The sequence below is a fragment of the Pleurodeles waltl genome, chromosome 3_1 (assembly GCF_031143425.1).
Source record: "Pleurodeles waltl isolate 20211129_DDA chromosome 3_1, aPleWal1.hap1.20221129, whole genome shotgun sequence".
NCBI lineage: Eukaryota > Metazoa > Chordata > Amphibia > Caudata > Salamandridae > Pleurodeles > Pleurodeles waltl.
Window position 1 is genome coordinate 370,695,553 of NC_090440.1, and position 144,179 is coordinate 370,839,731.

Sequence of the window (144,179 nt, forward strand, 5' to 3'; positions counted from 1 at the left end):
GAAATCCTCTTATATCCTCCGGAGGAGAATCAGATGGATCAGTAGGTGGTGGTGATGGCATAGGGGCCAAATAATCATCCCACTCATCACAAGGGTGTTGAGGAGTGATATTCTCTCCTTCTCCTCTCTCATCCTCTGAAGAGGTGATGTCTTCTCTGGGTGGGCAGCTATTGCAGAAGTAGGTGTTAACCTAGGCATTGCGGGAGGTGGAGGCATGGCTCTCAGAGTAGCCGGAGAGGAAGGTAGGAGCTGTTGTGACTGCCGCGGCTGCTCTGTAGCTGAAACAGGAAAATACTTTTTGTAGTCCTGAAGCTTGAACTGCAAGTCGTGAATTAAGGAGGCAGGCATTGGCATTGTATCCTGTGGTTGTTTATGGTGCATTGGCTCATAGTCATGCCTATGATTTGTGTAATAAGGCTCATATTCCTGATGTTCAAAATCATCGTCATCATCCGGGTATTTGATGTGTAATTTTGATGGACTATCTGCATCTCCAATTGGACCTTCATCTTCAGACTCCTCCCAGTTCAGCAAATGCCTAGTTAATAGTGTAGTTACCTTACTAGGGGATGAATCTTTAGTATGCAAGGGAGGAACCACATTGCTTGAAGGCATTGTTATTGCCATTGTCGATGGTAGTATTGTCGATAACGGAGTGGTCGTCAGAGGCGTTATTAAACATGGTCTTGTCGAAGGGGTTACCGTCAACGGTGCTGTTGTTGACAGTGCTGTCGCCGATGGTCCGTTTGTCGTTGCAACTGTTGAACAAAAAAAGAAAAATACATAAAAATAAAATGAAAAAGATAGTGAAACAAAGAGGTCAAAATAGAAACAGAGATAATAAGAGAGAAAAGAAAAGTAAAATAGATTGGAAATGATAAAATTGTGTAAAGAAAGGACACTACTAAGAGAATGATTAGAAAGAAGAACATACCAAAGAATCCAAACATAAGGTAGGGGCGAAGAGACCACGTGGAATAGATGACATGCGTAGAGTCCAGGGAGGTGGACATTGAGAGGACCACAGCACATGGAACAAATAATGGGGAGAGGTACAACTGGTGAAACAACACCTATGGGACGAAGATAATAAATGAGTTTAGAGAACAGTATCTAATTTAACCTAACAAACATGCTAATATTTAAGGATAAAGGAGGATGAAAATATTACTCATGTTATTTATACATATTATGGGTTAACAGTGAAGATTATCTTTATGGCCGAAAAGAAAAAGAGGCAAAAATTGTATAATTAGGACTGAGATGATCCAGATGTATCCATATTCTCTGATTTGCAGGACTCAATAAAAGCCTTCAGTTAGGCAGGGTCATCGTAGGTTTTGGTCTTATTCCTATAGGTTACCTTAAATAGGCAAGGATGAAAAAGGCCAAAATGAGCATCCAGGGAACAATGTACCGGTCTCATGCTGAGAAATTCCCTACATCTGTCTGCAGTATGTTTGGCATAGTCTTGTGAAAAATATATTGTATTCCCTGACCAGGAAAGGTGTTTTATTGATCTAAATGCTGATAGAACATTAAGTAAATCTATATACTTCAAGAGATATAAAATTACTCTTCTTGGTCACTTAGAAGTGGATGCAACGGTTGGCTGATGACCCAGTCTGTGAGCATGTTGAATATTAAGTGAAGTTGTTACTAGCATATATAATACCTTGGGAATAAAATATTTAACAAACACAATATTTTCCTTCAGGCAAACCATATATGCACAGATTAATATGTCTGTTCCTATTTCCAGATTTTCAACTTGCTTTTGAAATGAAGAGATTTGGGATTGGAGAGTACTGACCTGAATTTTAGTAGCTTCAAAGGAAGTGGCATTCCTCTCAATTGTGACGAGTCTTTCATCCATTTGATACCATCCATCATAAGGAGTTGAAGTTTAGAATTTGTTTCTTCCATATATGGACATAATTCACACATCTCTTCTAGTAACACGTCCATTGATGCAGTAGGGTGTAATTTAGTTGGAGAAAGGGGATCTTTTTTGAGACATTTGGTAGAGGTTTTATCAGTCGTCAATGTTATGGGTGTAGGTGGTCAGGCAACTGAATTTCCTTTATGCGCAATAGTAGTTGAAGCCTCCATTTTGGTGAATTTGGAGAAGATAGAGAAATTTTCAATAAATTTGTATGTGGAAGCTGTGAAAGCTATTCCATGAACCTTTTTCTGTCTGCCCATACAAGATTTCTATACGTATAAGAGGAAGAAATCCAATTATCTTGTCTCTATTTATAAATATATAATGTTCTCGGATGAAAAACACAGTTAATAAATGGTGAAGAATGTTTTAGCAAAGAGATAATTCCTTCGTGCAGGTAATTTGTCCTTCACTCCATGAGGAAAATAATGACTGTCTCATTTAATTGATGTGGCCATAAATCCCTCCTCCAGACCATAAATACCTGCTCTAGCAAGTTAAAGGAAACTTGGTTAGTTAAAATGAACACTGAATATAGAAGCATGCTTTCCTTTCTGTTTAATGCTTAGCAACTCTTTTTGGTGTTAAGAACATGTTGACCTAATGATGCGGGCTTCATTTTCCTCACTGTTGGCCTTCTAAGATGGTGGCCGCTACCTTCAGATGAGCCACGTTGACGTCAAAGCAGTCCAGCTTAACTTAGAGGCAATGTGCTATGTGTTTGCACAAAACTTAAAACAGTAAAAGAGTGAAAACACTGCACACAAAAATAAACAAAATAGACTGTAAAATAGTGCTTAGAAGCAATAAGTGCCAATTAGGGACATCTGATAACGCCAGAGCTGGGACCAAGTCAAAAGTTCAGGCCGACATGGGATGAAGTGCAGGCTGGCTACAGGAGCTGGGCTTGCTGCACCAAAGTACCTTAAATCCTGGTTGTGGGCCATTGCATCGGTTCTGAGCCATGCAGTAGAGGTGAGACATTGATTCTGTTCCACGCAGTAGCAGCAATGCACTGGTTCGGAGATGCATCGAGGCTGCAGTACAAGTTCCCAATGTGTCAATGTCAAGGATGTGTTGTGAATTCGAAGCGATGCGTCATTCCGATGAGCGCAGAGGGTGCGATGCAGAGCTTCAGCATCATCGTCAAGGCTGCCGCTGATGGAGATGTGAGGACCTTGAGCAGAGAAAAGCTTTGCAGTGTCGCTTTCAAAGTCAATGTGCTGCGTCCAAGATGCAAGGTGCAGCAGCGATGAGAGACTAGTTGCATTGGTTTCGACCCATGCAATAGAGGTGAAGAGTCAGTTCTATTCCCCGCAACAGTGCTGATGCGTTGATTCTGCTCCCGCAGCAGAGGATGTGTTGGTTCAGTATGGAGCAAACACCTTAAGCCCACTTCCAAGGGTCCAGGACTGATATGGCACCACTTGAAAGGGTAGGCTCACAGATGGCGGAGACCAGGGTGGCTTGAAATCTTTTATGTCACAATTAGGTCACTGAGATGTCAGATAAGGAGGCCAGCCAGCTAGCCCTTGGAGAAGCTCTGGGTTCAAGTGACACAGCTCCAGTCCTCAACAAGGCAAGGGAGAGCAGCAGGCAGCAGTGGAGCAAGGCAGGTGTCCACCAAAGCAGCTGTCCGTCAGAGTGGCAGTCCTAGTAACACAGCAGTTCTTTTTCCTGGCAGAGTCTTCAAAGGTCCAGAAGTGTACTTAGTTGGTGGGTTCACAGGTCCAGTACTTATACCCAGTTGGGTCTTTGAAGATGGTGAAATTTCAAAGACAGGCCTTTGAAGTGCACAGAGGTCCTGCCCTTCCTGCCCTGGCTGCAGATTCACGACTGGGGGTTATGCAGCCCTTTGTGTGGGGCAGGACACAGCCTATTCAGGCGTGCATGAGGCTATACCCGGTTTCTCCCACCCATCCTCCCAGGATTGCCCATCATGTCACATCTAAGCTCCCCTTGTGTGTGTCCATCTAGAGAGAATACACACAGCCCATCTGTCACCTGCCCTAGAAAAAGTGATCAGAGATAGGCAGCAGGCACCAAATGGCAAAAGTAAAAAATTGACAGCTTTCTCAGAGTGGCAATCTCAGACTTTAAATTTTAAATCCAACATCACCATAAGGTATGATTTTAAATTGGAATTTCAGAGACAACAAACTTGAAAAGTTATCTCTTCCAGATTATGAAGTGACATAAAATGTAAGAAGGTAATCATAATGTTATCCTATTGGAGAGACAGGCCTTACTGCAGTGAAAAACGATTTTGGGAGTTTTACATTACCAGGCAGGAAAGACTACAATTTACATATCTTGCTTTTAAATACACTGCACCCTGACATCTGCAGTGTCCAGGACCTACCTTAGGAGTGACTTATATATATAACAAGCATTTGCTTTAATTCCAGGGGCCCTGCATATAGCTAAAGCACCTCCATTTACCTTGTTCCTCTGTCTGCAGCACAAAAATGAAAATGTTGCCATTTAGCATCATAATTTAAATTTGCCATGCTAATTCCAATAGAATACCACTTTCACCACCCCACTATCAGAGTTGCTGGCTGGCTAACACAATTCCCCCTAAAAAGACACAAGACAGGCACAGAGGAGAAATAAACTAGAAGGGTCACCCAAACATATCAAGAGTGTTCAAACTCTCATAGTGCAATAAGGATGGTAAGTAGACCTGAATTATGGACATAATTGTAATAATGCAATATTATTAAAACATATACACTTATCATTTAAACCTTTATCATACATAAACATTTGGCATTAGATTGTAACGCTCAAAAAGCCCATAGAAGGCACCATAACAAAAATATAATTTCTAAGAAACATGGTCAAGTAACCATTTTGTTACCCCCTAGAGAGCGTAACCCCATGAAAAAATAAAACAGAAAAGGTAATGCAGTGGAAACATACACTTAGCCCCTAGAGGATGTTTTCAGGACTTGTAGGCCTAACACAATGATATTACAAACAAGGCCTTTAACATAAAACTTCTCCTAACTACAAAACAAAAGTTCTAACCATGAAAGAGCGTAAAAGACATTGAATGATGGGAGGGGTTATTATTTTCCAGTCCCCACTAACATGATGTAGACAGAAAGAGCACATCGTGCTAAATGTTTTGAAGGTGGTCCCATTGTCCTAGGACCACCACAGGCTGAGTTGTGAGCAAAAATGCTTTGTAAAAGTAATGCGCTGCAAGGCATAATGGGACAAGGTTCTGTGCCACAAATATTTTAATATGTTTATATGACTGTAATGCTTAGAACAGCACTTAGAGGACACATCAAACCAATGAAAATAGCATTTATAAGAAACATGGTCATGAAACTATTTAGTTAGCCCCTAGAGGGCATGACCACAGAAAAAGTAAATGGCAATAAATTATACAGGATAACCATATATGTCGCCCCTAGAGGGCATAATGCATTACATATTTTCAGGGGTAGCAGGCCTATAGCAATGATATTACAAACAAGGCCCTTAACCCCTTCTCTGTCAGGCCTTTTCCCCTCCAGTGCTGAGCCTTTTTTGGGCTTTTTGGGGCAGTTCATGCTTAGGCTCTCATAACTTTTTGTACACATAAGCTATACATGCCAAATTTGTGTCCTTTTTTTCTAGCATTCTAGGGATTCTAAATGTACCCAGAGTTTGTGGTTTCCCCTAGACGAGACCAAGAAATTAGCCAAAATACAGCTAAAATTTTGTTTTCGTCAGGAAAATGGGAAAAAGGGCTGCAGAAGAAAGCATGTGTTTTTTTCCCTGAAAATGGTATCAACAAAGGGTGTGTGGTGCTAAGATCACCATCTTCCTAGCTTTCGGGAACAGGCAGACCTGAATTACAAAACCACACTTTTCAACACAATTTTGGCATTTTACTGGGACATCCCCCATTTTTACTATTTTGAGCTTTCAGCCTCCTTCCAGTTAGTGACAGAAATGGGTGTGAAACCAACGCTGTATCCTTGACAGCTAAACATTTCTCAAAAGTAGATAAAATTCAGAGTTCAGCAAGGGGTTATTTGTGTAGATTCTTTTTTCTACAGAAAGTAACAGCTAAAATAAAAAAAATATTGAAATTGAGGTGAAAAAAAGAGCCATTTCTGTCCACATTTATTTCTATAACTTTTTCAAGCTGTGGCAGATTTTTGAAAGCAATATACTGTTACGTTTGCTGGACTCTCCTGGTTGCGGGGATATATAGGGCTTGTAGGCTCATCAAGAACCCTAGGTACCCAGAACCAATAAATGAGCTGCACCTTGCAATGGGTTTTCCCAAATGGGCACAAGATAATGTGTTGAGAAGCAGTGGTTATTTGCACATCTCTGAATTCCTGGGTCCCCATACTAGCATGTGAATTACAAGGCATTTCTCAAATAGACATCTTTTTTACACACTGTCTTACATTTTGAAGGAAAAAATTTAGAGAAATACAAGAGGCATTAAAACTTGTTCTTCTATTCTGTGTCCCCCCAAGTCTCCCGATAGAAATGGTACCTCATTTGTGTGGGTAGGCCTAGTGTCCACGACAGAAAACGCAACATGGACACATCACATTTTTACATTGAAATCTGATGTGTTTTTAGAAAGTGCCTAGTTGTGGATTTTGGCCTCTAGCTTAGCCGGCACCTAGGGAAACAAACCAACCCTTTGCATTTTTTGAAAACTAGACACCTAGGGGGATCCAGGATGGGGTGACTTGTGGGGCTCTCACTAGGTTCTGTTACCCAGAATCCTTTGCAAACCTCAAAATGTGGCCAAAAAAACACTTTTTTCTCACCTTTCGCTGATGGAAAGTTCTGAAATCTGAGGTGAACCACAAACTACCTTCCACCCAGCATTCCTCCAAGACTCCCGATAAAAATGGTACCTCACTTGTGTGGGTAGACCTAGTGCCCGCGACAGGAAACGCCCCAAAACACAATGTGGACACATCACATTTTCCCAAACAAAACTGACCTGTTTTTTTGCAAAGTGCCTTGCTGTGGGTTTGGACCTCTAGCTCTGCTGGCACCTAGGGAAACCTAGCAAACCTATACTGTACATTGTTTTAAACTAGACACCTAGGAGAATTCAGAATGAGGTAACTCGTGGTGCTCTCACCAGGTTCTGCTACCCGGAATCCTTTGCAAACCTCAAAATTTGTCCAAAAAACCAGTTTTTCCTCACGTTTGGGTTAAAGAAAGTTCTGGAATCTGAAAGGAGCCACAAGTTTCCTTACACCCAGCACTCCACGAAGTCTCCCAATAAAAATGGTACCTCACTTGTGTGGGTAGGCCTAGTGCCCGCGACAGGGAATGCCCCAAAACACAAAATGGACACATTAAGGGGGTCAGTCTGACCCTGGCGGCCGGTGACCGCCAGGGTCACCGACCACGGGAGCACCGCCAACAGGCTGGCGGTGCTCCCGAGGGCATTCTGACCGCGGCGGTTCAGCCGCGGTCAGAAAGGGTAAACCGGCGGTCTCCTGCCGGTTTGCCACTGCCCTACAAAATCCTCCACCCCTACCGCCATCCTGTTCCTGGCGGGTCTCCCGCCAGGAACAGGATGGCGGTAGGGGGTGCCGCGGGGCCCCTGGGGGCCCCTGCAGTGCCCATGCCCATGGCATGGGCACTGCAGGGGCCCCCGTAAGAGGGCCCCGCAAAGTATTTCAGTGTCTGCTAAGCAGACACTGAAATACGCGACGGGTGCAACTGCACCCGTCACACCCCTGCAACTACGCCGGCTCAATTCTGAGCCGGCGTCCTCGTTGCAGAGGCATTTCCTCTGGGCCGGCGGGCGCTCTTTTGGAGAGCGCCCGCCGGCCCAGAGGAAATGTCTGAATGGCCGCCGCGGTCTTTTGACCGCGGTGCGGTCATTCAGCGGCGGTACCTTGGCGGACGGCCTCCGCCGTCCGCCAAGGTCAAAATGACCCCCTAAATCTTTCTTATGAAAACTGACCTTTTTTTTGGAAGGTGCCCAGCTGTTGATTTTGGTCTCTAGCTCAGCTGGCACCTAGAAAAACCTATCAAGTCTTCTGATAAAAATGGTACCTCACCTGTGTGGGTGGGCCTAGTGCCACCGACAGGAAATGCCCCAAAACACTACATGGACACATTAATTACACAACTACCTGTTTTTGTAGGGGGGCAGTAGAGCTTTTGGTCCTGGGCTCAGCAGCCATCTAGGAAAACTAACCAAACCCAGACATTTCTGAAAACTAGACACCTGGGGGAGTCCAGGGAGGTGTGAATTGCATGGATCTCCAAATGATTTGTTACCCAGAATCCTCCGCAAATCTCAAATTTAGCTAAAAAATCACATTTTACCCACATTTCTGTGTGGGATTACCGCACCGGTACAAACGTTCTCCTCAGTTTCCCAATAAAAATGATACCTCACTTGTATCGGTGGGCCAAGTGCCGGTGACAGTGAAGAGCCACAAACATGTTGAAATTGAGGGGGAGCCAAAGTGGGTCCAAAAGGGCAGCTTGAAAAAAAAAGGTTTTTAAGCTGACAAGTGGGGAAGAATACTTATCGGTATAGATGCGACAATGCTGGGTGGTAGGAAATTTGTGGATTCCTGCAGATCCCGGAAGGTTCCATCACAAAAATGTGGGGAAAATGGGTGATTTCAAGCAAAGTTGGAGGTTTGCAGGTCATTGTGGGTAAGAAAATGGTGGGGGGTGCATGTGAAGCACGCCACCCTCGACTCACCCAGATGTTTAGTTTTCAGATGTGTCTAGGTCTCGTAAATGTTTCTAGATGGCAATGTCCCAAAGTCCAAAAAGTAAAGCCCTCACCATTTTAAGTGGGACGATTTTGAGAGTTAGCCAAGCTCTCATGGCCCAAATGTAAAATCAAAACCCAAAATAATCAAATGTCCTCCTGCTTGCCGTTGGGATTTTAGTGTGCAGGGGGAGAGCTGAAAGACTATAACCCCCTTCAGTTGGGGTGGGGGCATAACCATGCCCAAACTGGTTGGAAGCCCCCACCCCACTATTTTTTTTTATTCCCTGGCATCTAGTAGGCTTTCTGGCCCACCCCCGGGGAGTGGATCGTGGGTATCTCCCCTGATGTCTAGTGGGCTTTTTGCCCCCCTTGGGGGGCCGATGGACCTTACAAAAAATAGGACGATCTGCCCCCAAAGGGGGCAGAAATGGCCAACGGTAATGTGCCCCCAAGAGTAGCGACCTTGCCCCCCCAAATAAAACACACACACACCAATACCTGGTGCCTAAGCGGTTTCTGCGCTCCTTGGGGGCAGATGGGCCTAATAGAAATAGGCCAATCTGCCCCCAAGGGGGGCAGAAATGGCCTAAAATAAAATTGTCCCCAAGGGGAGTGAACCTTGCCTAAGGGGTCGCTTCCCTTGCATGAAATTGGCAAAAAAAATTAAAATCCCTGGCGTCTAGTGGTTTCTGCCCCCCTTGGGGACAGATTGGCCTAATAACAACAGGTTGATCTGCCCCCAAGGTGGCCAGAAATGGCCTAACATAGAATTGCCCCCAAGGGGAGCGACCCTTGCTTAAGGGGTCACTCCCCATCTGTAAAAAATGTAAAAAAATAAAATTCCTGGTGTCTAGTGGTTTCTGCCGCCACAGGGGGCAGATTGGCCTAATAAAAATAGGCCAATCTGCATGGCCTAAAATAAATTTGCCCCCAGGGCAGCGACCCTTGCCTAAGGCAATGCAAATTGGTGCTTTTTGGGACCGACCAGAACCACCTTCTGCACTATCATCTAAGGCCTTACCATATTGGTCAATAAAGGATGCAATGGCTTTCAAAAAAGGATACACTAATGCATCAATCACAAAGGAGGACCTCCATACATGCCTGGGTGAACCTCAAGATAAAATCATGATCATGGTGATAACGCAAATGCAAGCAATGAAATTAGCTTCTGGCTAATCTGACATCACTAAAGAGATACAAGTCCTGGGAGATCGTGTGGCCACAAATGAAAATTAGATAAGGGCCGTAGGACCAGAAGTGGGGAAAATGCAAGACTAGCACTACAATAAATGAGGAAATCAAGGCTCTCTGGGAGTTTGCTTTAGAGGATAGGTCGCACGTCTACATCAATAATGCTTTGGAAAACCAAGAAGAAGATGACCCAGCTCTGCAAGCGTCTGTTCAGCTTCATTCATAAAGAAAAGCAGACATTTGAGGTTCCTATTATTTGGGGACATAGAGTTGGTGCACCAAGGAATGAACCAGGTTCTCGACCAAGATACATAATAGCTAAAGTGGGCTTGTCTCAACTGAAGGACATAATAATGAGGGAAGCCAGAAAAGCTGTCTAGCTACAGTTCCAGAGGAAATCTGGTGATTTATACAAAGACCTCCCTCGAGGGAAACAGAGGCAAGGAGAGGGGAGCCAGGTGGGTATTGGGTCAGAATACAGTGGTGGTTGATATAGTCTTACACTTGATTGACTAATGTTTTTAAAAAAGTGATGGATGAAATGCTTGAATGAATCTCAGCCACTGGTAACTACTCAGGCTGCATCATTGTTCAACGTTATTTTGCACACCATGCCTCGTGGACTTTTCCCATTGGTGCAGGTCTAAGACTGATTTGGATATGGCTGGGCCTAATCTGAGGTTCCATGATGGGCAAAGGATCAATGAGTTGGAATGGTACCCGGGCAAATGGCAGTGGTTAGACTTATTGCAGGCATTCTCCCATCACCTTTTGTGTGTTTTGATGTAATACATTAAATGGCCAAGGCTATGACCTAATGTGGGTTTTTTGCTCACTATGCCAGTCGTACCAAGCTACTACACCTGTTCCAATTCAAAGCGGACTTGCCTTCCCACTTCGGGGTGGACTGTTCCCAGTGAAGCAGGACTTAGACTGATTTGAATAAGGCTGGTCTAATATGAGGTGGCATGGTGGGCAAAAGAACGATGAATTGGAAAGCTACCCAGAGCAATTGCCAGTGGTTAGACAAGCATCTACTTAGGAGAGCAGCCTAAGTAGCCAAGGATATGCTCCGGCATGGGTCCTTGCTCAGTTGCAGATGGGTGAAAACTGGCTTACCTTTGGTGCTCCACAGGCACGGCTAGGAAGCGCAGCGGCCCTGCTTCATATCTCTCTGAGTTTCTGCACATGCTCGGTAAGTATTCTTAACAACCAGACGATCGAAGTTAAACGCTGTGCAGAAAGGCAGCACCACTGTAGAAGAACAAAGGAAAGCTAAAATTAAAAAGCTGAAATGTTAAAGCAGGTGCAGATTACAGGTTTAGAAGTGATGGTGCCAATATCATTTTATCAAGATATGCATGTGGGTGTCACAGGCGATAAAAAAAACATAAAGTGAACTATTCATAGGTCCAGAATATTTCGCAATTCAATTCTGCCTTATACCGCCTAATGCCTGCTCTAGATCTCTTTGGCAATGTCGGGTGTAGGTTCTTCTCCCTAATAAGCTGTGCCCTTGGCTACTTCTACTAACTTATTCACTTTAGTTTTGATAAACCATGGCTTGATCGATTGTACAGTTTTGGCGTTCTTAGGAAAGTATTTCAAGTTTCGTGACAGCAAGTGAAACGAAAATGCCATAGGAAATTTAAACGAAACAAATAAAATAACATAGATTGACAGGATCGGAAACATTTCGCACCTATGCAACCGGGAATGGAATTTGCATTCTTAAATCTTTGGCACCGTGCACACAGTGAGATATGAGGAGGATGGAAAAGCCAATTGTATTCTTGGATGAATGTGTTGGTAAATATACACTTACAATTCAGAGCCAGCTCCACCCCACCTATGTTAAAATTAGCTGCTGTGTTTGAGGCTCCACAATTGCTTCATATCTAATCACCAAAATGGCTACAAATCAATCACTTCACAAGGCTTTGCCCAGTGCAAGCAAGAAATGTACACCTAATGCTTTCTATTCAGACAAGGAAAGTAAATATGTCTTAAGTACTGTATGTTAGGTAAATGGTGATGCAATGGGAAATGCAGAAGCTGTGGACGTATTCCGTGTCGAGCAAGTTAAACCCTGTTCTGAGAAAGAGTCCTTGAAGAGACTTATCAAATTACCTTGAAGTCCTGTCACACTACAGTACGGCGGACAAACAGAAGTATTAAGAATCATTTTACCTGGAAATCTCATCTTTGAACTAGCTCACATGAACTAGAGGTTGCTTCTAAACATTGCATTTTGATGGGCTAGCGAAATTTTTTAAAACACAATGGGGATGTTGATTGGTTTTCAACTAGCACTCTTAGAGAAGCTTGAGTGCAACATGGACCATCTTTGTAGACAGAAACTCACTGGCAAATGTAAGCAATTAAAGGTTTCGTAGGGAACACATAACACATAATCTTACATTTATCATCACATTTATTACCAAGTTTAATACTTCCAATGGCGTCTAATTCCAAACAGGTTTCCCAACTTATACATCACTAAGAAATGTGTTTACATGTGTGTAACATTTTCTGAGCATCAAGTTACTCAAAGACAGCAAGCAGTTGTCAGATCATCATCATTACCAATGCACAATAAGGAGAATCATTTCCATCTTGCACGTCAGAATGACAACAACACCAATAAAACCTTACTGCTTAGAGTATTCAGCCCCTACAGCCAAATTTGCTACTTCTGTCTGGGAGAAACACAACATACATCCATGTTGGAATGCGAATATGTAGCAAGTAAATATAACGGCCTGGTAATCACCCGATACTCCCCCACACTTGAACTCAGTGCATGAATACAGTGAACCTGCGCATATATTATGCAATGGGCAGTAATTCTGGGGGGTTCACATGTCGATCACAGGAGCTTCTGCGCCCCTACTACTTTAGGGCAGTACTTGTCCAGTTATACTAGGAGGATTGGGGACCTCTGTCGAGAGTCGCCACCCTGTCCTGCTGGCTTCACACTCAATGACTCTAGAAGAAATGTATGACGGGGAAAGGGCACACACAACTCTCCTAACAGCGGGGGAGCCCTCCCTGGGTCTCCTGCTTAGAGCCGAACATCCCGCAAACCAACAGGCAGTTGCCGGCATCCATGCGGGATGACTACCGACTACAGCGGCTTCCTGACCAACCGCCTCCAGCTGGGAGCACATTCAGAGCTCTCCAGAGCATTGCAGAACGCTGCCTTCCTCTCCAAGGGGCGGTCCAGACCTGAGGAGCCCATAATACCTCCTCGTGGGAGCTGGCTCCTCAGCTCAGGCTCCTTTGTTATCTCATGCTGTGGCAGTGAATCCAGGAGAGAAGGAGCACCATCCTGATCTGTGTCTTCACTGCTGAGTGTAGTGGCCGGAATGAGGGTCCACTAATGCCCCAGGGGCACTAGCTGGAGTGCTCCTTGTCCGCTCTCCGGAAGCTGGCGCAGCACAGTTCCTGGGGCCACAGATGGAAGAGTACTCTCTCCATGCTCAGTAGATATTGCAGGGTAACAACACGCTGGGGGGGCACACCTCAGGCCAAAGATGATAGCGCTCTCCCCACACTTGGACAAGGAAAAGGGAAAGCACTCTTCATGTCATGCGGTCAGAAAAAGGAGAGCGCTCCTCATGTATTTAGCTGAACCAAGGAGCAGGCAGCAGCGCTCTACCTACCCTGCGCTTCGAGGATGCACTTGGGGGCACAAGGGGTGGGGCAAGCAGGACAGCACAAGATAACAAATTACTCTTTGGCGGTTCTTCCTGGCAGTCCCACAGGGTCCTTGTAGTAACACAGTCAGGGAGCAGCTGGCAGCAGGTCAACATACAGAAAGGCAATCCAGATGAGTTCTATTGGCCATGCAGCGGACACCAGACAGCAGGGCAACAAAAGAAGAGCAGTCCAGATGAGTCCTTTGTGCAGCCCAGTAGTCCCTCTGGCAGAGGTTCGGTTCCAGTTCCAAAAGTGCTTTAAAAATCAGGGGTCAGGCCCCTGTATTTATACTAAAAAATGTCTTTGTTCAGGGGGTAACTTCAAAAGAGTCCTTTAAAGTGAAGCACAACACCCTTTCAACCCAGCCCTGTCTCCAGACATCAGTAGGGGGTAATCAGTCCATTGTGTGAGGGCAAGATGCAGCCTATTCTGTGAGGTGTGAACGACCCTCCCTCTCCCCAGCCCAGGAAGACTATCAGTATGAAGATGTCTCTTATGTCACACCGAACCCTCCTGTGTGATGGTTGTCTGGAAAGTATGCACCAAGTGGAGCTGTCACTCTGCCCCAGACATGGATTGGAGTCAGGCTGCAAGGCAATAGAGTTATAAGCACAGAGAAATGTCCACTTTCTAAAAGTGGCATTTCTAAACTAGTTATAGAAAATCCACATACAGCAGTAAGCAGGATTTCTCACCACCATTCCAAACATACTAAACATCCCCTTGCTACCCCTTATGGATCAGAAATTACAACTTAGCCATATAGAAGGGAATTTCTAATGCAATCCAATGAGATAAGCAGCACTAACAGTGAGGAACTAACCAGGCTGTTTGTCACTACAAGGACATGTAACACATAGGGACATATGTCTTACTTTTTACATATACAACACCCTGCACATAGGGCTATCGAGAGCCTACCTTAGGAGTGACTTAGGTGTAGTAAAAAGGGAGTTTAGGTCTTGGAAAGTGACTTGACTGTGCAAGCAGGCCCTGCAGTGGTAGGCCTGAGACATGTTTGAAGGGCTTTTTCTGTAGGTGGCGCAATCTGCACTGCAGGCCCACTAATAGCATTTAATTTACAGGCCCTGGGTACATGGTATACCACTTTACAAGGGACTAATAGGTAGATTAAATAAGCCAAACAGGCGTACACCAATTATACCAAGTAATAAGGGAGAGAGCACATGCACATTTACACTGATTAGCAGTGATAAAGTGCCCATAGTTCTAAAGCCAACAAAAAGAGGGTCAGAAAAATGGGAGAAGAAAGGCAAAAAGTTTGGGGATAACCCTTCAGAAAGGGTAATTTAAAACAATCACCCACCAGGAAGATAGAACAATTCATACTGCAACATAAAATAAGTCTGTGTCCGCCACGGGACCCGAACTCCCACACAGGTGAGCTTTCATCTCCACACTGTTGACCTATCACACTATCCATATTGAATCCTTATATACTTAAACAAGTTCATAACCCCAATCCTTGCCTCACCCTTAACACAAGCAAAGTGTCCACACATACCCTAGCTCTGACGCATGTACATATACTACAGTCAGTAGCCATGCAGCAATCCACTACCAATACACTTTATAAAAACATTCACCTAGCTCATTCCCTTCAATTTAACAATATTATAAGACAGAAAACCACATTCATATTGTACACTACTGCATAATCAAACTCAGTCCACCATTTATCAACCCCCTTTTCATTATACATACATACCCTACATCATAGTCGACCTCATCTTAAAGTTCACTATCCAAATAAAGACTCAACTCTGTTACAACGCTGCCGTCCCATCTCTAGGGGCGCTGTAAAAGGACTCTCTGTAGCCTGGGAATCATCAATAACACTCACCCTGAGTCCTTTTCTGACTCCTGTTTGCTTCCTTTTTCGATATGGCATCCTATAGAAGAACTACATTTGCTCCCATGGATTTCAGGTCCCATAATGCACTGCCTGGTAGTCAGTAATGCAAAAACAACAGAAGATGGACAGAATGCAGAACAAATCAAACATTCACCCCCAGTCACAGATCTGCGTTTAATCCATCAGTTTTTTTGCTTGCCATGCCATTCCAGCTCAGACCCAGCCATATGCAAATCAGTCTTGACCCTGTTCCACATGGGAACAGTCCAGCCCGAACAGCCAGGCCAGGTCCTCCCTGGACCAGAAACAAGCATCCTGGGACCGGTTTCAGGGTATCACCCTTCATCAGCCAGGCTAGCTTGAATCTGGTGGCATGGCAAGCACGGGACCCACGTCTGGGCATACCCTTCCCACTTGGGGCCACAAATGCAAAAACAACAGAAGATGGACGGAATGCAGAACAAATCAAACATTCACCCCCAGTCACAGATCTGGGTTTAATCCATCAGTTTTTTTGCTTGCCATGCCATTCCAGCTCAGACCCAGCCATATGCAAATCAGTCTTGACCCTGTTCCCCATGGGAACAGTCCAGCCCGAACTGCCAGGCCAGGTCCTCCCTGGACCAGAAACAAGCATCCTGGGACCGGTTTCAGGGTATCACCCTTCATCAGCCAGGCTAGCTTGAATCTGGTGGCATGGCAAGCACGGGACCCATGTCTGGGCATACCCTTCCCACTTGGGGAGACAAATGCAAAAACAGAAGATGGACGGAATGCAGAACAAATCAAACATTCACCCCCAGTCACAGATCTGGGTTTAATCCATCAGTTTTTTTGCTTGCCATGCCATTCCAGCTCAGACCCAGCCATATGCAAATCAGTCTTGACCCCGTTCCCCATGGGAACAGTCCAGCCTGAACTGCCAGGCCCGGTCCTCCCTGGACCAGAAACAAGCATCCTGGGACCGGTTTCAGGGTATCACCCTTCATCGGCCAGGCTAGCTTGAATCTGGTGGCATGGCAAGCACGGGACCCACGTCTGGGCCTACCCTTCCCACTTGGGGTGACAAATGCAAAAACAACAGAAGATGGATTTGCATTGGTAGTCAGTAAGACCTGGTATCTTCTGTCCATTGCTTCCTATGGGAAAAGTCTGGTTGTTCCTTTATACTGGATTCTCTCCTCCAGGACTTGTGAGAGACTGCAACTGCACACGCCTGTGACCTATCTTGTGCAGCCCAGCCATGTGACTCCGCCCTGGGCTTGCTGCTGCCTGGAACTGCTTATTAGCTGCCATTCCCTGAAGCTCCTCGCCGTGCATTGGAGTTCGGCTTTCTGTACAGACCCCTTGTTGGATTGTGTTCCAGTCCTGTTCCTGTTCCTGTTCTGCTTCAGCCCAAACCTGCTCTCTGTTGTCCCAGTCATGTTCCTGCTTGTTCCAGCCAGAGTCTGCTCCCTGTTACTTAGCCTTGTCCCTGTTTGTTTCAGCCAGAGCCTGCTTTCTGTTCCTCAGCCCTGTTTCTGCTTGTTCCAGCTCTCTGTTTCCCAGTCCTGTTCTTGCTTGTTCCAGTCAGAGACTGTTCTCTGTTTCCCAGTCCTGTTCTTGCTTGTTTCAGTCAGACGTTGCTCTCTGTTTCCCAGTCTTCTTCCTGCTTGTACCAGCCAGAACCTTCTCTCTGTTTTCTAGTCCTGTTCCTGCCTTTGCTTCAGCCTGAGCTTGTTTTCTGTTCCTACCTTTGCCTCCTAGTTTATTCCTTTTGTTTCTGTTTCCTCTTGGGTTACCGTGTCTGGTAAGTGTACTATCAGTCCTCACCTGTGTATAAGTGTTTTTCTTTGTGCTAGGGTTGGCTCCCGGTGTCCAGGAGGCAATTCTAGCCCCCATCCTAGTGTTGTATGTAGTGTTTAGTGCCTAACAGTGACAGTGTGCTATTGCTGTTTTCCAGAAATTGCCACTGTGTTTCCAGCTGGACCCACTAGGGCTAGTCTCGTGTATGGAAGTACAATCCTTGTTTGTGACCTAAGGGTCCAGATATAGAATCATTTCTGCTGCCTCCTTTCTATGGGGCTTGCGTGATGACTATCTGTAAGCGTAATCTGCACAGAAGCATTGATGTTCCTTGTTGCTGTGGGAAGTTCTGAGCCCTACCCTGTGTACAACCTTAGTGGTAACCCCAGTGTGTTCGTCAATTGGTGCTCCATTGCCTGTTTGTTCACACTAAGGTTGCTCTGCCTTCACTATCCTGTATTGGGTGCCTTTCCATAGCTGTCCTTTCCCAGTGTACGCCTTTAGCTGCTCTTCTGCTTCGATACACTACCTCCTTGGGAGATATTCTGTGACCTCAGGGGGTGCCCCAACCTGTCCTGACTAGACCCCCCCGAATCCATGACAAACTCAACAGATCGTTATGTTTCAATCTACCAAGGTTCTTTAAGATGAATTTGTTTTACCCTGACTTCCCCTCTGTGATGTGCTCTAATGTGATCTATACCAAGAACTCCAAGTTTAGACCAGTCACTAACTGAATGACATTCCTTGACTTGTTTCCCAGGGGAGGATCCCTCCTCCCATTTTCTTATTGCATTCATATGTTCTTTAATCCTCTCCTTCAGCGGTCAGATAGTTGAACCAACATACTGTTTGTTGCATTCACAAGTGATCACATAAACAAAGTGTTGCAATTAATGAAAGATCTAATCCTGAATTTCTTGCTCTTGTCAAAATTATCAAACTTGCTAGTTTTATCTGGAACAAATTTACAAAAAACACAGTTTTGGCAGCGGTAGTACTCTTTTGGTTTCTGCTTTATCTAGGTGGACACTCTACTTGGACCATATTTATGGGTATCACTAGGACTTAAAATATTTTTCAATATCTCAGCCTTTCTAAACATAATTAGTGGCCGTGAGTTGATAAGATCTTTCAATTCTGAATCCAATTTTAATATGCCCCAAAATTTACGAAGCATGTCATATATTGCTCCATTTTCTACACAAAATGTTGTGATAAATCTCACTTGCTGTTGAATAGGCAGACCTCATTTTTTAAGGGAGTTATTCAATAGTTCATCTTGCAATACTCCTGTGGCTTTTCTGGCAGACTGTGTCAGAATCTTCATAGGATAGTCCCTAGCTCCTAAACTCTTTAGTTTTCTGAACTTCTATACGATAGTCCACTATGTTTGAACAGTTCCTTCTATGTCTAAGCAACGCCCCAAAGGAGCAATTCATTTATTGATTAACAGGATGCCCTGACCTCTAGTGTAAAATACTGTTGCTAGCCGTACGTCTCTAATATGATCATGTGGGGATAGTGTTATTCAGAACATAAAGTTCCAGGTCCAAAAATGTGTCACACAAACAACTGTAATCCAAAGACAAGTACACATTCACATTGTTAGAATTCAAATATCTGTGATGAGATATTAATTGATCTTCTGATCCTTCCCACACCATTAAATAGTCAACGTTCCTGATCCACAAGGTCACATACTGATATCCCTCATGGGCTGATTCATTTCATACACGCTCCCTCTCATACCAGCCCATAAACAGGCTGGCATAAGAGAGAGCAAATTTTGCTCCCATGTCGGTCCCACAGATTTGATGATACAGCATGTCTTGGAATACAAAATAGTTTTTGGTCAAAACAAAATCCACAAATTCAAGAATTATCCTTGAATAGCTGTAGAAGCTAGCTGATGTCATGCCAAAGAAATACGTCAGTGCTTGCAGACCATCATGATATCTGATACTTGTGTAAAGACTCTTCACATCCATAGAGACAAGCCACAGATTGTCACTTTAGGGGATGTCCTGTAATTTATTTAACAGGTCCTTAATGTCTTTAATATAGGATGCCATAATTAACACCAACGGTGCCAGAAAAATATCAAGGTATTCCAACATCCTCTCTGTAACAGACCATATACCAGAAATAATCAGTCTTCATCTCATGGATTTTAGTCAAGGAGTAGATAATTGGTACTGTAGGATTCTTAATATCTAAATTCCTCTTGATCCAGTATACTTTGTCCAACCATTTTATAAGTAATTTCAAGGCATCCATCTGTATCAATTTATAGCTAAATCCCTTACACATCTCATGGTCATTTTTACACATCAGTTGTTTCCTTACCTGAAGATCATAATCATTAAAATTTTAAAACACAACATTGCCCCCTTTGTCCGCTTTCCTGATTATAATATTTAAGTAATTTCTCAAAGAGCACATTGCATGTCATTCTTTTATTTTCAGGTTATTGTTGCCATGATTCTTTTGCATACAATCAATATCTTTACAGACAAGATCAAAAAATATATCAAAGGCATTTTGTTTAGGAAGCTGAGAAACAAAACATGATTTTCTGGTCAGACAACTTTCTTCAATCACACCTTCCTCTATGCCAATGTCATGTATCAAATCTTCAATATCAGGCACTACATCTTCACTCAGACTGATCAAAGTCTGTGTATCTTCCATATCTTTAATCTTCCTATCAGATATCTGAATTTGTTCCAAAATAGGAACAGTAGTTCTAATTCTTGAGGCAAAAAATGTTTTAGCTCAAGAACCTTACACAATTGCATAGGTCAGTTTTCAACTCAAATGTATCACAGTGAGGGGGCATGACCAACAAGATGGTTGATAGGACAAGCTTCTAGGGAACTCTGGGAACAATATCCTACATCTGCAAGTGCTTCACACTTTCTGAGTGCAACTACAAAGCACCATAACTGCCCCTGAAAGGTGTCAGGTGAATGAGGCGTATAATCCTGCCTCAGAGAGGTGGCAATACTAATGAGGCTGCAACACACTTGCCCTGGCCATGTGAGTGATGCCACGAGGACTGAAGAGCGGCTCAGTGGAGGCCGGCAAATGTGTGAGCTTCCCTAGACTGCTGCGAGGGGGCACTCTGTGGGCGTGTCTGGGAAGTGGCTCCACGGGGACCCCAGCCTGACGACAGCGAGCCACACCAAACAATGCATGGACTGGAGAGAGGCAGTTGCCACCGGAAAACACATGTAGCAGCGGTCGGGGAGCTGACAGCCCCAATAGTAGGCCCTGCCCTGACACAGGGCTTATGGAGACCTCATCAGGTGCAAGGAGAGTGTATGGCACTGACACCCACGCCTTCTGGGGGCCCTGACGGTGACAGGGGCTTCCGACGCAGCAGAGGGTAACAAAGGGGCGCCGTTGAGAGACATCAGGACTGGGCCCTCATTGCTCAATGCGCATCTGAAGAATGATGGATAAAGACACCTGAGGCCAGCAAAGACTACATGCTGTAGCGGTATGTGCAGCGGTATCCTGCGGGACTTGAAGGCTCAGTGCGCAGGGCCTTAATGCCATACAAGGGTCATAGTGACTGGGGAGTCTCAAACTCACCTAACTTAAGAAGGTGCTGGTAGCTAGACACCTGGTCTGATCAGTGGAGCGGCATAAGAAACCTGCTTTAAGTCCCTCTCAATTGAAGCTTAAAGTGTCATTGTTGTGTTGCGATCTCCTGGGGCCTCGCTGCTGTAGTTGAACGGATCTCCCGAACAGCAACTCTTCTGAACCGAGGGCGTTGCTGCAGGCAGGGTTTGAGCACATGGTGGAAACCCCGGGCCACAATTGTGTCCTGACGGAGCCTGGGGAATGTGTTCATATGGTTAATATATAATACAGCATCACACATAGCACAGATTGCATCATGGGGAAAAATTGCTCACAACTACAGGCAGAGGCAGAGATCTCAGTGGCCCTCTCTGGGCTCTGTCCTGCATTGCCCAACTTGACTTCGTGGGACCCTCTTTTGTTGTGCTGAGACGACCACCGTGCTCAGATCTTCTGAACGCCTGTTCAGGTGCTTCTGCGGGTGCTGCCTGCTTCTGCGTGAGCTCTCTCTGTTGCTGAGTGCCCCTCTGTCTCCTCCTCCAAAGTGCGACCTTCTGATCCTTCCTGGGCCCTGGCAGCACCCAAAACCTTCAACTGCGACTTTTGCAGCTAGCAAGGCTTGTTTGAGGTCTTTCTGCGTGGAAACAACTCTGCATCCTCCAGCACGCTGTGGGACATCTTCTGACCAAAAGAGAAGTTCCTGGCACCTTCTGGTGTTGCAGAATCTTCAGCTTCTTCCACCCAAGGGCAGCCCTTTTGCACCTTCATCTGGGGTTTAGTGGGCTCCTGCCCCCCCCGGACACTTGCCCCCCCTGGACTTGGTCCCCTTCCTTTGCAGGTCCTCGGGTCCAGGAGTCCATCTTCAGTGCTTTGCAGTCAGTTGTTGTCTTTGCAGAATCCCCTATCTTGACTTTACTTTCATTCTGAGGTAGTAGGGTAACTTTACTCCTACTTTTCAGGGTCTTGGGGTGGGGTATCTTGGACACCCTTAGTGTTTTCTTACACTCCCAGCGACCCTCTACACACTACACTAGGCATGGGGTGGTTCGCATTCCACATTTGGAGTATATGGTTTGTGTTGCCCCTAGGCCTATTGTCTCCTGTTACATTCTATTGTGTTCTACAGTGTTTGCACTACTTTGCCAACTGTTTACTTACCTAATTTTGGTTTGTGTGTATGTTTTGTGTATTTTACTTACCTCCTAAGGGAGTATATACTCTGAAATACTTTTGGCATATTGTCACTAAAATAAAGTACCTTTATTTTTTGGTAACTCTGAGTATTGTGTTTCTTATGATATAGTGCTAAGTGATATAAGTGGTATAGTAGGAGCTTTGCATGTCTCCTAGTTCAGCCTAAGCTGCTCTGCTATAGCTACCTCTATCAGCCTAAGCTGCTAGAAGACTACTAATCTACTAATAAGGGATAAGTGGTCCTGGCACAAGGTGTAAGTACCACAAGGTACCCACTATAAGCCAGGCCAGCCTCCTACAACAGCCGACTACCAAGCCCAGTCACAGACCTCCACAGAGCCTCCCCCATCAGGAAACAACAGCACAGCACCCTCCCAGCGTACCCAACCCTCTGTCCCAGGGCACATCAATCAGCAGTGGGCCTACCTGTACAGGGACCCCAGGCCACACCTCACACCCAATACAATTCAGGGACTTGGGGTCAGTGGCAGTGGGCACACGGTTCAGGAGACAGAGGCACAGGTCAACAGGCTGTGTGCCAGGGGGAGGACAGGACCAGGTAACCGAATCTCCAGGAGGCGCTCTGTGAGATCCTGGGAGCCTATGAATATTCCAAGGACACAATGGGCCAGATCCTAGACAATGTGCAGGAGAACAGGCGGCTGCAGGAGGGACAGTATCAGGGGATCAGGTAGGACTTGCAGGTCATCAACAACACCCTGATCTCCATAGCAGGGGTTCTGGCAGACATGGCCAACATTATGAGGGAGGCAGTGTCACACCAGCGGGCCCATGTGTAGGAGGCTGGCCTGGTTTGTAGTGGTACCAAGGGGTACTTACACTCTGCACCAGGTCCAGTTATCCCTTTGTTAGTGTAGAAGAGGTGTCTAGCAGCTTAGGCTGATAGAAAAGGTAGCTTAGCAGAGCAGCTTAGGCTGAACTAGGAGACGTGTAAAGCTCCTACTGTACCACTGGTGTCATATGCACAATATCATAAGATAACACAATACACAGATATACTAAAAATAAAGGTACTTTATTTTTCTGACAATATGCCAAAAGTATCTCAGTGAGTACCCTCAGTGTGAGGATAGCAAATATACACAAGATATATGTACACAATACCAAAGATATGCAGTAATAGCAATAGAAAGCAATGCAAGCAATGTACAGTCAAAATAGATTGCAATGAGAGCACATAGGTATAGGGGCAACACAAACCATATACTCCAGAAGTGGAATGCGAACCACGAATGGACCCCAAACCTATGTGAGCTTGTAGAGGGTCGTTGGGATTGTAAGAAAACAGTGAGGGTTAGAAAAATAGCCCACCCCAAGACCCTGAAAAGTAGGTGTAAAGTGCACCTAAGTTCCCCAGAGAGCACAGAAGTCATGATAGGGGAATTCTGCAAGGAAGACCAACACCAGCAATGCAACAACAATGCATTTCCAGACGAGAGTACCTGTGGAACAAGGGGACCAAGTCCAAGAGTCACACTCAAGTCAGGAGTGGGTAGATGCCCAGGAAATGCCAGCTGTGGGTGCAAAGAACCTGCCACTGGATGGTAGAAGCTGTAGATTCTGCAAGAACGAAGAGGACTAGGAACTTCCCTTTGGAGGATGGATGTCCCACGTCGTGAAGAAGCTTGCAGAGGTGTTCCCACGCAGAAAGACCGCAAACAAGCCTTGCTAGCTGCAAGGGTCACGGTTAGGGTGTTTGGATGCTGCTGTGGCCCAGGAGGGACCAGCATGTCGCCAATTGCGTGAGGAGACAGAGGGGGGGCTCAGCAAGACAAGGAGCCCACTCAGAAGCAAGCAGCACCCACAGAAGTGCCGGGACAGGCACTACGAAGAAGAGTGAACTGGAGTTCACCCGAAGTCACAAAAGGAGGTCCCACGACACCGGAGGACAACTCAGGAGGTCGTGCACTGCAGGTTAGAGTGTCGGGGACCCAGGCTTGGCTGTGCACAAAGGAAATCCTGGAAGAGTGCACAGGAGCCGGAGCAGCTGCAAATCACGCGGTACCCAGCAATGCAGTCTAGCGTGGGGAGGCAAGGACTTACCTCCACCAAACTTGGACTGAAGAGTCACTGGACTGTGGGAGTCACTTGGACAGAGTTGCTGAGTTCCAGGGACCACGCTCGTCGTGCTGAGAGGGGACCCAGAGGACCGGTGATGCAGTCTTCTGGTGCCTGCGGTTGCAGGGGGAAGATTCCGTCGACCCACAGGTGATTTCTTCAGAGCTTCTAGTGCAGAGAGGAGGCAGACTACCCCCACAGCATGCACCACCAGGAAAACAGTCGAGAAGGCAGCAGGATCAGCGATACAAGGTTGCAGTAGTCGTCTTTGCTACTTTGTTGTGGTTTTGCAGGTGTCCAGCGCAGTCAGCGGTCGATTCCTTGGCAGAAGGTGAAGAGAGAGATGCAGAGGAACTCTGATGAGCTCTTACATTCGTTATCTAAAGAATTCCCCAAAGCAGAGACCCTAAATAGCCAGAAAAGGAGGTTTGGCTACTTAGGAAGGAGGATAGGCTAGCAACACAGGTAAGAGCCTATCAGAAGGAGTCTCTGACGTCACCTGCTGGCCCTGGCCACTCAGGGCAGTCCAGTGTGCCAGCAGCACCTCTGTTTCCAAGATGGCAGAGGTCTGGAGCACACTGGAGGAGCTCTGGGCACCTCCCAGGGGATGTGCAGGTCAAGGGAGTGGTCACTCCCCTTTCCTTTGTCCAGTTTCGCGCCAGAGCAGGGCTGGGGGATCCCTGAACCGGTGTAGGCTGGCTTATGCAGAGATGGGCACCATCTGTGCCCATCAAAGCATTTCCGGAGGCTGGGGGAGGCTACTCCTCCCCAGCCCTGACACCTTTTTCCAAAGGGAGAGGGTGTAACACCCTTTCTCTGAGAAAGTCCTTTGTTCTGCCTTCCTAGGCCAAGCCTGGCTGGACCCCAGGAGGGCAGAAACCTGTCTGAGGGGTTGGCAGCAGCAGCAGCTGCAGTGAAACCCCAGGAAAGGTAGTTTGGCAGTACCCGCGTCTGTGCTACAGACTCAGGGGATCATGGAATTGTCTCCCCAATGCCACAATGGCATTGGGGTGACAATTCCATGATCTTAGACATGTTACATGTTACATGTTACATGGCCATGTTCGGAGATACCATTGTGACGCTATACATAGGTAGTGACCTATGTATAGTGCACGCGTGTAATGGTGTCCCCGCACTCACAAAGTCCGGGGAATTTGCCCTGAACGATGTGGGGGCACCTTGGCTAGTGCCAGGGTGCCAACACACTAAGTAACTTAGCACCCAACCTTTACCAGGTAAAGGTTAGACATATAGGTGACTTATAAGTTACTTAAGTGCAGTGGTAAGTGGCTGTGAAATAACGTGGACGTTATTTCACTCAGGCTGCAGTGGCAGGCCTGTGTAAGAATTGTCAGAGCTCCCTATGGGTGGCAAAAGAAATGCTGCAGCCCATAGGGATCTCCTGGAACCCCAATACCCTGGGTAAACAAAGAGAGAGCATAACCACTGAGGTTCTGGTTAGCAGAGCCTCAGTGAGACAGTTAGTCATCTCACAGGGAACACATACAGGGCACACTTATGAGCACTGGGGCCCTGGCTGGGAGGGTACCAGTGACACATACAACTAAAACAACATATATACAGTGAAATATGGGGGTAACATGCCAGGCAAGATGGTACTTTCCTACACCATGCCACTAGCCAGTCATCTGAACAGCTTTCCACTTCAGCTGCCGCCAGTGGCCAGGAGGCCCCTCCACTGGACTCACAGCACCCCTCCCCCTGCAGAAGGTGAACCACCCCGCAAACGTTTCCTGCGATGCAGAAAGAAGCCAGAGACACTTGCCAAGACCCCCACCAGGAAATTAGACTCTCCTGATTGTCCCCCTTGTGTCCCACTCAGTCACCCTGTCCACCTTGAACTGCCATTGCTCCCCTTCCTATGTCCCCTTGGACAATGCACCTGAGCTACGAACAGACTGGAACATTACCCTGGACTTTCCTCCATCATCACCCTATCCCATTGCACTTCCCCTTCTAAATATTAGCACTTCAATAAACACCCTTTGATATAAATCGATTTCAAGTATGTCATGTATTTCAAATATGTATTGATTGAAACAGGTACATGCAGTGCAAATGAACTGTACATAGAATGAGCATAGAATCAACATCTGCAAAATGAATAGCCAGAGGTAACAGTAAGTGGGCATAGAAGTAGGAAATACCAGCACGCCAATGCCACACAGAATACAACCAGGCTTATTGAAATGTAAAGTTGCACTGTCTCACCTGTGTGTCATTGGATGTACTGATGGATTACAGATGTTCTGTTGTCCACATACTCATCCTCTGCCTCCTCATCCTCACTGTCCACAGGGTCCACTGCTGCTACAGGGACATCTCCTCCTGCAGAAAAGGGACATGGCGTCTGAGGGCCAGGTTGTGCAACATGCAGTGTGCCACCACTATCTGGCAAACCTTCTTGGGTGAGTAGCACAAGTATCCACCTGTCAGATCGAGGCACCGGAACCTGGCCTTCAGGAGGCCAAAGGTTCTTTCAATGATCCTTCTGGTTCACCCATGTGCCTCATTATAACCTTCTTCTGCCCTTGTCCTGGCATTCCTCACAGGGGTCAGCAGCCATGATAGGTTTGGGTAACCAGAGTAACCTCTAAATATTGAGGGACAACATTTAGCCACACACTATCTTATATGGCCAACAGCATAGGCATACACCAACAGATACTGGTTGGGAACTGGGGCTCACCTATTAGCCACATCCTGTGCCTTTGTAGTTGGCCCATCAAATTTGGGATGCTGCTATTCCTCAGCACAAAGGCATCATGCACCGACCCAGGATACTTAGCATTGGCGTGGGAGATATACTGGTCTGCCAAGCACACCATCTGCACATTCATAGAGTGGAAACTCTTACGATTCCTGAATACCTGTTCATTCTGGTGGGGGGGACAAATGCAATATGTGTTCCGTCAATTGCCCCAATTATATTGGAGATATGTCCCATTGCATAAAACCCGGCCTTCACAGTGGCCAAATCCTCAACCTGGGGGAATGCTATGTAGCTGCACATGTGTTTAATCAGGGCAGACAACACTCTTGTCAGCACTGTTGAGAGCATTGGCTGTGACATTCCTCCTGCCAAGCCCACTGCCACTTGGAAAGAACCAGTTGCCAGGAAACGGAGCACTGATAGCACTTGCACAAGAGGGGGGATCCCAGTGGGGTGACGGGTAGCAGATATCATGTCAGGCTCCAATTGAGCACACAGCTCTGTGATTGTGGCCCTGTCCAGTCTATATGTGAGGATAATGTGCCTGTCTTCCAGTGTAGCCAAGTCCGCCAGGTGTCTGTACACGGGGGTATGTCTCCATCTCCTATTCAGTAGGTATCTAAGGGACTAAAGAGTGAGTAAGCTGTCACAAACTGAGCAATGTAGCGACAACAGTAGACTACAATCTGCAAACATGTCATGGGACAGTGTAATTTGTCAAGTATGTGCCTATTTCTCCTGTGACGAAGCATTATTCCATAGGCCTGCCCCTCCACCTGAAACAGCGTCTGCCTGTCCTGTGTGGAGTGACAGGTGTAAGTGAGGTAATTCCGCTGACTTTGTGCGCCATGGCCGCAGGCGGTCGGAAACCGCTGTGCAATTCCTCATTGGTTATAATTGGGCCCTATGTGGCACAGTGGCCAATGGTGATCTAGGCCGGCGGTGACGGTATGCTCCGCCGTGGACGTGACCTCCATTTTCTATCTGATTCCTCACTTGTTTCCTGACCTTCCCTAGGAGAGGACCCACACTGCATGTGCTGCTGTGACCTGTGTCTGGAACCCACCATGGCCCATGTGACCGGGGAAAGGGCCCCAGCCTTCACTTCAGAGGAATTGGAGAGACTGGTGGATGGAGTCCTACCCCAGTACAGACTGCTAGATGGGCCTCCAGACCAACAGGTGAGTACACTGTTGGCACAATGCATGTGGCATGAATGCATGGAGGTGTGTGTGAAGGAATCATGAATGGAGGGAGGGATGTCCTCTTGTCTGGGTACACATTGATTGCTCGGATATGTGTGTGCTAGAATTGATGGAAACGGGTATGGTGGGCCATTCGTGTTACTAGCCTCTGCAGGTCAATGCCCATCAAAAGAAGGGTATATGGCATGCCATCTCCAAGGAGGTACGGACCCTGGGGGTCTATGGCAGGTGCAGCACCCACTGTCTCAAACGGTGGGAGGACCTGAGACGCTGGGCACGGAAGACCGGGGAGGCCCAAGTGGATATGGCCTCCCAAAGAGAAATGGGTGCCCTTCGGTCCCTGACCCACCGGATGGCCCGCATACTGGCAGTGGCCTATCCAGAGCTGGATGGGCGCTTAATGGCATCACAGCAGCTACAAGGAGGTGAGTACAGTGTCCATCATTGAAGGGAATGTCTGGAGGGGTGGTATCCGGGTGGCAGTTGTGTGTCAGTGGATGCCCCTAGGCCAGGCCAGACATAGCAGCATTGGTCCTCTGGTGGCTAAGGGTCTGAAGGGGAAATATTGCTTACCTAGCTTGTTAGCATCCACTATTGGTTAGGGCTGCGTAGGTCCCAGGTGTGCTGCAGTTGGCGGTGTGTGCTCCTCCTCCTGCCTTGGTGGCTAGCAATATCACTGGTGGTGCAATGCATAGTGTGTAGGCCTGTTCTCTGTATGTGGGGGTGCTGTGTAAGCCAAATGTGGTGTTGGTGCAGTCATTGACCCAGTGTATCCTTTGTCTCTCTCTCCCCCTTTCTTGTTTTGTCATCCTGTCCCTATGTGCATTAGCATCATCTGGCGGAGGAGCAGAGGCACCATAGATGGAGGGAGCTGCATCCCACAGGACTCAGGAGGCAGAGTCCGCCAAGGGAACCAGTGGGAGGGTGAAGGGAGCACCACGGTGGAGACAGGAGGAGACAATACAGACTCAGATACCTCCTCTGATGGAAGCTCCCTGGTGGTGGCGGACACTTCTGTGACCACCCCAGCTACAGCTGCCACCCCCTGTACCAGCACCGCCCTCCCAGCAGCCCTCATCGAGTTGCCCATGCCTGCTCACCCAGGAGGGTGGGCATCACCTTCGCCCTAGACACCTCAGGCCCTGCCCCAGTGAGCCCTGGTGCCCTGAGTGAGGAGACTATTGACCTCTTGAGATCCATCTCTGTAGGGCAGTCAACCATTGTGAATGCCATCCAGGGATTGGAAGCCCAGATGTAGCAATCTAATGCATTCCTGAAGGGCATTCACGGTGGATTGACGGCCCAACAGAGGTCGATCCAGGCTCTGGCCTCCGCTCTGATGGCAGCCATTGTCCCTGTTTCTACTGTCCCCCTTCCAACTTCCACTTCCCAGTTCCATTCTCCCCAGCCCCAACCCATCCCAAACACACAGCCAGATGAGCGTACGCACAAGACAACTCCCAAGAGTATCACAGGCAAACACAAGCACCACACTTCATCCATAGGCACTCACACAAACACCATTCAGTTGCAGACACAACATCTACTATTTCCACTGTCTCCCCATCCTCCTCCCCCTCCACCCCCCACCCAGTTACGTCCTCACTCACACCTGCATGCACTACGTCATCATCCACTACCTCATCATCACCACAATAAGCAGAACACACACCTCACTGGCAAACACCTCCACAACATCCAGGTACACGTCCCCTGAGTCCTCTCCGTGTCTGTCCCCCCTCCTAAAGTACACAAACGCAAGCACTCAGACACCCAACAGCCACCCACCTGCACCGAAATCCAGCAGACAAACACCTCCAACAACCACTCCCTCTTCCTCCACCCCATTACTTCTCCCTCTTCATGCCCCAATGTCCCAGAAAAGCTTTTCCTTTCCCAGATTGACCTCTTCCCTACCCGCCCCCCATCCTGCACGTATGGCCAGGATATCAAGGTGCCAGCCACGCACCTCAGCCAAACATTCCATGGGCCCAGTTTCAGCAGTACCTACTTGTGGTGAAAAGGATTTCAGGCCACAAATACTGAAGGGAAAGGAGCCTGCACCAGCCAGCAAGAAGGGGAAGGAGCCTGCACCAGCCAGCCAGAAGCGGAAGGAGCCTGCACCAGCTAGCAAGAAGGGGAAGGAGCCGGGGAAGGAGCGTGCACCAGCCAGCAAGAAGGGGAAGGAGCCTGCACCAGCCGTGGTTGTGCAGCCATCAGAGAATGCAGGGGCTGAGCAGGAGCCTTCCACAACCACCACATTGCAGCCATCGGAGGCTACAGGGGCTGAGCAGGAGCCTCCCACAACCACACCATCACAGTGCAACCATCGGAGGGGGCAGGGGCCGAGCAGGAGCCTCCCACAACCACCACCACAGTGCAGCCATCACCGCCGGTGGACACCATATGATCCAGCCTCCATGGGCTGCTGTGCGGCCCAACCCCACCAGAAGCAGTGGGCAAGACACCCATTAAAGAGACTGTGGCCTTGCACTCCCCAGGACAAAGTACAGGGCATGTTGCCCCCACCAGAACCAGTGGGAAAGTCACCCACTCGAGAGACTGTGTGCCCGCCCGCCCTCCCCCTGAGGTGCCTGCCTATTTGCCAACTGGGGCCTCTGCAGTGTTCTCTCCATATTGGTGCAGGGATCGAGTGGGGCCTTGGACTTTGCCCTGTGGCCATGTGGCCCTGGTGAACCGTGGACTGGGCAGTGTCCCTTTTCTCTACATTTGTACATATCTGTGGCTTTGCCACATCGAATTAGTATTTTTGATGTTAATCTTATTACAATCACTTTCATCAATTATTGTTGTTTTTGCATTATTCGGCCAATTATCGTGGACATATTGATTATCTTGTGCAGGTGGTTGTGTGTATGGCGTGTGTGTGTGGGGGGTGTTGCACGTGTGTGTGTCACTGTCATTTTCCTCCCCCCCTCCCTTGTGTGCTAGGTGGCTGTACTCACAGTCGCCGTCTTTGTAGGCGTTGGTGTTCGTGGTGGAGCATGATGTGGAAGATCATCGGAAAGCCTTGCAGTTCTGGTTCCATGCCGGCATGGTTCTTCCCTTTGTCTCCAACGGTGATTCCTTTGAGTTTTATGCTCTGTTTCTGCCAGGCTTTTGATGTTGTTGGTACCGCCCCAGAAAAGATGGCGATGTGCTAGGTCATAATATGGTGGCCGGAACTTTGTCTTCCGCCTGGCTATAGGCGGCTACTGGCGCGGTGACTGTTGTTTCCGCCCTGGGGGACGGTGTGGTACAATGGCTGTCTTTCGGAGATATCACCACCATGGTCATAATTTGGTGGTAGTTACTGCCAGCCTGTTGGTATTACCACCACTTTATCACCAACCACCAGGGTCATAATGAGGGCCAAAGTGTCCCCAGCTAAGTTACAGAACTTTCAGAAAGAAGGAAAGTATTTGGGACACTAAATTGAAAAGGAAGCTAGGAAAATTTCCAGGTAGAGGATTACAGATATATTACAGATGAATCCCTCTGTTACACAGAGAGATATTAGAATATTTCTGGGAATGGTGAGCTACTGTCGCCAGTGGATGCCCAACTTTTCAATAATTTCAAAGCCATTGCAGACGCTGACTCACAAAGAAGTTAATGATCCCTTAGTGTTAGACCAAGCCTGTCTGAAAGCCTTTACTGTATTGAGAGTCTGTGTAAAGCCCCGGCTTTGGGAATGCATGACTACACAAAACCCTTCATGTTGTTTTGTCATTAGCATGATGCATGTTCTTTGTCTGTTTTTACTCAAGTCCGTGGTGGTATAAACTACCCAGTAGCATATTTTTCAGCTACTTTGGCCCCAGTCGCAGCAGCACTACCTGGCTGTTTGTGCACAGTAGCAGCAGTTGGACTGAGCCTCACTCAGAGTAAGAGCATTGTGATGGGACATTCTTTAACTGTTATGGTCCCTAACTCCACTGACGTTTTGCTTACCCGAACCACGACCCAATATCTGACCAATGCTAGACTGACTAGATATGAAATTGTAATTTTAGGTTCTCCGACTGTTACTGTGAAAAGGTGTACTATGCTTAACCCAGCAACGTTGCTTCCAAAAGAAAATGTTGAAACTTATAAATTGAAGGAAGTTGAACATGACTGCTTGGAAGTAACTGATTTGTGCACAAAACCAAGACCTGACATTCAGGATATTTGATTGGAAGAAAATGACCAAATCATTTTTGTTGATGGCTCCTGTCTAAGAGATAACATGGGAACACTGAGAGCAGGAAATTATGTGTGCACAAATTCTGGTATACTCGAAGCATTCTGGCTTCGAGGAGTGTATTCTGCACAGGTGTCTGAATTAGTGGCTCTTACTAGAGCATACCATGTTTCTGCACAGCTTCAAGTTACCATTTATACTGCTAGTCAGTATGGATCTGGAATAGTCCATGACTTTGTTCAGCTATCGTCACAGAGAGGTTTCCTGACCTCTTCTGGTTCATCAGTTAGAAATGGGGAAAGAATACATGATTTGTTACAAGCTTTACAAATGCCTAAAAAGATTGCTGTGGTGAAATGCTGTGCACACCTGAAATCACAAGATTTTGTGTCAATGGGAAATGGATATGCGGATCAAGTCGCATGGTTTTGCACCCTGAATTGTATATCCTTCAAGGACAAATGGGAATTGTTACTGGAGGAAGCGATATCTACCAGTTATGCTCTAAATGTGATTGACACTTGAGAAGAATTTAAAACACTTCAGGATAATGTTAATAAGGAGGAAACAAAAGCATGGATCAAACTGAGATATGTTCATCAAAATGATGATGTTTTGGTGTCCGGGGAGGGACAAGTGGTTTTACCAAATAATTTGTTGACTGAAATGGCTAGATATTATCATAATCAAACTCATGTTGGGAGGGATGCCGAGATTCGCACTTTCAAACAGTTTTAGTTCAATCCAAAGTATAGACAGGTTGCTGAAGCAGTTTGCCACCGTTGCATCATCTGTCACATTGCCACATTGGAAGAGCGAGAGGTCCATTTAGCAAGATGCAAATGAATTTGATTGAGATGCCTGTGTGTGGAGGGTTGAGATATGTGCTGGTGATTGTGTGAATTTTTAGTCACTGGATTGGGGCTTACCACACACAAAGTAATGATAGTCTTACTGTAGCAAAATTACTGCTTAGGGAACTGATACCTTGTTTTCGGTTTCCAATCTCTTTAGAATCAGATGGAGGAAGTTACTTCAACAATGAAGTGATAAAGTTGCTATGTTGATCTTTAGACATTGAGCAGAAATTACATTGTAGCTACCACCCGAAGCATCAGGACTTGTTGAGCAAATGAATGGTACCTTGAAGTCAAGATTTGCAAAGATGTGCGTGTCCACGAATCTGAAATGGCCAGACGCACTACTGCTAGTTCTGACGAGTATGAGAAACACACTTGACAGGAAGACTGGAATGTCCCCGCATGAAATCCTCATGGGCAGAGCAATGAGGTTGCCGGCGATTCCTGCGAATGCTCTTGTCGATATAAAAGATGATAAGGTGTTGGATTACTGCAGGGGTGTTAGACTTGGCATCATTGGCATGGTCTCCCCTAACTTTTTGCCTCTACTTCCCAGGTTGCTTCTGTATGCTGGACTGTGTTTTTGCTGTTTTTGTTTGCTCTGGACACTTTACCACTGCTGACCAGTGAGAAACTGTAAGTGTTCCCTGTATCAATTGTATGTGTACATTGGCTTATCCATGACTGGCATATTTGATTTACTAGTAAGCCGCTGGTAAAGGGCCTGTAAATCAAATGCTACTAGTGGACCTGCAGCACCGGTTGTGCCACCCACATTAGTAGCCCCGTAAACATGGCTCAGACCTGCCTCAGTAGTGTCTGTGAGTGCAGTTTGCAACTGCCAATTCAACTTGGTGAGTGTACCCACTTGCCAGGCCTAAACCTTTTCTTTTTATACATGTAAGGCACCCCTAAGGTAGGCCCTGGGTAGCCCCGTGGGCAGGGTACAGTGTATGTTAGAGGTGGGACATGTACTTATGTGTTTTACATGTCCTGACAGTGAAATACTGCCAAATTCGGCTTTCACTGTTGCAATGCCCATCTCTCTATAGGTTAACATGGGGGCTTCCTTTAAATATGATTAAAGTGCAGATTCCCTGTGGGAGCAGATAGACATATGGAATTTGGAGTCTCTGAACTCACAATTTAAAAATACATCTTTTAGTGAAGTTGGTTTTTAGATCACATGTTTGAAAATGCCACTTTTAGAAAGAAAAAAGAAAAGTTGATAGACAGAATTTAGACCAAATCAAACATTCACCCCCAGTCACAGATCTGGGTTTAATCCATCAATTGTTTTGCTCACCATGCCATTCCAATTTGGACCCAGCCATATGCAAATCAGTCTTGACCCTGTTCCCCATAAGAACAGTCCAGTCCAAACTGCCAGGCCAGGTCCTCCCCGGATCAGAAACAAGCATCCTGGGACTGGTTTTTGGGTATCACTCCTCTTCAGCCAGGCTAGCTTGAATTTGGTGGCTTAGTGAGTACGGGACCACGTCTGGGCATACCATTCCCACTTGGTGTAACAAATGCAAAAAAGAACAGTTGATGGATGGAATGTAGACCAAATCAAACATTCACCCCCAGTCAGAGATCTGGGTTTAATCCATTGGTTCTTTTGCTCACCATGCCATTATAGTTTGGACCTAGCCATATGTAAATCAGTCTTGACCCTGTTGCCCCATCATTTGTGTTTGTTTGCTTTTGTCGCCATAAGTGCCCTGGGTATGCCCAGACATGGGTCCCAGGATCACTGTGCCACTGGATTCAAGCTAGCCTAGCTGATGAAGAGTGATACCATGAAACCGGACCCAGGATGCTTGTTTACGGTCCAGCGAGGACTTGGCTTAGCAGTTCGGGCAGGACTGTTTCCATGGGGAACAGGGTTAAGACTGATTTGCATATGGCTGGGTCCAAACTCGGGTGGCATGGTGAGCAAAAGAATTGATGGATTAAACCCAGATGTGGGACTGGGGGTGAATGTTTGATTGGTTCTGCATTCCGCCCATTATTTGTGTTTGTTTATTTTTAGAAAATAGGCATTTTCTTGCTTAAACTTCCTGTGACTCTGTGGATTCCCTGTCTGGGTCAGTCTGACAGTTGTGCTGTTTGCACCTCTCTCTGGACAGTGACACAAAGGGAGCTGGAGTGTAGCCTGCATATCCTGATGGGCCATCTGGGCTGAGGGGAAGGGAGGAGTGGTCACTTACATCTGAAAGGGCTGTGCTTGCTCTTACACAATGTAATCTCCAACCCCTGGTGTGTTTCTGGGGACTGGCCTGGGCAAGGCAGGATCTTGAAAACAATTGAGACTTCTCTTTGAAGTAGGCCTAAATCAAAGGCAGAAAGGGGTATAAGAAGAGCACCAAAAAACCCTGAAAATCAGATTACTTCTAGAACCAAGAGGAACCTCTGCCAAGGATAAGAGCTGGAGAAGCTAGAGGAGGAGTACTGCCCCTTTTCCTGTGACTGTGCTTTGCTGGGTTGGCCTGCAGTAGCTGATTCTGCTTGGGAGAAGACAAGGACTGACTTTTGTGTCACTTCCCACTGGTGAAGAACCTCCAAAGGCTTGAACTGAGTTTGCCTCAGGAACAGCCAAGACTTCTCCCTGCCAGCGTTTGGGCTTTTAGCTGAGAGTCCTGTCTGCAAAGTGGTGCCCTAACCTCTCTCTGGGCCCTTGAAAGGTGCACCTTTCCCTGGTTCCGTTATAGTTAACCCCCTATTTTCCCCACGCCTCTCCTTCTATTGCTCTATCTTTTTATGTTCTTTTGTTTCAGCTTCACCTTTCTGTGTGAGCTGCGTGTTTCTGTCTCTCTCGAGAATTCTTTCTCCCCTATTTTATTTTTTCTTTCTATCTTCATATGGGTTCTTCCCTTCTGCCTTTTTCCCTTGAACCCTAGAGTCTGACTATAAGGGGACGCTCCCTCTCCAGGATACCAGAGGCCACTAGCCTCGTATGTTAGGGTAAGAAATGGCCTTTCCTTACCTATTGTGCTCCACGTATCTGCACGCACAGCTAGTACTGATACGAGTGTTATTCATAAAATGCAACCAGTACTCCTGTTCTTGCATGAACCTTGTCACGTGTGCTGTGGTTTGCTGTGTTTTACTTTATCACTTTGTTGGTCTGTTTTCCCCTTTTATTGTAGGTCCTCCCCAGGTATTCCCTTGGTAAAGGTAGGCCCTCCTTTTACCCCTTTCTAATATGATTTCTTTATGCAGCGCCCAATAAGCAAATGCAACAGGGATCCAATGCCCTGATGAATGCCCAGAGACCCTCCATAGCTCAATTTCAAGGGCAGAAACATGTTGGCTACTTCTTTTAGATAGGTGACCTTGTGAGTCATTGCTCTCACACCGGTCCCCCAGTTCTTTTTAATCACACCACACGGAACCCTTTATTAAAAATTCACCCGGGTATCTGAGTAGGTGTTTTTATTTCCCTAGCATAGCTGGATCCCCTTTCCAGAAATAAAATTAATTTACGCACTCCCTCCTGTTCCTTTAACAGTGAGGTTGAGTCCGCCCAGGAGGCACTGTCCTACCTGGGTGGGGCTAGGTGGTCATATGATGAAGCATGACACTATATAGTGTGTGAGACCACCTAGTCCGTAAAGGAAATCCCCCTCCCAGATCACACACCACACCATAGCATACCCACATTTTACCTCCAGTTGAGGTTTACGGGTGGTCCAGTGTCACAATTGGTACACTATCGACCTACCTTCATTACAAGAACCCCGTACTCTGTTTTGTGATTTAGTATTGTTTTGGGAGTCGAGTACGGCCGTGTTCTTCTTCTATCCACTTTTCTCCCATATTCTCTCTTTGTGTAATGCCCTTGAAAGGTGCAGCTGGTGGAAAAGGACAGAAATTCACGCAAAGACCGCCGTTCGGGGAAACTTTTGATGCATCACCCGCTTCACGGCTGAAAAATGGCACGCCGCCAGCCTTGCGGCTAACATCGACGTTCCACCTGCATCACGGCTGGACGATAGATGCAATGCGGCTGGAGAAACAATGCACAACACCCACAGCGGCTGCTGTTAATGATGCAAGCCCCCATGCAGCACAGTTTCTGGACACCGTGCAACGGGATTTTAATGCAACATCGCTGGGCACGGAAAATCAAAGCAAAGCCTGCCCAGACCCGAGGTGCTGATCCAGATAGACGCATTGCTCTCTTGTGGGAGAGAAGAAACGGCGCACGCCAACCCAACCAGAGAAGGAAAGATGCACGTTCTCACTTGTGGGTGAGAAATTGACCCATCACTGGTCTTTTTCAATGCACACTCGCCCGTGCAGCTTTATTTTGACGCAACCCAGGTATTTTTGTACGCTAACAATGTTCTCACTGTTTTCTAAAGGATTTACAACTCTTTTGTTTTTTAAATTCATAACTTGAATTGTGTATGTTGGATTTTTTTCATTTTTGGTCTTGTTTTGTTTAGATAAATATTATCTATTTTTCTAAACTTGTGTTGTGTCATTTTGTAGTGTTTTCACTGAGTTACTGTGTGTTGGTACAAATACTTTACACATTACTTCTGAAGTTAAGTCTGCCTGCTCCTGCCAAACTATCAAGGGGGTGAGTGGAGGTTAACTGAGGGTGATTCTCCTTTACCCTGACTAGAGTGAGGGTCCTTGCTTGGACAGGGGGTAACCTGACTGACAACCAAAGACTCAGTTTCTAACGTTGGTGATTAGCGGTTGGGACTGGACTTGTATTTGTACTTGACATACAGTGATTAGGTGTACACTACTGTTTTCAGTGCACACCACTATGTGACCACATACTATTTGTCTTTGTGATTTTTCCCTATTTACATTTTGTGATAATCCTTGATTGACTTTTAAACTCTATTTGGGAACTTGTTTTTCTGCCTTTGGAACGTTGCACTTTTAACTCTTCATCATGTCTCAATCAGGAGATGCATCAGCTGGAGCTGCTTTTGATTTAGGGAAACTGGAAAGCTATTCAGTTGCCCAGTTGAGGCAGTTATGCAGATACCTTGCTTGCCCCATTAAGGGCTCCACCAGGAAGGAGGAGCTGCAAAAGGCACTGAGGGCTTGGGTAACATCAGAGGAGGCCGAGGGGCACACAGAGAAGGAGGAGGAAGAATAATCCATCCGCAATGGTGTAGTGGGTGGGCCTATTATGTCCAGGGAGAGGGTCTCCAGGGCGGGTAGTAGTGTGTCATCCAAGGGTCTGACTCCAGAAGAGTTGCAGGACAGACAGTCAGAGAGGGCTCTGCAGTTGGAGTTGAAGAAAATGAGGATGCCCATAGGAGAGAAAAAGTTATTGTTGGCTAATGGGCTCAGCTTGAGGGAGCTGGAACAGAGGAGCCAGTCTAGTAGGGATGGTGGTAGAAATAACACAGTGCAGCTTGAGAGGAGGGTGCAAATTCCTAAGGACCTTGTGAAGGATTGCAAGAGGGAGGATGACATGCTGTTGTGGTTTAAGGGGTATGAGTCTGGTCCCTGAAGCTCATTGGCGGGTGGGTCTGTGAAAGCACTTCGAGGTAGAGGGAAGGGATACTCTGACATCCTTAGGAGATCCTCAGGGGCTCACTTAAGTTATCATGAAGGATGCCCTGATCACTAGGTATGGTCTCACCCCTGGTCAGTATAAGGATAAGGTTAGGTCCTATATGAAATAGGAATCCTAAACATGGTTGGAATGTGTTGATTCTTTTTGCAGGTCACTGGATGGTTGGGTGAACATAACTACATATGAGGGGCTTTACAAATTGATTGCTTGGGAGCACGTGTACAGTTTATGTTTTCCAGAGCTGCGGCAGCATCTTATTGACAGCAAGCTGATTGACCCCAGGACGTTTTCGCAGGACGCAGACAGTTGGGAGAGCACCAAGGTCCAAAAGAGGTATGGTGGAGAACATGCGAAGGGTGGGCAGGGTCCCCATCAGAAGAAGTGGGGGGTAAGGGTAAATGGGGGAGTTCTCTAAAGGGCCCTAACCTAGTTCCCAGGGTAAAGAATCCCAGCACCCAGTAGAAAAGAAACCATGTGTCTCTACAGGGAAACCTGCAGAGAAGGGGTCCTGCAAGTGATTTGCATGTGATCAGGAGGGTCACATGAGGGGGGATCCCAAATGTCCCAAGTGGACACCGCACCCACTAGTGCTCAGTCACAGGGTTTGGCCAGTGTAGAGCTTGGGGAGGAGTTGGTTCCAGGTGGGTAGGAGCCAGCTGAGATGACAATTGTCTTACTAGCGGACAGTGATACGGTCCAGAGGACCCTCGTGCCTGATAACACTAAGAAGTATAGGTGGTGGGTGAGCATCAACGGACAGAGGATGGAGGCTCTGAAAAACACAGGAGCCAGTGTGCCTACAGTGAGGAGTCACCTGGTGTCTGAAGAGCAGATAGATCCCCGTGTGCTTCCCCAAGTAGTTGCAGTGGACAGCTCAGAGAGCCTGTGCAATTTGGCACAGGTTCCCTTTGAATGGAGAGGAGGGTCTCAGGTTCTTTGACGGTAGCTGGAGTCCAACCATGCCTGTAAATTGTTTGCTTGGCAATGACCTGGAGGATTCCCCTTGGCAGGAGGTGGAACGCATGTCCCTTGAAATGTTGGGTCTGCCTGAGTGGGCCTGTGTGTCTACCGGGTCTATGGCAGCCCGTCAGGGTGATCAGGAGACCCTGGAGCTGGAAAGAGTTGCCCAAGTGTCTGCCAGAAGGAGGAATGGCAAGGGGCGTGGGAAACCGGCCCCAGAAGTTCCAACGGTCCAGGAGGAGGCTGAACCTTTCCCTGTGGTTGGTATTGACATTGAGAGGGTTGGTATTGACATTGTGGGCCTCTGGATCCCAAGACAGCCATGGGCAACAGGTGTATCAGCATGTATCATGCCATCAGCTACCCGGAAACCATTCCTTTGAGATTGATCACTGCCCCTGTGGTGGGCTGTGCATTGATGGGGGTTTTTACCCAGATGGGGTTCCCCAAGGAGGTGGTGTCTGATAGGGGTACCTACTTCATATCAACCTATATGAAGTCTCTGTGGAAGGTGTGTGGGGTAACATACAAGTTCACCACACTTTACCACCCCCAAAGCAACGGCCTGCTTGAGAGAGTCAACCGCACCTTGAAGAGCATGATAATGGGCCTGTCAGAGCCCTTGAGGCGGACGTGGGATTTCCTCTTGCCATGCCTTCTGTTCTCTTACAGGGTGGTGCCTCAAAAAGGACTTGGCTGCAGTCCTTTTGAGCTGTTGTATGCCCACCCTGCAAGGGGACCTTTGAGTCTGGTAAAGGAGGTTTTGGAGAAAGCCCCTAGTAAACCCCCCCGGTATGTATTGAGTTACAGAGAAACCAGACTGCCCGCTTCCGGAGTCTTGCACAGGAGAACCTGGAAGCAAGCCAGGAAGACATGAAACGCTGGTATGACCAGAATGCCACTCTGGTCGAGTTTCAACCTGGTCAGAAACTGTGGGTGACGTCACCAGTGGAGTCTAGGGAGCTCTAGGACAAGTGGACTGGGCTATTTGAGGTGGTGGAGCGCAAGAGTGAAGTCACCTACCTGGTGGACTTGTGGACTCCCTGGAACCCTTTAAGGGTCCTGCATGTGAACCGGCTCAAGCCACACTTTGAGAGGAATGAATTGTCCATGCTCCTAGCAACAGATGGTGGGGTGGAAGAACAGAGTGAGCCTCTTCCCGACCTTCTGTCTGTTGTGTCTGCTGTGGAAAAAGATGGGTCTGTGGAGGAAGTGATCCTCTCCCCCTCCCTGACCCCAGAGCAGCAGAGGGACTGTTGCCAGGTTTTGGGTCAGTTTGCCTCACTTTTCTCACTGATCCCAGGGGTCACACACTTGTGTAAGATGTGGACACTGGGGACAGTCCTCCTTTTAAAAACAAAGTTTACTGAATGACTGACAGGGTGAGGGCTAATATTATAGATGAAGATTCTAAAATGTTAGTTTTGGGGGTCATTGAGTTTTCCAGCAGCCCTTGGGCCAGCCCGGTGGTCTTGGTCCTAAAGCCTGCAGCTTCTGGTGTCACTCCAGAACTCAAGTTCTGTGTGGATTATCGGGGACTCAATGCGGTCACCAAGACTGACGCGCATCCCATCCCCTGGGCTGATGAGCTCATTGATCGGTTGGGAGCTGCCAAGTACCTGAAGTACGTTTGATCTTACCTCTGGGTACTGGCAGATCACCCTGACTGAGGAGGCTAAGGACATGTCTGCATTCTTCACACCAGATGGGCACTACCAGTTTAGGCTGAAGAATGCCCCTGTCACCTTTCAGAGGTTGGTCAATCAGGTGTTGGCTGGGCTGGATGATTTCAGTGCCACCTACCTGGATGACATTGCTGGCTTTAGTTCCACATGGGAGGAACACTTGCAACACCTCTTTAAAGTGTTGGAGGCCCTGTAGAAGGCAGGTCTCACTATTAAGGCAAGCAAGTGCCAAATAGGGCAGGGTTCTGTGGTGTGCTTGGGACACCAGGTGGGGAGTGGCCAGGTGGCACCCCTACAGCCAAAGATTGAAACCATTCTAGCTTGGGAGCCCCACAAAACCCAGACTGACGTGAGAGCCTTCTTAGGTCTCATTGGATACAATAGGAGGTTTGTCAAGGGGTATAGCACAATTGCTGCTCCCTTGCCTGAGTTAACTTCCAAAAAGCAGCCCAGAAATGTGATCTGGTTTGAGTCTTGCCAGACGACTTTTGATGCCCTGAAGGCTGCCATGTGCACAGCACCTGTGCTTAAGGCCCCTGACTATTCCAAGGAATTTGTTGTGCAAACAGATGCCTCGGAGCATGGTATTGGAGCAGTACTCTCACAGCTTAACGAAGAGGGCCGAGATCAACCTGTAGCCTTCATTAGCAGGAGCTTACGTCCCAAGGAGCGTAGGTGGTGTGCAATTGAGCATGAAGCTTTTGCTGTGGTCTGAGCACTGAAGAAGCTAAGACTCTACTTGTTTGGGACTCATTTCCGGGTTCAGATAGACCACAGGCCACTCCAATGGTTAATGCAGGTGAGGGGTAGAATCCCAAATTGTTGAGGTGGTCCATCTCTCTACAGGGAATGGACTTTACAGTGGAACACCGCCTGGCACCGACCACGCCAATGCTGATGGTCTGTCGCACACGATCGCACCCCCCAGGGGGCACAAACCTTCAAATAAAAAAATATGGCCGGGGGGGCGGCTCGTTTTCCAAGTGGGGCGACCCCCCCAAGTGAAATCCCTGGTGTCTAGTGGCGTTTCCTGGCCCTCGATCGCAGCTGTACTGTGATCGAGGGCCAGAAAACGCATTCAGGAAGGCCTCGTATGAAAGGGGAGGGCCTCCCCTTTCATAGGAGGCCTTCCTGAACGTGGGAAAGGTCACTTGGGGCCGCTTCCTACTACGATGGGGAAAACAACAATGTGACGTCAGCACGCCGAAGTCACAAAGGGGCGGGGGGAGACACAGAAGAGCTTCCGGGTCTCCCAGGGGTTTTAAAAAAAAAAAAATCCTCTGGTGCATCGCACTTCCTCCCTGGTGTCGGCCACTGGTCGTGACCTGCACCAGGGAGATAGTGTGGGCGTCGGCCACTGACCCCACCCGCACTTAACGGGTTAAAGAGACTCTCACTTCCCACCAGAAGCGTGAGTCTTCCCACTCTGCACCCGACGTCCCCGGCTCAAGTTTGGAGAAACCAACACTGCAGAGAGGACTCCCAGGTGATTCCAACGACGTGGACACCCTGAGCCGACCTCCCTGCACCCCACAGCAACACCTGCATAGAGGATCCAGAGGCTCCCCCTAACCGCGACTGCCTGGTAACATAGGAACCTGACGCCTGGACCAAGCACTGCACCCGCAGCCCCCAGGACCGAGAGGAACCACCTACCAGTGCAGGAGTGACCAGCAGGCAGCCCTCATCCTAGCCCAGTCAGTGGCTGGCCCGAGCAGCCCCCCTGTGCCCTGCCTGCAACGCCAGAGTGATCCCTGGGTCCCTCCTTTGTTTTCTACGGCACACTCAACACCTACTTTGTACACTCCACCCGGCCGCCTCTGTGCCGCTAAGTGTGTGTTTTGTGTGTTTGTGTGTGTGTCCCCAGTCGGCTCCCTGAGGACGCAGGTACTTACCTGCTAGCAGACTAGAACCGGAGAACCCCTGTTCTCTACAGGCGCCTATGTGTTTTGGGCCCTCCTTTGACCTCTGCACCTGACCGGCCCTGTGTTACTGGTGCTGTCGCTTTGGGGATGCCTAGAACCCCTAACGGTGGGCTACCTATGCCCAGGAGACTGACTGTGTAAGTGCTTTACTTACCTGAAAAACTAACCAATACTTACCTCCCCCAGGAACTGTTGATTTTTGCACTGTGTCCACTTTTAAAATAACTATTTGCCATTTTAATCAAAACTGTGTGTACTACTCTTTTAAATCAAAGTTCTATACTTACCTGTGTGAAGTACCTTGCATTTTATGTACTTACCTCAAATTTGAATTTTGTGGTTCTAAAAATAAATTAAGAAGAGATATTTTTCTATATAAAAACCTATTGGCCTGGAGTTAAGTCTTTGAGTGTGTGTTCCTCATGTATTGCCTGTGTGTCTACAACAAATGCCTAACACTACCCTCTGATAAGCCTACTGCTCGACCACACTACCACAAAATAAAGCATTAGTATTATCTCATTTTGCCACTATCAACCTCTGAGTGGAACCCTTGGACTGTGTGCACACTATTTGTCACTTTGAGATAGTATATACAGAGCCAACTTCCTACACATAGAAAATAATGTGCAACTAGGAAACGATGCCCACTTGAGTGGCCGTCATTAATCCGTAATGCTTTTAGTGAATGCATATTGTTATTAGTTAATGTGCATGTATAAAGAAAAATGTATTAGTATATTATGTTAACGATTTCATGCTATGTATTTGTTTTATTAACTTTAGGCCATGAGATGGCGAGGTTTGGACCTAGTTTGCAAACCTCATGTCAAGCTGCAATGTTTAATGAATGGTGGAAATTGTATTGTAAGCCTAGAGGAATTAATGCTTTCATTATTCACACTGTGCTGACCAAACGATTTGTAGATGTCTTTCTCATAAGAACTGCTTGTAGAACCATGTTGTACTAGAAAATGTTACAAAGTAAACTTGATGCATGAGACTGAAATGTTCCCAGGAACCAACAATGGATGGACAAACTGGAGTATGGATTGCAACAAAAGAATTACCTGATGAGCCTGACGATGGGAACAGGAGATGAAGAGCCAATCATCAACGTGTTAAAGGCAGTTTAGTTATCTCTTAGATTTTGCTTTTAGTGTTTATTGGGCCAACTGTAAACGTATGATTTCCTGACCAATGACGATGTGGGAAGATTCTTTATGGAATTCTAACTTAGCTAGACTGTTGAGAGGGAAGTTGGTTCTTTCATATTTTGATTTTCCCCGTAGTGGTCCTGATTGAGGAACAGTTCCTGATGACTTTATTTTGTAATTTTAACTTTACAGTGTAGTTAGCTAATGGTGGATGCTGACCCCTTAGAAATTACTTCTTAAATGGTTCAGATAGCTTAGAGCCCACCATGTCTAAGACATTCCCATTCACTGACCCGTTGCTAAGGCTGGCCAGACGGATGTCCAACTGACAAAGAGATTCACAGCTTGCCGTTTTTGTTCTTTGTTTTCGAGGTACCAACCACTATTTTGATAGAGCCCTAGTTAGATGGTTTTCCAAATTAACTTTGACTAAATTACTTTTGCATGCAGCCCAAACATGCTATGATAATTGAAGGGTTAGTTAGTAATCTCGATATTGACAAATGTTACTAATTAAGAGTTGATCTTGTTCACCTGTTAAATCTAGATGTATGTCATTTCTATTGCACAGTTATTGCTGCTATTGGTTTGTACAGTGACTCTTGAATGCCGAATTGTAAATGCAGTAGTTAAATTGAGATTCTTTAGAGCATTTGGTCAGCCAGAGTCATTCATATATATTTATAATTTGGTATTGAGACTAATATAAGTGATGTTACCTTTCTTAATATAGAAAATAAACGTTCTAACTTTTACTAAAGGGTGTAGTTATTCATGGTCACGTGGGTCATGGTGTGTGAAGTTTACTGACTCAAGATTTTGACAAATTGATTGTTGCATGTTGTTGTCACAGGATTTGGATGTAAATAAACTGTAAGTGGTGATGATGAGATTCCTCTAAAAGCGGTAGAAAGATCTATTGAACGCTAATGTGTCCCCTTATGAATAAATTATAAAAGACTAAATAAGGTCAGACGCACTCACACCTCCCTATGTCAGTAATTCATTACCCTGGTTGATAAGGTAAATAGCAGGTTATTAACTCTGCTTTTGGGATTGGCAAAAAATGAGGCACATTAACAATGTCTGGGAGTTTTTGTATCATTTGCTCAGTGTTTACAGTAGAAGCTCAAAGCCAAAAGACATAGGCAAAATACATTGTAATTTACGGCGCCAATGGCTGGAACTCTCACAAGTGCGAGACCTATCGCACTGCAAATGCTTGTTACTATTGGAAGTGGCCACGCAGCACGTTGAAGTGAGAGATGGACACCTAGTGTCTGACTGTGGCCACGCTCTGCTAGGAGCCCCAGCTAAAAAAGGGGAAATGATTGGCATTTCTTGGAATGGATAGCTTCTAATCTGGGAATTCCGTGACCTTTAGCTCTGCCTGCATCACCACCTGTTCTGTGCAACAGCCAATGGGGCGGGGCCGCAGAGCTGATATAAAGCCCTTAGTACAACGGCTCCCTTTCACCACATTTGCGTCCAGTCAGTGACAGACACCAAGGGCAGCAGGCTCTGCACCAGTCGCGAGAACATTCCTCGTCAGAGCCGGAGAGAGCCACCATGCTGCGAGTGCGATGCGTGCGAGGGGGCAGCAGGGGCGCCGAAGCCGTCCACTACATAGGATCCATGGTGCGTATCTCGAGGCTTGCTAGCCGCTCCATCTGCGGTTTTCTTTTACACCTTATGATTTTTTTTTTTTTTATTGCGGCCAGAAATAATAGGTCATTCTAATCGTCCAGTGTCTGCCAGTGGCAGATTTGGAAACACATCCCTGTGCTGTCATACCCCAACCATCATCATCGGAGACTCTGAAACGTGTGTTCTGAAATTTTCCCCTTGTACCCCATGTGTTCGGTAGTCTTGCAGCAGCTGCTAGTCTGTCACCATCTTTTTTCCCCTGACCACACACTGTACTAAACCCCAGCCTGTTTGAGCGCCACGGACCCTTTCCCCCAGCCCCCAGTTTCTTATCTTCTCGAACGACCCACCCCCCACCACGAACCCTTCCCACAGCCAGATTTTCGTTTCTCTATAGATACGTCCCGCTGTCTCTGCCTGTGTTGTAAACACAGCCTGTTGCCGATCTGCAGCTTCTGTTCAAACATTCGAGGATGCTCACCCACCCAAAAAACCATCCTGCCATTAAGCGAATCTCCGCTAATCAACTGAAGATTTTTTTTAGACAGCGCACGCATCCTTGGTGTCACTTCTGCACAATTACTGTGTGCAGTATACAGAAGCGCAGAACCAAATGTCACGCTTATTGAAAAAATAAGGCATGCATGTTGTTGCAAGTCAGAGGCGAAAGCCTTTCCCCATGTTCAGGCGCGGGAGGGGAAATTAGTGTGTGAGGGGTGAGTGTTTTTTGGGGAGTTGGGTGCCCTTCCAGCAATGCCTCGGTGCCCTTCCAGCAATGCCTCGGTGCTACAGCTGCATTGCTCGTGGGGAAGTCTATGAAAGCCCCTAACAACGTGGCGAAGACCGTGACATTTTCCGCAAGGCGCTTTGTTTTTTTGGCAGCGTGCACTTCAGTGGAAATTGTCGCAGCGTGCATATCTACGTGCAGTGGCAGTGCTGGTTTCAAAACCTGACCCTGCTTCGAGCTCTCTGTGGTTAACCCCTCCCTCGTTCCTCAAAAGCAATTTCCCCGGAGGGATGGGGTCGGTAGGGCCCGCGTGCATCATCTTGATCTGAGATCTTGAAATGCCCTGCGGATTTCTTCGTGTACAGAATGAGATTTCCATTTAAAGTGCCCAAGGGAGAATGTGCAGTTCTGTGTTTAGTAAAGGGCTCGGCGATTTGATAATAAGTCTGAGTACATTCCTCCTCAACCCCCCGATAAACGCCCCGTGGCGCCTCCCATGGCCCAGGATCTTAGAAGATGGCAGTGTCTGAGGAGGGAGTATGGAGAAGGCGGGAAAAGGCAGAAATACAAACGATGCAATCGCACTGTCCATTTCTTTTTTTTTTTTTTTGCTAACGACTGTACTTGTACAAATAATTTCTGTGTTGCTTGCTTATGTTTGAGATCTTTTAGGGAGGGGTTTGCTTTGATTTCTTTTTCAGTACAGAATACTGCTGTGCCTGCCACGCAGTCCTGCTTTCTATCACAGATGACGTCATACAGAAGCACGCTCTTCTTTCCTTTACAAACCCTTGACTTATTGTGGGGTTGCTGTTCAGCTTCATTGCATTTCATCGAAACGAAGTGTAACAAGTTACAGCCCGGAGACCTAAAATACATGGTTTTATGTTTTTCACTTGGACGTGGCTTATTATAACTAATACGCTGCAAACTAAATTCCCTCGAGCTACTGCGGTCAGTTTCCTACAGTACCCAGAGATGGTTTATTTAACAACTCTCTAAAATTTTGCATTCTTTCACTTATTGTAATGCCTTGGCCTCTCTTGGGGCGACTGCCAATACCGTTTTCAAATGCAGAATATATAAATATATATCTATTCTCACTTCTTGGACTTTCTTTGGAAGACCAGTGGTTTAATATGTAGAGCCACAATAAATTAATCACCAGTTCATTTAACTAGCTCCACACTTTTTTTCCTTAGCGCTAGGTCTGTTGGTCTTTCAGGAGTAAAAGTCTGTCTATAGCACCCCACGCCCTGTCGGTGCAGGGTCCGGATGCATGTGTCTTCAGGCTGACACTGCATCTTCTTAGGAGCACGTGGGAAGGCAGCTGCGCCACAACTGTTGGGACAAATCTGGAATAGCAATCCCAGCTATGCTTGCCATCCATGAGCCCTTCAGCAAATAGTTCTGAGAAGCCGGGTTTCTGAAGGTAGGCTGGGGTTACAGGCGCTGTTATCGGAGCTGATAAAGAGGCCTACGTGCGCAGCATTAAAGCCTGCGCGAGGATTCCAAGGGTCAATCCGGCACTTAAAGCAATTATATATTCTGCGATATGGATGAATGTTTCAAGCTGAAAAATATGTAACCACTAGTCAATAAAGTGGCAAATAAGTAAATGTCAATTGTAGCTGTCTATATTAAAGTTAGTTGGTTTCCAAGCGCGATTAGATTTTGGCAGATTTATTTGTTAAATGATTGATCAATTGTTAAGAGTAGGGTGACCATCTGGCATCGAGGAAGATTCGGGACAGGACTGTAAAAAGTTCAGGACAGTCAAAATTCAGGACAAAAATTCAGGACGAAGGGTCAAAATTCGGGGCAAAAATGCAAGCACAAACGTCAGTTTTACAGACACACCCAAGAGAGGCTGGACTACCAATCAAAGCTGATAAAACAGGAGGATGAAATCGAGGTCAGATGGGAGATCAATAGCAACTGATGCAAAAGGGTTGTTGCTAAGAACTGGATCAATAAGGAAGATAATAATGTGGGACAGTTCCTAAAATCAGACAAGATGGGTTCACCAAGACTATCAGAAGTTATTGCATACCTGGGGAGTTGTCTCTGCAGACAGGAGAGAAACAGAAAAGGCACTGTCAAGGAGTTGAACAAGCAGCACCAAGCCACCCTGGCAAACTCTTCTGGTACAATGGTCCGCATGGTAAAGGGTGAGCAGGGGCCAGACCCTTTGCAAGGTTGTGCAAGGCAATTGTCTGCTCTGTCCATGTCTTAAAATGGTTTTGCAATTGAGCAAAAGCCAAACCAGTGATCTGGGTTACACCTAAGTGTCAAGTACACATGGAATCTTCAAAATATTTGGGATGTAAATTACACAAACAAAATGTAAGAACATGAGAAAGATTTCAAACTGTAATTGGTGTTTCTTTAACATATGGTACTATTTTCCCCTTTATATACAATTAGTCCTCAGATTGAACTGAGAACCAGTTATCTTTTGATACCTAGTGATTATTATCTACCATTTCCCCTCTGATTTGCAGGATGGAAAACTCAGCAGAGCGTTATGGTCCCTCCGAGCCCAGTTTGCTTTTTGGTCTTCTCTTCTGCTTTCTGTAGTGGGCCGACACTAGTGAAGATGGTGTGCTAACCCAGTGATAGTATTATTTTGCAAATGTGCCCCTGATCGTTCTTCATTCCTTCTTTGGACACGCCACACTTCTGATTTGGTTGCTGGGGTGCTGTCTGATAGCTCTTTCCACTCTAAAACTACCTGTGACTTCAGGTGGATTAGGCCTTCTGGACTTGGAACGCTATTATTTAGCTGCACAGGTCCAATGGGTTGCTCGCTGCCTGTGTGCCCGTCCCCTTGCATGAGATGGGGTTTATCTGTAAAGACTTTTAAGGAGAGCTTACTGCACTGCTCATTGTTTCTTACTGACCATTCTACGGAACACCATCCGGGGTTATCATGCACAGCTTTCTGTTTCCTTGCTAGAACCCATAAACATATTGACACGAAGAAACTCTGTGCTCCTGCACTACCTTTGCTAGGCCTTCCCACGCAAATAAACTCTGTCGTTGGCATGCTGCAGGTGTCTTAAAATTGGAGGATTTGTTTCTGGACGGTGAGCTACTACATTTCCAAACCCTTGTGGCAGACTACCATCTTCACCCCGGTCAACTCCTTACTTACAACCACGATAATCAATCATTAAATACCCTATTTAATTTCTGCCACCTAGAACTAACCGTACATGATGGGTGCCAGAAGCTCTACACCATAGGGACTGGTGGCAAACTGATAAGATGGGTGTACAGACCTCTCCTGCAGCATGGAGACCACTCCAGGTCTTCTCATCATACTACCTGGGTGATTGAGGTGGCCAAAGTTCTGCAAGATAAGGACTGGAGTAATATACTGGACTTTCCCCACAAAGTATCCCACGGCTGTCACTTTTAAGTACGTTCATAGAGCTTCCTTTGGAATGCATTTGACCAATTGCTTGCCATTAACTTTGTGGATTGCAGCTCACATTTCGTTGCTTTCAGTTTGGTGGCTTTTTGTTTTAGGCTGTCCAGCTTGAGTTTGTCCCTTCCCTTGCCCAAACCTTACTTACAGTATCTTCCTGAGAGCTCCCTTTCGGTAAATCTTGTTCTTATCTCATCACATTTGCTGTGCATTCAAAGAACAAGGTCAAATATCAGGCTGTGTCTTCGGTGGGGACTTAGTGTTTACCTTTCTTTCCCTGACTTCAAAGTGAGAGGATTTATGCGACAATCATGCTAGATACTGGGGGTAGGAAAGAGTTTTTTCTATTACATGACAACATTTAAATAAACTGCAAGGATTTCAGAATATATCAGAATAAGGTGTAGAAATGAAGCACATTTTTGTTACTTCTAAACTGTGCTGGAAACAAATACCTTTATGATTAAAACAAATCATTACGCTAGGTGGTGCAATTTCCACACATCGTCTGTGCACTGTATAGTTCTATTTGAAAAACTGTATGCCTGTGCAAATGTAATGGTCATTTCAATCAAAAACATGTTGTTACCACACTATGCATACTCCACTGTACTCCGTACCACTCCACACCTCCCTACTCTGCATCACTCCATGCCACTGCACTGTGGAACACTGCACTCTTCTCCACTCTATGCCTCTGCACGCTATGCTACTTCACCATACGCCTCTCTACTCTACTCTGTACCACTCTACTCTGTGCCAATGCACTGTATGCCTCGCTACACGACTTCGCTCTGCGCCTCTGCACGCTATACCAGGCTACTCAGCACAACTCCACGTCACTCTATGCCCCTGCACTCTACATCAATACATTGTACGTCACTCATCTACTCTGCACCACTGCACTCTATGCCATATTACTCTACACCATATTACTCTATGCCATCACACTCTACGCGCAACTTCACTCTACCCTGCACCTCTCCACTCTACGCCACTTTACTCTACTGTGAAACAATTTACTTTACTTTACACCACTGCACTCTGTGCTACTGCATTCTATGCCACTGCACTCTGCACTCTGCCACTGCTCACTACTCTGAAACAATCTACTCTATGCCCATCTGCCTCACTGCACGCCAGTGCACTATAAACAGCTGCAATATACACCACTGCACTCCATTTGCACCACTGTACTCTATGCCACTGCTCTCTATGCCACTCTACTCCACTATACACCACTGCACTCTGACACTCTACTTTGCAACACTTCACTCACTGCTACTACTCTACACCTCTGTACTACTGTATTCTGTACCAATACACTCTGTGCCACTGCACTCTATACCACTCTACTCTGCATAACTCCACTCTATGCCACCACACTTTACAACACTATTCTCTACACCACTCTATGCTACTCAAGTCTACTCTGCACTCTATGCCACTGCACCATTCTGCATTCTCTGCCACTGTATAGTACGCCAATCTACTCCACTGCACTCAGTGCCACTCTACTCTGCCCCATGCCACTCTACGCCAATGCACTCTAAATAACTGTACTCTATGCCACTGCACTCTACTCTGAACTACTGTAATCTACGTCACTGCTCTCTGCCACTCTACACCACTGCACCAACACTACTCTGTAACATTGCACTCTCCACCACTGTACTCTGCTCTACTCTGTACTACTGCATTCTACGCCAATACACTGTACTCTGCATCACTCCACTCTATGCCGCTACACTCTACAGCACTATACTTTACTCTGTAGCACACCACTCTACATTACTCCACTCTGGACCACTGTCGTCTGTGCCACTCTACACTACTGCACGCTCTGCCACTCTGTTGTATGCTATTCTACTCCATTGCACTCTGCGCCACTCTACTCTGCCCCATGCCACTGCACTCTAAACCAATTTACTCTACTCCACTGCTCCTATGCCACTCTACTCCACCCTACACCACTGCACTGACACTCTACTCTGCAACATTGCACTCTCTGCCTCTTTACTCTACACTACTCTACTCTGAACTATTGCAATGTATGCCAATACACTCTGCACCACTGCACTCTATGCCACTTTACTCTGCATCACTCCACTCTACAGCACTCTACTCTGCACTACACCACTCTACGCTGTTCTACTCTGCACCACTCTACACCACTGCACTCTATGCCACTCTAGTCTATGCTGCACTCTACGCTACTGCACTATACACCACTCTACATTACTGCACACTGCCACTCTATTGTACGCCACTCTATGCCGCTGCACTCTGCCACTTTAGTCTACTTCACTCCATTCTGCATTCCTTGAATCTTTGCACCATTCTAATCTGCTTCTGCATTCTATGATACTACATTGTACAACACTGAATTCTATGCCGCTGCATTCAATGCCACTTCACTCTATACCATTATATTCTGCAACACTCTACACCAATGCACTCTACATCACTCTACTCTGTACTAAATCCACTGCATACCACTCCACTATAAGCCAGTCTTCGCAATTTCACAGTATGCCACTCCTAAACACGACACTCTGCCACACCACTCTACAACACTGTACTCCACACTTTGCCATTCGACTCTGCAACACTTCGTGACACTCTCGTATGCTGCTAGCTTTTAGCCATGCTGAACAGCAGCCACTTTGGTGTATAACATGGCTAAAACACTTTGGCAAAGCCAATAACTCTTGTGTACGTGAAACCTATTGGCTTTGCCAATGCTTATTAGTATTATGTAGTACTGAGGTCCCTGAAACAACTGTGAATGTGTAAGTCCTTATCTGAAACATGCATTACACACATAATAAAGGCTGCTACAAAATGCGCAAATACCTCTAGGTAAAAATTTTAAAAAGTCCTTCTAAAATACACATTTCAATAATATACAGATTATACCTAGTGCAAACATTTTTTATAACAGTCCATTAAAACCACACACTCCACAGCTCACCCTGGAACACCCTTACAGTACCTCTCTAAAATTAAATACCCTTACCTTCAGAGTCAAGTGACTCTTTTGATTAAAGTCAGTACAGGTTTCCAAGCCCCTTTGCATTTGCAGATTTACCAGTTACACACATTTGCATTTCTTTAGGGGAGAAGCCACCCTGGCCTGTTTCTTATCTGTCTGCCCCACCCTCCCTCAGAGCACAGGAGACTTCCCTGACTTTCAATCCAGCTGTGGAAACTGATCTGTCCTAATTACATTTTGTGCTTTGGGTGAACCGCTACAATTAAGGACATTCATAACGGACTGAACAGTTAAATAACGGGCAGTCTGTGAAAATGAAGGACGGGTGGTCACCCTATGTTAGACTACTCTACTGAGGCCAAACATTTGAAAGCCGACCACCGCAATTGTGGTCTTGCTACGGAGACTGGTGAATGTTTCACAGAGATATAAGGCAGGCCTTCTGCAGCCCCTGAGGTGCGGTGGGGGTAAGCCTTCAGGGGCGTCTCGACTCTTCAGGGGTCCTATTCAACCAATGAGTGAATATGTGAGATGTGGGAGGCAAACTGACCCCCCCTTTTCACATTCTGTAAGGGAGTGGAGTGTCATTTTCTTTTCGTTACGCCACTATTTTTCCTGGTGTATGCTTGGGAGACTGCCACATGTACGCATCTACGTACTAGGGCACTAGTGACCAATTGGTCACCAGTGGCTCAGATTTTCTTAGAAGCAGCGTACAATGGTAACACCCAAGACATTTATTACCTCGGTTGTTAGAGCGCAAGTTTAAATAAGAGGTTTAGACTCGTGTTACAATGGCAGTAGAGTGCAATCAGAGGGCCGTGCAAACACAAAAAAAACAAAAACGTGAGCATCTTGGAATTTTTGGGCGTGTGACTTCATGTAACAGAAAAACGTAAGCGTGATGGTGTTGGCAGAATAAAAGAGTAGCCTTGTGACCTGGCAGCTGGTCCTCCGCCAGATACAGCGGATTGGCTAAGTTATTTCCACCACACTCGAGTTTGTCACAGAAACGTCTACCAAACTGGTCCCCAAAAGCAGGAGATTTTCTTGTCGGTACAACTTAAAAAAATTCTAAAATTGTGGATGAAAATACGACAGCCAAAAAGACGTGTATCATATGTAACACCTTTATGCCCGTCCTGGCTTTGTAGCTAACAGCACTTCTCCTTCTGGGACCTGTACTTAACATTTTCCATTCTAAGTATGGTTCCCTACGACACGCAAACCCAGTTCTCTCAGCAGGTATCACGTCGATTATGTCACTTTACATAATCTTTGAACATGATGGTGCTTAGCAACCGCAGGTATTTTTAGTCAGAAACATTTATTAAAACAATTAGGTTCATATAATATATCATGAACGACACATTTGATAATGCAATAACAAATTTAAATTACAAAATAAGTTTAAAATTATTTTACCCACTTGAGTAACACGGGCCACAGCAATACAAATATTAAGCCAATCCATTCATAATTTTCCTTCAAAGTGCTATATTTTAAACATAGACGCATGAGGCATGTTTAAGAAGTAAGGGCCAAATGTACCATCACGGCCTATTGCGATTCGGTAATAGCGATTTTTAAGAAATCGCTATTACCGACTCGCAAAGGACCACGGGCCAGATGTAGGAACCGCTTTGCATGTCGCAAACTGCGAAAAATGCAGTTTGCGCCATGCAAAACGGCCATCGCGATGCTGATTCACATTTTGCGAGTCGGTACCGACTCGCAAAATGTGAATCCGACTCGCAAATAGGAAGGGGTGTTCCCTTCCTATTTGCGACTCGCACCGCGATACAGAATTGCTTTGTGACCGCAAAAGCGGTCGCAAAGCAATTCGCAGTTAACACCCACTTGAAGTGGGTGGTAATTCATTCGCAAACGGGAAGGGGTCCCCTTGGGACCCCTTCCCCTTTGTGAAAGTCGCTAAAAATAAAATTTCAGAGCAGGCAGTGGTCCAATGGACCACTGCCTACTCTGAAAAAATGAAACCAAATGGTTTCATTATTTTTTTGTATTGCAACTCGTTTTCCTTTAAGGAAAACGGGCTGCAATAAAAAAAAAAAAAACTGCTTTATTACAAAAGCAGTCACAGACATGGAGGTCTGCTGTCTCCAGCAGGCCACCATCCCTGTGAGTGCAGGGACTCGCTAAACGCGACCCACCTCATTAATATTCATGAGGTGGGTCTTTGCAACCCCATAGCGAGTCGCAGAAGGTGTCTGAGACACCTTTCTGCATACACTTTTGCGAGTTTCAAATTGCGAGTCGGTCTGACTCGCAATTTGCAACTCGCAACATTTTCTTTTGCTACATCTGGCCCCATGTATCACATTTGCGAATCGGTAATAACGATTTCTTAAAAATCGCAAAAGCTATTACCGAATCGCAAATTGCGATACCGGCCCCATTCGCAGCTACCCATTTGCCAGCAGGGCCCATAGCTGCAAATTTCTTGCATTTCCAAAATTGCGATTTCTGAACCAGAAATCGCAATTTTGGAAATGCATAAGGCCAGGGTGCTGGGGGCCTAAGGTCCCCTCTCCTGCACCCCAAAAACATTTTTTTCAACATGTAAGGTACACACATGCCAAAAGGGCATGTGTGATTTACATGTTAAATTTAAAAATGTAGTTTAACTGCATTTTAAAATTTTGCATCAGGTTACCACCTGGTTGCAAAGCATGGTATTTTGCAAGTGCAAAATGCAATTTTTGGAAAAATCGCAATTTGCGATTTTTTCCAGCATAGCCTTGCGACCTGGAAATTGCGAATCGCAAATTGCAACTCGCAATTTCCAGGTCGCAACGCAAGAAATCGCAATTTTAGCAATTTCTTATTTGTGGTCTGCGAATGCATTTCATGCATCGCAGACCACTGTTTTGCACTCGCAAACGGCCAAATTTACCGATTTGCACCGTTTGCTAGTGCAAAACTTTTTAATACATCTGGGGCCAGATGTAGGAAAGGAAAATTTTGCGACTTGCAAATTGCGAGTCTGACTGACTCGCAAATTGCAACTCGCAAAATGGGATGCAGAAAGGTGTCTCAGACACCTTCTGCGAGTCGCTATGGGGTCGCAAAGACACACCTCATTAATATTAATGAGGTGGGTTGCATTTTGCGACCTCATAGCGAGTACCTGCACTCACAGGGATGGTGGCCTGCTGTAGTCAGCAGACCTCCATGTCTGTGACTGCTTTTTCAATAAAGCAGTTTTTTTTTCTTTTTGCAGCCCGTTTTTCTTAAAGGAAAACGAGTTGCAAAAAGAAAGAAAATTCCGAAAACATTTGGTTTCGTTTTTTTCAGAGTAGGCAGTGCTCCATAGGACAACTGCCTGCTCTGAAAAAATATTTTTTTCAGCATTCACAAAGGGGAAGTGGTCCCTTGGGGACCCCTTCCCTTTTGCGAATGAGTTACCACCAGTGTGACACTGGTGGTAACTGCAAGTTGGTTTGCAACCGCATTTGCGGTCACAAAGCAACTCAGCATGGCGATGCGGTCGCAAATAGGAAGGGAACACCCCTTCCTATTTGCGAGTCGCATCCTCAAATTGCGAGTCGGTACCGACTCGCAATTTGAGGATGAGCATCGCGTTCGGCCTTTTGCATGCTGCAAACTGCGTTTTTCGCAGTTTGCGACATGCAAAAGGCTTCCTACATCTGGCCCTAGCCCCTAACCTAACCTTGACTAATTTGTGACAAATTTGTGGGTCAGCAATGTGGCAGAGCAACAATAATTTTCACTTATCTTTTAAAAAGGAAGGATTACACTAATTGGTGTTTTAAAAAAAAAAAAAAGAAAATGTATGCCAAATCAGGATCAATCACTCATTGAATTTGTAACGCGCACTAATCATTGTTAACGGTATCCAAGCGCTAATTTGCTGCATCAGTCAGTGGAATATCCAGGTATTAAGATCTCTTCTAATCACCTCGAGGGAAGGAGATGCCCTTGGTGGAGGTGGGGGATACCGTGATAGGCCTTTGCTGGTAGGAATGTGGATGAGTGACCCCTGTAGGTGCCGCATCAAACTCTTGGGGTGATCGTGAGTGATGCAGAGCGAATGAGTGTTGGGGGTTGGTGAAATCCCATGTGATGGTTGAGGCAGGCATGTCCTATGTTGTGGAGAGATCTGTACGCAAGCGTCAGGAGTGTGAATTGAGGGCATTTGTGCATGGGGAGCCAGTGGAGGATCCTTAGATGTGGGGTGATGAGTGTGCTTTTCGGGAGGTCTAGGATGAGTCTGGTGGCTGAGTTGTGGATGATTTGTAGTTTTGTAGTCAGTGTGTTGGTGAATGTGGCATAGAGCGTTTTTTCCGTTGTCCAGCTGGCTTGTTATGAGGGCTTGGATGACAGTGTGTCTGGCTTAATGGGGGAGCCATTGAAAATCTTGTATAGCACGTGGAGGGTGATTAAGCAGGTGGAGGTGATCGCATTAATGTGGCACTTAATGTTGAGTTTTTCTATGATGATTCCTAGGTTTCTGATGTGGTTGGTGGTGGGTAGGGGACGGACCCAGCTTGGCTGGCCACCAGGAGTCATCCCAGGGTGAGGTGGTGTTGCAGAACAGTAGTACTTCTGTCTTGTCTGTGTTGAGTTTCAAACATCTGTCCCTCGTCCATTTTGCGATGCTGTTTATACGGTTGTGGAAGTTGGCTTTTGTCGTGGATGCGTCCTTGGAGAATGAGAGGATGAGCTGAGTGTCATCTGTTTAGGCGATTGTTGTGGCAGTGGTTTCTGATGTCAGCCAGGGGGGTCATGTATGTGTTGAAGAGGGTGGGGCCGAGTGATGATCCCTGAGGGATGCTGCAGATGATATCCTTGGGTTTTGAGGTGAAGGGCAGGAGGTGAACTCAGAGTTATGCCTGAGAAAATAGAAGCACTTCATTTCAGTGCTTTACCTCTGATTCCAATCTGGAGCCTTGTGAGCATGTGTGGTGGGATGCTGTGCTGAAAGCTGCAGAGAGGTTGAGGAGGATGGAGGCAGATGAGTTGCCCTGGTCCAGGAGGAGCCTGACGTCATCCGTAGCTGCAATGAGGGTGGTTTCTGTGCTATGGTTAGGTTGGAAACCGGACTGAGACTGGTTGAGGAAGTTTTCTTCTGTGTAGTCGGTGAGGTGTTTTATGGCTTTTTCAAGTACTTTCGCTGGGCTTTGGAGTAGGGAGATCGGACCGTAGTTCTTGAGTTCGTTGGGATCAGCTGATGGTTTTTTGAGCAAGGGTTTGACCCCTGCATGCTTCCATTCTTCAGGGTAGGTGGCTGCACTTATGGAGGAGTTGAGGATGTCAGTGAGTTTGCTGGTGATGGTGTGGATGCCAAGGCTAAACATGTGGTAAGGGCAGAGGTCTGGGGGGATCTGGAGTTGATGGACATCATGACGGTATCATTTGTAGAAATTTGCCTTTAGTTAGTAATGGTGCAGGTGAAAGAAAGGTCTGCGGAGGTTCTGGGGGTTGTTGGTGTCCAAGGGGGTGAGTAGATTGATGGTGGTAGGGCAGCTTTGGGGAGCAAAGTTTTTGTAGATAGTGGCTATTTTATCATGAAAGAAGTGTGTAAGAGAGCCACAGAACTTCTGTGTAGGGGTGGTGCAGTTTTCTGAAGCGGGTGGGTTGGAGAATTCTTTGACGATCTTGAAAAGCTATTTACTGCGATTGGAGCTGGACTGAATTTGGGTGGCTAGAGCTTGTTTCCTGGTCTTGTTTGATGTGTTTGTGGTAAAGATTGAGTTTGTTCTTAAAAGTGGATCCGTCGATGGAGGTCCTTGCACTTGGTGTTTCTAAGTTCAGGTGAGTACCAGCTGGCTTGCTTGTTGTGGCTGTTGCTCTTGCTCAATTTGGTGGGGGCGACTGTCTGCACTGATTATGATCCCTGTTGAAAAGTTCCTCCTGACAGCTGTCTGTTGGGAAGTCTGGGCAGTGAGTGTTGAGGGCGTGCACCACTGGACTTCTGAAACTTTGCTCTAGCTTCGATGGGAGGTGCAGGCTGGCCTGGCTGCATTGTGGTGGGCTGATGGGAGAGTGAAGTGGTCGGTACAGGCGAGTGCCAAGGTGTGGTAGAAGACTGTTGCTGGATTTGAAGATGGGGTCCAGTGTGTTTTCATCGATTTCTGTGGGTAGGGTGACAATTTGGTTGAGTCCGATAGTGCTCATGCTATCCAGTAGATTGGCGATTTTGATGTTGGGGTCGATGTGAAAGTTCAGGTCCCTGAGGAAGATGTAGTGCTCTGTGTCTATGGCTTATATGGCGATCAGTTTATGGCTTCGCAAAACGTTTGATGTGGTCCTCTGGATTTACTGTCTGCGCTGATCTGGAAGTGAAGGTGTTCCATTGTAAGAAGTTGGCTCTGTATATACCTTATCAAAATGAGATATAGTGTGCACAGAGTCTAGGGGTTCCCCAAGAGGCTTGGCAGAGGCAATAATAGATAATACTAATGCTCTATTTGTGGTAGTGTGGTCGAGCAGTTAGGCTTATCAGAGGGTAGTGATAAGCATTTGTGGTACACACATAAGCAATAAGTGAAAACACACACTCAATGACTTAACTCCAGGCCAATAGGTTTTTATAGAGAAAAATAGCAGGTAAGTACATTACATGAAAGGTACTTTGCATAGGAATAGTTAGGACTTTGAATCAAATCAATATTGTACACAGTTTTCATTAAAATGGCAAAAAGCCATTTTAAAAGTGGACACTGAAATTTTCAATAGTTCCAGGGGGAGGTAAGTACAGTACAGTTTCAGAGGTAAGTACCACACTTGCGGGTTCAGTCTCCGGGGCATAGGTAGCCCACCTGTGGTGGTTCAAGGCAACCCCAAACACCCAGCACCAGCAACACAGGGCCGGTCAGGTGCAGAGGTCAAACAGGAGCCAAAATAACATGGGTGCCTATGGAGACAGGGGGTCCCCGTGTTGTCTGAGGGCAGACCAGGGGGGTTTGGAGGAGTACTTGAGGGGCCCCAAGGAGGCACAAAAAAAAACACAGCCTCAGTGGCACGGGGTGGCCGCGTGCCATGTGCGCCAACAGGGCGTCGGGTTCTCAATAGAACTCTATGGAGGGACCAGGGGTCACTTAAGCGCCGCAGGCAGGGCACAGGGGGGCCTCTTGAGCAAGCCACCGACTGAGCAAGGGTAAGGGCCGGCTGCTGGTCATTGCTGCACTGGTGGTCGGTTTCTCACAGGCCTGGGGGATGCGAGTGCAGAGCTTCTCCAGGCATTGGATATCTTTGTCCTGGGCAGCCGTGGTAAGGGGGGTCCTTGGGATTCCCTCTGCAGGCGTTGTCGTTGGGGTGCAGAGAGATCAGGCAAGGGTGGACACCTCAAGTCGCCTGGGGGTCCTCTCTGGATAGTTGGCTCCTCTGGACAGGGGCCAGGGGCGTCAGGTGCAGAGTAGTCGGGACTCGCACTTCTGGAGTGAGTCCCTTTAAAGTTGGTTCTTTTCTTTTGGTTGGGCAGAGCGCTTCTGGAGTGAGGTGAGAGTCCCTTTAAAGTTGGTTTCTTGGTCTTTTATTTTGGCAGGTCCGCTGCCCATGGGAGTTCTTTGTCCTCAGTGTTGCAGGCATTCCCCTGGAGGCCTTTCATGGGTCGCTGGTACTGTAGAACGTGTTGTTTTTCGGTTGCAGGGTCTTTGAAGTAGGAGACAGGCCGGTAGGGCTGGGGCCAAGTCATTTGTCGTCTCCTTCTCTTCTGTGCGGGGTATTCAGCTCAGCAGTCCTTCCTCTTATGAGGTCATCAGGAATCTGACTAGCTTGGTTCAGGGAGCCCTTAAATACAAGATTTAGGGGCGTTTTAGGGGTCAGAGGGCAGTAGCCAATAGCTACTGTCCCTGAGGGTGGCTACACCCTCCTTGTGCTCACTTCCTTGGGGGAGTGGAGCACATTCCTATATCCCTATTGGCCCTGATCCTCCAAACCAAGATGGAGGATTCTGCAAGGAGGGGGCCACTTCAGCTCTGGACACCTTAGGGGTGGTCCTGGCTGAGATGGTGACTCCTCCTTGTTTTTCTTAATTATCCCTCTGGACTTGCCGCCGAAAGTGGGGCTTTGTGCGTAGGTTGGGTATCTCCACTAGCTGGAATGCCCTGGGGCATTGTAACATGAAGCCTGAGCCTTTGAGACTCACCGCTAGGTGTTACAGTTCCTGCAGGTGGGAGGTGTGAAGCACTTCCACACAGTGCAGGCTTTGTTTCTGGCCCCAGAGCGCACAATGGCTCTCACCCCATGAGGTCAGAAACTTGTCTCTCAGTGGCAGGCTGGCACAGACCAGTCAGTCCTGCACTGAAGGATTGGGTAAAATACAGGGGGCATCACTATGATGCCCTCTGTGTGCCTTTTGTTAATAAACCCAACCCTGGCATCAGTGTGGGTTTATTATTCTGAGAAGGTTGATACCAACTTCCCAGGATTCAGTGTAGCCATTATGGAACTGTGGAGTTTGTTTTGACAAACTCCCAGACCATATATTTAATATGACCACACAGTACTTATGATGTCTAAGAATGGACTTAAACACTATAGGGGCATATTGCTCATGCAGCTATGCCCTCACCTGTGGTATAGTGCACCCTGTCTTAGGTCTTTAAGGCCTGCTAGAGGGGTGACTTACCTATGCCACAGGCAGTGTTTTGTGCTCATGCACCCTGAGGGGGATGCCATGTCGACTTTGCCTTTTTCTCCCCACCAACACACACAATCTGCAATGGCAGTATCCATGTGTTAGGTGAGGGGGTCCCTTAGGGTGGCACAACACATGCTGCAGCCCTTAGGGACCTTTCCTGGTCACACGGCCCTTGGTACCTCTGGTACCTTTTACAAGGGGCTTATCTGTGTGCCAGGGTCATGCCAACTGTGGAAACAATGGTTTATTTTTTGTGAAAGAATACTGGTGCTGGGGCCTGATTAGCAGGGTCCCAGCACACAATGTCAAATCAGCATCAATATCAGGCAAAAAGTGGGGGGGGGGGGTAACTGCAACAAGGAGCTGTTTTCATACATCCATGATTTGAGTATCATTTTCCATTGTTCATCGAAGCGGAGCAGCGGAGGGTGACCTTGTGGATAATAGCGATGCCGCCTCTGGGTCTGCCTGTATGACCTACGTGGATGACCTTGTACCCGTCCAGGGTTGCTGTGGCAATGTTGGGTGCAGAGGAAATGTTGAGCCAGGTCACCTTGAGGAAGGCTACATCCGGGGAGAGGGAGGTTATGGTGTCCGATACATCTGTGGCATGTTTGCAGAGGGAACAGACGTTGAGTAGGAGGCAGCGGGGGTTCGGTGGCTGGTCTTGGGTGAAGATGTATCAGTGTTCGATCATGGTGAGGTACTGGTGTTACAGGAGAACTGGCAGTGGCGGCAGGTGAAGGGTCCTTTAAAGGAGCGTGGTGAGGTGCAGCAGCTTGAACCATTGGAGGTGTGGACTTTGAGCGCAAGCTCTCCTCTCCGGAGTGGTGGCGGGTTGTAGTAGATCCAGGATTCCTGGAGCTGGGGGTGGTCCAGGTGCAGACAGACTTACTGCTGGCGCAGTGGCTGTGCAGTAGCCTCCATAAATAGCACTGGGAGGATGGTGGGCTGATGAGTATGGGTGGGAAAAATTGTAGGAGCGGGTGGTGGAAGGGATGGGTAACTGGCCAAGATCTATGGCAATAGGGATCACATGTAACACTACAACTGCAATAAGAATAACATAATAGCAATTGCAAAAAAAATCACAATAGCAATCACACTAAAAAGGCGATGAGCCTAGGGCAAACAGGAGCGAACCCGTAGGTTCCCAGTGGAAGGCAAGTGAGCAGACCACTTGAGCAAGCTCAGGCAGCGGGGGAGCAGTGAAAACTGACAAGTCTGCTGCTGATCATTGGTATTGGGTAGGGGCCTCCATAAATTGCAGAGGAGAGAGGGGCTGACAGGAGGCGAGCTGAGAAGCATGGGTGGGAGAAAACGAGAGGAGCAGGCAGGGGGAATGATGGGAGACTGGACAAGAACTATGGCAACAGGAATCACATGTAACATTGCAATAGCGATAAAAGAGCAATAGCGCTAACCAGATGAGCACAATCACACTGAAAGGGCGGGTGATCCTAGGTTGCAGAATAGGCGCAAACCCATATGTTTAGAATGGAAGGCGAGTGAGCAGACAGCTTGAGCAAACTCAGGCAGCCTGGGAGCAGCAACAACTGACACGTGTCAGCTGCTTCTCCAGATGAGTACTTACCGAGCACACCAGCTCACTTGGGATGAGCTCCCAAACCAACATTTCTGGTATTTGCACTTCACACACTAGTAAGTTCAGGGTCTTTTTGAGGCATACTCCTTTCTGGGGATCAAACTGCAGATCAATCAATACCACCTTCCCATTGAAGGCTTTTGACAGCAGAGCAAGCAACTTAACTCCCTTACTTCCTGTTGAGGTCACGAAGGCCTCTGGAAGCTGGGTTAGCTCAGGACACAGCACTCTGCCATTGCTAACCCTAGCTAAAGGATTTGGTTTACTTGATGCCCAAATAATGGTAAAAGGTAATTATTTCCAGCTTTCCATTACCAAGCTGCCATGATTTACTCAAGACTTTTGTGGCCAAATACCAAGACCTCTCTTTGGATGTATCAACTATCAAGCAACTTGCCCCATGAAATAATTTGATATATTTCGCAGTGAGCCCATTGTTTCCTCTAAAACAAAATATAAAAATGAATGCATACCCTCAGGGCATCTGCATTGGTAATCATCTAATGTTCCGAAAGGCTTCACAGCACTCTTTCTTAAAAAGACCATTAAAATGAGCTATTTTAAACCCACAAACACCAATCTCCTCAAAAGTCAGTCTTCCATAAATAACTGACCACTTTCTGTCCAGAAGTGGCCAGGACTTACAAGCAGCACCATTCAATCAAACATGAACACAGCATAACGTACGTCACCACTGAATATAGGAAAGTTCAAAGTTATAACAACATGTCATGCGACAGGGACTTATTCTGGAAGGGTAGAGACCCTAAGGTATACACTTTTCCTTTGAAGAACGCAAACTTTATAGCTCTTCCCCTTTTACATACATGAACCATCAATGAGAACAATAACACATTTTTCCCGTTCTGCTCTGTTTGCACCAGAGTGTCAAATGCTGCAATAACAAAAATTTTGCATTGTGCCCTAACAGTTGGTTTCTAGAGCACTGTGATTTTCTAAGGTGGCTGGCACATCCTGCCATATAATGCATCATTTATTTCAGGCACATCCTCTGCTCGCCATGTTTTCTGGTGCACGTGTCATATAACTCCTATCACGTATATCAAGATGAGAAATGAACAACATTAATCAGGTTTTTCACAAATGTCCCATATGCAGAATAGTCTAGTCTGAGGTACACATGTTAATCTGATTTACTCTGTTACCCAGGTACAGAGCTGCTGAAGAACAGCAAATCTATTTGTAAGTACTGTTATTCAGTTCTTAGGTCGCAGACAGCGAAGCAGTCTGGTTTTTGCTAAAGACATCTTGACAAAAGTTGACCTAGAAATGCATTCTGCTCATTGCTTCCCATTGGCTTTGTGGTTTGTAATTCATATTTTCTCGCTTTCCATTTGCTGGCTTTGTTTTAGGCCATACAGCTTGTTTCTACCTTCCCTTGCCAAAACATTATTTACAGTATCCTTGAGTGCTCCCTTTTTGAAAACAGGCCTGTAAATTCTTAAATTATCTCATCACATTTTCTGTGCATTCAAAGACAGAGGTCAAATGTCAGGTTCTGTCTTCCAAGGGCACCTGTTTTCTTTCTCTAACTTCAAAGTAAGAGGATTTATGTGACAATTGTGTTGGATACTGGGAGTAGGAAACATTTTTTTTCTGGCACACAACATTCAATTGAATTGTATAGGTATTTCAGAATATATCAGAATTAGGAACACTAATGAAGCACAGTTTTTGTTATTTCTGAACTGTTAGAAATAAATACATGAATATGAACAAACAAATCATTACACTGGCTGCAGCTTTCACACATTTGTGGCTGTGCACTGTATAGTTTTATTAGTAAAACTGTATGTCTGTGCAAATGTAATGGTCATTTCAAATAAAATGTGTTGTCTGTAATGGCAGAGTGTTATCACACCATGAATACTCCACTCTATTATACTCTGCACCACTCCATGCCACTGCACTCTACGCCACGTTAAGCCTCTCTACTCTACCCTGTACAACTCTGCTCTGCCAGTGCACTCTGAGCCACTCTACACCACTGTACTGTTTGCCACTGCAGACTACACCACTCTAGTATAGGCCACACCAATCTACTCTGCACAACTTAACACTGCACCACTGTACTTTACGCCGCTCTGCAACACTGCACTTTACGCCACTGCACTCTGCCAGTACACTATGCCAATGCTCTTTACTCTGTGACCATCAACTCTATACCCCTGCTTTGCATGCCAGTCCGCTGGACTCTAATCTACTCCTGTGCACTCTATGCCACTGCACTCTATATAATTTTACTCTATGCCATTACGCTCTATGCCACTCTACGCAACTGCACTCTACCCTGCACCACTCCATGGCGCTTCACTCTACTCTGAAACAATCTGCTCTTTTCCACTCTGCTACACTTTACGCTTAACCACTGCACTCTGTCACTGCACTCCGCCTCTGCACTGCATGCCACCCTACACCACTGCACTCTGACATTCTACTCTGCAACACTGCACTCTCCACCACTGAACTCTACACCATTCTACTCTGCACTACACCACTGCACTCTATGGCATTGTACTTTACTCTACACCACTCTGTGCCATTGCACTCTGCCACTCCGCTCCACTCTGCACTCTACGCCACTGTACTCTTTCACTCAGTTCTATTCAGCGCCACTCCCCTCTGCATCACTCCATTTTACTCCACTGTGCTGCTCTACTCTGCACTACTGTGCTCTGTGCCACTGCACTCTACTATGCACCACTTTAATCTACACCACTGCCTTGTTCGACACTCCATTGTATGTCGCTGGATTCAGTGCCACTGCACTCAATGACAGTGCACTCTATGCCACTATACTCTGCAACACAGGGGTCTTCAAACTGGGTGGCGGGCCCTCCTAGGGGGGCCTTAAGTGGTCCTAGGAGGGGCTCCAGGCTCTGGCCAAAAGAAGCATTATACTGATAAGTGTTTTGTTTTAGTGAGCAACAGTAAGCCCCTCTGTAATGTCCATCACTAACATCTTTTGTCATTTATATCCTGGCCGGGAGAAGGTGATTTTAAATCAGTAACATAACTTAACTGCAATGTTTAAATAAGTCTACACATATTCAAACATTGCCAGATTAATAAAATAATTGTGAAAAATGTTGAGGGGGGCCCTGATTTGTTGTTTTTCACTGGAGGGTGCAGCATTAAATCGTTTGAAGACCACTGCTCTATGCCAATGCTCTATACGTCAGTCCACTCTACTCTACCACGCCAGTGTGTGCCACTCTACGGTGACTTCACCCTATGCCACTTAATTACACAACACTCTCTGCCACTCCACATCACTTTTCTCCATTCCACTCTGATACACTGCACCACTAACATTTAGCCATGCTGAACAGCATGTTGTACGTGGCTAAAACACGTAATTCAGCATGTTGTACGTGGCTAAAACACATGTTTCAGCATGTTGTATGTGGTTAAAACACATTGGCAAAGCCAATAGGTCTTGCATAGGTGAGACCTATTGGCTTTACCAATGCTTGTTATAAATATAAACGGTGTGCAATTCTGCTGGGTTTATTTTGTTATGGATAAAACAATATAACATTTTCCTAAAAGCTGTTAAGTTTCATCACCCTGAATTGTGACTGAGGCTACGAGTTCTGCCTGGGTGGCTGAGGTGTATTTATTCAGTTTTGAGTTACTATCTTAGTTGGAGTTGTGCCAAGAACTCTGACCTTACCCAGAAAAGATATTCTGAACCTTTAGAAGTTAGGATAAGGGCTTCTTTGGAAAACTGCCCACTGCTCAAAACTGGCCTCAAGTGTTGGGAAGTGAGGAGTCCCAAAATACAAACTTGAGGTCAATATCTTAAATGTTAAAGGCAGATGTTGCATTGTTGACTACACCAAACAACCTTTCAACCTGACTGGCATACAACAGTAACATCAAAAGTTAGATGAGTGCGGTAATGAGTAGAAACTGTCAGACTAAGTGGTCTCAACTTACTTTTTCTGCAGTTTTTATATATTTGAATGTCACGAGTGCTGAAAAAAAGCGTTATCAGTACTCCCTGCAAGGGTTCAGGACTGATATGCCAAATGTAATAACCTTTTTTGCCTGTGTCTTCCATAACACGTTGGTAGTGAGCCATAAGTCAATAAAATAAAGAACACATAGTGATAGTTTACTGCTGTACACTTGACTCATGTCTTATGACTTGAACATGAGACAGAAGGGGCAGGGGCATGTTTCAGTTATCCAAAAATCCCTCAATGGATACTCAACTGGTGGGAGCATGCAGAATTCCTTTCGAGTGCAGCACCTGTTCTAAGGAAGTCGTGGTCCCTATCACTGAGACACCCCTTGTGTCGTTATCGCACCTCTAGGCAGGGATTCATATTAGCCATCAGCTAACTGAATTGTATTTTGTGTCTGGGGAAAGGTGTGATGGCTTTACCTAGAATTATTATCCATCTAAGTGTCTGAGCTCACTCCTACCACCTGTTCCCCACACTGTGCAGAGTTGAGTTGTGCCACATCTACTGTGTTGACGACTTACCATTTTTAGGGTTGAGCGCTGTAGCCTCCTGTAATCTCTGTGGGCTTTTAACCATGCACACCCCATACCCATCAGTTTCGTTGGTTCGTGGTCTTGCCTTTTAAAAATCGCTTGATTATATTTGTGAAAGGCATGCAAACGTCATGCCTTTTCTGGTGTTTAGCCCTCCTCGAGTGCACCGGCTAGCTACTGAAAACATACGAGGCTCCATGTTCTCAGCATGATTTCTGGACTACTTTTTATTTTTATTTCCTATGCACCATGATCTAGCTGCACATTTGCCGATATGTTTGACTGCGAACGAACTTCTGTTTCATTTTGTGTGCTCCTTCACGCTCATGGTGTGGCCCTTTAAATCGGGTTGCTTATGTAAAACTATTACTTTTCATTTTCATTTTATGTGGCAATAAAAGTCCGGTTAGGACTTAACAACCCTAATAGCTCTAAGTCAAGCAAATAGGAAACCTGCTGCATTGCAAATGCTTGTTCCTGACTTGCGTCCAGGGATTCTGCAAGCAGCTGCTTCAACTGTATCGGGACTTACAAAAGATGGCACAGCTACGAACGTGCTCCTTGGTTTCTATTTTTTTAGTCTTAGCTTTTGGATCTCATATTAACCACAGTTCTTTTGGGCGATCCTCACCTTCAAACGAGTTTCGGTCCTTCCACTTTATTTACAATGCGCCCACCGGTTCTATCAATGGACCTTGTCTACTGTTCCTATTGTTACTGCTTTTGTCCAACAGGGGAACAGTTGAACCGATATCCATTGCTCTTGCCCACCCCACCAACCAAACAGATGGATAGCAGAGTCTCGGAAGGACCGTGCATAACATTTCTACAATTTAAGGGCAACGAATTCTGATCTGGAAAGTCATCCTGTCCCTTATAAACAGAGAATCCTGCTGTGCGATAGTGAACATATATTAAAAAAATAGTGTTCTGGACACAGTGGTTGATGTATACTTTACTTCATTGTCTTCATGCACACAACATATCGATAGGGATAAGTTAAGTTTAAACAAATCAAAGTGTAGAGCACCCACTGTAAGCTCTCCCTATCAAAGGATGCCTGTGTCACCCGTTATCAGTGCACACTAATTCACATCTTTGGTAAAGATTAACATCCTATAACATAGCCTTGTTTTAGAGCACGTAGTAAACTTATCAGCCATGTTAAACACAGTGAAGGTTAAACTGAGGGCTGGGCATTGTACATGTGGCAAGGACACAGACAATGGATTTACAAAGAAAATCTGATTTACGCACCCTTAGTTATCAGTTTAAGCTCGGCTTCCTTTGTTTCATTGCTTTTTTATGCTATCTTTTTCATTTAAGAACAATGATTAACAATCCCACTGTATTCTAATGCAGCATCAATCTAAAACAGCAACCCAAGGGGTCTGTTATGCAAACATAATCTACATTACTTCAAAACATATGAACAGCTGCAGGCTATTTCAGCTAGGGGAAGTATTCAAATAAGTGATATAAACAAACGAGAACTAACAGTGATGTGTTTGATTCTGAAAGACATCTAATACCCCTCCTCCGCTCCCTGCAGGTGATTACCAGTTAGTGCCTAATTTATGCAGGGGTCGCTCCCACGCTGTTTTTGGAAAGACATGTATTTTGCATCATCAAACTTTGAGGAAGGTAGAAAAGCGAGCATGAAGGAAGAGAAACCTAGGAAACCATAGAGAAAGGGAGAAAGTGGCGAAAAAGTTTGTAAAAGTGAGATACACATAGTCTAGGGTTAAAGAAGAGAGGCATGAAATGGAACACATGCCAGACAGCATTGGTATTCTGCAGCCTCCCGCATGCAGCAGTGCCAGCTGTGGACTCCTGGGAGACACTTGTGCCACTGTGTTTGATTCCCTTTTTCATTTTAAAATCTCTTTACAGACCTTCCAAGCCCTTGGTATAGCCAGGGTCGGGGTAAGGAAAAGTCTAATGCAGGGTCACTGAAGAAGCTGTGCTCTGTTCTCCGTTTCTCACAAGAGAGAGAATAGCGTCAAATAGCTATGTCTGGCCATCGGCCACTGTTTGAGGCCACAGTTTTGCTGCTTGCAACTCCTTGGGCCTGATTCACAAACTGCATCACGAACTACAAAATGTAAGTTTTACCTATACTTTTATATAGAGTTTTCCACGAGTACTTATTAGCGTCTCTGCATGTGTAAGGTTTTAGTAGTAAATGTAGGAAAGACACTAGGCAGTGGATAGTTAAGGGGCAGACTTAGTCCTAAAGGGGAAATTGGATTATGGAGGAGTAAAAAGGGCATAGAGAAGGTCAGAGAGAGGCTTCCGAAGGGACATCATCCACTCGATCAAGAGCAAGCCAGTTGCTTTGCTCTAGTGGTGGATATATGAAACTTACGTTTGTAGTAAGTTTACACTCTGCGTTTTGTGATGACTAAAAGGAGTAAACTTACTCAAAAGTGTAAGTTACAATTTTGAATCGGGCGAGACAACCCTGTCCTGGGAAAGCAAGTCTTTAAACGTCAAACACATCTATCTAGTCTTTGCAGCAGTCTGTGTAGATTCGTCATGTTAGGTCGTAAATATTAGTCACAGAAAAACATTACTGTGGCCTAACCAGCTTGGCCATTACCACGGAGTTGCAATCACTGAGTTGCTGTTACTGATACAAATACGAGTGGCTACATGTTAATGGTGACACATTTAGAGACTGGTACGGGTGTGTTTTGCAGTATCAACGTCTGCAGCACAACATTAAAGCCCTTTTATGAGTCAGAAAAGTTATCCGACTCTTAAGAGGGTTTTTGTGATCCATTACGAATCACAAATGAGGGCACATGAAGGAAGTAATCTGCTTTTGTTTGAGATTCGCAACTGAATGTATTAGCGGTTAGTGAGCATCATTGTGGTTGCAAACCTTTAAGTTAGTGGTGTTAATTGGGGGTGATTACTGGTGAGCAAATGGGAGCTGCAACGGGGAAGCTTTCCAAAGGTCCCTTGCAGGCCTACATACCTACATTTACAACTTTGTATTTATACTGTTGATCTATGGGAATCCTGTTTAGTGTTTTTATGGTGTGATACTGAAATCTTTATACATGAAAGACATACAGGTCTACATTTTCTTTTTCTAATAGTTTGTTTTGAACATCAACTGAAGTCCAAATATGTGTTAACTATTGACATTGTTTATAAAGGTATTGTAGGAAAATGCCACTGTTGGCATGGTCACCCCCCACTTTTTGCCTAGTGTTGATGCCAGCTTTGATTGGAAGTGTGATGGGACCCTGCTAATCAGGCGCCGGCACCAGTGTTCTTTCCCTAAAACTGTGACTTTTTTCCACAATTCACACAGCCCTGGTATACAGTTAGGTCCCTTGTAAAAGGTACCCCTGGTACCAAGGGCCCTGTGGCCAGGGAAGGACCCTAAGGGCTGCAACATGTATTATGCCCCCCAGGGAGCCCTCACTCAGTACATGCACACTGCTTTGCAGCTTGTGTGTGCTGGTGGGGAGAAAAGACAGTCGACATGGCACCGCCCTCAGAGTGCCATGCCCACAAACCACTGCCTGTGGCATAGGTAAGTGACCCCTCTAGCAGGCCTTCCACCCTAAGGCAGGGTGCACTATGCCCCTACAGTGTTTAAGTCAATTCTTAGACTGTGTAAGTGCAGGGTAGCCATACTGAGTATATGGTCTGTGAGTTTGTCATTACGGACTCCACAGCCCCATAATGGCTACAGTGAATACTGGGAAGTTTGGTATCAAACGTCTTAGCACAATAAACACACACTGATGCCAGTGTGGGATTTATTGAAAAATGCATACAGAGGGCATCTTAGAGATGCCATCTGTATGTTAGCCCAACTGCTAGTGCAAGGCTGACCTGTCTGTGCTAACCTGCCACTTCTGGATGAGTTTCTCACCACATGGGGTGAGTGCCTTTGTGCACTCCTTTTTCAGAAACAAAGCCTGTCCTAGGTGGAGGTGCTTCACACATCCCCCTGTAGGAACTGTAACACCTGGCGGTGGGCCTAAAAGCCTCAAGCTTGGTGTTACAATGCCCCAGGGCACTCTAGCTATTGGAGATGCCCACCCCCGGGATGAGCCCCCACTTTTGGCGGCAAGTTGGGAGGGATAATGAGAAAAACAAGGAGTCACCCCCTCAGCCAGGTCCACCCCTAAGGTAACCGGAGCTGAAGTGACCCCCTCCTTGAGAAATCCTCCATCCTGCTTTGGAGGATTAGGGCCAATGGGGTTAGGGATGTGCCCACCTCCCCAGAGGGAGTTGGCACAACGAGGGTGTAGCCACCATTAGGGACAGTAGCCATTGGCTACTGCCCTCTGACCCTAACACACCCCTACATTTATTATTTAGGGGCAACCCTGAACCCAGCTCTTCAGATTTCCTGACGACCTCAAGAAAGGACTGCTGAGCTGAAAACCCTGCAGAGAAGAGGAGACACCTACTGACTGGGTCCCAGCCCTAGCGTCCTGTCTCCTGCTTTGAAAAGCTGCAAGAAAAGAAGCAATGTGTTCTACAGGACCAGCGACCCCTAAAAAGCCTCCAGGGGACTGCCTGCATCACTGAGGACCAAGAAACTCCGGCGGACCTGTCCAAACAAAAGACCAAGAAATCAACTTTAAAGGGACTCTCACCTCACTCCAGAAGCATGAGTCCAACTACTCTGCACCAGACACCCGGCCCGTGTCCAGAGAATCTAACTATCCAGAGAGGAACCCCAGGTGACTCAGATGACGTGTCCACCCTGGGCGGACCTCTCTGCACCCCCACGACAATGCCTGCAGAGGGAATCCTGAGGACCCCCCTGACCGTGACTGCCCGGGACGAAGATATCCGATGCCTCGAGAAGCACTACACCTGCAGCCCCCAGGCCCGTGAGAAACAGACTACCGGTGCAGCAACGATCAGCAGGCGACCCTCACCCTTGCCCAAGAGGACCCCTGTGCCCTGCCTGCAGCGCCTGTGACCCCCGGCTCCCTCCATAGAGTTCTATTGAGAACTCGACGCCCTTTTGGCACACTGCACCCGGCAGCCCCCGTGCCACAGAGGGTGTGGTTTTTGTGCCTATGTGGGGCCCCTCCAGTACTCCTCCAAACCCCCCTGGTCTGCCCTCAGACAACGCGGATACTTACCTGCAAGCAGACTGGAACCAGAGTACCCCCCTGTCTCCATAGATGCACACGTTATTTTGGCTCCTGTTTGACCTCTGCACCCGACCGGCCCTATGTTGCTTGTGCTGGGTGCTTGGGGTTGTCTTGAACTCTCAACGGTAGGCTACCTATGCCCCAGAGACTGAACTCTTAAGTGTGCTACTTACCTCAGAAACTGTACTTTACTTACCTCCCCCAGGAAAAGTTGAAAATTGCAGTGTCCGCTTTTAAAATAGCTTTTTGCCATTTTAAAGAAAACTGTGTACAATATTGATTCTATTCAAAGTCCTAAGTATTACTATGCAAAGTACCTTTCATTTGATACTTACCTGCTATATGAATCTTGTGGTTCTAAAAATAAAAAAAATAATATTTTTCTATATAAAAACCTATTGGCCTGGAATTGTCTTTGAGTGTGTGTTCCTCATTTATTACTTGTGTGCGTACAACAAATGCTTAACACTACCCTCTGATAAGCCTAACTGCTCGACCACACTACCACAAAATAGAGCATTAGAATTATCTATAATTGCGTCTGTCAAGCTTCTTGGGGAACCCCTGGACTCTATGTACACTATCTCTCATTTTGATATTGTATATACAGAGCCAGCTTCCTGCAGGTATGTATGGTATGAATGCAATGCATTAACAAGGAGGCACAGTGTACTGAATGTGGCCACTGCAGGCTACAAAGTGGGCAGTGTGAGCCCAACTGAAATGTGTATTTCACTGGCATCAGAAGCCACCGTCATATGCAGTGTATTTCCTCATCCTTGTTTGTGAATGGTCAATAACTTATTGTTTTCTTTCTGGTTCTCTTTTAGTTGAGTCGAGGTTTTACAGGATGGGTGCAGCGAACTTTCCAGAGCACCCAAGCAGCAGCTGCATCCCAAAATCCCTGTGCTGCTGACGACAAGGTCACAGATCCTGTTCCGGAGGACTCTCCTGTGTGCTCATATAACGAATGGGACCCATTAGAGGAAGTTATTGTGGGAAGAGCTGAAAATGCCTATGTGCCTCCTTTCTCAGTGGAAGTAAAGGTAAAAATATGAAATAATTTATATAAATAAAGGCTGCCTTTATTATCAGTGAGTTGTTTATCCTTCAGAAGATATAGTAAGTATATGAAGTAAAGTTAGGGGCCTCCGTAGAGGTGGACAGTAACAGTACATCTGTAAGTAAACATCTTGCATCACATCCCCTAAATTTTGCATTTATCCACATTGTTACATTGTTGGGAGGAGGCGGTGTTAACGATGGTGGAGCTACGCCAGTTCCTTCTTTGCAAGTGCAGTCATCATGCTGCCAGAAATAGTTAGACAAACTGCCCAGCGAGAGCTGACTGGTATGTCAGCAGTTTTGGAGAAACCATCTCCATGCAAGACTAAAGTGTAAATTACATCTGCAGGTGTAAACCGAGACACTCTTGTAAGGAAAGCCCTGCAAATGTTCCTGATGTGCTGTGAGAAATCTCCCAGCATAATAATGTGGCTGCCAGAAATGTGCCCACACTTTGAGGGTGCATTTCAAGTATGTACATTTTAGGGCAACGATTCTTCAAAGTAAAATGGTAGTTGAATTACAGTCACTGAGTTTTTCCCTGAAGGCATTGTTTGCCATATCGTCAGGGGCTGTATGTGGAGGGATAGTTATAGGGGAGACAATTGTTGCTACGGCAGCAGCATTTAAATAGGACGGATCTTCCCCTGCCACTTTGTCAGCTGGATGCTACAGCTGCCATTCTTGATATAAAAAGCCATGGGGAAATTATTTGTGTATTAAAATTCTTTCTCAAACAGCACTTTAGGAATGTGTCTTCTTATAGCTCAAAACAGTAGACAATAACTGAGCTACAGTGTCTCATTGGGTACGAAAACTTTGTGATTGGCATTTTGATTTGGCACGAGTTTTAAGCAATTGCATCATGTTGTGACCAAAACATTTGTAAACAATGGATTATAGCTTATAAATATCCCCCAGCTTACAGATATTTGTCATTGCTCTATTTTCTTCTCATCCTCTATACAATGATTTAGCCCACAACATGAAGTCCTGTACCCAAGTTTGCAGTCACATTTTTTGCTGCAAAATGTGAATTCATATGGTTTGTCTGAAACTTACTAGATCTACCTAGTGTGCTATAGTTATCTGCTCCACTCAGTAAATTCCTGGCTCTGAGCAATTGTGGCAACCTTTTCCTGTTTTTCTACCTATACCCAGTACTTAGACCTAACAATGAAAAGGTATGCAGCTTCTTCCTGGTACATTAGTGATCTTGCCAGCCTAGTGCTCTTTAATTTAGTCTAGCATTTATTTGGGTCGAGCCTGTGAGTGCATGTGCTACCACATGCGTCTTGCTTGAGACTGTTGTGTTCAGTAGAGGGCATGTAGCCTGCCTGTTGCTCACTATTTGTTGGTCTGCATGATACTCTTCGTTACAGCCTCGTAATTCGTCAAGGCTTTTTCTGGCATCTTTTCTGTTTCTCTGTGTGGAGCAGGGATCAAGCACTAATTGATTCAACTCAATAGGTGCCCGTCCTTTGCTCTTGACGTGATTGAGGTACTATTTGTTCTTTTTAACTTATAGTGCCCGGCAAACAGATGGCTTGTGACTGGCAAAAACACGCCTAGCAGGATCAGCAAACTTGCAATGTTCTATTTTTTTAAAGATAACTTTTTTTTTAGTTGGCCAAGTCGTCTTTTCTCAGTTTTCACACGTTTTCTTTTGTTTTTGGTCGTGTGTGCGGTTGTCAAAAGATGACAATTAAATACTCGAGACCTATTGCATTGCAAATGCTTGTATAGATAACAGATTCAGCGCTACATATCAGTCCTATACTCCCTCTCAGTCAGAACTCAAAGCACAGATTTCCTTTCTTATATTTTCCTCATAGTCCTATTGCTAGTAAAGAAGAATATATGTCTAACAGACAGATTATCTTCCAGCCCTATACTCCATTCATACGTCTGTCATAGGCAGTGTTATTCTTACAATCCCCATGCTTTCACCCTAGATGTCATAATTGAGTCCTCCTCTGTTCAGTAGTCCTAAACAGGGAAACAGTGGTGTGTATTAAGGCCAGTCTCATCTAAGAACCGAAAGGCAGTCTTTACTGTAAGCTCCCTTGCCTACATTATAGTACTTTTTTGTCTTAATTAAGGTACTTCTGTTGTTAATATACTACAGAAAGGATTGGAAGATTATAATGAGGGGTCCCTTGCTACTCGTGGTTCACTTGCATACTTACATAAAGAAGTATGTAATAGAAGTAAGGGTGCTTTCAATACAGGCCGTTTTTTGGTTCTGTGAGAAGCAGGCATGGGCTGAACAGGAGGTTTGCCCGCATCACTATGCATGTCACTTTGGAGAGGGAGTTAAGGCAGGATGTTGGGGGAAAGAACAGGCTAGGAGGCTGAAATGATGATGGAAGAGAGAAGGAGCAGAAAGCAGGGTGCAAGTAAATTGGTGGTGGGAAAAAGAACAGGCGGAGAAAGGAAAGCAGTGCCAAGGGAACATAATGAGGAGCAAAACACGGGAAAGAGGGGGGTGAAAGGACCGACACATGGGAGGTAAGGGCAAGAGAATGTAAAGCGACCCTCAGGAGCTGAACAATGAGGAGTGACACAGCAAAGGTAGAGAGAAAAGAGAAGCAAGCAGCAATACAAATGAGGAGTGGGACTGAGCAAGCAGAGTGAACACAAGGGGTGATGAATAAACATCCAGCAGCCAAAAGGGAGGCATGTAGGGGTAAATAGTTCCTTGTGTAGTTCAGTGCAAGTACATGGGAGAGGAAATGATACACCCAAACAGCCAGTAGCATTAGGTGTGAGAAATATTAATTTGCGTGAGGAAACACAAGGTTGACAAGTCTCAAACCGATAGCGGAAAGATGTTGGTTGAAAAAAAAAAAACTCAATAATTGGTGTAGACAGTCCAAAAGCCTATTGGAAGCCTATCAGAGACAATATATCTGACAGCATTATCCCAGGGCTGTTTTAGGTAATTCCATGCAGGGGTCTGCCCAAGATTACACCTTGTGCTCCACGTGTGGAAGACGCAATGTTAAGTGAAATGCGTTGCCCTTGAGTACTTGTCACTGTGCTTTAAACCAGAACTATTTTTACACAGACTGCAATAAAACATTCAACCCTTCCTAACAATAACATGTTTTAAGCAATTATGTAGCTTGCAAATATGGCCTTATTGATGTATCTGGAAATATAATGAAACTGTCTACAACCACACAAATGTTGTGCAGGATAGAAAGTGTCCAATATCCATTACCACTCAGACACCAAACACAGTAGGATACATTCATTTGTTCCTGGCATCACTGTCATGATGGCCGCATCACTCACGAGGATGGGGTGCACATCTGAAGGATCTCACAATACAGAGTATATGGGACAGCAAACACCAGGGTCTCCATATCAACTATCTAGAGCTTCAAGCTGTTCACGTAGCCTTGAAAGCATTCCTACTTCACCTCATTGACAAGGTTGTCCTAATCCGGATGGACAACGTGACAGCCAACCAGCCATATGCTACCTACAAAAGCAAGGTTGGGAAGGGCATGGTCTCCACAATTATCTAGTCTATCAAAGACCACTTAGAGATGAGCACTACTTGACAACATTCACCTATTAGCATAATATCTCCCAGGCACAGGCAATGATTTTGCAGACCTCCTCAGCAGGGTGCAGCAACAACTCCACCCACAATTCCTCCTCCCATACTTCCACATATTGGGGTTTCTTTAAATAAACCTTTTTACAACTGCAGAAATCACAAAAATGCCCAAACTTTGCCTCTAGGTTCCCACACCCAGTAGCCAAGGGCAACGCACTATGGATAAGTTGGTCAGGGATATTTGCCTACGGTTTTCCTCCTCTCACTCTCCTTCCTTTCCTGGTTCAGAAGCTCAGACAAACATCTCTTGCAATGATCCCAGTAGCTCCCACCTGGGGTCACGAACCTTGGTTCACAACACTACTAGACCTCTCTGTAGTTCCCCCACGAGAAGCTCTCCAATGGGCCAGACCTTCTCACGCAGAAACATGGAGAAATCAGGCACCCAGGTCCCGCCGTGAAAAAAATAAATTATCAGGCTCCTCTGTAAATGTGTAGACTTATTTAAACATTGCAGTTATGTTACTGTTTCAAAAATGCAATCAAATACATGATGCCAAACATACTGTTCTGGTCAGGCAAGCCTTACTAACATGTTCAAGTATTCATAGTGTGTTTATTAGAAGTGGGGCATGGTTTTTTGAAGAGTATTTGGAGTCCCTTCTCTTTTGACCCATACTCCCAAATTGCATATAAATGACAAAAAATGTTAGTGATGATGGATCGGTTTGCTGCTGCTCATTTTCTTCAGCTTAATTTAAAAGCCCTGTAACCTGTGTAATGCTTCTTTTGTCCAGAGCCTGGTGCACCTCCTGCTATCACTAGACGTGCTGTAGACCTACCAATAGCACTTGCTCCGCGGCAAAATTGAAAATATTTCTTTGCCACTGTCATTCAAATCTCACTGCCCTTCCAAAGCCAATGTACAAGACACTGGCCCTCATTCTGACCTTGGCGGTCTTTTCGCAAGACCGCTGAGTTACCGCCGCGGTGAAGACCGCCGACCGCGGCGGTGTGCCGCTGTGCGCATTCTGACCGCTGGGAGCGTTCCGCCGGAAAACCGCCAGCAGCCACACTGGCGGTCGGCGGGAAAGTGGAGACTGGTCAACCTCCACCGCCACGCCAGCAGAACACCGCCCACAGAATTACGACCCACATTTCTGTGTGGCGGTCTTCTGTTGGCGGTCTTCTGTTGGCGGTCACGTCCCTATGGCTCCCGTCGCCTCCCGGAGGACCAACGCACAAGGTAAGTTGATCGTCCGTGAGGGGAGGGGGTGGGGGGGTGTTGTGTGATGTGGGCGTGCATGGGGGTGTGCGTGTGAGTGTGTAGAGGGAGTGTGTGAGTGCGTGTATGCGGGCGGGGGGTGCTGCTGTGTCTATGGGTAATGTGTGCTGTTCGGCAGGTGCGCATGTCGGCATGTATGTGTGCGGGTATGTGTCCCCGTTGTGTATGTGTGTGTAGGGGGTGTGTATATGTGCATGTTGGGGGTGTGTGCATGTCGGGGTACATGTATGTGCATGTCGGGGTGGGGGTGGGGAGGGGGTTCGTACCACCTCTGGGGGGTGGCAGGGGGGTGGAGGGTGTGGGGGGAGGACTCGGGTGGGTAGTGGGGGGTGGGGGAGACCCCTATCAGTGCCAGGGAAGGAATTCCCTGGCCCCGATAGTGCTTACCGCCATGGTTCGCACGGCGGTTCCCGCCCGCAAGAAACCGCGGCGGTAGGCAGGGTCATAATACCCTTGGCGGTCTTGGGACGACCGCCGGGCCGGAGTGCGCAAACTCCAGCCCCGCGGTCATGACCGCCGTGGCGGTCGGAGTGGAGAAGTAGGGGACCGCCGCGGTCAGAATGCCATTTTTAATACCGCCGGTCTGTTCGCGGTCCGACCGCCGTCTCTCCGCCGACCGCCAGGGTCAGAATGAGGGCCACTGTCTCCTACCTGCTTCATTACAAAAAGCTGGTTTAGCATTCACATCTGTAAGATTGCATCTTGCTGCAATGACTGCCTGTTTACAGAATAGGACAGATGTCTCTTTATTCAAAATGCCAATCATTAACACCTTCATGGGAAGGACTTGAGAGTTATTCCTACACGGGTTTCAACTGCACCCTCATGGAATCTTAACGTCATTCTTACACGGCTTATGGTGCCTCCATTTGAATCACTGCATACATGCCCCTTTCAGTTCCTTTCTTGGAAAGTGGCATTTTTGGTTGCAGTCACCTCACTTAGATGTTAGTGAGCTCCTGCCTTTAATCTTCAAAGAACCTTTCTTCCAGCTACAGAGAGACAGGGTGGTCCTATGCACAAATCTTAATGTTCTCCCTAAAGGTGTCTCCCATTTTAACCTCAATCAATTGAGTTACTAGTTTTTCCCCACAACCAGATTCAATTGCAAGGAGGGCTCTTCATTCATTACATGTTAAAAGGGCCCTCATTTTCTACATTGATAGAACTAAAACTTTCAGAATAGCCAAGCAACTATTTGTTGCTTTTTCACCTCACCACTAAGGGAATCCTATATCCAAATCAGGCTTTGACAGATGTATAGCTAAGTGCATTCAAACATGTTAGACTAAAGCCAAAATAACTCACCTACCCCTCATAGAGCACACTCTATTTGGAAGAAAGCCTACATGGCTTTCCTAGGAAACATTCCAATAGCTGACTTATGCAAAGCAATGCTTTGGTCCACACCACACACTTTCACAAAACATTTTTGTGTGAATGTTTTCACATTGCCAACAAGCTTCTGAGGGAGACTGCTTTACAGTCTATACAAAACATGGGTATCTACAGCCACACATGCCTTGAACGGAATATGTTACCTACCCTGTAAGCATCTGTTTGTGGCATGTAGTGCTGTAGATTTTCATGCACCCACACTCCTCCTGAACAGGGATGTTGTATTTAATAAATTATCTACTTGTCCATCGGACAGGTTGCTTCTTAAATCTACTTGTCCTGTAAAAAACTAAAATCTACTTGTCCCTTTGGTTCCATGTAGTGTGGCAACAAATAATGGCAGCAATTTCATTAAGAGCTCTGATAACAGCCTCCCTGATTATGCCAGTGCTACTACTATAGTAGGGCTTGAATACTTGCAAAGTCAATCCCTACTATAGCAATTTCCTTATTTTGCCACCTTTCTGCAGATCTACATACTGGGGCTGGAGGAAGCAATAGTTCCAGGGCTGGAATGCCTCAGTCTGTGCACACTGACTAACTTGCATGTTTTAAGGATTTTCACCAGCTCTTCTCTAATCTATTCCCATACTGAGAAAAGATTAAAAATGTATGCTGGACAAAGGCAGAAGTAGAAGTTCTTCCAGGGTTGGAGGAAAAGTGAACATGTAAATACTCAACAGATTTTCGATTGAGCAAACCTACACATGCATTTTTGCTCCTGATAAAATGCAGTTCACAAATATTTTCTAGGAGTGCAATCTCCTGGTCTATTTCTGTAAATTCTTGTGAATTCATGAATTCCACTAGTTCGAAGGCATACCATGGGTTCACTTTTGTGACTTTCTGTGAGAATTGGGCCCCTGATTAGATATGGTGTTCACCAAGGCAATTTGTTTTTATTATAATTCTGTTTATCTCTGTCAGCAGGCTTTACTGTGAGTGATAACATTCTGCTTTTCCACAGGGAGCATATTGGCACATATAGTAGTTTTGTTCAGTGCCAGGAACTACTGTAGTAATGTGTGCTTTTAGAGACCAAAAACCTTTCCTTGCTTTTTGCCAAAGTTAGTTACAATGTTGAGGGCCTGGCAGCTCCCACAACAATAGTGTTACAAAAACCATGTCAAAACAAGACACTCATTGACTAAACCAAAAGACTGACAACCAATGTTGGATTGGTTGGCTTTGCCAGTGCCTGTTTATTTTCATGTTTTCCACAATCCTGTTGAAAATATTTACACTGATTTTCCATTATGAATATTTTTTATAAAAACTAGCATGCATCAACACGTTTTTACTAAATGATGTTTCAAAGAAATAGCACCTAACATTTTCACAGTAATTTAGCAAAACTTTTTTTTTTCGTACTTGCATTTTTTTCTAGATGTTTTATTTTGAAAGCAAAGAATCATAAATCTTACTTACAAGCATCTACAACCATTTGCATCTAATCTGAGAGCATTCTACGTAGCCTTGCATTGTTAAACCTTTCAAACGTGACAGTTTGTTTTTAACTGAAACCACTGTCAGTAGTGCAGTGTGACCTTACAACGTTTATTTAGAGCACTCAGTGTAATAATGAAGGCTTTTCATTAATGAACCATAAATACAAGTTCAGAGAGCATTAACATATGGACATGCATTACCTCAACTGCAGACCATTCTCTTTCCTGTAAACTGGCAGCCAAAGGGTTTGTGCTGCAAGGGGTTGGGCCTGCTTGTCCCAAGGACAAAATAAACATGAAAACTTGTTGTCCTTGACCCAAAACAATATGTCTTGGGCGTCGGTATATAGGAATTCCACACCCCTGCACGTGGACATCTCATTACTTATACACTCAATACTCACCCTCTTGTGGAAAAGCATTCTAACAGTGGAGTCAATTCCCATGCACACTATCACCGAGAGGAAGACTCACTAGACCTTGTGACTCAAAATAATTCTTCAAAGAAAAACAGCTTGTACATGTCAGGACCCAACACTAGATGGCAAGAGTATGTAAAGCATGTGAATCTATAGCACTACATGCCACGAACAGATGATTACAGGGTAAGTAACATATTTCCTTTGTTTTGTGAATTGTAATTTTTCAGCAAGAATTACACCAAGTAATGTGAGCAACAAAAAAAAACATTTATAAACATTCAAAAATGAAAACTGTTCAAGAGAGCATAAAATGGCAAAAGCCATTCATATAAATAGTATCAGCTGTAATACCTAGTTTAAAATAATATAGCCAGGAGGGTAGCTCTTGTTTAATCACATCGATCGGAAGGCTACAAAGTTTTGTTCTCTTATGGCATACTCTTTTGTGCCAAACTCTGTAGCAGTGAAATCAAGCTGTGTCTGAAAAAGCTGAATTAAGAGCTGTCTAAAGGAAAAAAATAATACTTTAAAAAAAGAGATGAAAACGAGTCACATACAGGTCAACATTTTAGAAGAGGAATGTGGGAAGTTTCCAAAAGAAAAGAATCAGAATGTATTTTTCCGATTGACTTGTATTGAGGCCTGAATCAGGTCTATTGTAAATAGGACTTGCAAGTGTGGTGCTGCAGGATCGGATATAAGGAATTCAAATATACTATGGCAGGTAGAGACAGTGTGACAAAAATATTGTGCACTGGCCTGCAGCACCAGGTTACTAGCAGTGTGCACTCTGAGTCACACACAACAGCTCCCTGTTGCAGAAGCCTGCAGGATTTACATGCCTGACTCTAGAGGCGGGAGACTAGCCTCGAAGTTGGTAGTCTCCCTTTTGAATCTGGAGGGTTGACATGTATGCAGTCATTTTCAGTGACGCTGGCCACTGGATCCTCCTGCTCCAAAATAGAAGAAAAGCATAGCAACATGTGAACGGGTGCTCCAAAGAAGTGCCCATTATGCCTGCCGCCTTTTGAGGTTGGCCTAAAGCTGAGTAATATAGAAGTTGATTTGACGATTAAACAATATTCAAGAAAGGAATGTTAGAAATTTCTAAATCAAACAAAAAGGAAAGAATCGGAAGCCATCATTTGGGAGAGGGGATGGGGAGAGGAAAGGCATGAATGTGGAACTGGCGGCAACAGAGCAAGAGGTCAAATAGTCCCTCATTCAGTATAAGTCCACTCAAACGTAATAAAGGATAAAGGAAGGCCTCATAACAGGTATCCTGTTTACTTATTACAGGTAACTTGTAAGACTTGTAAAGGACACTCGGTAATACAGACCTCATTGCTGTCTATCCCTCTGCCTTATTGCTGTGTTTACCTCTTATTCTCCCTGTCCCTCCTTTGTTCCTCATTCTACCCCTGCTGCCCGTCTTCAGTGGCAGCAGGTGGGGCTAGCCACCTATTGCGGTTTACTTTTAATTGTTTTTATACCTTTTACTCTCCCTGTCCCTCCCCCTACCCTCATTTGACCCCTGCTGCATGTTCAGTGGCAGCAGGTGGTGCTAGCCACCTATTGCGGCTTACTTTTAATTGTTTTTAAGACTGGAAGGGAGCCATTTTTCCTCTAGGCTTCTGTGAGACACCATTTTGGTTGCCGGACTAGCTGCACTGTCTGCTGCCTCTGACCCCTTTATAAGGATCATGAAGCAGCGGACGCGCCGCTGGCGCACCAAAGGCAAGCCAGTTCACGCCTGTCGGATCAGGGGCCAGGGATGCTGCCCCCTCCAACCTAGATGTAATAACATTTTCAGCTACCCAACTCCTTGCCCTCAGAATGCCTGTTTTGAACTGCTGCCAGCACTATTTTCACTCTTGTCTCCCACACTGGGTCTGCAACTACTGCTTATGGGCTCCTCAGAGTGTAGTTGTGCAGCCCCAAAGGAAGTACAATGGGTCAGTCGGCAGGTTCCTTCTGGTCAATTGCCGATCCCTACCTGCCCATAAAATGGATATCCATTTACTGTTGAGTGACTATGCCCCAGAAGTTTTATTTCTGACAGAAACTTGGCTCCAAGAGGAATCCTCTCTGGATGTCACCTTGGCCCTGCCTCATGGGTATTCAATAAACCAATTAGATAGGGCACATACAAGGGGTAGGGGAATCGCCATTATCTTTAAGGACTGTTAAATGTCTCCCTCAACCTCTGATAATTCCTGACTGTGACTGCATGTCCTTCTCCCTAGCAGTGAACCCTACATTCTCAGAGGATCTTATTTACTGCCCCCCTGGCCCTCACAATAGGTTTATTCAAGCTCTTCCTGAACAAGTTGCTGATTTAGCTGGTAGTAAATCTAACTTACTATTCCTGGTGATTTTAATATTCACGCGGATGAACCAAGTAATTCTGTGGCTAAGACACTGCTTACAGACCTTGAGGCGCTAGGTCTCACACAGATGATTATTGGTCCTACACATACCAACGGTCATATGATCGACCTTATGTTCAGCAACAGCTCAGAGCTTTCAGCTCAGACACCCCTTCCTCTGTCATGGTCCGACCACTTTTTAATTAGGCCTGTGATACCCAATACCGCCGTCGACACAGGTCGGCTAGCAAACAAGTTATCTGGTTGGCACTGGTCTAAGCTAAATTGCAAGGAATGGACCTCCGGCCTTGAGAACACTAGAGCCATTCTCCTTAATTCCACCCTAAGTTCAGCAGGCAAATTCAATGAATGGATATTTACATCCTTAGACTCTGTACTACGAATAAAAACTATCACCCAAGGTGCAGGCAATAAAAAATCACGATGGTTCACTCCTCAGCTATTGCTGCTAAAAAAGGAGTGTAAACACCTTGAAAGAAAGTGGAGGAAAACTTATGATATGTCCACAAAAAACAAATATAGAAAAGCAATTAGGCACGTCCATAAAGAAATTAAAGCCACAGTCGTCATATTATGCATCTAAAATATCAGTCCTCCAACTCTCCCAAAGAAATCTTTTCAATATTTAAAGAAATGAAAGTGCCCCCTCACACCAATCTCACTGAAGCCTCCAACGAGCATAGCAATAATTTCGCCTGTTTCTTGTAAAAGAAAATTCTAGACATCTATGTAGCTGACCACCCAGAATGACAAACTTGCAGGCCAGGCTCAGGTTCTATACTCCAGAGATCCTCTTAGATTTTCCGCCCCTTACGGAGGAATCGGTAACAAACTTGTTACACATCTCCACTGGACCCTGTCCCTCCTCACATTTTGGCATTAAGTTTAAACATGATTGCTCCTGCTCTAAGGTCCTTAGCAAGTCTTTAATACAGGCCTTATTCCTTCACATTAGAAACATGCTATCATTAAATCTTTACTTAAAAAGCCTCATCTAGATAAAAGCCCTATTGAGTAACTATAGACCAATTTCTCTCTTGCTTATAGCAGCAAAACTGATTGACAAACGTCACTAGACATTGTCAGGTTTTCTTGAAGAACACAAGATCCGTCATCATACTCAAATGGGCTTCAGACCCCAACAAAGTACTGAGACTGCCCTTCTGGCAGTAGTCAAAAATGTTTGAATGGATCTAGGGGGCACTGCTGCCCTTATTCTATTGGATGGAAGTGCTGCTTTTGGCTCTGTAAACCATAACATTCTGCTTCATAGAATTTTCCATGCAGGCATCAAAGGGTGCACTTTGAAATGGGTCCCCACATTTTCGAGGGAATATGTCCCCTCTGGCTGAGATTTTGAACTTGCGGCTTGTCACTGGTTTCCTAGGCCGACAATACACAGCTGATCTTCTCATTCTCAACCATCTCTAAGACAGGTCAGCTCAGCTAAATGGATGGCCAGCTGTAAACTTAAGCTGAACGAAGAACAAAAACAGAAGTCATGCTGGTGGGTAATTATGGCTTACTCAGATCCCCTTCTATGCTCCCTGATGGGTTGGAAGGCCTGCCTCCACCAAGAGACAACATAAAGGGGGTGATTCTCACCCTGGCGGGCGGCGGAGGCCGCCCGCCAGAGTTCCCCCCTCCAAAATACCGCTCCGCGGTCGAAAGACCGCTGAGGGTATTTTGGGTTTTGCACTGGGCTGGCGGGCGACCGCCAAAAGGCCGCCCGCCAGCCCAGTGCAAAACACCCTTCCCACAAGGACGCCGGCTCAGAATTGAGCCGGCGGAGTGGGAAGGTGCGACGGGTGCAGTTGCACCCGTCGCGAATTTCAGTGTCTGCAAAGCAGACACTGAAATTCTTATTGGGGCCCTCTTAAGGGGGCCCCTGCAGTGCCCATGCCATTGGCATGGGCACTGCAGGGGCCCCCAGGGGCCCCGCGACACCCCATACCGCCATCCTGTTCCTGGCGGGAGAACCGCCAGGAACAGGATGGCGGTATGGGGTGTCAGAATCCTCCATGGCGGCGCAGCTTGCTGCGCCGCCATGGAGGATTCATTTGGGCAGCGGAAAACCGGCGGGAGACCGCCGGTTTTCCACTTCTGACCGCGGCCGATCCGCCGCGGTCAGAATGCCCAGCGGGGCACCGCCAGCCTGTTGGCGGTGCCCCCGTCATTTTAGCCCTGGCGGTCTTGGACCGCCAGTGTTAGAATGACCCCCAAAGTCCTTTTGGCTGGGCACCCACCTGACTATGGACTATCAATCTAAAAAAGCTGGCAGCCACCTGTTTTAGTCTATGAAGACTTCTTAGAAAAGTCTTTCAGATACTTCCTTTTCAAGCCAAAAGACTAATCACTCAGGCTCTCATAATTTCACCTCTGGACTATGGAAATATCCTCTATCTGAGTTAACCTCGATATATACTAAAAAAGATTTGAGAACGCCATAGCACGCCTGCTTATGAAGATTCCCAGACATGTGTCCGCAAAACCTGCTTTAGTTTCCCTTCACCTACTGCCTGTGGAACAACGGATCAACTTCAAGGCCCTCTACACTTTGCACAGAGCTGTGCATAATAAGGGTCTGGCCTTCCTTAATCAGATTGCAACGCCCTACATCCCTCAAAGGGCTCTTAGATCCTCAATGGCCTACTAAATAAACATTCCACGGATTAAGAAAGCAAGATGATAGGTCCATCTTTAGCATTTAGAGCCTCAAATCTCTGGAATTCCCTTCCCTTGGAGCTCTGCCAGGATAGTCAAGAAATTTCCTTTCGCAAGAATTTGAAGACCCTTCTGGTCACAGCATAATTTGCCTCCTTGTCGTTCTGCTTCTGATCTAGTGCTGGGAAGCCTACAGGTGATCATGTCCCTGATCACCTGTAATAATGAAATGGCATAGCTGCTTAGCTGCAGTAACCTATTTCAGTTGAGATCTGATGTCACAATGCTTGCTACCAGAGCCAGCAGCCGAGGGGCGGCAAGTCACAGCTTAATTAAGACTGCACTTGAAAACAATAAAAACAAAATGTAGCTTTCCCTTCTGCTCTGTTTTTCTAGATAACAGTGACAAGCAGAAAGGTGATACTTACGGGACATGTTAGTTTTTTACACGTTTTAGGTAATATTGAGAAGATAGAATCACTCTGCATCTTTCTACAAATCTGAGTTACTATATTTTTAAAAAATGACTTGCATTAAACTGATTCTAATATATTTTTTAAACAAGTATCTAACTGCTTTAGTATTTAATTTCTCACTAGAGATTCTAAATTTGCTCTTCATGTTTACAAATATATTATTTCTTTCATATGAAAGAGCACCATATGAAGGAACTATGTGGTTTGTGGAAAGTTCTTTTTTTTTTTTTTTATTAGTTTTATGTAGCGTGAACTTGGCCCAAAGGCATCAGAGCACTTTATATGAGCACTAGATTACAATACACAGTCAGGGGTTTTTAGGCTTAGGGAGATTGAGTGATTTGCCCAGAATCATACGTGTTAGACCTGACATGCCATAGGGTGGTCACCCCTAACTTTTTGCCTGCCTCCCTCCACTTTTTGGACCCTGTTTTGCTGGCTTTTAGACTCTGCGCACTTTACCACTGCTAACCAGTGCTAAAGTGCATATGCTCTCTTCCTTTTTAAACATGGTAATTCTGGATCATACCTGATTGGACTATTTAATCTACTTATAAGTCCCTAGTAATGTGCACTACATGTGCCTAGGGCCTGTAGATTAAATGCTACTAGTGGACCTGCAGCACTGGTTGTGCCACCCACTTAAGTAGCCCCCTTAACCTTGTCTCAGGCTTGCCATTGCAAGGCCTGTGTGTGCAGGTTCACTGCCACCTCGACTTGGCATTTAAAAGTACTTGCCAAGCCTAGAACTCCCCTTTTTCTACATATAAGTCACCCTTAATGTGTGCCCTAGGTAAGCCCTAGAGCAGGGTGCTGTGTAGGTAAAAGGCAGGACATGTACCTGTGTAGTTATATGTCCTGGTAGTGTAAAGCTCCTAAATTCGTTTTTACACTACTGTGAGGCCTGCTCCCTTCATAGGCTAACATTGGGGCTGCCCTCATACACTGTTGAAGTGGCAGCTGCTGATCTGAAAGGAGCAGGAAGGTCTTATTTAGTATGGCCAGAATGGTAATACAAAATCCTGCTGACTGGTGAAGTCGGATTTAATATTACTATTCTAGAAATGCCACTTTTAGAAAGTGAGCATTTCTTTGCACTTAAATCTTTCTGTGCCTTACAATCCACGTCTGGCTGGGCTTGGTTGACAGCTCCTTGTGCATTCACTCAGACACACCCCAAACACAGGGTACTCAGCCTCACTTGCATACATCTGCATTTTGAATGGGTCTTCCTGGGCTGGGAGGGTGGAGGGCCTGCTCTCACACAAAGGACTGCCACACCCCCTACTGGGACCCTGGCAGACAGGATTGAACTGAAAGGGGACCTGGTGCACTTCTTAGCCACTCTTTGAAGTCTCCCCCACTTCAAAGGCACATTTGGGTATAAAACAGGGCCTCTGCCCTACCTCATCAGACACTTGCTGGAGAAGAAACCTGAACCAGAAACTACATCCTGCCAAGAAGAACTGCCTGGCTGCTTAAAGGACTCACCTGTCTGCTTTCTACAAAGGACTGCTGCCTTGCTGTTGCCCTGCTGCCTTGCTGAACTCTTGTCTGGCTGTGAAAGTGCTCTCCAAGGGCTTGGATAGAGCTTGCCTCCTGTTCCCTGAAGTCTCAGGACCAAAAAGACTTCTCTTTTTCACTTGGACGCTCCGTGCGCCGAAAATGTCGACGCACAGCTTGTTCCGCGGCGAAAAAACGCCACACACCGACGCTGATCGACGCAACGCTCTTGGGACGACCGAAAATCCGACGCACGGCTTCGCAAGGACAACGCCGCCCGACCTCTAGAGGAGAAATCGACGCGACGCCTGCCGTGAGATTGTAATTTCGACACGCAGCCCCGCAGACCGACCTCTAGAGGAGAAATCTACGCGACGCCTGCCGTGAGATCGTAATTTCGACGCGCAGCCCTGCAGACCGACGCGCAGCCGGAGAACAAGCAGGAAAATCCACGCACAGACCCGGGACATCTGGTAATCCCCGCGATCCACAGAAAGAGACTGTCCGCGCGCCGGAAAACGACGCACGACTTCCCCGCGTGGAAAATAACGACGCGAGTCCGTGTGTGCTGGGGAGAAATCGACGCACACACCCTTTTTCCACGCACCTCTTCCTTTGTGGCCCTCTGAGGAGATTTTTCCACTCTAAACCAGGTACTTGTGCTTGAAAGAGACTTTGTTTATATTCTAAAGACTTAAGACACTTTATATCACTTTTCAGTGATATCTCTACAATTTCCCATTGCAACTTTATTTTTTTTGACCTACAATTATCCTGATAAATATTATATATTTTTCTAAACACTGTGTGGTGTATTTTTGTGGTGCTATATGGTGGTATTGTATGATTTATTGCACAAATACTTTACACATTGCCTTCTAAGTTAAGCCTGACTGCTCGTGCCAAGCTACCAGAGGGTGGGCACAGGATAATCTTGGATTGTGTGTGACTTACCCTGACTAGAGTGAGGGCTTTTGCTTGGACAGGGGGTAACCTGATTGCCAACCAAAAACCCCATTTCTAACAATACGATACTGAGCCAGTACCGGGAGTTGAATCTGTTTTCACAGTTCCAAAGTCAGCAGCTCTGGCCATTATGCCACCTCTTGCCAACGATTATGGTGTGGCTATGTATTATAAGGAATAAAGTACTCCCTACTGTACATCTAGAGCATAATGTAAGCCACCTCGGAATTTCATGGTGTTAAGGAACATTTTGGCCTTGTTCCACTGTATGGTCACAGAACTCCTCTGTGACTTGTAATATCATTTTGTTGTATAGCAGGGGGATACTTTATGCTATATATATTGATGTCTCTGTGTGGTGGTGATAATATAATGTACAAGGCTGAAAGCTGGGTGGTTTGTAAATGTCACCAGAACATTGAGATAGCAGTATAAGAACTTGTCACAATATACCTGATGTGTTGTATAGTAGATGTTTGGCGCAGTTAGCATGAATTATTTTTTTCAAACGGAAGGGTTTATTGGGAGAAAGTGAGTTATTTTATTGTATGTATTTAAATCAAACCAATAAAACATTTACAAAATGTGTGATTGAGAAGCAGCATGTGATGGTTTGGCAGTGCCGAATTTCAAAGCATAATAAAAAAATGACAAGAAATAATACAAAGGATTGGAAAAGCACCTCCATTCAAGGACACAAAATGAATGGGTTCCATTGAAATATGTAATGAGTTTGCATCACTAAAAAAGAACAGGCTGATTAAAGCCCACTGCCTTAGAAAAGTGCAAATGCATAATGATAGCAGCTATTTAATTATTAAAACTGAATATGCTAGCATTGATAAAATACCAAAGTTATAGAACTAGTTAAAACTCAATGCCCACAGAGAGACATCTCACGAGTTTAGTCTATTGTTTTTAAATGATATAATCAGGGCCAACCCCTTTAGAAAACACAAGCGCAAGGAAATGGTGACTATTCGGACACTGAATTGGAGAAATCATAAGTGTAGGAAGCTGGCCTAGTGTGTAGTGGGTACTTAAGGTACTTACACCTTATACCAGTTCTAGGTATCCCCTATTAGTGTAGGCAGTGTCTACAAGCCAGGCTGTCTGGAGGTAGCTGTGGATGAGCAGCCAAGGCTTATCTAGGAGACATGCAAGGCTTCTGCAATACCACTGTAGTCACACAGCACTTACACACATGAAAGGAAAACTCAGTGTTACAAAAATAAATGTACTTTATTTTAGTGACAGTTACCAAAAAGTACTAGAGGCAACCCTCCAATAAGAGGTAAGTCACACACTAGATATGTACACTAGTAATCAGAAATAGGTATAAGTAGTAATAGAAAACAGTGCAAATAGCAACAGACAATGGTGACCCTAGGGGGAGCCCATATGCTAAAAAAGGAATGCAAATGCAGGACCCCCACCTAGGTAAGTGGAATGTGTAGAGGGGAGCTGGAGGAACTAGGGAACCCCAAAGGGAAGTATCGACGTGCCCCCAATGACCAGGAAGAAAGGAGTAAGTTGCTGGATTTTCCCCAAACCACCCAAAACTTGAGATGGGTCCCACGCCGCAGGAGAAGCATGCAGAGGGATGTGCGTCGCAGGAAGGATTTCTGGATGCTGGGACTACACGTAGCCTGAAGATCCCTTGGAGGAGATGCCAATAAGCCTTGGTAGCTGCAAGAGACGGTGCACAGGGGTACTGTCCTGCATGGGAAGGCAAGGGCTTACCTCCACCAAAGTTAGACAGCTGGCAGAGAGGACCAAGAGGACTACTCCAGACCACCACCTGTGATGCAGGATCTACGCAGCTCAGGATGAGGAGATCCACACAGCCAGTTGTTGTTGCAGTTGTTGCCTGTGGATGCAGGGGATTAACTCCTTCACTGCAAGGGAGATTCCTTCGAAACAATGTTGCAAGGAGAGTCTTCGTCGTGGATGCGGATTGTCAGTTCTTAAAGGGTCCAGTCGCGGTTCCAGTGGCTAGAAGTCGAAATATAGGCTGCAGACAATTCCTTCTGGAATCTTGCAAGCCAAATCTGAGGACCCACCCAAGGAAGGGACCATAAATAGTCCTGAAAGGGAGATTGGTCACCTAGCCACGGGGGGGCTCTGATGTCACCTGCGTGACCTGGCCACTCAGATGCTCCTAGAGGCTCCTGCCTACCTTGAATTCAAGATGGCAGAACCCAGGAACCCTCTGGAGGAGATCTGGGCACCACCCCTGGGGTTGTGTTGGACAGGGGAGTAGTCACTCCCCTTTCCATTGTCCAGTTTCGTGCCAAAGCTGGACTGGGGCACCCTGAACCGGTGTAGACTGGTTTATGCACAGAAGGCAGCAAATGTGCCCTTCAAAGCATACCTGTGGCTAGGGGAGGCTACCCCTCCCAAGCCATGTAACAACTAATTCCAAAGGAGAGGGTGTTACCCCCCTCTTCCAAAGGAAATCCTTTGTTCTGCCTTCCTGGGCTTGAGCCCTTCAAAAAGCAGGAGGGAAGAAATCTGTCTGAGGGGTGGCAGCAGCTGGGGCTGCTTGGAAAACCCAATAAGGCTGGTAGGAGCAATGCTGGGGGTCACCTAAGGAGCCCCCAGGGTGCATGGGATCATACTTGCAATACTGGCAACAGTATTGGGGAATGATTCGAATATGTTTTATACCAAACACGCCTAAGTTCAGAGTCACCATTATGTAGCTGGACATAGGTGTAGTGACCTATGTCCAGCACATGCATAAAATGGCATCCCCGTACTCATGAAGTCCAGTAAAATGGGACTGGAGTTTGTGGGGGCACCTCTGCTAGTGCAGGGGTGACCTCACACAAAGGTACCTGCATCCTGCCCTCTGGGCTGGATGGGCCTGCCATAGGGGTGACTTACAATGACCTGGTTCAGTGACCTATAGTGAAAAGGGTGCATGCTCCCTTTTACGCAGGCTGCAATGGCATGCCTGCAGATACACTTTGCATGGTCTCCCCATGAGTGGCATAATACATGCTGCAGCCCATCGGGATCCCCTGGTACCCCAATGTCCTGGGTACCATATACTAGTGACTTACTTGGGGCACCAGTATGCCAAATGTGGGGTATAAGTTGTTCAAGTAACCAAGTTTGAAGGGAGAAAGCATAATCACTGGGGTCCTGGTTAGCAGGATACCAGTGAACACAGTCAAACACACTGACAACGGGCAGAACAAGCATTTGCAATGCAATGGGTCCTACATTTGCTTGACCTAGAGCTATTAGCGTTGTAAAGTCCTAACTGGACTTTTATTGCCACATAAAATGAAAAGTAATACAGTTTTACATAAGCAAGCCAATTTAAAGTGCCACGCCATGAACTTTAATGAGCACACAAATTGAAACAGAAGTTTGCTTCCAGTCAGACGTATCAGCAGATGTGCAGCAAGATTGCGCTTCATAGTAGCTGGCCAGTGCACTCGAGGAGGGCTAAACACTGGAATAGTCATAACAAATGCATTCCGTTCACAATTAAAATCAAGCTATTTTTAAAAGGCAAGCCCAAAAACCAACGAAACTGATGGGTGTGTGGTGGGCATGGTTAAAAGCCCACATAGGTAACAGCAGGCTAGAGCGCTTGCGCATTCGACCCTAAAAATGGGGGTAACCATGCCAAGAAAGAGGCTACTTTCCTACAATGAGGCGCTAGAATTACGACAGTGATTAGAAGTCGAGGCCTGCAAAAGGGTATCACTCTAAGGCTTTAGCTAAAAAAAGCAGCAAATGAAGTACTGAACTATATTTGATCGTGATAAAAAGAAGAGGGGATATTTAATTATGTACATGATAATACAGCTGAGATACATCGCTCCAGATAAAAAAAAGGCTGTTTCTTAACAGATTCTAGCTATAGGAATCTGAGATTATTGAAGCTACTACCAGCAATTTAGAGCTAACAATGGGCCTTAATCTGAATAAGGATGTTCTGCTTTCATTAACAGATTATTAATCAAACAATATACAATGATTGTGCTCGGAGATTCTTTAAACTACTCCTGCACTATTCAGCTAATAATGGCCCTTATTCTGATTAGGACTTTTAGATTTTGCTTAGCTTTCACAAATAGAGTGCTAACGAAACAATTAACATTTGCTAAATTCAGAGTTGTTTGAAATTTCTCCTGCAACGTTCATCTAACAATGGGCCATGACTGCAGTTTAGATGTTCTGGGTTTGCTTCAGCTGTGATGAAGACGTGACAAAGAAAACAGTGGGCAACAGTAAGTTTCTTCTGATACTGTCTTTGTGATGTCATTTCCACAAAACATGGACAATATTTCACATTTCCCTGTAAAATGTTTTTCAAAGCAATTATATTTTGTGCAATTAAAGCACTCAAACAGCAACCAGCCATTTTAGAAAATATGCTCTGCAAGACAGTGTTGTATTGTTTTATGATGTCACTTCATTGGTTAGTAGATCTTGAGAGAGAACTTGTGACTTTGCTTTACATTAATATTTTCAATTCCCTTTTAGGCAAACACTTACGAAAAATACTGGCCATTTTACCAGAAGCATGGGGGTCAGAGTTTCCCTCGTGAACATGTCGAAAAGGCCGTTGCCGAGATAGAAGAAATGTGCAATATACTGAAAATGGAAGGAGTGACCGTTAGGAGACCAGAAGTAATTGACTGGTCAGTCCAGTATAGAACTCCGGACTTCGAGTCTTCAGGTAAGCCACAGTGATAACATAGATACTTCCCAAAACACCTAAAAGAGCACCAGTAAGAAATGATTTTTATTTTTTTATTCCAATACTTACCATGCCCTCAAGGATTCTGTTATTCAGGGTTGCGGTTCTACTTTTTGTAAAGGTGTGAAAGATCGAGGTGCTGTTCATCCTGGTATTTGAATCTAGTCTGCAGGCTTGTCGTTACAATGCATTAATCGAGAAGGGTTTGTAAATCCATTTTAGTAAGCTAGTCTTGTTTGACTGTTTCCCGCCTAGTAACGTACATGCTAGATCTTGTTAGCCAGTTGCATTTCGTATATTTTCCGTTTTTAAGTTACACTGCTAGACTGACATTGTTGTTTATCCCACACGTGACACGCCACTATGCCTTTTTTACATTATGGAAACAAACCAGTTAAAATATTTTCTGTTGCAGAAACCAAAAAGTTGATCCATTGGATTATTTACATACGGTGGTGTGTTTTTTGTTGTTGTTTTTTTATTCCAAAATGCATCAGCAGCATAGAATAAACGTGTAGTATTCCCACAATACAATGTATTCCTGTAAAAATTGTTGGCTGTAAATTTAAAATTCTCTTGAAGTATCGGGCCGATAGAACGGCATATTTAATATATTTATTTAGATAGAGAAACGTCTGGGGTACTTATGCCCACAAGGAAACTTAAAGTGCTAATGGGTCACTTACGGACTCGGATTGCCAACAAGAGTGTAAGCAGAAGCACTGAAGGAACACGTGGCATAATTGCTACATTTCTTCCTGTAAAACCTGGAGTGATGAAATCAACTTGAAATCCGACAATTCTCACCGGATTGTGTATCCGACTGCAGTATATCCCCACTAGTTGGATCCCTCATCTCCAAAATAATCGGAAGTGTTTAGATAAATATCCTACCTAGCAAACCCATACCTCTGCAATTTGCAAAAGTGTATCATGACACCTCTTTTATGGGCTTCTGAGGATTACTTAGTGCATGGGTAGAATGGTTCCTTTAGAGCCATGAATTTGACACAGTTAAAATACACTGATCATGGAGGCTTCAGATGTCAGTCTTGCCTTTTCTCCTCACTTTAGACTGCAGCCGCATCTGGAAGTGCCCGTCATGTTTCTGATGACGGGCAGTTTTTAGAGTTTATTTATTTTGCCTTGTGCACTATTGAGATCCTATTAATAAATGTGACGTATGAAAACGTAGCTACATCAAAAACTGTTCAATATGCTGAGCATTTTTTATGTACACCTGTGCTTGCTTAGAATACCTCCAAGCTTTCTCTGTTGCAAACAACTTGTCTGACAAAGACGAGAACATATAATTATTGATTAGCTTTATATTAAGTTTCTAAGTCTGTAAGCAAAGTATTCTTCTGCTGCTATCACATATTGTTCATGTCAAAGAAAAATTAAACTGAATGTGTCTGTAAGCTATGCGAGCAACTTTAAATATGAATCTGGCTTCCAATGACAGCAAGACCAGTGTCATTAAAACTGGAGATGCTAGAAATGTCAAGCAACTACAACTAAAGTAGGTATGTTTCTGCTGCAGTATTGCATTTACAGCATCTGGTTTCTAGACCCACTGCATTAAAATGAGTTGTGAGAATGGGTTATCCGATTCTTTACAGTAGATGCAGCTGACATTGTGTTGACTTAACCAGTAATAGTTCGTTGTAAATTTAGTTTTGTCAAAGAACACATGGTAATTTGCCGTAAGTAACAACACAAAATGGAATACTATTCATCATTAGCATGGATATTGGGGATAACTGGTAGTCCATGACAGCCAGATGTAACAAGTATTGGCAAAGCCAGTAGGTCTTGCCTATAAAAGAGCTAGTGGCTGTGGCAATGTTTGTTGCCATGTTGTACAATAGTGTGGCTGCTGTTCAGCATGGATTGGAGTGGGGCGGATTGGATTGGAGTGGGGCGGATTGGATTGGATTGGATTGGAGTGGGGCGGATTGGATTGGATTGGAGTGGGGCGGATTGGATTGGATTGGAGTGGGGCGGATTGGATTGGAGTGGGGCGGATTGGATTGGAGTGGGGCGGATTGGATTGGGGTGGGGCGGATTGGATTGGGGTGGGGCGGATTGGATTGGATTGGGGTGGGGCGGATTGGATTGGATTGGGGTGGGGCGGATTGGATTGGATTGGGGCGGATTGGATTGGATTGGGGCGGGGTGGATTGGATTGGGGCGGATTGGATTGGATTGGGGCGGATTGGATTGGATTGGGGCGGATTGGATTGGATTGGGGTGGGGCGGATTGGATTGGGGCAGATTGGATTGGATTGGGGTGGGGCGGATTGGATTGGATTGGGGTGGGGCGGATTGGATTGTGGCGGATTGGATTTAACTGGGGTGGGTTGGATTGGATTGGGGCAGATTGGATTGGACTGGGGTGGGGCGGATTGGATTGGGGCAGATTGGATTGGACTGGGGTGGGGCGGATTGGATTGGGGCAGATTGGATTGGACTGGGGTGGGGCGGATTGGATTGGGGCAGATTGGATTGGACTGGGGTGGGGCGGATTGGATTGGGGCAGATTGGATTGGACTGGGGTGGGGCGGATTGGATTGGGGCAGATTGGACTGGAGTGGGGTGGGGCGGATTGGATTGGGGCGGATTGGATTGAACTGGGGTGGGTTGGATTGGGGTGGATTGGACTGGATTGGATGGGAGTGGATTGGATTGGACTGGATTGGACGGGAGTGGGGCGGAATGGATTGGACTGGAGCGGGGTGGAATGGATTGGACTGGAGCAGGGAGGAATGGATTGGACTGGAGCGGATTGGATTGGACTGGAGTGGGGCGGATTGGATTGGACTAGAGCAGGGTGGATTGGATTGGACTAGAGCAGGGTGGATTGGATTGGGGCGGATTGGACTGGACTGGAGTGGGGTGGGTTGGACTGGAGTGGGGTGGACTGGACTGGAGTGGGGTGGGTTGGACTGGAGTGGGGTGGATTGGATTGGAATGGAGTGGGGTGGGGTGGGGTGGATTGGACTGACTGGACTGGAGTGGGGCGGATTGGATTGGAATGGAGTGGGGTGGGGTGGGGTGGATTGGACTGACTGGACTGGAGTGGGGCGGATTGGATTGGATTGGGGTGGATTGGACTGGGGTGGATTTGACTGGGGTGGGGTGTATTGGACTGGGGTGGGGTGGATTGGATTGGATCGGATTGGAATGGAGTGTGGTGGGGTGTGGTGGATTGGATTGGATTGGATTGGACTGGATTGGGGCGGATTGGATTGGACTGGAGTGGGGCGGATTGGACTGGACTGGAGTCGGGCGGACTGGACTGGAGTCGGGCGGACTGGACTGGAGTCGGGCGGACTGGACTGGACTGGAGCCGGGCGGACTGGACTGGACTGGAGTGGGGCGGACTGGACTGGAGTGGAATGGGGTGGACTGGACTGGAGTGGAATGGGGCGGACTGGACTGGAGTGGAATGGGGCGGACTGGACCGGAGTGGAGTGAGGTGGACTGGAGTGGAGTGAGGTGGACCAGACTGGAGTGGAGTGAGGTGGACCAGACTGGAGTGGAGTGAGGTGGACCAGACTGGAGTGAGGTGGACTAGACTAGACTGGAGTGAGGTGGACTGGACTGGAGTAGAGTGAGGTGGACTGGACTGGAGTAGAGTGAGGTGGACTGGACTGGAGTAGAGTGAGGTGGACTGGAGTGGAGTGAGGTGGACTGGACTGGACTGGAGTGGGGTGAGGTGGACTGGATTGGACTGGGGTGGAGTGAGGTGGATTGGACTGGAGTGGAGTGGGGTGTTGTGGATTGGACTGGAGTGGACTGGGATGTTGTGGAGTGGACTGGGGTGTTGTGGATTGGACTGGAGTGGACGGGGGTGTTGTGGATTGGACTGGAGTGGACTGGGGTGTTGTGGACTGGACTGGAGTGGACTGGGGTGTTGTGGACTGTAGTGGGGCAGATTGGATTGGATTGGATTGGAGTGGAGTGGAGTGGGGCGGATTGGATTGGATTGGACTGTGGTGGATGGGACTGGAGTGGGGCGTATGGGACTGGATTGGAGTGGGGCGGATTGGATTGGATTGGAGTGGGGCGGATTGGATTGGAGTGGGGCGGGGTGGATTGGAGTGGGGTGGATTGGATTGGAGTGGGGTGGATTGACTGGACTGCGGTGGAGTGGATTGGATTAGAATGGAGTGGATTGGATTAGGGTGCATTGGAATGGGGTGGGGCGGGCGGATTGAAGTGGGGCGGGCGGATTGAAGTGGGGTGGATTGGATTGGATTGGACTGGAGTGGGGTGGATTGGATTGGGCTGGAGTGGGGCGGATTGGATTGGATTGGACTGGACTGGAGTGTGGCGGTTTGGATTGGATTGGATTGGAGTGTGGCGGTTTGGATTGGATTGGAGTGGGGGCGGATTGGATTGGATTGGAGTGGGGGCGGATTGGATTGGATTGGAGTGGGGCGGATTGGATTGGATTGGAGTGGGGCGGATTGGAGTGGGTTGGAGTGGATTGGATTGGAGTGGGGTGGATTAGATTGGATTGGGGTGGGGTGGGGTGGATTGGAATTGGGTGGATTGGGTTAGGGTGGATTGGATTGGAGTGGGGTGGAGGGGGTAGATTGGATGGGGTGGATTGGATTGGAGTGGGGTGGGTTGGAGTGGGGTGGATTGGATTGGATTGGAGTAGGGTGGATTGGAGTGGGGTGGATTGGACTGGAGTGGGGTGGATTGGACTGGGGTGGGGTGGATTGGATTGGACTGGACTGGAGTGGGGTGGATTGGACTGGAGTGGGGTGGATTGGAGTGGGGTGGATTGGACTGGACTGGGGTGGGGTGGATTGGACTGGAGTGGGGAAGATTGGACTGGACCGGAGTGGGGTGGATTGGACTGGAGTGAGGTTGATTGGACTGGAGTGGAGTGAGGTGGATTGGACTGGACTGGAGTGGAGTGAGGTGGATTGGACTGGAGTGGAGTGAGGTGGATTGGACTGGAGTGGAGTGAGGTGGATTGGACTGGAGTGAGGTGGATTGGACTTGATTGGTGTGAGGTGGATTGGACTGGAGTGGAGTGGAGTGGGGTGTTGTGGATTGGACTGGAGTGGACTGGGGTGTTGTGGAGTGGACAGGGGTGTTGTGGATTGGACTGGAGTGGACTGGGGTGTTGTGGACTGTAGTGGGGCGGATTGGATTGGACTGTGGTGGATGGGACTGGAGTGGGGCGTATGCGCTGGATTGGAGTGGGGCGGATTGGATTGGATTGGGGCGGGGTGGATTGGATTGGATTGGAGTGGGGTGGATTGACTGGACTGCGGTGGGGTGGATTGGATTGGAATGGGGTGGAGTGGATTGGATTGGAATGGGGTGGAGTAGATTGGATTAGGGTGGATTGGAATGGGGTGGGGCGGGGCGGATTGAAGTGGAGCAGGGCGGATTGGACTGGGGTGGATTGGATTGGACTGGAGTGGGGTGGATTGGATTGGACTGGGGAGGATTGGAATGGACTGGATTGGACTGGGGAAGATTGGATTGGACTGGGGTGGATTGGATTGGACTGGGGTGGATTGGATTGGACTGGGGTGGATTGGATTGGACTGGGGTGAATTGGATTGGATTGGAGTGGGGTGGATTGGATTGGATTGGACTGGATTGGAGTGGGGTGGATTGTATTGGATTGGATTGGAGTGGGGTGGGTGGATTGGACAGGAGTGGGGTAGTTTGGTTTGGGGTGAATTGGATTGGACTGGATTGGTTTGGGGTTGGGGTAAATTGGATTTGTTTGGGGGTGGGGTGGATTGGACTAGAGTGGATTTGTTTGGGGTGGATTGGACTGTACTGCGGTGGATTGTGGTGGGGTGGATTGGACTAGACCAGAGTGGATTGGACTGGGGTGGATTGAACTGGACTGGGGTGGGTGGGTGTGGATTGGATTGAAGTGGATTTGGTGGAGTGGGTGGGGTGGATTTAGTGGAGTGGGGTGGATTTGGTGGACTGGGGTGATTGGGGTGGTTTGGAGTGTAGTGGGGTGGATTGGATTTACTGGGGTGGATTGGATTGGAGTGGGTGGATTGGGCTGGGGTGAGGTGGATTGGGCTGGACTGGACTGGGGTGGATTGGACTGGGGTGCAGTGGGGTGGATTGGATTGGACTGGGGTGGAGTGGAGTGGGGTGGGGAGAAGTTGGATGGATTGGATTGGAGTGGGGTGGACTTTATTGGGGTGGGGTGGATTGGGTAGTGTGGACTGAAGTGGATTGGATTGGGGTTAGGTGGACTGGATTGGGGTGGATTGGACTGCAGTGGAGCCAATTGTGTTTGGATGGAAGTGGGGCCGATGGTGTTTGGATGGAAGTGGGGCCGATGGTGTTTGGATGGAAGTGGGGCTGATGGTGTTTGGATGGAAGTGGGGCCGATTGTGTTTGGATGGAAATGGGGCGATTGTGTTTGGATGAAAGTGGGGCCGATTTGTGTTTGGATTGATACGTTTCAATGCAAGCGAACTTCTGTTTTCTTTTGTGTCTGCTTTGCGCTCATGGTGGCCATCAGCTCGCTTATGTGAAACGGTTTTACTTTTCATTTTCACTTTGTGGCAAGAAAAGTCCGGTTAGGAGTTTACAATTGTAATTGCTTTAACTTGAGCAAACGCAAGACTCATTGCATTGCAAATGCTTGTTAAACTTGTTAACACAGTTTGGGCATTAGTTGTACCTCAGTACCAGTTTAACATCCAAATATAGGAATAGTCTACAGAAAGGTGACCAGTCAACCTTTGCAAAGGGCCTTCTACTGCATGACAACACGTCGCAACATTTTTACTAACTTTTGAACCGTTTGATCTAGAAAAAAGTTTTTTTTTGTTATCTGAAGATTATGTGGCAGATGATGGATTGTGAGGGAAATGCAGCAAATCTATAACTATGCAAAAATCGCCACAGCCACACAAACGCATAATTCCAGTGGCTCGGGGTATACAGAGGCCAGGAGGGAATGTGATGGGAGAATAGATTTTAGGCAGAGGAGCAGTCTTGGTAAATCTCAGCATTTGGCAGCCCCTAGAAAGTCCATCTTCAAATGACAGGGAAGTAGTTGGATAACCCAGTACAGCTTAAATCTGTAAGAGAAATTAAGTTTGTGGGGCTTTAGCAAATATTTTGTAGGAGGACCTGGACGAGTAGGTAATATCTATATGGAAGTGGTGTTGTGTAAAGCAAGAAGAAAGTTCATGCATTGTTCATGTGATGCTCACTGGTAGTGAGCTGGGTGAAGGGTTGGAACTGCAAAAGACACTGAGATACATATTTAGATCTCAGAAGGATAGAGCACATAGATGGAAAATCCAGAATTCAGATGGTAAGATCATGCTTTCCAGCACCTACCTAAACTGTTTCCATAATGGAATGTTATGGGTGTTAAGGCCTGCCAGCTATGATATGGTGGTAGCCTCCCAGATACTCCTCACAGAGTCTGAGTCCACAGGAGAGGGGTACAGATCCTATCAATTCCACACTCTGGCACACCTAAGTGATTTAAAAGATTAACCATCTTGAGTTGAGCAAGTGCCCGTTCCATGGAAAAGGGGAATCCTGCGGATTTCCTTGTGGGTACCACTTATTCAGTTTGCCGAAGGGTTAGTGGAGTGCAGTGCAAGCAATGCCCTGACTTGGCACATTTATACATAGTGCATCATGATTGACTGCTTGGAGATTGAGAAGGATGAGGATGGCAAGAGATGATTATGTGCATACATTATGAAATATCAGTGTATCTGGCAGCAGTCTTAATGGAGTACATTCAGCGGTTGCCCCTTGCATGGGTTACTGAGACGATTGCAATTAAAGACAAAAGGTGAAGATGAAGAAGAAGAGAGAAGAGCAAGGGGACAGGAATTGGTGGGTTTGGCTCATCCAGCATTTTCGGGATGGGGTGACTATTGTCACCTTTGAAGCTATTGGGCAATTAAACTGAGGTAAATAGTGAAAGAAGAGAAGGAACACATTGTTCCATCTAGGAAAAGATGTTAGCCAAGTGATAGTTGCTTCAGATCTCTCACATGTTGGTTAAGCGGGCAAGAGAAGAACAAGTGGAGTAATTCACAAGGGAGCAAAGCTTGAACATGGTTTCCATATGCTTGTGGAAGGCAGGGGCTCCTTTGAAATGTTATTTTCATTCTAAAGGCATCAATAGACATTAGGTACAGTCTTGTCTATTAATTATCTATTTTGTACATCAGCTGGTAGGTCTCATGCTGCCACATAAAGTGGGGAGGCATTTTTAGCAAAGAGAGGCAGGCCTGGTAGAAGTCAAGGCTCTTACAGTTATTCTCGAAGGCATCTCTCATAACTGTAAGGGTGCTAAGAAAGATGTTCCTGCATATAGTTGTGCACGACAAGAATCCCAACATTTTGCGGCCAACACACGTGCCATGTATTAACCACGCACAGTAAAGGGGGGGGGGGTTTGGACACTGATTATATTAATTAAGGAGAAGTGAGCATCGTAATGATATCCACTGCCATAGGGCAGGCGTCAATAGCAAGGAAGTAGAGTTCCACAACCTGGTCTTATGGAACAATGAATCCTCATGGAAAAAGTGCTTTGATATGGTTACATGCTGTTATTCCCACATATTTTAAATAGTATTACTTTTTTTATGCAGGCCTGTATGCTGCTATGCCAAGAGACATTCTACTAGTGGTTGGAAATGAAATAATTGAGGCACCTATGGCGTGGCGTGCTCGCTTCTTTGAATACAGAGCATATAGACCTCTTATCAAGGAATACTTTCGCCGTGGCGCCAAATGGACCACCGCACCTAAACCCACAATGGCTGATGAACTTTATGACCAGGTATCCCAATTACTTATATTTATGTTTGTGGTGATTATTGACCTACATACATGCAACAGTTTGGATCATTTGTGATTTTACCAGTGACCGGCTGCTAGCATGTCCAGTCCTGGCTTTTAAGCGACGCAGTCTAGGATTAATCACGTCCCAGAATGTCCGGAAAAGGAGTAAAAGAGCAGAATTGGACCATACTATCCTTGTCAGCCTGGATCTAAGGCCAGCTTCAATCTGGGTTCAACTCTCCTTTTATTATCACCGGCATGGGACACTATAAAGTAAGATTTTTTTGTTTTTGTTTTTTTGTTAACGTGTTCATTACTGATTCATAAAGCACTTTTCAGAGTAAAGTAAACAAACCCTAAAAACAGTGCTCAGAATTACCTTTTATTCCCGTCTGAATGTGTTTTCTGACTTTCACTAAGTACTTGTTACCCCAGAAAAGCTTACCATTTCACATGTCAAAAAACAAAAACATGTCTTGTTATACTGCTTACAACTGTTAACGTTTCTAATCGCTTTCGTTTAAACCGGCCAATACTTGTTTTATTTGAAGCTAACTTTTATTTCAAGATTTATTCTTACTTTGTTTCCTAATTGGAAGACAAGTCTTAATGCTATAGTAAAAGGGCTTTGGCTTCAATTTCTATCAATAAGAAAACTCATTCTGCGTGAAGAAGTAGTTTAAAGAAAGTTATGGTTATGACTTTAAAGCACTAACAGTATTGAATGACATGTAAACGAGGAGCAGTTTAATGAAACCCATGGTACTTAAATCACTAAATAACTAACATTATACTTAAGACCTTGCATTTTGTGACTACTTCTCACTTCTCGTGACCCCGTCATAGCACAATCGTAGACCACCTCTGGAAAATCCAGGCCTACAGCATTTGTTACGGGGTATATTCTGTTATAATTGTGTCCCGATTGCTCTAGGTGCCCATTAAAACATAGCACCAGGTTTGTGTTGTTTCTTCCGCTGCCTATGCTTAACTAACTGCGTTTTTACCCGTTGGTTATTTCCAGGATTACCCGATCCGTTCTGTGGAAGACAGGCACAAACTGGCTGCTCAGGGAAAATTTGTAACAACCGAGTTTGAGCCTTGTTTTGATGCTGCTGATTTTATGAGAGCTGGAAGAGACATTTTTGCACAAAGGAGTCAGGTAGAAGTAGAAATAATTATTACGTTTTCCTTAAAATAGTTCAAGATTTAATGTCATTTTGTTTGCTAGATTTACACAACTACAATATTTCTCTTTTTAAAAGATATTGGTGACAGCCTGTGAAGAAAGGTTTATTAATTTTTGTTATCGGTTATGTACAAGATCAACAGCAGTAGTACTTGAATACCTTTACGTTTGTGGTAGTAACGACTGTTAGTTGTCGCTCTATAAAGTTTAATAAGACACGTTATTATTTACAATATCATGACAGGATCTAGATTTTCTCCTAGAAAACATTTAAGTGCTATATTTTCATTCAAGAATATACACACATTTTTGCTTGCAAACATTTTTCCCACGAAGAAATCCTTTCCTCTACACTCCCTACTATTTCAAGGGAGTGGGGGTTAACGACTATCTTTCCTATATCTTCCCTAAAAAGGAATTTACTTTAGCACATGACACGAGTACATCTCCAACCATAAGCAGGGTAGGAAGGGGTCAGATAATGGTTTGATTACAACACATATGTGAATCATAAACACGTATGATTGCGAGTGTTCACTCGTATACAAGTATGATTATGGGTGTTCACAACCCTCCAGGTCATTCACACACCAGAACTCCAACTTCCCACCCATTACAGAAGTGGGTCAGCCCTTACAAAATTCCATTTCAGCCTGCGTTCAAGCCTTACATGCAGAGATATATTTGTGAATTGGCCCCAGTATGCGGAACGACTTCCTACAAATACACGATTGTGCTAAATTCCCATTGTCTGGTGCTTCAGAGTTTGTCAGCACTACTTGATACACAGTCATCCGGGTCTTGTTCAGTTCCCACAAGCACCTTGGGAACAGAGTGGTGACCTGTTTCTCCCTCTTCTTGTGTAATGGAGCACAGAGGATTAGTCTGGAAGAGTGTGGCATAACTGTGCCAGGGGCAGTCTCACATGCTTTTCTGTCTGCATTGTCACTAAGTGCTTCTGGTTATTCTGGGAACTGTCGCCATCACACTGAAGACACTTGGTAAGTGGGTGGTAGAAAAAGAAAACTCAGTTGGACAAAACTGTTAATCTCCACTATCATTTAGAGCATTAATAAAAATACCCTGTACATGACTGCAGAATTCTAACAGCGAATACGTTTTCTTCTAGGTTACAAATTACCAGGGCATTGAGTGGATGCGAAGACATCTTGCTCCAGAGTACAGAGTTCACATCATCTCTTTTAAGGATCCTAACCCAATGCACATTGATGCTACCTTCAACATCATAGGACCTGGCCTAGTGCTTTCCAACCCAGACCGTCCTTGCCACCAGGTACAGCTTTACCCATTAGTTTACTTGAAGAGCACCACAGCATTTAAGCACATTAAAGAACACCTATTTTTAAAAGTTGTTGACTAGCTTAATATTTTCTCTTTTTCTTTCCCTTTTTTTTTTTTAGATTGACCTCTTCAAGAAGGCTGGCTGGACTGTGGTCACTCCTCCAACCCCCCTTATTCCTGATGGTATTCTTTGCTTAGTTCTGAAATGTAAAATCTAAACATTTGTTTTCTGAATCTATTTCAGCAGCTCTAACCGTGCTCTTGTTATGGTTTTAGATCACCCACTCTGGATGTCATCCAAATGGCTCTCCATGAACGTCTTAATGCTAGATCAAAAGCGTGTGATGGTGGATGCCAACGAGCACTCGATCCATCAGATGTTTGAAAAATTAGGTAATTAGTGACACTGATATTTGTTTTCACTGTTGCACCTGCCTGTTTATTGACTCACTATCACACAAAGAACTGGGCTAAAAACATTTCACCAGGACTTTAGAAAGTGCACAAAAAGTGCAAAGTACCACTATTAACCCATGCTGTGCCTCAGTATACCAGTTCCCATTCTCCTGGAAGATTGATCATTTGCTTTACCCTACATATCAGGGAGCTGATAGAATATATCTGAAGCACTAGCTGCACAAATGTGCAAAATTAGACAGGAGAAAACCTTTTAGTAGCAGCTCAATAACAGAGTTCTGCTACAAAACAATAAAAAAAATCACACTTCATATCATTTGAATATTGTGTTTGCACACCCAGAATTTCAAATTACTTTGTAAATTAAAAGGAACATTTACATGACAAAAATTCCAAACCGTGCATGGCAATGTAAAGAAATTCATTTGGGCATCTCATGTGTTAAAGACTAATCCTCACTGAAAACAACTTCACTAGGTGCTAAGAAGGATAATGACATTTGTGTCAAGAAGGATTATCGAATCGGGACCATGAGATGTTCATGGAGTACGAAACCACACACTTAGAGCCACATTGTAGATTCATGAAGCACCGCAATTTAATGTCAACATTATTCTGCAACCTAGGAGTGTGTATGGACGTATTCGGTCTTAGTACCGTATACTTTGCAATATGCAGGTTTGATGGTTATCTGATGCATGTGACTTTTCTAGCTAAATGCAATTCATTGAAAAGATCCATAGAATCAAATGGAAATTAAGAATAAGCATTGCATTTGACAGCAGCAGAGAACCACCAAGCTCAGCAAGTCTGATCTTCCCTCTCCTGCACTGCCCACACTGATCCTAAATGGGCTCAGCTTCTCCAGTACTTAATCTGTACTATTCCTTTCTTTCCAGGACCTTTTTTTTATCTGTTAGTCAGCTTTTGGTATCTTTTCCTGTAAGGGCACACCTATGTACTTTTAATCAGCACTCTTTTGCCATTTGTCTGTTCAAATGGAGCACAAATAATGCTCTCTCCCACCACAACACAATGTATAAATTAGTGAACCAATTCACTTCAGCATTTGTATGCCTTAACTTTGAGTGACTGCATTTTACTTTTGCACATGTATACGTGCACCTGACATCTGGTTGCCCAGCACCAGAACCTTTAGGCTTTTGTAATTCAGTGACAGCTAGTGCTTTTGCATAGTAGGTTGTCATCATAGGTTGTCATCAACTATTTCTACCACACTCAACACAATTATTGTACGTTGCAGTATGACTCATCAATATCAACCAATGTTGCTTTATTTATCCTTTAGAAAAAAACAAGTACAATGCATTAGAGTAGCAACAGTGTATATCCAACTTTCTAGGTTAAAGCCACACCCCCTCAGCTTGGTGAGTGACATTTCAACCAATTGTATTCGACTTAAAAGGGACCTGTAGAAACAGCCTGAAGAAATACAGCAGCTTTGCACTTCTTTCCAATACACTAGTTTTGCAGTTACATGTGTTCATTGTGTGCGAAAATTCCAGAACTTTGGAACGATCCCAGACTAGTTCTGCAGTTGTCATTCCCTATTTGACTGCACATTCCAATTCCTAAAAAGAAGGGAAAAGTTTAACAGTGGTAGTTAGTGCATGGCAAATGTGGTCATCCAGAAAATCAATGCACTTGTTTGAGGAAAACCTAAACCTAGGTGCAAAGTAGTGTTATGTATATATTTTCTCAGGATGTCAGCATTGTGTGCTTTTGCATAACTCACCCTTTTAAATTGTAAGTATACAACCATGAAGGGCTATTAAACCATTGTGCCTGTCCGTAAGGACCTGTGTTGGTAGCAACATGCTATCTCTATTGCACTCTTATGTGAGGACGTCTGTTGGTAATATAGTGCAACCTCACCTTTCTATCTCCATTATACTCTTCTGTGAGATCTTTTGATGTAGTATAGTGCAACTGCAGCTTTCCATCTCCATTGCACTCTTCTGAGGACCTTTGTTGATAGTACAGCACAACAGCAGCTTCCAATCTCCATTGCACTTTTTGGTGAGTACCTCTGTTGGTGGTAGAGAGCAACACTTTCCATCTACATTGTACTCTTGTGTGAGGACTTCTCTTAGTAGTATACTGCAGTTTCCAATGAGAAAAAGGCATTAGAGTAGTAAGAGTGTTTATGCAAATGTTTAGGTTGAAGCCACACCCTCTCAGCATTGTGATTGACATTTAAAGCAATTGTATCTGACTTGAGTGGTACCTCTCGTAATGACTTGGGGAACTTTAGCAGCCTTTCCGCCTTCGTATTTCTGTCTGATACACTGGTGCTGTGCCTACAGATATATACTGTGTGCAAAATGTCCAGGACAACAGACTACCAGAATAGTTTTGCAGTTGCTATTCCCCAGTAGGGTGAACATCCTAACTCCTAAAAATAAATTACAAGTTTAATGGTGAAATCAGTCCATGCAGATGTTAATGTTTGCTTGTTGCAATTGTTTGAGGAAAATGTGGACCTAGGTGAAAAGTAGTGCTGTATTTATTTTCTCAAGATGTCAGTGTTGAGGGCCTTTTGAATAACCCACTCTCCCAAAGTGTAAGTTCCAGAAAGGGCTCTGATGCCAGTGTTTTACTCTGTGAGGACCTGTGTTGGTACTAAAGTACAACACACTTCCCATCCCCATTGCACTCCTCCCTGAGGACTGTCGCTTTCCATCTCCATTGCACTCTTCTCTGAGTACCTCTGTTGGTATTATAACACATTTGCAACTCCATTTCTTTCTCCATCGCACTTCTGTGAGGACCTCAATTGGTAGTAGAATGCAACAAGTTTTTCATCTCCATTGTACTCTTCCGTGAGGGCGACTGTTGGAATTTCAACTTTCAAGCATTTTAGTGCTCACATTTGAGGACAACTGCTTATGTATTGTACAACACACTTTCAGTACTCCCCTACAAGGACATCTGTTGGCTGCATATTGAGACTTTAGCTTCCCAGCACATATCTGAGGCTGTGGAAATCTAGATACGGGGTTGTGCTGTATGCATTTTATCAAGATGCCAATTTTGTGCAAGTATGGTTTCACACTTACACAGGATAATTATAGAGGCTGCATAATTCACCTTCCAAGGTTTCCATCTCCGTTGTATTCTTCTGTGAAGACATATTTGGCTGTGTTGTGCTTTGAGTAAAAGGAGGACCATCCTTTTACAATTTTGGGCTGTGTTGAGACTGACATCTTCTAGCCTTAAGGTGACAAAAGCAATTAAAAACATCCTTCTGTAGTCCAAAACAAAACATTGCCTTGTGTATATACAATCCATTAATTAGACAATTGGAATGTGTGATGAGTCTTGCTTTTTGCGGAAGGTGTGAGAAACTATTTTATATCTGAAAAGCAAAGGACACATTTACCCTGATGGGAAGATGTGAGAAAATGGTACTGTAGGATGATCCTAGATATGTTTAACAATGTCTCAAGCCAACAATGGAAGAAGGCTGACTAGCACCTGTGTGGTTAGATTATGTAATGAATACAATGTATGCCAAAATGATGTAAGCGCCATTGCACACCAGATCTAATACTGGTTCAAGCACCAAACATACACACATTCTCATTCTTTTATTACATTTATAATGCATTCAATATTGATGTCTAAAAGACAGTCGAGGCCAGACAAATTGGCTATGCCAGTGCTTGTTTTTCATTTTGTTTCTCTACATTTGGAGTATGTAACCAAACTGTCTTGTCCGTGTTTGCTTATGTTAGAGCAAATAGATCTGTTGTATAAAATGAAATCGGAAGATGTCATAATGTAATAGAATGTGGGACTGATGTGTACATTAGAACATTCAGTGCTCCAACATGCCTGCTCTCAATACTTAGTGGTATTTTGCAGTTTCATATTATACTACTGCTCTCTTATCATTGCAGCAGGCAAACTTAGATAAGGCGGACACAGATTGCTTTGGTAATATGACCCCTGCTGTGATGTTTCAAAGGGATATTTCTGATGCTATTTCTGAATGTACTCTGATATTGTAAGGTTGACATCCAAGAATAGGGTTGGAATTTAGCTGTACAGTTGCACTTTTGAATGCTCTCGCTTTGTGCATTTGTGCATTCCTACTTCCCCATCAATTTAGAGAGCATTGCATTCCTTTTTCCATCGTGGCAGGATTAAACCTGATTGTTTCCAGTGAAGAAAGGAGTCAGTAGTTTAGAAATACCCTGTCTAGCTTGAGGGTATTTCCAAATTTACCAGGGAAACAGTGACTTGTAACAGCCACTCTTTAAAGGGGGCTTCCAATATAAAAGGAAAACCGTTCAATTTACTCAGTCGTGCATCTCTACTAATCACCAACAGTCAGCTTTACAGAATGTTCCTTGTTAAGAAGTAATTCTGTTAAATAATGCAATTTGTATATTTCACAAACATGTCATGATACCCACTAGAAACATAAAGTGCCTGCTAGTAGGCCCAGTTGAAATGTAATTTATGCTGGCATAATTAGCATTATTTCGAGTATAGCTTGTTATGCAAAATTCCTAAAACCATGCTGCATCGCCCAATAACGCATTGTTCACGGCAAGGTTTACCTCTAGCATGCCTGAGAAACATGAACGTCTAGCACACAAAGTGCATGTGTATTGCGTCACTGTTTTTCATGCTTTTTAACTGCAAAATGTGTATTCAAAAATTGATGCAAGAGCACGTTTCATGCTGACATATGTCACTAAATGACGGATTTGCATTTTGCAGAATCACATTATTTTGAGTGATTGTGCTGAAATGTTATGTAATTGCATACATTTTGCACATCCCGACTTGCCACATGTGACAGGAATAGAAAGATTTTTTAAATATCTATATAGCAAACATCTGCAAAACCTCACACTTTCTGTTTTATTTTGCCAGGGATATCCACCATCAAAGTGAATATCCGCCATGCTAATTCACTGGGAGGAGGCTTCCATTGCTGGACCTGTGACATCCGTCGCCGCGGGACCCTGGAGTCCTATTTTAACTAGGCACTGCCAGATAAGCATCAGTGATTTTGGCCTACATGTATCCTCTTGGAAAAGGAAATGCGAGCTTTCCCTCACCAGATGCATGGACTGTGTAATGGCTGAACAATGCTGCCACTTCAATGGTCTCCAGCGCTCATCTTATGCCCATCTATTCATTTTATGCACATTGTACAGTCGGACTAAAAGTATTGCTTTGCCAGCATTGAAGCTTCCCTGGCTGGCTTCCTGAAACTTTCTTATTCACAAAAACTTGACAATATTGTGCTTTCGGGTTGTTGGGAGGGCAAGAATAATATGGCCACTACCCGAATCCATCTACCTCTAACCTAAAAAAGGCAGCTTAAAATGGAAAAATGTGTTTCTCGCATTCTTTTCAGGAGAATTCTACTAGTTGACTACTCTTTTATGATATAGACAGAGGCCTTTTAAAAAAAAAAAAACATTTGTTTATGCTCTTATCTCTGGAAGACCTAAATTTGGATTAGCATGACCATGGAGACCTTACTGATGGGGAAAGTTGCGAGACCGTTGTCTCCTTTTATTTTCTCAAGACGGCTTTTAAAATCGCTTTGTGTACGGTTGAGATCATTTTTAAATTAATTCTTTTGTAATAAAATTTTTACATGACATTTCCGTTTTCACTACAATTATTTTAAACAATTGTCTTACATCAATAGATCTTTTATTAAGTAGAAATATCGTAATTGCTATGAACACAGAGAAAAATAAATACTTTCATTTTAGGCATATTGTATCAGGACGATACCAGAAAATGTTAAAAATCTGCATTGGAAAATGTTTTTTATCTCGATGTATGAGTTTGTTTGATAAGGGAATATTTTTTGTGCCAATAAACCCTGTTTTTCGAACTTGCAGCGTTCGTTAATTGTATAGCTTTGCAGTTCATAAAGCATCCTATTAAACCTGTCTAGAAGTGGTTGAAATGAAAAATGCTGTACCGAGGCTGCACGGAATAGCATCCCTCTTTTAAGATGACCGGTCATAGCAATAGGTCTAAAGGCTAAAAGACAGAGAAGAGGCTAATAAACTGTAAATGGGAGGGATGTGGCCAGACCGCAGGCAAAAATGGTTAAGTGAGCTTCTTGCTTCGGTGAATAGCCCTGTGAAGGCAACGATCCTGAAGTCCGCCAACTCTTCTCCCACAATCCCCTTCATTAGGCAAACCACCAGGCAGAAAAGAGTCCAAGACTCCTTGTTTTAGCGAGGCTGATCAGGGGCACTGAGTTGGCCTGGGAGCTGAAGACACTGCTAAGAAGCTCCCAGGGCAAACCCAGCAAGATGGTGGCTGTGAGCCCCACACCTGAGACTGGGAGTGGACGGTGGTGGCTCTGTTGGGGATTGCTGTCCCCACTCCCGTGACACTGCCAATAAGGGGCTAAGGTGCTGAGGCCCAAGAAGGGCAGGCAGCCAACAGGAAGCTGTGAAAGAGGCTGCCTTTGCCCACAGAAAAAGGAAGCAGAGGCAATATAAGCCCCCCTCCCAAGAACTAGTGGGGGGCCAGTGAGAGGTTACAGACAGGAAGGTGAAGGGGGGGCACCAGATACCCCGGGGACCCTGAGGGGAGCAGGAAAAGGTTGCCTAGCTGGAGCACTCCTTATAGGAAGGGAACTCAACTTAACCCATCGGAGTGGCTTAGATAGGATGACAATGTCCGGGGATAGACCTTAGACGAACACAACTGGCCTTCTTTGCCTTAATGGGCTTAGCAAATCTGTGGCGGGAGGAACACTTGGACACTACAGTACACATATAACTCCAACAAAATTCACGCTTTGTCTACAGTTCACTATTTGTGACACCAAAAAGTCAACTGGGCAGGTTTAGGTTTACAAATGTCATTCCGCAAGGAATATGACCACTCACCCCTGAGGGGTGAGGGGAGGAATGGAAGTTGTACCCTTAGGACTTAGCTGATTGGAACACTAGGAAACTGGTCAGAGTCTACAGAACTATATTTTAAAGAAAACGTGGGCATAGTGGTCTCTGAAACCCACCTCTGGGAGGCAGACATGACAGTACTGTGGGGACAAGTCATTGCACATGTCACTGGCAAATGGAAGGAATGAGACAGAGACCTCAAAACAAAACTAGCACTCTGTGAGGCAGACTGTGACCAATTCCTCCCATAACTTAGCCAGCAAGATAGAAAGAATGAGAGATGACACGCATACCCTTGTCCACTCTAGGGCTTTGTATAGGACAAAACAGGGAAAACTCCACAAGGTCATGAACAAAGTAGGAAAATTGCTAGCATGGCAGCAAGAAAGAGTAAGGCCAAAGATGGATTTCAGCCATTAATATGGGCTAAGGTAAGATTGCTGAAACTCTAGCAGCCATAGAGCAAGCCTTTGCAGAGCACTTGACCATTACCGACCAAGAGGGTGACACACACACATAGTCTTGGGGACTTTAATAATGATATACAGCACACTGACTCCAGGGGTAGCTGAGCCAATCTCTAGGCACAGACTTATTGGAGCACAATATTCCTTATTCGCTGAGTAAGATGGAAAGCAGGAAATCTCTAGGTGCAAATTGAGAGCAATGTTTTATAGGGTGAGGAACGAGGGCATCCTGACCCCCCGACCTCCTGCGGGCACCAATAGTCATGATACACAAGCAAGGGAAGTCAAGTGAGGAGTGTACCTCCTACCGTCCAATATCACTCCTCAGTATGGAAACTAAGAACTGGTTAAATGTACTAGCCAATCGCCTACTACCAGAGTCAACCGGGCTTCATGCCCTTCAGGGCCATAAGATATAACGTTCATAGACTGGGGGGATGACTGGAGCGATGTGACTGGATTGCCAAACCTGCCATCCTATTGTCCCTGGATGCCAAACAACGTTTGATTTGAAGGAATGGCCTTACCTAATGACTATATTGGTTAAAATTGGGATATGTACAGAGTTCATGGCATGGGTGAAAATGTTATATAAAAGCCCAGTAGTCAGAGTGAATGGGGCTTTTTCTGAAGGGAGCTCAGCCTGTGCAGGGCACCCCACAGCAATGCCCGCTGTCCCCCTTACTCTGCTCTGTCAGTTGAACCAGTGGCCTACTGGCTGCAGAAGGATGCATTAATACAGGGTGTAAGATGGGACACTGAGTGAAAATACATTGTCTCCTTGTATGCAGACCACTGTTGTATCTAGTGGACCCGAAACACTGTCAAGGTTTTTGAAATCTTGGAGGTGTTTTGCTCCTACTCTGGGTTTAAAATCAACTGGCACAAGTCGATTGAGTTTCCACTACAAGAGGAAGAGAGGGCCTGAGCCTGGCACAACCCCTGAAATGGCAACCTCGAGGTTTCAAATATTCAGGGATTTTCATCAGGAAAGCCTGAGGCTTATTCCTCAAGGAAAGCTTGGAGAAAATCCTTGACTCCTACAAAACAGACGTGGAAGAAACTGCCACTCTCCCCCATGGACAAAGCTGTCCTATCCAAAATGGTTTACTTGACAAAATTACCTAGTTCGAGATCCCCAATGGATTAATTCTGGCAGCCACAGAGATAACAAGATGCCTGGGGCACTGAGAATTGCATGCATGTCCCTCATCAGGAAATCCCTGTAAGGCTAAATTGCTCCCCAGACCTATGCCTACATTATTGGGTGACACAACTGCAAGTGGTCAGTAAGTGGGCATTCTCCTCCCAACAGAAACCCTCAGTGATGTCTGACATGGTCAATGGACGCACAGGGCTATGTATGTCAATTATATGGGGAAAGAGGGATGACACTGCTACCGGACCCCACGGCCATGGTAGTCAAGATATGGCGTAAAGCAACTAAGGCTATGGGGTGGAAAGCAAACTAACGCTAGAAACCTCACTCTGGGACTGTGAGGTACTGAAGAAACTGCATACAATTGAGGGCCATGGAAAATGGGACCTGCTGGGAATCTCTAAGGTGGAAAGATGAGATGATGTCATAGCTGAATGCAGGAACAATAGGATCTGACTGGCTGTCAGTGCCTGCATTATAAACACCTAGGATACTTATTTCAAACCTGTGTTCAAGACTTACGAGACACACAAAATGAGTCACCATTAGAGTATAGCGTTTTGGCCTTCCAGTAACCCCAGGAGGTAGCCATAATGACCTGGTTCCAGTTGATCCAATTGAAACTACTTCACAAGGACAAGATTGTGGAGGATCGACACAGACCTCTGCATGATGGGTTTGCACACTGGTACATATATCATCTGGGGCTGCCCTAGAATCCAGGAATACTGGCTGAAGGTAGGTCAAAGGTTGTCAGCAGTCTGGAGTTTACACTGAAGCTCATGCCGCAGCTGATAAACCCGGGCATTTGGTGGGAACAAACCTTGGACCGCTATATCCTTCTTTTTCCCCCTCCAATGGTGGCGAGATGGGACGTGATCAGACAGGGGGGCAATACAGGATCCCAACACTGCAAGCCTGGAAGTCTAACTCGGAAAACGTTTATATCAGGCATGGCGTTGTCCGAGGAAGTTTGAGGAAAATCTGGGGCCCGTGGATGAGTATCAAAGAAACTGACCTCTAGGGGGATGCACAAAAGGGGATTTCAGGAGGGGAATTATAATGGGGGCATTTTTAACAAACTGAGGATATGTCATTGTTTCTGCATATGTATAATGTTTTCAATTGTTAGCCCAAGGAGGTGCAGGATGGTGGTTCTCCTAGCATGAATAATGTAACCTAACCAGTATACCTCAAATTACTGTTTGCAGACTGGTCTTCACTTTTCCACCTGGTTGAATTAAAATCTATTAAAAATATATATATATTTTCTTTTAAATGCGAGTGGTCCGAGAAGTGACAGCTGGTCAGAGAGGTGACAGTTACAATTCAATACGTCTGGCGCAGGCTTATACCTACTTGCATGGTAAATCTGGGGAAGAATCTTAAGACTGGGAAGTGATTTTGAGGTAAGCTGAGGTTTACTTACCAAAGTTCTAGATGTTCTAAAGGGGCATTCCGCTGAATGATGTTACAGGACATCTCAACTCCAGTTGATGTCAAATAAAGCAAAGCTCTAGAATAGTTATTGTTAGTGAGAGAGGCATGTCTGGTTAAAAACTGTTTCGTTTGTCTACACTACCTGGGCACCCTAAATCAAGAGATAAAATGATTGGATGTATAAGATGTACACTGTAATTACAGTAAACTGTCATCATCCATTTCCAGAGCCCTAAAGAGATTAGGCATGCCAAAGGAAGGGTGGAAGTGTTGTGGAGTGAAGCATGAACTCCGCTGTACAGGATACAGAAAGTTTATTCTATGAATTCCCTATAGATGCTGTCCGTGGGCTTGCTGAACAGTAACTGCCCCAATTTTCCAGCATAACAACCCTCTACCAGCAAGGTTCAAACAATGAGGTACACGGTATTCTGGCTTCATGTGAGAACACTACATATCTCCCTTTCTAATAAAATAGGATGCAAAACGTGCCTTTATCAGGTGGAAAATATAACAGTAATTCATTTAGGAGGGTATATACATTACAGACCGATAATCACAAATATAAATGAAGACACAGAAACAAAACAAATCATGGCAAAATACATGATCATAAACAAGTTTAGAATAACAGCAAAACATGAAATAACACAGCAGGATTGACAATGTTAAAACAATAGCGGACGTGGAGAACCAAGCAGGCCATACATTACCCACAAGCATAGTCCTTGCGTCTAGATGGCAACCTAGCACTCTGTCCCTTACACACAGGTTCATTTTGTACCATATTTTTAAAGGCTTGACTCTCCTCTTTTTTTCTTTCATCTTAACCAGTCGTCTTTTTCCATCTGGCACCAGCCTCCAATTCCACATAATTTCTTCCTAATCTTTTCACAACTTTGGGCTCAGAAAATGTGGTGCTGCCTTTTGCAAACACGCCATGGGTATTTAACCTTAACTATCCACCTCACGTCACCATAAAATGCTTAGTTCTTAATTTCTTATCAATTTCTTTTTTATAGTCCTCTCTAACCAAGACTTTTGTTTTTTACATGTCTGTTATTTTCAACCTTCTTTCTACTCGTGCATGGGAATAGTCAATTTAGCTTTTCTCTTTTTTAACAATTCAAACGATGATTGACCAGTCGTGGAATGTATACCGGTTCTACATGACCAAACATTTGCTTCAGATGTACCACAATAGCCCTGCAAGTTGCAGCAGTCATCAAAATGCTTCCCTTAATTATTCTGTTTACCCTCTTCAAAAGACCATTCGGTCTGGGTTTGTATACAGCTCTCTGGAAAGCACTATATTTGTTTGTGACACATATTCAGTAAACTCTATAGAGCAAAACTGTGAACCATTGTCTGTCACAATATCTTCAGGATAACCCTCATTGAGATACACTTTCTTCATTAACCATTTATTTGTTCCCTTTCCTACAAATTCTAATTCAAGCCACTTTGAAAAGTAATCCACCATTACAAGAACAAATATGTCATGAGTGCCCATGAAATCCAGTGGGCCTATAAAATATCCATGGCTAACTTGACCCCTGGTCTCACGGGATAATGCACTAGCTGAATGAGGATTGTGAAAACATCTTTTGTGAATTATGTCGCTGTTGGTGCATAATAAACACTCCTTGACTATTTTCTCCACATCCTTATTACTGGGCCACCAAAACGACTTCCTGATTCTGCTTTTGGTTCTTCCCAAGTGACCATGATGTAAAAATCCACTACTTTACTTCTCAAAACAGGAGGTATTAATTGTGCACCTCTTCTTAAAACCCCATTCATCCCCTGAGACTTTGTCCTTAACATTTACATAACCTTGCCAGCAATCTACATGAGTTGGCCATCCTTCCTTGATCCATTTACTCCGTGACTTTAACTCTAGCTGCTATCCATTCCTATTCTACTAATATGACCGGAATTGTTATATAAATTACCATCCACTCTGATTCTTGACAAAACATCAGCAAATACGCTCTCATTTCCTGAAATAAATTGCACAGTGAATTTAAACTCCTCAAGATTCGCTAACCACCTAGTAATTTATGGTGACTTTACACCAGAGCCTTTAGTAAATAACAGCTGAAGCAATGGTGTGTGATCCGTTGTTTCAGTAAATGGCACGCCCCATATAGGTACTGAAGTACCCACCGGCCCAGAAGGATGCCAGTGCTTCTCTTCCAATGACAAACTAATGCTGCTCAATATCTGATAATGGACATGAAAGTCAATAAGTTTTTCACCATCCTGTACCTGTGACAACATACCACCCAAATCATATGCACTGTCATCAGTTTTAATCGTTATGTGAAGTTAATTCCAAATGATGCCCAGTAGATGGCACCATGTGCTCAGAAACGGTTCACCAATCTGCGAGCCAAACAAGGAAATGATGTGACCAATTAACTGGAGCGGACGAAACAAAGAGAAATTTAAGTTTTCCGGGGAGTATGTTCATTACTGAGAAGTCAGTCACGGTCAAAAGAGTTGTGTTCCTTTCTTAGAATTGCACGAACCGATGTACAGGAAACACAAAGTTTATTGATGAACTTCCAGAGCACCCAACAGGCATTCCAATACTCCATAACTATATTGCTAGAGGAAGTATGAATGACATAGGACTTGTGTATAGGAAAATTGATGTAGTGAACGGGTAGTGGATGTGTTGTCCCATAATACTGCAGCATTGACCTACATATATATCATGACCGGAATATTGACTCCAAAAATATCGTCACAGCAGAATTAGTGATTGTGAATCTACACTCACCTTGATAATATTTTGGTGTATGATATTTTAGTCTTGGTGTATCTCTGGGTATCTATTTCAACATCAATTCTCTCACTTACTGTTTATGGTGTTGTTTAGACTGATTGGTGTTAACCAATGCTACTGCTTGTGTATTCATGCTCACTTGGCACCCCCGGATTGAGGGGGAGTGGAGGAAAGCACTTTACAGTCAGAGTAGCAAGGGTGAATAGTCACAGGCTTCTCTGGGAGGTACTGTTGGGGACATGAGCTCACAACTCAGTCAACCAACAGACACGTTCCAGTGCTTGCGAAAAATAAAGTACTTTTTAATTACATTAGCAGTACTTCGCAAGATTTAATGCTTGACACGGTCAATGAAGCTTTGGACCCAGCATAAGGGGGTAGAGAACACAAGATAAAATTTTAATTCATGCCAAATCAGTTACACAGTATGACCAAGTGGCCACACAAGAAAAACCCTAGTCGGGAATAACGTTAAGTGGTTTTATTACAAACTCAAGTTCAAAGTCATGTTGTCAGTTCTCAAAATGAAGCTATAAAGAAACAGAATTACCAAAGGTTGACCAAGGTGACAAAATAGATTTAGCGGAACTAACAGTAGAACTAGGCACTGTACAAACCACACACAACATCAGCAAAAGAACTTGATGTACAAAGAACACTGACTGAAAAATAAGTTTGCTCGCAGTCAAACGGATCAGCAATCGTGCATTTATCCATTTAACAGGGGCAGTCTGCAAGGCGGTAACGAAACCGCCCCAAGGAGGGACAAATATAAAGCATTTTTTCAATCATAAAGGATTTTTGAAAGGCAAGCCCACAAACAAGTGGGCATACGGTGGGCCTGGTTAAAAGACCACAATTCTTCCAACAGGTCAAAGTGCTTACATGCTCAACCTAAAAAGGGAGGTTTAGGCCTGGGAAAAGGTTTATTTTGCCAGGTCAGAATGCTAGTTTAAAACTGCACTACAGGCTGCAGTTGCAGGTCTGAGGTGTGTTTTAAAAGGCTACTTCAGTGAGTGGCATAATGAGTGCTACAGACCCACTATAATAATTATTATTATAATTTACAGGCCCTGGGTGCATGTAGTACCATTTACTAGGGACGTAAATGTAAATTAAATGTGCCCATCAGCTATATGCCAATGTTACCATGTTTTAAGGAGCGAGCACAAGCCCTTTAGCACTGCTTAGCAGTGATAAAAGGCACAGAGTCCTAAAGCCAACAAAAACAAATTCAGTAAAGCAGGAAGGATGAAGGCAAAACGTTTGGGGTGACCCTACATAGAGGCCCAGGTCGAACAGTGAATATGTGGCATCTGGCTATGGAAGAGGTAGTAGCAGAGTCCTGCAGCTGGATGGGTGGTGCTCTCTGTAGAAAGGACATGAGAATAGAGTCGACAGAGCCAGCACAGGTATGTTTGTTAGTAGAAGAAGGTTTATTTTTCATTTTGGTTTGCAAATGCTTGCACGGGCTGTCCATCGAGGCTGTGGCATTTCATGGTGGTTTACATTCTCCCATTTAGGCTGCAATTGGGTTTTGTTGATGGAGCTCCTCTTTGTTGTATTTACTTTGCTTACAGAATTTAATTTGCTGGTTTCTGTCTTTTTTTATTTGGAAGTTAACGCAGTTGGATGCCTTAGCCTGTTATAAAGACTCAATGCTAATAAATAATTGCTCTTGCACGTTCATTGACTTGTCCAGGAGTAGTATAAGCCTATCAGCTATAAACGCCTCACAGTTTTAGGAATAAAACATGAATACGAATAAGACATATTCTGCTTGGCCGAGATGAGAAATTTAAGATTCTCGCACTACTAGAGAATATAACAACTGCACTAAGAAACAGCAAATATTCGAGTATTGCTTTGATAATGCAAAAGAACTGAGAGAGATAAGGCACGCATGAGCAGAAAAATGACAAGCAATTTAAAGCAATCCTGAAACTGAGAAAATGGCTTAATAAAACAACATGAATACAAAGGTTTATGATCGCAATACGGTTTTAAAACAACACGTTGGGGCCCCCTTTGTGGAAAAAACACAAATTGCAGAACTCAATTCCCCATAAGGTTCTTTCACAAATGAAAGTGCAGTATTTGCATACTTCTGATATTGGATGGGAGCACGCGAGGTATTTAATGCATCAGTTCTATGTCATCAGCGGATGGCTTATGTAAGAACGGGATGCTCAATACTTCAGAAAGGAAAAACATTTTTGTACACACGTTCATAGTCAGCAATAATCAACGTGTCAAACTCATCACACTATGAATGTATAATTGCCAAAGCTGAACACAGACTGTAATAAGCTTAGGTGGTAAAAACTTACTTATGAATTTTTATACGAGAAATTCTCTCTTTCATTAAGAAAGGAAATGATACAAAATATGATGAAGTGTTCGTGGCAATCATTCAACAAGAAGTAAAAGAAATCCAGTTTTTTAAAGGAATATTTCAGCTGAAAAATCGAAAAAACACTGGGGATATAAGGAACCCTATTGAACATTGAGGAAACCAAACAGGATTTTGTAGCACAGATTATGACCAAGCCAAAGACGATCAGAGCCAAATCGTCTCGTTTTTGTGACTGCTTGTGTAAACAACATGAACCATCAAGTAAGTGTTCTGAAAAGAAACATAATTGTATTTTGTTTAAGGGTAGAGCCCTGCAGGGGTCATCTGGTGTCATTCGTGAATGATCTTGCCCTGTAAATGTGATTACCTACCCTGAGGCAACATGAAGGTGAGTAGCTGCACAAAAATTAAGTATAAGCAACCACCGAGATATCAGATGGCAAGATAATGCACATAGCGTCGTCTCTTCCTGCTAATTAAACGAATCATTTAAGAAGATATTGTAGCAACTGTGTAGCTGCTGTTGTACGGCATAAGAAACAACCCTGCGGGGAATACTTTTACTACATTTAAATGCTGTCGTCCACAACTCCACTCGACGATATTATAACAGCTATTTGCGCCTTGCTGGCAGACTGGTAGCAGAAGTAAACAAGCAAGATCGTGCTGCGAACAAAAGATAACAAGCATTTGCAATGCAACGGGTCTCGCGTTTGCTCATGTTAGAGCTGATCGCGTTGTAAACTCCTAACCCGACTTTTCACCTATCGGGCAAAAGTGCATTTATGTACGTAACCCGAAAAAGTGCAATTAACTGAGTAAAGCGCTCGACTTCTGCCAAGCGAGATCGCGCTCGTAAATTAGAGAAAAAGAAGTCCACGAGCCCAATGGAAAACAGCGAGCCTCGCATGTTTTCTGTAGTTGATCGCTGCGCTGGAGGAGGGCTAGCCACTGGAAAAGGCATGACGTATGCGTGCCTTTCGACTAATGAAAGCAAGCAGATTTTATTAGGCAAGCCCACGAACCAATGAAAAACACTGACGTGACGTCGACAGGGCTCCGAGCCCTTTTCTGAACACTAAAGAGTCTTGCTGCGATATGTATGCGTGAGCGCATGCAACGCAGGCTCGACCCTAAAAAGTGGTCCACAAACCTGACAGGAAACAGCGAGCCTCGCATGTTTTCAGTACTTGGTTGCTGTGCTCGAGGAGGGCTAACCACCGGAAAAGGAATGACACCTGCGTGCCAATCTACTAATGAAAGCAATCAGATTTTAACAGGCAAGCCCACGAACCAATGAAAGACACTGACGTGACGTGGACGGGGCTCCGAGCCCTTTTCTAACTCCTAAATCGTCTCACAAGCGAAACGCGTGCGCAAGCGCATGCGATGCAGGCTCGATCCTAAAAAGGAGAGATGTCTGCATTTCAGAAGCTCGATCAAGAGTCTTCTTATTGGGACCAAGGGAAAAATCTCTACGTATCAGAAAAGCATTACAAAGGGGTAAGGGCAAAGAGGATTATACTTCTCAGAGTCTAAGGGGTTCAGCATATGGATGATCAGAGGGGGATGCAGATTATTCCTCTTAATTCTGACCAAAATCTAGCTGGAGATTTTTATATTAAAGTCCATAGGGCAAGATGGTTTGTCAGTCCATCGGCTCACATTGCAACAAATGTATAATTTGACAGTCCACAGTCTTAAATGTTCCTTACTCAACTTCCTGTGTGTAAACAATAGATATCTATTACCAAGCTACTATTCTCATGAGAATGAAATCTGAAAGAAAAGTTCATGGTAGCAAGAGGGGTAACAGGCCTCATTTAGGCTAATGCAAATGAATGAAGCAGGACATTAAATCATGCAAATAAAACATTTAGCACTCACATAATAATTTCATGTTATAGTAATTTGAGATGAAAAGTAACTTAATACATTTCTATGAATATAACACAAAACTACATTTCTCAATTTTTGTATACAAATTTAAAACACTTTTCATCACAAATCTAACATTGTTTTAATACAGACTATTAGTTTACACTCTAAAATATAATAGAATCACAGATTAAATCTCCAAACAGGAAATTTAAGCTCCATTCCATACCGCAGGGATTTTGACATGTGGTATGACACCAAGGACCCCACCAGCGCCAAGACCAACCTGCAAGATGGAATGAAAGACGTCGCAGATTGGATGAAACTCAGCCGTCTGAAACTGAACTCAGACAAAACGGAAGTCCTCATCCTCGGAAACACCCCGACCGCCTGGGACGACTCCTGGTGGCCCACGGCCCTTGGCACCGCACCAACCCCCTCAGAGCACGCACGCAACCTCGGTTTCATCCTGGACCCACTTCTCACCATGACCAAACAAGTCAACGCCGTATCATCCTCCTGCTTCCTCACCCTCCGCATGCTCCGAAAGATCTTCCGTTGGATCCCCGCCGACACCAGAAAGACCGTGACCCACGCCCTCGTCACGAGCCGCCTGGACTACGGCAACACCCTATACGCAGGAACCACTGCTAAACTCCAGAAACGTCTGCAACAAATTCAAAACGCCTCCGCCCGCCTTATCCTCGACATACCCCGCAACAGCCACATCTCCGCCCACCTGAGACACCTGCACTGGCTTCCCGTCAACAAAAGGATCACCTTCCGACTCCTCACCCACGCACACAAAGCCCTCCACAACAAGGGACCCGAATACCTCAACCGTCGCCTCAGTTTCTACACACCCACCCGTCAACTTCGCTCCGCCAACCTCGCTCTCGCCGCCGTCCCTCGCATCCGCCGCACCACAGCAGATGGGAAATCCTTCTCCTACCTGGCGGCCAAGACATGGAATTCCCTCCCCACCAACCTCAGGACCACCCAGGACCATTCCGCATTCCGGAGGCAACTAAAGACCTGGCTCTTCGAGCAGCAGTAACCCCTTCCCCCTAGGCCTTGAGACCCGCACGGGTGAGTAGCGCGCTTTATAAATGTTTATGATTTTTGATTTTTGACATGTAGTCTAAAGTGAATACACACTAATATGGCTTCTATTATTAGTACGTTGTTTACCAAAATGTATAAACTGTGACATATCGATGATCACTGTGACATGAGGAACAATACTAACATTTTGGCAACATCAGTCCTCCCTTTGGTGGTGAATCATGCTCTCATACAAAACTCCCAACTCTCATTTTAATAAGACCGCTCAAAATTACAGAGGTCGCTCCAGGTAAGGTTTTCTGAAATTCTTCAACTACTTGATGTTATTATAGTATATAGTCTTCTAATCTCCATCTCAATCTCTTCCTGTCTCCTTTTCTGCTCTCCTTTCTTTCAGCTTCTTGAACAACTTCTATAGACCAACTGCAAGTAGGGCACACAAAACCATTTTTAATGAAGGTCTCAAAATGGTTCCAAGAATTCCTCTCCCTAGACTTCCAAACCACTTTCCAATTGCTGAAAAACAATTACCTACTGCTTTTTTGTCTTCTTACTATTACCAGGGATATGGGTGATGCATTGTTGGGCTTGTAACATTTTGTAAACTCTGCTCTACTTTCCAAGAAGAATGTCTAACGCAAGGTGATTTTGTAAAACCACTGATTTTACGGCAACTCTTGCTGTGTCCATCAAGAAGATGACACCTGCTATATCAGTAGATAACTTATCTACTATTGTTGACAACTTCCTTCTCTTAATGTCATTCAAAATAAGACCTACAGATGGAATTATGGCACCAAATAAATCTCCTACAGTCTCTGAAGCACTAGCACCTCTCTTGACTCTGGTGTTTGATTTCTCAGCCCAGACTGGATCATTAAAATTGTCCACATGATAAATCTATGAAAAAACTACTCAGCTAACGTACTATACCAGCCTTTTGGCAGCTTGTAGTAGACCTTTCCACAAATTGTGACACTGCGGAGACCAGCGGCGTCCCCCTCATGGGCCACAGTCCGATCGGCTGTCTGCGTTTCGGGTGGCCAGTTCTGCCGCCAGGCCATGTTTTGGGCCACAACCTGCTTTTTGGGCCACGGCGTGGTCTAGGAGTCCTCTCTTGGGCTCTGGGTCAAGCTGTGCTCATTCACGGCCCCCATAGTTTGCTCACCTGCTTTCTGCATTTCTTTTTCTTCTTTCTTTTCCTGTTTTCCTCCTTCCTTGGCAATTTGTCTTCTTCCCATGAGTCTGTGTTTCCTTCCCTGCATGTATTGCTTACCACCTTTTCTACTATGGCTATTCTTCCATTCACCTATCATTTCCTGTTTGTCAGTATAAAAGTAAAGAAGGTCAGGACGTGGCTTCGGGCATCAAGATGGCAGTCGCACTCTAAGAGTGCTTCGGGCCCCTCCGTCATCCGCCGACTAAATCCCTGACCGTCCTGTGTCCAATTTGCCCACATCCAGTTTGCGAGGTAGGCATGGGAGCCTGGCGGTGCGGCATGAGACCTGTGAGTGCTGTTGGACTCCGGAGGGGTACAGAGGGAGGGCCCTGTCCCGCGAAGCTGAGAGCCGGGTTCGGCGGTGTGGCCTGGAGGGGTGGAGTCCGTCCTTCAGTGGCAGCCAGGCTCGCCTTCCGGGCCCTGTGCCACGGTTGCGGCTGAATCACGGCCCTGGGGGTGTGGTCAACCCCCACACGCCGAGGTTGCGAGGAGGCTGGGGCCCAGCGAGAAGAGGTGTGGCCATTCGGGCTGGGCCCTGGGATTGCCAGGGATGCTGTAGGTGCGGCTGGCGTCGGCCTGACCTGAGCCAATGAGTGAAGCAGCACGCCCGTGCCAGGGAGTGCAGGAGCGCAATGTGGGCCCCGTGAGACCAGGAGGCCGCTCCCCTACATAGAGGAGCAGGGTACTGGGCCCTGGCACCAGAGGTGTGGTCGGTCCCCCACACGCGGGGAGCTGCCAGGGAGGCTGAGACCCCGGTGGGGTGAGGTGCGGCGACGGCTTCATTGGGCCGCTTGGATGGGCACTTGATAGCCTGGGCAGAGGAGTAGAGGAGCAACTCGGTCGACCAAGGGAGGGTGCTGTGTGTGCCCCGTGAGGCCCCTCCATTGCACGAGAAACCTCGGTCAGAAGAGCAAGGTGCGTGGAGAGTGTCGGGGGGGTCCCGGGGCACCGCACCCCCCAAACTATCAGCCCCTGAGGTGCAGCGTCACCTGTGAGTAGGCAAAGGGACCCTGGGAGAGGTAGACAGTATGCCGGAGTAGGCGGAAGTGGTGATTGTTGATGGGCCATGAGGTGGGGGCCGGAGGCGTGGCACGGGGACGCGGCAAGTGGGGGGATGTCGCTCGGGAGAGTGAAGACTGGACCAGGCCTTGGAGGGGCCCTGCAGCGTATCCCCTGCCCTTCCCTCGCTCATTCACTGGCGCCCGGTCCTAGAGGGGCCTTGTCGTGGGGGTACCCCCTGCTTCCTGTTTGACATCCGGTGGAGCGGTAGCCCTGGTGGCTGACGTCAGGGGTGCCTTCCCCCTTACACTGCTTATTGAGAGAGCAATGCCAGTGTCTCCGGGGCCCCCAAGGAAGTGACCGGTCAGAGAGCAGTAGGGGAACGCGCCGCCCCGGGCTGGTGTGACAGTATGGGGAAGGACAGGGTTGGCAAGCAGCCTCAGGCGTCCCAACAGCACATTGACCAGTTCACAACACAGACGGCCTCCCAGGGAGTGGGTGACCTGGCGTCAGGAATCCACGCCGCATATGGAGTGAGCACGATCCTCCAGGCCATTCAGTCCTCACAGCTGGCAGTTGAGATTAAAATTGGTGAAGTACGAGAGGATGTGGGCCTATTGTGGCAGGATCTGTGGACGGCAGCCGGCCACATCACGGAGATGGAGGATTGGGTCTCTCAGGCAGAGGACGAGATCACAGAGCTCAAAATTAAAGTTGCCCATTTGATGACCCACACAGGTAAGCTCCATCATCGGGCTTAGGACACGGTGAACCGTTCCAGGCCCAACAACCTGCACTTCGTTGGCTTCCCAGAGGGAGCGGATGCGAGCCAGGCGATCGTGTTTTTGGAGAACTGGATTAGGTCCTGGGTACCAGAGCAACATCTCTCCCCCTGGCTTGCTATTGAGCGGTGTAAGGAAATGCCTCCTAGGCATGGTTACCCCGTGACTTTTTGCCTTTGCTGATGCCAAGTTATGATTTGAAAGTGTGCTGAGTCCTGCTAAAAAGGCCCCAGCACCAGTGTTCTTTCCCTAACCTGTACCTTTGTTTCTACAATTGCCACACCTTGGCATCCAGGTAAGTCCCTTGTAACTGGTTCCCCTGGTACCAAGGGCCCTGATGCCAGGGAAGGTCTCTAAGGGCTGCAGCATGTCTTATGCCACCCAGGGGACCCCTCACTCAGCACAGACACACTGCTTGCCAGCTTGTGTGTGCTGGTGGGGAGAAAATGACTAAGTCGACATGGCACTCCCCTCAGAGTGCCATGCCAACCTCACACTGCCTATGGCATAGATAAGTCACTCCTCTAGCAGGCCTTACAGCCCTAAGGCAGGGTGCACTATACCATAGGTGAGGGCATAGGTGCATGAGTACTATGCCCCTACAGTGTCTAAGCAAAACCTTAGACATTGTAAGTGCAGGGTAGCCATAAGAGTGTATGGTCTGGGAGTCTGTCAAACACGAACTCCACAGCACCTTAATGGCTACACTGAAAACTGGGAAGTTTGGTATCAAACTTCTCAGCACAATAAAGGCACTCTGATGACAGTGTACATTTTATTGTGAAATACACCCCATAGGGCATCTTAGAGATGCCCCCTGAAATCATATCCGACTTCCAGTGTGGGCTGACTAGTTTTACCAGCCTGCCACACACCAGACATGTTGCTGGCCACATGGGGAGAGTGCCTTTGTCACTCTGTGGCTAGTAACAAAGCCCGTACTGGGTGGAGGTGGTTCTCACCTCCCACTGCAGGAACTGTAACACCTGGCGGTGAGCCAGCCAGCTAGTGGAGATGCCCGCCCCCTCCGGCCACAGCCCCACTTTTGGCTGCAAGGCCGGAGGAGATAATAAGAAAAACAAGGAGGAGCCACTGGCCAGTCAGGACAGCCCCTAAGGTGTCCTGAGCTGAGGTGACTCTGACTTTTAGAAATCCGCCATCTTTCAGATGGAGGATTCCCCCAATAGGATTAGGGATGTGCTCCCTCCCCTCAGGGAGGAGGCACAAAGAGGGTGTAGCCACCCTCAGGGCTAGTAGCCATTGGCTACTAACCCCCCAGCAATAAACCCACAGCTAAATTGAGTATTTAGGGGCTCCCAGAACCTAGCAAGATAGATTCCTGCAACCTAAGACGAAGAAGAGCTGCTGACCTGAAAGCCCTGCAGAGAAGACGGAGACACCAACTGCTTTGGCCCCAGCCCTACCGGCCTGTCTCCCCACTTCAAGAAAAACTGCAACAGCGACGCGTTCCACAGGGTCCAGCGACCTCTGAAGCCTCAGAGGACTACCCTGCATCTAAAAGGACCAAGAACTTCCGAGGACAGCGGCTCTGCTCCAAAGAAGAAACAACTTTGCAACAAAGAAACAAACTTTAAAGGACTGCACATTTCCCGCCGGAAGCGTGAGACTTTCCACTCTGCACCCGACGCCCCCGGCTCGACCTATGGAGAACCAACACTACTGGGAGGACTACCCGGGGACTGCGACCCTGTGAGTAGCCAGAGTTGACCCCCCTGAGGCCCACCAGCGATGACCGCAGAGGGAATCCAGAGGCTCCCCCTGTCCGCGACTGCCTGCTTTTAAGAACCCGACGCCTGGTAAAGACACTGCACCCGCAGCCCCCAGGACCTGAAGGATCCGACCTCCAGTGCAGAAGAGAGCCCCAGGTGGCCCTCTCCCTTGCCCATGTGGTGGCTACCCCGAGGAGTCCCTCCTTGCCTGCCTGCTTCGCTGAAGAGACCCCCGGGTCTCCCATTGAACTCCATTGCAAACCCGACGCCTGTTTGCATTCTGAACCCGGCCGCCCCGTGCTGCTGAGGGTGTACTTTTTGTGCTGACTTGTGTCCCCCCCCCGGTGCCCTACAAAACCCCACTGGTCTGCCCTCCGAAGTCACGGGTACCTACCTGACCTGCTGGCAGACTGGAACCGGGGCACCCCCTTCTCCATTGAAGTCTATGCGTTTTGGGCACCACTTTGACCTCTGCACCTGACCGACCCTGAGCTGCTGGTGTGGTAACTTTGGGGTTGCCCTAAACCTGCAACGGTGGGCTTCTTTGGACCCAACTTTGAACCCTGTAGGTGGTTTACTTACCTGCAAAACTAACAAATACTTACCTCCCCCAGGAACTGTTGAAATTTGCAGTGTCTAGTTTTAAAATAGCTTATTGCCATTTTTCCCAAAACTGTACATGCTATTTTGCTGATTCAATGTTCCTATGATACCTGAGTGAAGTACCTTTCATTTAAAGTATTGATTGTAAATCTTGAACCTGTGGTTCTTAAAATAAACTAAGAAAATATATTTCTCTATACAAAAACCTATAGGCCTGGAATTGTCTTTGAGTGTGTGTTCCTCATTTATTGCCTGTGTGTGTACAACAAATGATTAATACTCCCCTCTGATAGGCCTACTGCTCTATCACACTACCACAAAATAGAGCATTAGAACTATCTCTTTTTGCCACTATCTTCCCTCTAAGGGGAACCCTTGGACTCTATGCATGCTATTTCTTACTTTGAAATAGTACATACAGAGCCAACTTCCTACATTGGTGGATCAGCGGTGGGGTACAAGACTTTGCATTTGCTGGACTACTCAGCCAATACCTGATCACACAACTAAATTCCCAAAATTGTCATTAGAAACGGATTTTTGAAATTTGAGCTATTTTTCAAAAATTTTAAAAGTCCTGCTAGGGCCTTGTGTTAGTCCCTGTCAGCATTTCTTTTAGAGTTTAAAAGTTTTGTAAAAGTTTGAATTAAGTTCTAGAGATAGTTTTAGATTCTTAAAAAGTATTCCAACTTTTAGAAACATAGGGGGTCATTACAAGCTTGACGGGCAGCTACCGCCGCCCGCCAAGCGGTAACCACTGTGCGGCCGCCAATGCGTCCGCACTCCGGCGGACCCCATTACAACATCCCCGCTGGGCCGGCAGGTGTAAACCTAGTTTACGCCCGCCGGCCCAGCGGGGATGCGGCCGCAACATAGGAGCCGGCTCCTAATGGAGCCGGCGGTGTTGCGGCCGTGCGATGGGTGCAGTAGCACCCGTCGCGCTTTTCACTGTTTGCTATGCAGACAGTGAAAAGCTGCACGGGCCATGTTAGGGGGCCCATGCACTGCCCATGCCAGTGGCAATGGCAGTGCAGGGGCCCCCAGGGGCCCCAGGATTCCCCTTACCGTCAGCCTCTTCCTGGCAGTGCAAACCACCAGAAACAGGCTGGCGGTAGGGGAGTGATAATCCTTAGGGCAGCGCTGCTTGCAGCGCTGCCCTGGGGGATTATCACCGCCGGGGCTAAAACGGCAGGAAACCGCCGGCCCCGGCAGTGCAACTGCGGCGCTACCGCCGCGGTCGTAATACGGGTCTCCGTACCGCCAGCCTGTTCGTAATGACCCCCATAATGTCTAATGCAGAACAGAATGTGATTGAACTCAACGTCACCCCTTACCTGAATCTTAGGATGTCAGAGTTAAGGTCTCTCTGCAAAACAAAAAAGAATAGAACTGGTTCAAACCCTACCAAAGTGCAGCTCCAGGAGCTTTTGGCAGAGGTTGCCAAGAATAACCCCTCTGAGGATGAGCTCCCAGAGGGGGAAGCTAGTGAAGTGGAGGAATTCCCACCTCCAGTCCTAGTTAGGGAGGCCAGGACCCCTCAAGCCCTGACTCCACAAGTGATAGTCAGAGATGCTGCTTCTCTCACACGAGAGTCCAGCACCTCTGGAATCACTGAGGACAGCCTCAGTGAAGAGGACCTCCTGCTAGCCAGGATGGCCAAAAGATTGGCTTTAGAGAGACAGCTCCTAGCCATAGAAAGGGAAAGACAAGAGATGGGTTTTGGTCCCATCAATGGTGGCAGCAACATAAATAGGGTCAGAGATTCTCGTGACATGTTGAAATTCCCTAAAGGGATTGTAACTAAATATGAAGATGGTGTGACATCACCAAATGGTTCACAGCTTTTAAGAGGGCTTGTGCAACCAGAAAGGTAAACAGATCTCACTGGGGTGCTCTCCTTTGGGAAATGTTCACTGGAAAGTGTAGGGATAGACTCCTCACACTCTCTGAAAAAGATGCAGAATCCTATGACCTCATGAAGGCTACCCTGATTGAGGGCTTTGGATTCTCCACTGAGGAGTATATAATTAGGTTCAGGGGGGCTCAAAAATCCTCGAGCCAGACCTGGATTGATTTTGTTGACTACTCATTGAAAACACTGGATGGGTGCATTCAAGGCAGTGGTGTAAATGATTATGAAGGGCTGTACAATTTATTTGTGAAAGAACACCTGTTAAGTAATTGTTTCAATAATAAAATGCATTAGCATCTGGTAGACCTAGGACCAATTTCTCCCCAAGAATTGGGAAAGAAGGCGGACCATTGGGTCAAGACTAGGGTGACCAAGACTTCCACCGGGGGTGACCAAAAGAAAGGGGTCACAAAGACTCCCCAGGGGAAGAGTGTTGAGACATCCAAAGGGAAAAGTAAAGAGTCTTCTATAGGGCCCTAAAAACCTGCTCAGGAGGGAGGGCCCAGAGCCTCTTCACAATCCAATTTTGGGTACAAGGGTAAAAACTTTGATCCCAAAAAGGCCTGGTGTCGTAGCTGTAATCAGCCAGGACACCAAACTGGAGACAAGGCCTGACCCAAGAAAGGTTCCACTTCTAACTCTACTCCAGCTAACACTGGAATGGCCAGTCTCCAAGTGGGATCAACAGTGTGTCCAGAGCAAATCAGGGTTCACACTGAAGCTACATTAGTCTCTGAGGGTGGCGTGGATTTAGCCACACTGGCTGCCTGGCCCCCATTATGCAAAAATACAGGCAGCAGCTCTTAATTAATGGGACAAGTGTAGAAGGCCTGAGGGATACAGGTGCCAGTGACACCATGGTGACAGAGAAACTAGTTTCCCCTGGTCAATACCTGGCTGGACAAACTTATCCAGTCACCAACGCTGACAATCAGACTAAAGTACATCCCATGGCTATGGTAACTTTAGAGTGGGGAGGGGTCAATGGCCTGAAACAGGGGGTGGTCTCCTCAAATATCCCTGTAGACTGTTTGCTTGGAAATGACCTGGAGTCCTCAGCATGGGCTGAGGTAGAACTCAAAACCCATGCAGCCATGCTGGGTATCCCTGAACTGGTGTGTGTCAAGACAAGGGCACAGTGCAAGGCTCAGGGTGAAAAAGTGGTGTTGGAGCCTGGAAAAAGGGCCCAACCCTCCAAGAGGAAAGGAAAGAAAACTGGGGAACCAGTTTCAACACAACAAGAAAAAGAGAACCTCTCTTCTCAGGAAGAAGTTCTCCACTCTAAGGGAACTGAGCCCCTGGAGTTAGAACATTATCAGGTTGAGCTCCTAGGCCCAGGGGGACCCCCAAGGGAGCAGTTGTGTAAGGGGCAAGAAACCTGTCCCTCTCTTGAAGGCCTTAGACAGCAAGCTGCTGAAGAGTCCAATGGAAAAATAACAGGAACACATAGAGTCTATTGGGAAGATGGACTCCTTTACACTGAGGCAAGAGATACCAAACCTGGTGCCACTAGGAGAGTGGTAGTGCCTCAGGAGTTTAGGGAGTTCATTCTGACCTTAGCTCATGATATTCCTCTTGCTGGGCATTTGGGACAGACCAGGACGTGGGAGAGATTAGTCAACCACTTCTATTGGCCCAACATGTCCCAGAAGGTTAAGGAGTTTTGTGTCTCCTGTGCCACCTGTCAAGCCAGTGGTAAGACAGGTGGACACCCAAAGGGCCGCCTCATTCCACTTCCAGTGGTGGGGGTCCCCTTTGGAAGAGTGGGTGTGGACATAGTGGGTCCACTTGAACCTCCCACAGCCTCAGGGAACCAATACATACTAGTAGTAGTGGATCATGCTACTAGATACCCTGAAGCAATTCCCCTTAGGTCGACTATTGCCCCTGCAGTAGCCAAAGCACTCATTGGTATTTTTACCAGAGTGGGATTTCCTAAGGAGGTGGTGTCTGTCAGAGGTACCAACTTTATGTCAGCATACCTGAAACACATGTGGAATGAGTGTGGGGTAACTTACAAATTCACCACACCATACCATCCACAAACCAATGGACTTGTAGAAAGATTGAACAAGACATTGAAAGGCATGATCATGGGGCTCCCTGAAAAACTCAAAAGGAGATGGGATGTCCTGTTGCCATGTCTGCTTTTTGCCTACAGAGAGGTGCCTCAGAAGGGAGTAGGGTTTTCCCCCTTTGAATTTCTGTTTGGCCATCCTGTAAGGGGACCACTAGCTCTTGTGAAAGAAGGCTGGGAGAGACCTCTTCATGAGCCTAAGCAAGATATAGTGGACTATGTACTAGGCCTACGTTCAAGGATGGCAGAGTATATGGAAAAGGCAAGCAAAAACCTTGAGGCCAGCCAACAACTCCAGAAGTTTTGGTATGACCAAAAGGCTGCTATGGTTGAGTTTCAGCCAGAGCAGAAAGTCTGGGTTCTGGAGCCTGTGGCTCCCAGGACACTTCAGGACAGATGGAGTGGCCCTTACCCAGTGCTAGAGAAGAAGAGTCAGGTCACCTACCTGGTGGACCTTGGCACTAGCAGGACCCCCAAAAGGGTGATCCGTGTGAACCGCCTCAAACTCTTCCATGACAGGGCAGATGTGAATCTCTTGATGGTAACAGATGAGGACCAGGAAGCTGAGAGTGAACCTCTCCCTGATCTCCTCTCCACAGACCCAAAAGATGGCTCAGTTGATGGAGTGATCTATTCAAACACCCTCTCTGGCCAACGGCAATCTGACTGTAGGAAGGTCCTGCAACAGTTTGCTGAGCTCTTTTCCCTAACCCCTGGTCAGACACACCTGTGTACCCATGATGTGGACACAGGAGACAGCATGCCTGTCAAAAACAAAATTTTCAGACAGTCTGACCAAGTTAAGGAAAGCATCAAGGTGAAAGTCCACAAGATGCTGGAATTGGGAGTCATTGAGCACTCTGACAGCCCCTGGGCTAGCCCAGTGATCTTAGTCCCCAAACCTCACACCAAAGATGGGAAGAGAGAGATGAGGTTTTGTGTGGATTACAGAGGACTTATTTCTGTCACCAAGACAGATGCCCATCCCATTGATAGACAAACTAGGTGCTGCCAGATACTTAAGTACCTTTGACTTGACAGCAGGGTACTGGCAAATCAAAATGGCACCAGGAGCAAAAGAAAAGACAGCATTCTCCACACCTGATGGGCATTATCAGTTCACTGTTATGCCCTTTGGTTTAAAGAATGCCCCTGCCACCTTCCAAAGGTTGGTGAATCAAGTCCTTGCTGGCTTGGAGTCCTTTAGTGCAGCTTATCTTGACGATACTGCTGTCTTTAGCTCCAGCTGGCAGGATCACCTGGTCCACCTGAATAAGGTTTTGAAGGCTCTGCAAGCAGCAGGCCTCTCTATCAAGGCATCCAAATGCCAGATAGGGCAGGGGACTGTGGTTTACTTGGGACACCTTTGTAGGTGGAGGCCAAGTTCAGCTACTCCAGCCCAAGATCCAAACTATTCTGGACTGGGCAGCTCCAAAAACCCAGACGCAAGTCAGGGCATTCCTTGGCTTGACTTCGTACTACAGTAGGTTTGTGAAGGGATATGGATCTATAGTGACACCCCTCACAGAACTTACCTCCAAGAAAATGCCCAAGAAGGTAAGCTGAACTGTAGAATGCCAACAGGCCTTTGACACCCTGAAACAAGCAATGTGCACAGCACCAATTCTCAAAGCTCCAGATTACTCCAAGCAGTTCATTGTGCAGACTGATGCCGCTGAACATGGGATAGGGGCAGTTTTGTTCCAAACAAATGATGATGGCCTTGACCAGCCTGTTGCTTTCATTAACAGGAGGTTTCTCCCCAGGGAGCAGCGTTGGAGTGCCATTGAGAGGGAGGCCTTTGCTGTGGTTTGGTCCCTGAAAAAGCTGAGACAATACCTCTTTGGTACTCACTTTGTAGTTCACACTGACCACAGACTTCTCAGATGGCTAATGCAAATGAAAGGTGAAAATCCAAAACTGTTGAGGTGGTCCATCTCCCTACAGGGAATGGACTTTATAGTGGAACACAGACCTGGGACTGCCCATGCCAATGCAGATGGCCTTTCCAGGTTCTTCCACTTAGAAAATGAAGACTCTCTTGGGAAAAGTTAGTCTCATCCTCTTTCGTTTGTGGGGGGGAGGGTTGTGTACGGAAATGCCTCCTAGGCATGGTTACCCCCTGACTTTTTGCCTTTGCTGATGCCAAGTTATGATTTGAATGTGTCACTGAGGCCTGCTAACCAGGCCCCAGCACCAGTGTTCTTTCCCTAACCTGTACTTTTGTTTCCACAATTGGCACACCCTGGCATCCAGGTAAGTCCCTTGTAACTGGTACCTCTGGTACCAAGGGCCCTCATGCCAGGGAAGGTCTCTAAGGGCTGCAGCATGTCTTATGCCACCCTGGGGACCCCTCACTCAGCACAGACACACTGCTTGCCAACTTGTGTGTGCTAGTGGGGATAAAAAGACTAAGGGGGTCATTCCTACCCTGGCGGTCATAGACCGCCAGGGCAGGTGACGGAGGAAGCACTGCCAACAGGCTGGCGGTGCTTCCGGGGGCATTCTGACCGCGGCGGTAAAGCCGCGGTCAGAAACGTGAAACCGGCGGTGTCCCGCCGGTTTCCCGCTGCCCCAGGGAATCCTCCACGGCGGCACTGCTTGCAGCCCCGCCATGGGGATTCTGACCCCCTTACCGCCATCCTGTTCCTGGTGGAACAGGATGGCAGTAACGGGTGTCGTGGGGCCCCTGGGGGCCCTTGCAGTGCCCATGCCAATGGCATGGGCACTGCAGGGGGCCCCTAACAGGGCCCCACATTGATTTTCAGTGTCTACCTAGCAGACACTGAAAATCGCGACGGGTGCAACTGCACCCATTCGGAGCCGGCTTCCTCGTTGCTGGTGCTTTCCCGCTGGGCGGGCGGGCGGCCTTTTGGCTAGCCATTAGAGTATATGGTCTGGGAGTCTGTCATGTACGAACTCCACAGCACCATAATGGCTACACTGAAAACTGTGAAGTTTGGTATCAAACTTCTCAGCACAATAAATGCACACTGATGACAGTGTACATTTTATTGTAACATACACCCCAGAGGGCACCTTAGACGTGCCCCCTGAAACATTAACCGACTACCAATGTAGGCTGACTAGTTTTAGCAGCCTGCCACACACCAGACATGTTGCTGGCCACATGGTGAGAGTGCCTTTGTCACTCTGTGGCTAGTAACAAAGCCTGTACTGGGTGGAGGTGCTTCTCACCTCCCCCTGCAGGAACTGTAACACCTGGCGGTGAGCCTCAAAGGCTCACCCCCTTTGTTACAGGGCCCCAGTGCACTCCAGCTAGTGGAGTTGCCCACCCCCTCGGGCCACGGCCCCACTTTTGGCGGCAAGGCCGGAGGAGATAATGCGAAAAACAAGAAGGAGTCACTGGCCAGTCAGGACAGCCCCTAAGGTGTCCTGAGCTGAGGTGACTCTGACTTTTAGAAATCCTCCATCTTGCAGATGGAGGATTCCCCCAATAGGGATAGGAATGTGCCCCCCTCCCCTCAGGGAGGAGGCACAAAGAGGGTGTAGCCACCCTCAGGGCTAGTAGCCATTGGCTACTAACCCCCCAGACTTAAACACACCCCTAAATTGAGTATTTAGGGGCTCCCAGAACACAGCAAGATAGATTCCTGCAACCTAAGATGAAGAAGGACTGCTGAGCTGAAAAACCTGCAGAGAAGACGGAGACATCAACTGCTTTGGCCCCAGCTCTACCGGCCTGTCTCCCCACTTCTAAAGACACTGCTCCAGCGACGCGTTCCACAGGGTCCAGCGACCTCTGAAGCCTCAGAGGACTACCCTGCTTCTAGAAGGACCAAGAACTCCAGAGGACAGCGGCTCTGTTCCACAAAGACTGCAACTTTGCAACAAAGAAGCAATTTTGAAACAACACACGTTTCCGCCGGAAGCGTGAGACTTTGCACTCTGCACCCGACGCCCCTGGCTCGACTTGTGGAGAACAAACACCACAGGGAGGACTCCCCGGTGACTACGAGACCGTGAGTAGCCAGAGTTGACCCCCCTGAGCCTCCACAGCGACGCCTGCAGAGGGAATCCAGAGGCTCCCACTGACCGCGACTGCCTGCTTCAAAGACCCGACACCTGGTAAAGACACTGCACCCGCATCCCCCAGGACCTGAAGGATCCGACCTCCAGTGCAGGAGCGACCCCCAGGTGGCCCTCTCCCTTGCCCAGGTGGTGGCTACCCCGAGGAGCCCCCTCCTTGCCTGCCTGATTCGCTGAAGAGACCCCTTGGTCTCCCTTTGAAACCTATTGCGAACCCAACGCTTGTTTGCACACTGCACCCGGCCGCCCCCATGCCGCTGAGGGTGTACTTTTTGTGTTGACTTGTGTCCCCCCCGGTGCCCTACAAAACCCCCCTGGTCTGCCCTCTGAAGACGCGGGTACTTACCTGCTGGCAGACTGGAACCGGGGCACCCCCTTCTCCATTGAAGCCTATGAGTTTTGGGCACCAGTTTGACCTTTGCACCTGACCGGCCCTGAGCTGCTGGTGTGGTAACTTTGGGGTTGCCCTGAACCCCCAACGGTGGGCTACCTTGGACCCAACGTTGAACCCCGTAGGTGGTTTACTTACCTGCAAAACTAACAAACACTTACCTCCCCCAAGAGCTGTTGAAAATTGCACTGTCTAGTTTTAAAATAGCTATATGCCATTTGTGTGAAAACTGTATATGCTATTTTGCTAATTCAAAGTTCCTAAAGTTCCTAAGTGAAGTACCTTTCATTTAAAGTATTGTTTGTAAATCTTGAACCTGTGGTTCCTAAAATAAACTAAGAAAATATATTTTTCTATACAAAAACCTACTGGCCTGGAGTAAGTCTTTGAGTGTGTGTTCCTCATTTATTGGCTGTGTGTGTACAACAAATGCTTAACACTACCCTCTGATAAGCCTACTGCTCGACCACACTACCACAAAATAGAGCATTAGAATTATCTCTTTTTGCCACTATCTTACCTCTACGGGGAACCCTTGGACTCTGTGCATGCTATTTCTTACTTTGAAATAGTACATACAGAGCCAACTTCCTACAACTGTACATGCTATTTTGCTGATTCAAAGTTCCTATGATACCTAAGTGAAGTACCTTTCATTTAAAGTATTGATTGTAAATCTTGAACCTGTGGTTCTTAAAATAAACTAAGAAAATATATTTTTCTATACAAAAACCTACTGGCCTGGAATTGTCTTTGAGTGTGTGTTCCTCATTTATTGCCTGTGTGTGTACAACAAATGCTTAACACTACCCTCTGATAAGCCTACTGCTCGACCACACTACCACAAAATAGAGCATTAGAATTATCTCTTTTTGCCACTATCTTACCTCTAAGGGAAACCCTGGGACTCTGTGCATGCTATTTCTTACATTGAAATAGTACATACAGAGCCAACTTCCTACAGCTACCTACTGGCAGATGGTAGCGCCTGAAATCTCCAGAATCTTGCAGGTGGAGGCTGCCCCATTGCCACTTTTATTGGGGGTCACGGAGGGAGTGGGGTCCAGTAGAGTGGAGCAGAACTTTTTGGGTGTGGCCTGTCTGGTAGCCAAGAGAGACATTGCAGCTGGCTGAAAAGCAGAGACGGCACCGGCAATCGCAAAGTGGTGCCGTGGAGTGGACTGGTGTTCCCAACAAGAAAAACTAGTATATGAGTCGAGAGGGAGCCCAGCTAAATACGAGAGTGTGGGGGAAGTGGACAGCCCCCTGGGGAGAGTTTTCAGGGGCTATATCTTAAGTACCATAGTTGTGGTGTGGTCTGTTACTGACCATTCTGACCAATGCCAATCACGTACCTATGTTACTGGTGCGGAACTGTATGTCCCATGTCAGGGGGGCGTGGGTGTGACCTGTTGGTTGTATGTCACTCTATAAAACTAATAAAGTTGTTTATCAAAAAAACAAACAAAAACAAAAGCACAGAAGGTCTATTGTTCCTTGCGTTGGTGCTCCTCGCTCCCACTTCCTGTGATTTGGACCTATCCTGTTTTTGCCTGCAGTTTTGTTGTTCCTGATTTGTTATTTTTCTCAGTTTTTTCCTCTTTTCAGGAGCTCCTGTGATCTGAGTTTTTTTTAACGTAATATTGTTTTTTTTCCTCTGGGACTGCTTCTGGAGGTTATGGCCTTCTAAGCGTTATACTGTCAGCAGCACCATGGCTACTGGAAAGGATCGCCCTTACCTTGGCCAATCCTGAACAAGCAAGAAACCAGGTAGTGACCCGAGACTGGCAGATTATTGTGGTAAGAAGTGTGCAAATTGTGACAGATTGCAACGCCAAAAGATTCCACGTTGCTCTGGAACCATAGAAGAACCTCCTGAAAACGTTGTGGAACAGTCCATGCATCATACCATCCAAGAACAGGCCCAGGAGTTACAACAACTGCGTGCCGTAAATACAGCACTGAGACAAGATCTGGTTTCTCGGTCCATTGATATACCTACTGTCTCCGCCTCAACCCCAAGTTATTCTGGAGATCCGAACAAGTTAAAGGAACTCCTGGATTCCTTAACGGTATATTTTGCATTTCGACCCACTCAGTTTACCCAGGATAAGACTAAGGTTGGTTATCTCATCAGCGCCCTGTCTGGCCTAGCCTTAGCTTGGGCAACCCCCTTGGTAGCTGCCAATGACTCATTATTGTTCAACTATTCAGCCTTTATTCAAGCCTTTAAACAGATGTTTGAACGACCTGGACTGGAGGCCGCTGCTGAAGAAGCTTTATGTGATATACAACAAGGCAATCAGGATGTCCTGAATTACATAACCCATTTCAAACAGCTAGCGGCTGAAACCACTTGGGTTGAACTCACTTTTGCAGCTCTAATAAAGAATGAACTGGTGCATTCCACTCAGGTAGAATCTTTGAAAGAACTGATGGATCTGGGACTAAATATAGAGTACCATTTACGGGAGCGTAAATTAGAGAAAGGGAACACCAGGTTGAAGTCCCAGTCAGGAGCAATGCGCACCTCCGTACACCACCCTGATGAAAATCGATCAGAGAACCCAGCTTCTACAGAAGAAGAACCCATTCAAATAGATATTATCTGTGAACTTTTATCTGAAGCAGAGCGAGAAAACAGACGACGTAAGGGCCCGTCTCTCTATTGTGGTAGTGCAGATCATCTAATCCGAATGTGGCCTAGTCATCCTATCGGACATTCGGGAAACGCCAACTCCTGTACCCTGTGAGAAAGAAGGGGACGGGAGGTGTTGAAATACCTTCTATCTGCTCTTCAAAAGAAAGTACCACAGCTCTTTTTATATTATCAGTAATCCTACAGTGCCCTACTAACCAGGAAGAACAAGTATTTGCGTTATTGGTTTGTGGAGCTAGTGGAATCTTTTTTGATGAGAAATGGGCTAAAGACAAAAAAAATACCTCATGTCCCTAAAGAGATACCAGAACATGTCCAAACAGTGGATGGCTCTCCTCTAACCTCTGGACCAGTGGTTGATACCACTCCTACCCTTTGCGTGCAATTTGGAAGACATCAGGAATACGTTACTTTTGACTTGATATCTTCCCCTTACTATACTATGATTCTGGGTATTCCTTGGCTACCACAACATAATCCATATATTAATTGGGAGACACAGACTATATCGCTTTCATCCCAATTTTGTCAACTACATTGCTGTTCGACAGACTCCTATTGGTCCCCTAAGGGTTCCATCATAACCTCCAAAGAAGCAAGTTGTACCATTAACATGATTCAAGGACTACTTAGCTGCTATCAAGAATACTCTGACATGTTCCAGAAACATATAAAGCCTATTTTGCCTCCTCATCGGGAATATGACCGCACCATTCCTTTGATACCTGGGGAAGTGGTTCCATTTCGAAGAATGTATTCATTGTCTGAGCAAGAAAATAAGGTGCATAAGGAATACATAGATGAAAACATACAGAGTGGACTGATTGCTCCCTCTTAGTCACCTGCCGGGGCTCTTTGTTTCTTCGTACCAAAGAAGACTAAAGATCTACGCCCCTGTATTGACTTTCGAGAGTTGAATAAGATCACCATCAAAGTTAGGTGTAGGAAGTAGGCTCTGTATATACTATCTCAAAGTGAGAGATAGTGTGCACAGAGTCCAAGAGTTCCCCTTAGAGGTTGATAGTGGCAAAATTAGATAATTCTAATGCTCTATTTTGTGGTAGTGTGATAGAGCAGTAGGCTTATCAGAGGGTAGTGTTAAGCATTTGTTGTACACACACAGGCAATAAATGAGGAACACACACTAAAAGACTTAACTCCAGGCCAATAGTTTTTATATAGAAAAATATATTTTCTTAATTTATTTTAGAACCACAAGATTCAAGATTTGAAGTAAATACATAAAATGCAAGGTACTCCACATAGGTAATTAAGGAACTTTGAATTAGAGAAATAACATACACAGTATACGTTAAAATGGCAATAAGCTAGTTTAAAAGTGGACACTGCAAAAATCAACAGTTCCTGGGGGAGGTAAGTATTGGTTAGTTTCTCAGGTAAGTAAGACACTTACAAGTTCAGTTTCCTGGGCATAGGCAGCCCACCGTTGGGGGTTCAAGGCAACCCCAAAGTCACCGCACCAGCAACACAGGGCAGGTCAGGTGCAGAGGTCAAAGGAGGTCCCAAAACACATAGGCGCCTATGGAGAACAGGGGTGCTCCGGTTCCAGTCTGCCAACAAGTAAGTACCTGTGTCTTCGGAGGACAGAACAGGGGGGATTTGTAGAGGACTGGGGGGGACACAAACAGTCACACAAAACACACCTTCAGCGGCACAGGGGCGGCCAGGTGCAGTGTGCTTAGCAGGCGTCAGGTTTTCTGTAGAAATCAATGGAGGGACCCGGGGGTCACTCTAGCGATGCAGGCAAGGACCGGGGGGCTTTTCGGGTCAGCCACCGACTGGGCTAGGTAGAGGGTCGTCTGATGGTCACTCCTGCACTGGAGTTCGGTTCCTTTCGGTCCTGGGGGCTGCGAGTGCAGTGCTTGGTCCAGGTGTCGGGTTCGTTGTTTCAGGCAGTCGCAGTCAGGGGGAGCCTCTGGATTCTCTCTGCAGCCATCGCTGTGGAGGTGCAAGGGGTTCATTTCAGGTTACTCACGAGGTCGCAGATGCCTGGGAGTCCTCTCTGCAGTGTTGGTTCTCTGGAGCTCGAGCCGGGGGCATCGGGTGCAGAGAGTGAAGTCTCACGCTTCCAGCGGGAAGAGTGAGTTCTTTGGAAGTTGCTAAAAAGTTGCAAAGTTGTTGCTGTTTTTGGACAGTGCCGCTGTTGTCGCGAGTTTCTTGGTCCTTCGGGTTCAGAGCAGTCCTCTGAGGCTTCAGAAGTCGCTGGTCCCTGTCAGATGCGTCGCTGTGCAGGCTCCTTGAATCTGGAGACAGGCCGGTAGGGCTGGGGCCAAGTCAGTTGTCATCTCCGTCATCTCTGCAGGGCTTTCAGGTCAGCAGTCCTTCTTCTTTGTGTAGGTTGCAGGAATCTGATTTCCTGGGTTCTGGGTCGCCCCTAAATACTGAATGTAGGGGTGTGTTTAGGTCAGGAGGGCAGTAGACAATGGCTACTGTCCTGGTGGGTGGCTACACCCTCTTAGTGCCTCCTCCCTGAGGGGAGAGGGCACATCCCTAATCCTACTGGGGGAATCCTCCAATCTCAAGATGGAGGATTTTTAAAGGCAGGGGTCACCTCAGCTCAGGACACCTTAGGGGCAGTCCTGACTGGTGGGTGACTCCTCCTTGTTTTTCTCAATATCTCCTCCAGCCTTGCCGCCAAAAGTGGGGGCAGTGGCCGGAAGGGCGGGCATCCCCACTAGCTGGGATGCCCTGGGGTGCTGTAACAAAAGGCATGAGCCTTTGAGGCTCACCGCCAGGTTACAGTTCCTGCAGGGGGAGGTGAGAAGCACCTCCACCCAGTAAAGGCTTCGTTCCTGGCCGCAGAGTGACAAAGGCACTCTCCCCATGTGGCCAGAAACTCGTCTGGTTGTGGCAAGCTGGCAGAAACTGGTCAGCCTAGCACTAAGAGTCGGACTGGCATTCAGGGGGCATCTCTAAGATGCCCTCTAGGTGCATTTTACAATAAACACCA

General features: G+C 46.2%; 1 protein-coding gene across 1 annotated transcript; it reads left to right on the forward strand.

Moving 5' to 3' along the window:
* The first annotated feature begins 45,588 nt into the window (after window positions 1-45,588).
* LOC138284115 (glycine amidinotransferase, mitochondrial) lies at window positions 45,589-112,597 on the forward strand. Its single transcript, XM_069222554.1, has 9 exons — window positions 45,589-45,997; window positions 73,890-74,105; window positions 94,754-94,949; window positions 103,607-103,797; window positions 104,824-104,961; window positions 106,118-106,282; window positions 106,410-106,473; window positions 106,567-106,683; window positions 111,616-112,597. Exons 1-9 carry the CDS (start codon window positions 45,929-45,931, stop codon window positions 111,726-111,728), a joined length of 1,269 nt encoding a protein of 422 aa, XP_069078655.1. The 5' UTR covers window positions 45,589-45,928; the 3' UTR covers window positions 111,729-112,597.
* The last annotated feature ends 31,582 nt before the right edge of the window (window positions 112,598-144,179 follow it).

What these genes read in the sequence shown, in the direction of transcription:
- LOC138284115 (XM_069222554.1), top strand. Translation starts at nt 45,929, where the DNA reads ATGCTGCGAGTGCGATGCGTGCGAGGGGGCAGCAGGGGCGCCGAAGCC. An exon ending in TTTTTGCACAAAGGAGTCAG is followed by an intron (nt 104,962 to 106,117) that starts GTAGAAGTAGAA and finishes GTTTTCTTCTAG; the next exon opens with GTTACAAATTACCAGGGCAT. An exon ending in AACCCCCCTTATTCCTGATG is followed by an intron (nt 106,474 to 106,566) that starts GTATTCTTTGCT and finishes TTATGGTTTTAG; the next exon opens with ATCACCCACTCTGGATGTCA.